The sequence below is a fragment of the Schistocerca piceifrons genome, chromosome 3, assembly GCF_021461385.2.
Source record: "Schistocerca piceifrons isolate TAMUIC-IGC-003096 chromosome 3, iqSchPice1.1, whole genome shotgun sequence".
Classification (NCBI taxonomy): Eukaryota; Metazoa; Arthropoda; class Insecta; order Orthoptera; family Acrididae; genus Schistocerca; species Schistocerca piceifrons.
In genome coordinates, this window is record NC_060140.1 from 759892932 (window position 1) to 760037110 (window position 144179).

At 40.7% G+C, this 144179-nt stretch overlaps 4 protein-coding genes and 1 non-coding gene across 5 annotated transcripts; 2 read left to right on the forward strand and 3 right to left on the reverse strand.

The window, feature by feature from the left end:
• The first annotated feature begins 2947 nt into the window (after window positions 1-2947).
• LOC124787649 (acyl-coenzyme A diphosphatase FITM2) lies at window positions 2948-7343 on the forward strand. The gene has a single exon (XM_047254447.1). It carries the CDS (start codon window positions 3017-3019, stop codon window positions 4142-4144), a length of 1128 nt encoding a protein of 375 aa, XP_047110403.1. The 5' UTR covers window positions 2948-3016; the 3' UTR covers window positions 4145-7343.
• Window positions 7344-15059: 7716 nt separating this feature from the next.
• On the reverse strand, window positions 15060-38676 carry LOC124787746 (ganglioside-induced differentiation-associated protein 1). The gene is made up of 5 exons (XM_047254612.1): window positions 38356-38676; window positions 38016-38208; window positions 37759-37941; window positions 37477-37677; window positions 15060-17181 (listed from the first exon to the last, which is right to left on the reverse strand). The coding sequence occupies exons 1-5, from the start codon at window positions 38461-38463 to the stop codon at window positions 16874-16876; spliced, it is 993 nt and encodes a 330-aa protein (XP_047110568.1). The 5' UTR covers window positions 38464-38676; the 3' UTR covers window positions 15060-16873.
• On the forward strand, window positions 38498-80784 carry LOC124787748 (dehydrogenase/reductase SDR family member 4). The gene is made up of 6 exons (XM_047254613.1): window positions 38498-38858; window positions 39048-39303; window positions 49161-49307; window positions 49723-49857; window positions 78980-79035; window positions 80377-80784. Exons 1-6 carry the CDS (start codon window positions 38716-38718, stop codon window positions 80489-80491), a joined length of 852 nt encoding a protein of 283 aa, XP_047110569.1. The 5' UTR covers window positions 38498-38715; the 3' UTR covers window positions 80492-80784.
• Trnal-caa lies at window positions 77953-78027 on the reverse strand. The gene has a single exon. It is a non-coding gene; the product is annotated as a tRNA-Leu (tRNA).
• A 55883-nt stretch (window positions 80785-136667) lies between the features above and the next one.
• Window positions 136668-137771, reverse strand: LOC124788520 (EKC/KEOPS complex subunit TP53RK). Its single transcript, XM_047255790.1, has 2 exons — window positions 137427-137771; window positions 136668-137345 (listed from the first exon to the last, which is right to left on the reverse strand). Exons 1-2 carry the CDS (start codon window positions 137620-137622, stop codon window positions 136837-136839), a joined length of 705 nt encoding a protein of 234 aa, XP_047111746.1. The 5' UTR covers window positions 137623-137771; the 3' UTR covers window positions 136668-136836.
• Between the last annotated feature and the right edge of the window lie 6408 nt (window positions 137772-144179).

Consider the following 144179-nt stretch of genomic DNA (forward strand, 5'->3'; position numbering starts at 1 on the left):
ACTGTTATTCCATTCATTACCACATAATGTTTGACTGTCACCACATGTTTGAAATGAAAAGAATATTGGTGGGAGACGCCCTCCACGGATGGCCAGCACAGAAATAACGATTGCTTTCATCACTACAATATGAAGAATCAATGCTCTTGATTACTTCGAAATGGAACACTGAGACATCTGCTACCCAATCATTGTGGAAAATGAGATTAAAACGGTCCACAGTGCCGCAAACTCTTCCATTTTCCACATGTTGCGATATCTTTCACATTTTTGTCAATAAGAATCTCCTTTCATGATTCTTAAATCAAGTACCAGCGATGATTAAATTATGCTTTGTGCTTCCATGGATGGCCAGCACAGAAATAACGATTGCTTTCATCACTACAATATGAAGAATCAATGCTCTTGGTTTCTTCGAAATGGAACACTGAGACATTTGCTATCCCATCACTGTGGAAAATGAGATTGAAACGGTCCACAATGCCGCAAACTCTTCCATTTTCCATATGTTGCGATGTCTTTCACATTTTTGTCAATAAGAATCTCCTTTCATGATTCTTAAACCAAGTGTTAGCGATGATTAAATTATGCTTTGTGCAAAATTCTACGAGGTGATTTGCTCTTTCAGCCCTTTCCCCCCGTCCACATTCATTTACTATTTTTGCTTCTCTTCCATTTCCTACTGTCGAATTATGACTATTAAATTTTCATCTCCCTTAACTATCCGAATAATTTCTTTTACCTCGTCATTCATTTCTTCATCATTTGTACTGTTAGTTGGCTTATAAACTTGTACTACCGTGGTGGGTGTGGGATTTGTGTCTATCTTGGCTGCAATAATGCATTCACTGTGCTATTCATAGTAGCTTACCTGCATTCCTATTTTGTTAGATTCGTTATTAAACCTACACCTGCATAACACCTATTTGGTCTTGTATTTATAACCATGTATTCACCTGACCAGAAGTCTTGCTCCTCCTGCAATAAAGCTCACTAATTCACACTACGTCCCACTTTAACCTATCCATTTCCCTTTCAAAATTTTCTAACCTACCTGCCTGATTAAGGGATCTGACATGCCACACTCCGATCCTTAGAACGGCAATTAAGGGTACAGATGAAATAACATTGTGGATATGCTACAGTCCTGTCTCACTCCCTTCTCAACAACTGCTTACCTTTCATGCCCATTGGCTTTTACAGCTGTCGTCTGGTTTCTGTACAAGCTGCTAATTGTATTTCGATCCCTGTATTTTTACCGCTGCTACCTTCAGAATTTCAGAGAATTCAAGTCAACATTGGCAAAAGCTTTCTCTAAGTCTGCAGATGCTATAAACGTAGACTTGTCTTCCCTTAACCTATCTTCTAAGAGCATTCGTAGGCGCAGTATTGCCTCCTGTATTCCTACATTCCTCCGCAATTCAAACTGATCTTCCTCGAGGTCTCCTTCTACCAGTTTTTCCATTTTCTGTAAGAAATTCGTGTTAATATTTGGCAACCATGTCTCATTTGTCTGATAGTTTGGTAATATCCACACCTGTGAGCACTTGCTTTCTTTGGAATTGGAATTATTACATTCGTTTTGAAGTCTGGGGGTATTTCGCACGCCTTATACATCTTGCACATGGAAGAGTCTCAAGGCTGTCAATAGTTCTGATGGAATGTCTTCTATTCCTGGGTACTTTTTTCGGCATTGAGTGGAATTTAATTGAACCTGGAAGAGTCTATCATAGAGTAAATATCTCTGGAGTGAGCATTCACATGCGCAGAACAGATTTTGTGTTGTCAACATACACTGCCGGCCTGGTCACGTGTTCTTGGGACGTCGTGTGTTTCGGTCCGTATAGCGCCCTGTATATTTACAATGTCACTACATCCCTAGTACAGACGGATTCCTTTCGAACGTATCGTGGATTATTTATATATGTTGCGCAGACATTTTAACAGTATCCATTTGATACCGGGAATAAACCAGCTACGTAACTTTTAAGGGCAAGTGATATTACATCCTGCTTCTCTGCGATAAGTGTCACAGTTCAGATGCACTCAATTTTCGGTAGTTTTCGGTATGATATAGTATTACAGAGCGTGACATACATTTTTGCAGTGATAGTCTTGCAAAATGACTTGACAGTGCGCTAGTACTCCTGCATGTGTCCGAAAAACACCGAATTTGCCACACATTAGAGATTATATCCCTGCTAATTCGTCCTTTTTTCTGGTATTTCTGCGCATTTATTTTCTTGTTTTTGCGACCTAAAGCACAATTTTTCTTACTGGTGACACTTTGAAGTATTTATTTAACGCATTTTACGTTCTTGCTTTCAGTTTATTAAATAATTAGAAGACTGAGTGATCTATATACATAATCGACAAGTCACTGATAAATGCGTGGAGGATAGTATTTGCTGAAACAACTAACAATTCCCTTTCCTGTTCCACTAGCAAATTTACGAGAGGAAGCGATTGTTTGTAAGCTTCTGTACGAGCCGTAATATCTATTATATAGTCATAATATCGGAGAAAAAAAGGTCTACAGAATCAAGCTTTAATTATAATGCGTCTCGAAATTTTTAAACGTATACATGTCTCTTACTAATATGATAACTATAATTAGAGCTACATGGTATGTACCCATGAGAAGCTACTACCCCTCCTTTCACATATTTTTCTTTGCATCCGTAGCAACAACAGTAATTCACCATCGCTATTACACTATCAACAAACGGTGAAACACAACAAAAACTCTTGATATTATAAACTTCAAACGCTGCAGAAAGGACGCACGCACAGCGAAATCCCGAAACACGTGATAATCCTGGTTTAATGTTGACAACATGCGCAGAACGCAATGCCCACTCCAGAGATATTTACTCTATGGAGTCTATCTGTGATATAAAAACTTTGAACGAAGAGGGAGGTTTAACATCCTTGCTTTGCACGGACTAATGTTTGGAAAATATCTTTGGTTGTACTTATAACATTGCAGTATCATGTAGCTATGTAATATTCGATCATGGCAACGAGAAGGCGCCCGTTGCATCAAAATGCAGGGTCGAGACTTAACTTCAGGCCTCAGGAAAGTTATTCCTTTGAAGCAAAGGGAAGGAAGCCTCTACCAGAGCCGTCGTCGATATGCAACGTCCTACTGATGATGGTGCTTCATGTCTGCAGGAAGACTTTGTTTGTAGATACAAGCATTAAGGTGGCTGTGTATGGTGGTTGTTTATTTCTCCTTTCACTCATAGCAGATATATTACCTTTTCCACGCTCATACTTTTCAAGTTCTGCGAATGTGTTTAATGTTTATTTCGTGAAACTCGGTTGGGGATGGACGCTCCTCGTAGCTTTTCCATTTCTAATTTTGACAAGTTACACTTATTGCTGTGGTAAGCGTGAGCTTGTCCTGAAACACTTAACGAGACTTGGTATATCCACGTGCTGTTGGTTTTTTTGGGTTAATACGTTCAGTTACATAGAATCAAATTATGGAAGGTGCAACCCAAAGAAACACAGTTCGAAATCAGTATGCCTGGGAGCAGGTGGAAGCTGGTATGGGTTTGATTTATCAGGGCATGCATTTATATTGATTTATAGCAATCTCGTGTTGATTGAAGAAGCGAGAGCTATAATAGGATGGGAAGGAATACGCGACTTGATACGGAATGAAGAACACGCAAGAAGCAACAGTGATGCGTCTGTCAGCAATAGCCCATTGAGGTTGTTGACAGAAGTTGAGTTCCTGCGTTTGAAAGAGTCGTACCAAAAATTTACGCCCTATATACGTTCCTTATTTATTGGAATGACTACATTAAGTGTCTTGTGGGACGTAATGTTGGTGAGCACAATTCTTTATTACCATATAATGATTGAAAAGTTCATTAGCGGTGCTATAGCAATTCTTATGTGGTTTGTGACGTATAGGTATTTATATGCTTTAATGCGCAACTTACCTGGTGAAGGACTGTTTAAATACAGAGATTTAAATATAAACAGAAGTGTTCCATTAAACAAAAGATCATCAACAAGTGTGAAAAATGATATACCCAGGTTTATGGGGATGCCTTTATATGCAGCAAGAAATGTAGAGGAAGAAAGTCAACAAAATGAAGATCAGTCTTCATCTGTGAAAACTCAGCTCTGACATATGTAGGTGTGCTCTTCTGAATGACCTGCTGAACAATTAGTTACCTGCACAACTTTTCTAACTTACTTGTTAACATTGGAGGGAGAGCTCTGGAGAAGTAAATTGGTGATCATTGATTATATCAATGAAGCAGGCATTAAATTTAGGACATTTGCAAAAAATTGAAATGTGCTCTTGTTTCAGAGTGATTAATTTTCAATCTGATATCTCATTTGCATTGCAATTACTGCTTCACTGTTCTGTTAGAAATCCTGTGTGAAATAGATATTCAGATAAGTTTATGATGCTGCCTGTCCTTCAAAATTTTAATGTCCTTCTCCATTACCTGTATGTAATGTTTGTTTGGTATATAAGAGAAGCAACCAGCGAGTGACATGTTACTCTACATCTCTGCGTTTTGGAAGCCTTTTTCTCAGAGCTCTCTGTTTTCAATGAATTTTTTTTTTTTTTTTACATGTAATTTAATAGTAATGTGTAACTGAATTTTATAATGTGACAGTCACTGAGGAGCAATCAGTTCAGTTTTGATACTGAATGGTACTCATGTACAAAACTTGTATCGTGGTAGTTTATTTACAAGGATGATCATGTGTGTTTCGTAAAATCTGACATTTTTCCCAGAATTTTACTGTAGAAGCTATAACCAGAAGGGAAATAACATAAATACTTCTTTTGAGGTTACTATTCTTATAGTCTGTCTTTAAGGCACTTAATTTTTTCATGCAGGAAACAAATTTTTGGAATGGAATGTTATTTATAATTGTTGAAACGTGAGATGGCTTTTTAAAGATTTTTGTTAGGCCTACTGAGAGTAAGAATTACTTTATCATGATTGTTTTGTTTTATTTATTTGGAAATAAGAGCACAAATATCTCTTTTTCAGCTGATAACTGTTTGACAAAAAAAAAAAAAGAATTTGTGTAGCCATTGGTGTATACAGTCCTTCCCTTAGTTCTGTTGCACTGGTGTTCTTTGATAGGTGATGAAACAGTAGCAAATTGCTTCAATTTCCTTCTATTTTGAAATTGCAATGCCTCACAATCAATCTGACTTTCTGATTAAATTTTGCGTATTGTAAGATGATTTCTGCGATTGTCTGGTGTTGAACACTTCAGTCAAAACACCCTCTCACAGGCAACACTTTCCTTCCTTTGTAGAATATTCACAGTATGTCTGTTGCTATTCTCCTTGCATCCAGAAGGTGCATTAGATTTGTCCTGATTGTAAAGAAGACTGGCAGTATTGTTGTATTCTGATTAAAATTATTTTGTGTTTGACATTCCAGCGAGTCAAGTGGTACTGGCCATCTGCCATCCAATAGTAGTGGAGTGCCTAGTGCTTGCTGTGTTGCCTGTAATGCAGGTTTCATATATTGCCTTGTAAAGCATAAATGGCTGTGCACAACCAACACTGCTGTCCACAACTCCAATCCGTCAGTCTTAAAATTAAGTTTAATCGGAATATATCCATTGACACAAATTTTACATTATGACAGCATACTCTCAAACTGCAGAAATGGGTCAATTCTGTGGGGACCACATATGCCAGTAGCATGAATAGACAGCAATTTGTATTTGATGGATATGTGCCTCAGAGTTAACACTTTTAATGACAAATCCTTTTTATAAAAAATTAGGCAGTGTGTGCGTGCGTTTGATTTGTGTTGTGCAATATGGTTATCTGATATCTACTCTTGTACACTCCTTCAGGGAAAACTAGATAATTTTAAGCTGTCAGAACTGTATTTTTGTGTGTTGGATGAGCATAGTCATATTTGCATTGACAGAAATGACCCGTGCATTTGGTATCTTTGAAATACTGATGTTGTCTGAAATGATCTGTTTGTGTCGATCCATGTCATCATCAAAATCCAATGTGTAAAATACTCAGTATAAGAAGAATTGTAGTTTATCTCATAAGACCACATTTCTTGGCTTTTCAACTAAGTTTTACAATTTAACCGAGATGTAAGGGCAGTGTGATAAGACACCAGAACTTACATTCCAATAGGAAATATTGAAAGAAAAAAAAGTCACTGTAATGTTTTATTTCTGTCTGCACATACGTCATGCACCACATCATTATGCTACAGGTCAAGGTTTGCATCCAGTACTGAGAGGCCCTACTGGCCTGGTATGTGGGAACTGTAGCCACACTCCTTTTCTCATAGCTGTCCTTACCGTAATCTGAATTATTGAGTACTTTCCATATGTTTTCTCTAATGATTCATAAATTCTGTGGTTGCTCATGTATGTTGACAGACCTTACTTTTGATAATTATTTTGGCTTGTGATAACTTACAAAGAATATTAGATAGTTCGATAAATACTTCAGCCTGTGTGTAATTTCTCTTTGTATGTATGCTCTCCAGTTTTCGTAGCATTCAAATCTGTCTTCATTGTTTTCTAGATAATGTTTTACTTAATGGGAGGGGAATGAATAAATTAACTCGGTTGTATGCAAAGACTTAGGTTTACTGCAAGATTGGTGTTACTATTAGGAAATACTCATTTATTCCTTTAAACGATGCAATATTGGAGTTTTTGCCGTGTACATGTAATGTTTTAACAGTAATTCAGGTTACAGTATCAGTGGAAATGTCTGAGAGTGAGAGCCAGATGAGAAACTTTTTGTGCTCTTATGTGTTTGATTTTTGAGGGATGTTCAAATCCTTTTTCAGCCAATACGCTCTCGAAAAATTGTATTAAATGTCTTTCAGAATTGCAATTAAACGTTGACCAATGTAATCAATTTATTTTATATTTATATTGAACCTATTTCTGTTTTGTGTACCTGTAAATCTGACTTTGGGTTTCCATTTTTAATGTATGTTTGAAAAATGCTATTGTGGTAAGAGGAAGTTAGAGAATTCAGATGAAATGTGTTTTTTGCCAGGCAGCTGAACTAAAAGATTTACATTTTCTCACAGTATATTTATGAAATACAGCAAACTATTTATGTATTGTAGGCTCTCTATCTCAATTTGAAATTTATTTTATTCCATTATGTGAAGGCTGTGAAGCTTTTATTAAGGCAGTACAAATTATTAAACTTCGTACCAGTGGTAATGTTGCCCAGATAGAAGCCAGGAAGCACGTAGCAAAATGTGAAATACATAAAATGTATATCTGTGATGTGTTTTTCTTAACAAATATGTATTTTAAGGATTGTTAAAATATATACTTTTCTATATTAACTGTGTGTTACATTTGTGCCCATTTGTTTATATTTGTCTAAATTGAATATGAACACCGCTCTTCTACAACAGAACACGCACCTTATCTCACAGTACACATTCAAAGCTTTGTATCCAAACAAACAGAACTGGTTTTGTGGCAGAGGCGAACTATTGTTTCCCTTTGAGACTTCAAAAAAGTATGTGTGGACTAGTGCTGCAAACATACATCTGTATGTGTGAAGAATGTGTCAGTTTTCTGAATCACTGGTAACTGCAGTTTTGGACTCCAAACTTAACACACAGGAGTCAAATTAAATGAGAATAAGAAACAGTTGAGGGAAAAATCTAACCACTAATAAGCAATAAGCGAGTTGCTTGTTAACAATGCTGAGGGAGACTCTTCAGACAAAGTAACTCAATAGCATTAAGTTTGTCATGTAAATTGATGAAGCGCAATTGCTTTAAAGTACCAAGATGAGAGCTTGGCAACTTGTTACAGTGTTCTGGGATAGATTTCCTCCTCACAGAGAACAATCCTTGTGGACGTCCCGTATGACCAGATATTTTATTTACAAGGTGTCGCCATTGTTTTAATTTTTGATGTCAATGTCTGTCTCATCATGCTGTAGCTGACTTTGTGCAGAAACTTATCCAGCGTCATCAACAAACAATTGTCCCAGTTCAGTGTGCACTTTTTAATATCACTAGACATAATTTCTCTTCTGATTCTGATTATTATTGTCCTTGAGTATAGCTTCATTTGGATTTACGCACACGTGTTTCAGTATTTAAACTCTTGATTCATTTCTATTTGAGGGTCAAGTGAATGAAGGTAGGTAGCTCATAATTGACAGCGGTACTTCTGAACATTTGTGTTTTCGCATTTACTTTTTAATACAGGATTTGAATAAACGTTCTTATCTTCCACTGAATTATTCCATGCATTCATCGTGATGTATAACTGCAAGACATTCTTTCATTCAATGGATACACTAACTTTATATACCTTATTCGAGGTTACTATGTGAGATTAATTGTTGAGGCACTGCACTTGCATTAAAGGGAATAGTTAGATGTTCCATAGAACATGTGTACAATTCAGTTCAAATACCTAATCAGTTTTCCAGATTTATATTTTCTTTAGTTTCATATGACGTAATGCATGTACCAAGATGGTTTCTGTGAAATACAGTTAAATTTGCTTGCCACCATCTTGTCCATTTTCTCTTCATTACCATATTGTCTTCCAATCCTCGTTGTATTCTGTTTCTGATATTCTGACTGTTTTTCGCACTGATTCAGCAGTACTTGCACTAATTGTAAAAACTTGCTTTGAAAGAGCAGAACACTTTGAACAAAAAAAAAACAGTTCTTAAACTATAACCATATAAAATCAGAGAAATATTTACTTACACAAACTGTAAGTGCAAGTGAACAGAGACCATTTGTCAACACACAGCACATTCTCACAGATCATGTCCAGCACAGGTGTTGTTTGTTCTCATACTGGTACCAAAGCATTTTACAGGTTGTAACTTACTGTATAGCATAGTGATTTAAGGTGATTGGCAAATTGCTGTTATAGTTGCAGTACACACAAATTATAGCTTATTTCTGTTTGGGGATAAAGGATAGCATATCTCAATATAATCTGCAACAACTACTATGGATGAGACAATAATATTGGCATGACACGAAGGCAGCTGAGCCTTGAGTTGTATGTGCAAAAAGTAATTTTAAAAAGTTACTGCTGGAACAAGAATGGTGCACTCAGTCAGTTCCAGTGTGAGCTTTTTGCGAGTAGGTGGGACGTAGTCAGCTTTGACTGTTCTGGGTACTTTCACTCATACCCAAAGTTTTTTTACACCTCCGTATTTGACATCCTCCTCCATAATATAAATTTATTAAGTGCACACCCCCTCCCCCCCACTCTCTCTGTTATTGTTTTATTTGGCCTCCAGAGTTTGTGCTGTTTGGCCATCGAGAACATGTGTGTACTTGGAATACTTTTTTTGCAACAAATGTTTATCAGATACCTGTAGAATGATAAGTTAATTGGACATATTGATGTAATTAATTCACATCACTTCTTCAATATAGTAAGTAGTACAGATAAATGAAAATGTGTGTCCTGCAGATTTTTTCCTCTACTCTTAAGAAAACTGACAGTCACTTTATGCAGGTAAATGTCCTCCACTATTTAATTCTAGAGTTTTTCTAATCTCATAAATTGACATTTTGTTGTTGGTTTCCTCTGCCGATCTATCTTGCTAATATGTCTTCATTGGTGAAGGATCCTGGATGACTTTCCTGCCTGATAGTTTAACTCAATTCCCTCCAACATCCCCTGCCCCTCCCTCTCTCTCTGGTTCAGTGATGTTGGTCTTCTGAAAGATGTGTATCTGACAACTTTAGCATATACTGTTCGTGATGAATGAATTTCTTGACACAAAAGCCATCATAGACTGTTAGATAACTTTTGCTTATGTGAATGACATTGAAGTGTTACTGAAATAAGTTAATGCAGAGATTGCCCCTTTTGTTATTATTTGGGCAATATGTTCCTGTGGGGCATATTTTACTTTCAAATCATTTTAAATTTCAAGTACTATGATCTTTGTTAAGTGTAGTTCTATTGAGTTTATAGTAGTTTTTTTCTTCTAGTCTCTCTCTAGGATTTTCAGTTCAGAGATTTTGAACCAGCATTGTAATGAATGTGTAACAACTGAAAATTTGCATTAGGTTAGGACTTGAACCTGATTGATTACTTGTTCTGAGGAGTCCCCTTAACCAGTAGGCCACTGTTTGTTCCACCTATATTACTTCATCAGTGTTTAGCAAGGTTTCTATTGAGCCCACACTTCCTCTTTAATTTGCAAGACTTTACTGGTGTATTCATTGGCGACAGAAGCATGTTAATGACTTGACCCCCATCATACTAGACGATCAGAGCAATAAGCAAGTTTTCCTATTTTTTAAAACATTACACACAATTTACCATGTTGAAATAATTTTATTGATGTTGTGCAATGCTGCTGTTACTTTTCTACATAGTTAGTTGGTTGATTTTAGTAGTGTGACAAGTTTTCCGAACCAGTGTTGTACGGGTCAGGCCCTGTGCTCTTAACCAGCTGTTCACTGTTGATGCGACCATTGGTGTTGAAGTGAGTACCTTCAAGATGATCTTTGAGTTGACGTATAAAAACCACTTTGGGCAAGATCTGGTCAATGCAGAGGAAATAGGAACAGCTCCAAGTTGAATCTTCAGAGCTTCACCCAGTCACTGTCATGAAGGAAGAGAAGAGAACTTTGCGAGACAAAAGTCCATGATTTTTCTTTCTCGTATATTACTCAAAACATTACAGTACCCTCTGCATTCACTGTGGTTTTGTGAGGCAGGAAGAGAATGAGCAAAACCTGCTGACAGTCCCAAAAGATGGTTGCCATAATTTCCCTTACTGAATGTCTCTCTCTGTCTACTGAGGTTTCATCCCTAGTGACCAGCTGTTTGAAGAGCAGATCTCCCCCTCCGTATGTCTACAAAAATTCTGCCCTTAACTATCCACTGCTGCTTGTGGACATCACTCAGAAAACATGGCACCAACCTTGCACAGACTTTGGTATAGTGAAGTAGTGAAGATAGTCGGTCAGGATCTTCGCGAAGGGATGAGCATTCAATTGCAGCCCTACGAGGTAGCCGCATTTAATTGTTGTCTGTGGTAATGCGACAGTCTTCCTCCATAATATTGCGAATTGCAATACTGGGTGTACCGGTATGAAATGAGCGTTAAGATACAAATGTGTTGATAGGGAACATTTCTTGTGAACGAGCCTTAAATTTTTTTTTTTTTTTTTTTTTTTTTTTTTTTTTTTTTTTTTTTTTTTGTTGGTATGACATCTGTCAAAGAAATTTAGTATACATCAAGTCATAGAACGAACATCATCATATGCTTTCATCGTGTTAACAATGCCTAATTTTGTACCAGAAAGTGATGATTTGTGGAAAGTATTAATTTTTTGTTTTCATTTGAAAAAAAGTGCTGCAGAGTCGCATCGAATGCTTGTCGAGGCATATGGTGACATGCTCTATCAGAAGCAACATGCAAAAGATGGCTTCAACGGTTCAGAAATAATAATTTTGATGTAAGAAATGAAGAACGTGGAAGGCCACCAATAAAGTTCAAAGAAGCCGAATTGCAAGCAATATTAGATGAAGATGATACTTTGAGTCAGAAGCAAATGGCAGCAATGCTAAATGTTGCACAACAAACAATTTGACGGTTTGAAAGCTATGGGAAAGATCCAAAAGTGTGGAAAATGGGTGCCACATGAATTGAATGAAAGACAGATGGAAAACTGAAAAACCATTTGTCAAATTTTGCTTCAAAGACATGAAAGAAAATCAATTTTGCATCGAATTGTTACTGGCGATGAAAAATCGATTTATTTTAAGAATCCTAATTGGGAAAAATCATGGGTTAATCTGGGACAAACATCAACTGCAAAACCAGATCGATTCGGCAAGAAGACATTGCTCTGTGTTTGGTGGGATCAGAAAGGCGTGGTGTATCATGAGCTTCTAAAACCCGGTGAAACTGTGAATACTAATCGCTACAGACAACGAATGATCAATTTGAACTATGCATTGATCGAAAAAAAGACTAGAATGGGCCAGAAGACATGGCAAAGTAATTTTTTTACACGACAATGCACCTGCACACAAAGAAAAACTTGTTCAGGATACAATCAAAACACTTGGCTGGGAGCTGCTACTCCACTCGCCATGTTCACCAGACTTGGCCCCTTTCGATTACCATTTGTTTTCATCAATGGGACATGCATTGGCTGAGGAACACTTCAGTTCCTACAAAGAAGCCAATAATTGGGCGTCTGATTGGTTTGCTTCAAAAGACGAACATTTCTATTGGCGTGGTGTCCACATATTGCCAGAAAGGTGGTCAAATCCTGGCATTGTGTATCTAGCCACCACAGATGTGACTGTGTGCAATGGTCAGTACTTTGAATAAAATGTTTTTACTTTTCAATTCAAAATTAGTGTTTCATTTTCACTAAAAAACGCTCATTTCATACTGGTACACCTGGTAATGACGTCATCACGGTGCTGCAGTGGGCCTCCCTCTGTGCTGTTTGTCGCACACATTTGTGGGCCTTTCCATAAACTGTACATGCCAACATCAAACCATCTGAATGCTCATATTGTCTTCACCATTAGTGCCCAATGGATATCAACAGCAGATGGTTGTTTTGCTGTGGAAAAATCAATGACAAACCACAGCTCACAATTGGACACAATGTTGTACACATTGTAAGCTGGTTTAAGCATTGTCAACACATACCAGCCGAAATCGCCAGCCCTCACCTCACTTGCTTATTGGACAATCCTCACATTTCTCTAACAATAGTCATATTACACACTTTTGAACAAATTGCATATGTAACTTATTTCACGCACTTTCTGTCCATATTTTCCTGCGAATTTATCTTCTAAGATAAATCAGTAACATATTTATTTTGCAAAAGCAAGCAGTAAAAATGTTACGCATAGTAGATAACTGGGCATACTGCAGAAACATTTTTCAACATGAAAGTCTCATTTAATTCCCAATAAATATACTGTATTCAGGGCTGGTTTAAAGCACTAACAGCCAGGCACCTAGCTCAGAGAGGCACCAGAACAGCCCAAGTGCAAAATTTCTACACAGGGTGTATCATAAGTTGTGCAAAGTATACAAGTGAGAGAAAACGGGGGGGGGGGGGGGGGGGGGGGGGGGGAGGAGTTGTCAAACCAGTGTATGTGACTAATGACATAAGGAAAAAAGCAATTTGCTTCTCAACTTCACCTCTTCTTTGAGGGTTCCGCAGGGGTTTAGCATTCTGGTGCAAAAACGAGTTTTCTGCAGTTACAAGATAAGATGTTGAGGAATTCTACCAAATCGGAAGAAACTTAATAGTGTGTCTTACTGGCTGCTCTACAAATTAGTTGATAAACAACCGTATGAAAAAGATAGATTGCTACTCGCCACATAGAGCTGGCACTGAGTGGCAGACTGGGACTGCAAAAATATTAAGCTTTTGGACAAGGCCCTCCTTCCAAAACAGAAAACGCACACATTCAAACAAGTACAACTCTCGCATGGCCATTGTCTCTGGGTGCTGGAGCCCAACTGTTTCCATATCTGCAGGGTGGTGAGGTACATTACAGTAGGTGTTGGGAAAGATGCTGTAGTGCCTGTGGGAGAGTGTAGGCATGTGTTAAGCAGCATGGGTGGCACCATCTGCGAAAGCTGCTATGCCATTTATGAACTCGACTGCTGTGGACCACCCAGAGGCACAACATGCTCAAGTTCAGTGAGTGCTTCACAACCTGTGCCATCTGGATCCTTCTCTCAAGCACCAGCTTTTGTGAACTATGTAGATGAGAGTTATCCTTGTCACACATGCTTCACACCCGTATAACCATCCTGGCCCAATCTCCACTAACCAGCTGTCCCCAAGCCCTCTATCCAATGATTTCCCCTATCTCTGACCTGTCACACCTTCAAAAGCATTTCAGAGTTATTTTCATTGTGTGCTGCACCTCAATGGCTCAGGTACCGAGTATCACATGCTTAGCTCTTGCACATGCCACCCCTCCCTCCTGCTTTCCTAGCCAGCACAACTACTGCTGCCTTCCTCTCAGCTGCCAACTACCCTTCCCCAGCCCATCTTCTTACTTGCCGCCTCCCCCCCCCCCCCCCTCTCTACCTATCCTACCCTACGAACCCCACTCCATCCTAGTCCACCTGCTGAACTGCAATCCTGGCATTGTGTATCTAGCCACCACAGATGTGACTCTGTGCATATTTGTACTCTAGCTTTTCCAAAGGATCTTTTTCCAAAATCTAGCAAGTTTTCATTTTCTTTCATATGTGCCTGTTGATTTGATGCTTCTGCTGTCTGGTCAGTGGTCTCTTTACACCCCGAGATAATTTGTGGGTCTATTCTATGAGGCTGACTGAACATAAACTTGGACTTCATTAACTTCCGATATATTCTTATGAAAGCAATGGTGTGTCTGCCTCCATAGCTGAGGAATCAATGGAGCTGACTAATATGCAGAGAACCAGGGTTCAGTTCCCGGCACAGCCAGTGAATTTTCCTTGGTGGGAGGACTGAAATGTAGTGCACTCAGCCTCGTGATACCAATTGAGGAACTACTTGAGTAAGTAGTAGCGGCTCCAGATCACAAAAGCTGACAAGCCCAGAAGGGGTGCACTGATCCCATGTCCCTCCATAGCACATCCAATGACAGCACTGGAAAAGGATGATGTGGGAGTCAATCTATATTGATAGGCCCGCCAGGGCTAGTGAATGAAGTTTACGTTTATGGCACTGGTGTGAAATGATCCATAGTGCTGCTAAGGTAAACTATTATTGGTGGGGAAATTGTTTCAAAATTTGACTGCTGAATAGTGAGGTACAATTTGTACACAGAACAATGACATGATTAATTCTATTTCAGTTTCATCAGCAGTACTCAGATCTACTGAAACTGGCACTTTCTCAGTTTCAACGCTCACTGCTCTGCCCCCATTCTGGTGCCCATCAAGGACGTTTGTTCTGCTTAATCATTTTCATTTGTTGGGAAAAAAAGGAGAACCTACTACTATGCAATTTGCCTTCATGATGCATACTTCACCTGTCACTTAAAAAAAAAAACAGACTCAGCAAACATTTACTGAAACATTTTATTAACAAACATTAAGGCACTTTTACAAGAAAATCTTATGAGATTCACATTTGAGCAAAGGCACATTATGAAAATAGCTACACAATCACATTAATGGAATGTGTATTTTCTGTTGAATTATATTTACATGGTCTGTCACCAGCTGAAGTTTGAGATCGGCCTAAAATTGTGCCACATGTCATTCTAAGCAGCAATCCATTGAAACCAAAATTTTAATCTATATTAATACCAGAAGATGGATTACAATAAAATGAAAAATTTCAACATGATGCAGAAATGCATATAAAGTCTGTTTTAAGCCATCTTTTAAATATTACCAATGACAGTTATTAAAGCATTTCCATTCTCTTGTTTATGAGACACTGCTCGACTTAAAATTTTATGTTTATCATCAGGATGCATCCATATGTAACTACTGAACAGATTTACACTCATTAAAATATGACATGGCACGCTTGTTTGGCACATCAGTTTTGACAATTTGATGGCTGCTCTTGGAATACATATCTATCTTATTTCAGAACTGATTATGATTGAACTTTATGTATTATAAATAATGAGGAGTGACTTGCAAATTTTTTATGTTTCTGTTTCCAGCAACAAGTTAGAATAAATGTTAAAGTCCACAATATCATCATGGGAAGTTAATCACAATATCTACGGGGGCCAATAATTAATTGTAATAATGCAACACATACAATTTTCAAGGAAATAAATTGAAAATTCAAGGCACAAGCTCGACACAGAATGCTAAATAGAGTCAAATGCAGACTAGCCTTGTTAGAATCTTGCAAATTATTTAGATTTTGTTACATAATATTCAAATCAATACAAATTTGTGGTGCATTTCTGCCAAAATCACAGAACAGGTGTATTTGTTTATGGAGGAGTTATATGCTGCTTTACGTACATGGGCTTGCTTGTTTCTTGTACATTATCCATTACAGGAAACAGATCATGTTTGAATAATGAGAAAAGCACAAACTAACTGCCATCATAATATTAATCTCTTCAAAGTAAGTATTATCACAAGTTGATATCACTGAATTAACTGGTCACCTGCAAGTGCTCAGAGTGTGTTGAAACTTTGAGTGAATAACATATTCCACTCTACAACTGCACAATTTGGTAGTATTGAAAAGTCTTGTCAATGATGTGCACATTTACCTCTGTATCATTACTCCTTGCAAAACATCCACATTAAATAATTAATGAACACAACCTTTTCTGAAAATTGCAAGACAATGATCTTCTTGGTACGAACTTTGAATGTTGTTGATCAAAATATCTTAAGAATGACTGTCTTGAGTTTTAAAAATATTCATACAATCAAAATGGAGAAACGAAGACACCCAACATTAAAGAATGTAGATAAAAAGTGTAGTTGGGTACTAAGTATCTTTCTGCAATACCTACTTTCATTCAGCTCCAATGATGCATTAAAAGCACCTCTGGCAGACATTTCAGTACTTTTCTTCGGGTGAAACTGAATTTTTGCTTTATGTGCAATAAATAAACACAGCCACATCTAATCTCACAATATGTATATACACAAACAATTCTAGGTTATTCGTGTGTCACTGCTCTGCATTCTCTGTGGAAGACATTAACACACAACAAGTACTCCATAACTAGTAAGACCGACACACAAATTTAATTAAGTAACCACCCGACTTTAACAATACTAACATTCAACTTTAACATTTCTGAATCAGGAATGATCTGTAACATACACGTAAAGACATACAAAATATATATATATATATATCCCGTCTGAAATTACTAGAAAATTTATGCACTATGCAGTCTTCCTGAAAAATAAAATACCACCAATGACAATGGCTACAGCTGTAACAACACCAATACCAATGAAAGTTGGTGCTTGCATTGTCAATAACATCTTCAAATGAAACAACAATGAAGGCACTGTTTTCCTAAATGATTCTCGCTTTTGTACACGTTCATAATACTTAGAAATGTGCGACTTTTTACCATTTGCCCAGAAATACTCCTCCAGGCCAAGCCTATACAGTCGTTCCAGTAATACTGAAAGTGTGATATCCGCCACAGTAAACTGAGCACAGCACAACCACCATTCTTCCTTACCTGTGACAAAAAAAATGGACTTATTATCTATGTAAAATTACTGCAAACCACATCCTTAGAAGACAACAAATTCCACCAATACATGATATGTTGCTCTTCATAGATACTGACAGGTAAAAAAATGTAGCTGTGATAACAAAGATGCAGATGATCTTACAATGTAGTAGAGAAAAAACAAATTTCATTCAGACAGAAAAGTTTCTATTTGCAGAGAAAGCATCACTCATATGCAACTCAGCTTGCCCTTTTCTTGCAAAACCATGGGTGAAAGGCAACAGGCAGATTACATATTCTTAGATTTGTGGAAAGCATTCGACACAGTGCACCACTGCAGACTGTTAACAAAGGTCTGTGCTACGTAATAGGTTTCCAGATATGTGAGTGGCTCAAAGACTTGTTAAGTAATAGAACCCAGTCTGTTGTCTTGGACTGTGAGTGTTTATCAGAGACAAGGATATTGTCAGAAGTGCTCCAGGGAAGTACGATAGGGAACTCTTCTGTAACTGGCGCAGCCTTTTATGTGGGCATGACTGTCAACCAACTGACCCCCTCTCTGCCCCTCCATCCTCATCAAAATGAATGAACACTGTGAAGCTGCAGCCACGACCAAAAGTTCACCGTACAGTTGCAGAATATGTTGCCAAGTCCAACACGTTCGATTCTCTGGATGCTTCAAAGCCTGTGTCATATGGATCCTCCCTCCCAAAGCCAGCTTCTCTGAACTATATAGATGAAAACTGTCCGTACAACATGTCCTCCACCCCCACAATCCTCCTGGTCTCATTCTCTGCTGGTGGCTATCTCCAACCATGTCCCATGCTTCACTCATTTTACACTAACACCTTTCTCTTCACTGTCTGCTCCTCCCATTGCAACCCCTTACCCGATTGAGCTATAGCAGTGGAGCAGTGTAGTCAGCCAAGACAATGTAGTTAGGATGTAATGTGTGTTTTTGTGTGAGGATATTATTTTGTATTAGTTGGCTCCGCAGGACACTTTCTGAAGGCACTCCGAAGGACACTGTCTGAAGGCTTAGTAATATTTCCAGTCTTATTTATATGCCTGTTGAGTACTCAATGCCTCAACTATACAGAGTGTTGTTACCTTTAGCTCTACCATTATTTATACTCATATCTCTCTTAGCTAACAATGTGATCCATGTCAAACAACTTCGAAAAGTCTACAATTGTGAAGATGATGCGTGCTGATTTCATACAGAAACAATGCTGTTGCTAACTGATACTCTCAACAATAAGTTTCACTTTCTTGAAGAAAATGGGGTAAGAAAGAGATGAGAACAATGGATCATCCAACACTGTCAATGAAGTGGAAATTATTGGATCTACAGACAAAACAAATTACGCATTCATAAATTGTATTTTGTATACTCATTGTGTTGAATGACTGCTTACAAAGTAATAGATTAACAACAAAATAGCAAATGTATGCAACACTGACATTGCATGGGGTGTGGAGAGAAAAGGGGAAGGGAGGGGGGAGGGGGGGGGGGGGGAGTATTCCAACCGATCAATTCAGTATCTTCCAATCATTTGACTGGGTGTTTATAGAAAGTCTACGTTTTCAGTTATTCATTCCAAGGTGCCAGAGCAGACTTTTTCTGTTGTTTCTATTCTTCTGGGAACATTGTTTCCACATGGTTTTATCACATTCAAGACATCATGCAAAAGTTGTTTACTGACACACTATTAATGTTCACCAAGTCTATGATCATTCTAGGCTCAAATGTCAACCATGCACAAGGTTTATGAGTTTCTGGTTTATTTTGTAACTTCCTGCTGCCAAAACTCAAGTAGGACGTTTATCATCCCTTTCCCGATCTTCTGTAAACTATTTGTGTTGTTCCAATTCTGGCAGGTGTTACAGTGCATAGTTACCAAGCAATTCGGCAAACAAGTAAAAACATTCCAATCGAGTTTTTTCCATTTTGAAATGCATTACCAAAACTACGTTCTGGGTTAACTATGATTTTAATGTGGCTATTAACAGTTCAAGAGTTAGTTATATGAATAAAATGGAAAGTTCAGTTCAAAGTTTTTTTTTAATTTGTTTATCACATCAAACTCTTCTCTTCAGTAGCTCTACAGCCCTTGGTGAGCCTTGGCTTCTTCAACAATCTTCCTCCACACTTCTCGGTTATTTGCTGCTCTTTTCCACCCCCGGACTCCCATATTGCTGATATCCATTATTACCTCATCGATCCATCTTCTTCTAGGTCTCCCTTTTCGCCTAACTGAATGGATCATTTTCTTTGGAATTCTATCCTCTGCCATTCTCTCCAAGTGTCCTAGCCATCGTATTCGCTGTGATTTAACAAATTTTACTATGTCCCTGCCTTGTATTAACTCCTGTAATTCAGCATTGTGGCGTATTCTCCAGCCTTCTTCCTCCCTTATTGGCCCATAGATTTTGCGTAGTATTTTCCGCTCAATGCTTCTTAGAGCATTTTTATCGTGTTCTGTCAACGTCCATACCTCTGAGCCGTATGTGATAACTGGGCAGACTAGGGAATTATATATTAGCAATTTAGTTTTTCTTGTAACAAGGCTACTTTTGAAAAGCTGCATATTTGCAAAGTAAGCTCTGTTTCCTGCTTGTATTCTTTCCCTTATAGCCTTTCCAATACTGTTATCATTTGTTATTAGGGCTCCCAAGTAGTTAAAAGAGGACACTCCATTGAAGCATTTCCCATTGATGTTTAGGTATTTAGGGGTTCTTCTGGCCTCAGATTGTGACTTTACCATATATTTTGTTTTGTTTACATTTACTATGAGGCCAATTTTTAAGGCTTCTGTTTCCATTGCCTGGTATGTTTCTAGGAGTGTATTGGTATTTCTTCCTACTATAGCAATGTCATCAGCGTATGCACATATCTGGCTAGTTTTTGTAAATATGGTGCCTCTTTTGTTGATTTTATTTACTGCACTATGCAGGGCAATGTTGAATAGGACAGTGGAGAGACTATCCCCTTGCTTCACACCTTTCTTAAAGTCAAAGCTTTCACTTGTTCTGCTAAGGACCTTTACTTTTGCTCTTGTCTCTGTCATTGTCATTCTGATTAGTCTTATTAATTTAGCACATATACCAACTTCTTTCAGTACTCTGTATAGTTCTTGCCGATTTATGCTGTCAAAGGATTGTTTGAAATCGATGAATAAGAAATGCAGATCTATATCATATTCATAGAATTTTTCCATCACTTGCCTTATCACAAATATTTGATCAGTTGTTCCTCTGCCCGGTCGAAAGCCACACTGATATTCCCCTAGTATGCCTTCTGCACACTTCCGTATCCTTTCGTTTAATATACTTGTGAAGATCTTATAAGCTGTACTTAGGAGTGTTACACCTCTATAGTTTTCACATGCTGTTCTGTCCCCTTTCTTATAAATGGGGACTATTATTCCAGTTTTCCAATTATCTGGCATAGTTTCTGTTCCCCATATATCTGATAGTAATGTGTGCAGTTCCTTTATTACAGCCTCACCACCAGTTTTTATTAATTCAGCAATTATGCTGTCTTCCCCAGGGGCTCGATTGTTTTTTGACTTGTGCACAGCCTGGGAGACCTCTTGTAGTGTTGGTTTTCTTGCCTCATTGGTTTCATTGTCTACTTCCAGCTCCACTCTTCCCTCCTGTGCAGCTGTCTCTTCATCTTCTAGGCTGGTGCTTAGTGTATCTTTGAAATACTCTGCCCATCTTCCCACTATCTGTTCTTTCTCCCTTATCATTTTCCCATCTTTACTGGAACAGGCCATTGTTTTTGGTTGGAATCTATTCTTCATTTTGCCTATTGCATGATAGAACTTTCTTATTTCACTCTGTTCCTTTAGTTCTTCTAGTTCTTGAAATTTATTCTTATTCCACTCTCTTTTCTTTCTCTCGCACAGTCTGTTAGCTCTTCTCCTTAATTCTCTATATTGTTCCACATTATTTCTGGTTTCTCTCTGTAGCATTTTTGTTCTTGCCCTGTTCTTTTCCTCTATTGCTGACCTGCAATCTTCATCAAACCACTCCTGGGTTCTTCTGTTCCTTCTTATGCCTATTATTTCCTCTGCAGCATCCTTGATGGCTTTTTCAAACCTGTTCCACCTTTCATCTACTCCTACTGTGGTCTCTTCATTGCTCAACTTTCTGCTTAGTGTTACTTGGTATTTTTTTTACTTCATCAGGGATGTTCAGTTTGTCTGTATTCCATTTCATCATCTTTCCCATTCTGTTGCCATTTGTTAGTGACAGTTTCTCTCTCAAGACTGATTTTATCAGAAAGTGGTCTGAATCACAGTTTGGTCCTCTGCAGCTCCGTACATCCGTAACTGACGTGGAGTGGCGTGCAATCACTAAAATATGATCAATCTGATTGACTACACCATTGGCTGTAGACTTCCAAGTTCCCAGATGGATCCTTTTATATGGGAAGCAGGGACTTTTAATAATCATATTATTCCTTGCTGCGAATTGGCATAATAAATCTCCATTCTCATTGTTTTCTTCATGTAGTGAATATTTTCCAGAAACTCCACACAGATGTTCATTCCTCCCTATTTTTGCATTAAAATCTCCTATTACTAGCATCAGGTCATATTTAGGTACTGCTCCGTATACTTTTTCCAAGTCTTCGTAGAACTGTTCTTTAATTATATCCTCTTTTTCCTCTGTTGGTGCATGTGCATTAACTATTGATATATTCCTAAATTTACCTTTTAGTCTGAGTCTGCACATCCTTTCATTTATGGGTTCAAATTCTAGAAGGCTTTTCCTAACTTCCCTAGTTATTATAAACCCTGTTCCAAGTTGGCCTGTTCTTTCTTCTGGTCCACTATATACCAATTCCCATTCCCCTGCCATCTTATTTCCTGTAGCCCTACAATATCATATTTGAATTTTAAAATTTCATTGGCTATTTCTTTCATCTTTCCAGGCTGAAGCATTGTCCTCACATTCCATGATGCTACTGTTAGATCCTTTATCCGTTTCCTTTGCCGGGGTCTTGATACATGCTTTCCATCCAGTTTCCGAGGCTTCTGTTGAATTTCCGTAATATTCTTTTTTTTACAGTATGGGGTTATTAGCTCCATGCCCAACCCCCAACCTGGAGGACCAGGATTTGTATGAGGTTTACTCCTCTAGGGAAGCTGGCTTCACTACGCCTCTAGAGCCCTCCCTGCCCTATGTTGTGGGACACACTTTGTCTGGCTCCTCTGTCGGGACCAGTCCGGCTTGGGAGACCCTGCCAGTAGCTATGCTACTGCCGGCATAGCTCTTGACTTCACCGAAGCATGCAAACCCTCCCGCCCGGCACTGAAGGTACCTACTGTAAGGCAGTGTCCCCTAAGAGGGATCACATCAAACTGGCCGGTTTTAATCTTCAGGAGATGCAGATGTCCTTCCATCCACATCCATCGTGAGGTGCATGGTGGAGGGTACATCTCATTATACCATTAGGGTTTCTTCCTGTTCCATTCATGTATGGAGCATGGGAATAATGATTGTTTGAATGCCTCTGTGTGTACAGTAATTATTATAATCTTATCCTCACAATCCCTGTGTGAGTGATAAGTAGAGAGTTGTAGTACGGGGTGTTCAATAAGTCTCTCCACAGTGCCGTATGATTGTTAGCCGCACGTGCCGTGTGCCACAATGAATATACCGAAATGAAACTCAGTGAAATACAAGTTATTAATTTATTGAATATTCATTTTTACTTACAAATGTTCACATTAAATGTTGAAAGTGTCCCCCCTGTTGTTGAATATACAATTCAATTCATCTAATCATGTTTCCAAACACAAGCTGTAACATTTCTTCTGTAACAGAAGCAGTGAAAGTGGATATTGCAATTTTCAATTCATCGATGGATTTTGGACGGTTGTTATACAAAGTTGCTTTCACTGTACCCCAGAAGAAAAAGTCAGGTGGTGTTAGGTCAGGCACTCGTGGAGGCCAAAGTCACTGTGAAATTATGCGATCACCAAAAACATCAGCAAGCAGTGACGTTGAAACACGAGCTGTATGTGCGGTTGCACCATCTTGTTGAAAATAACCATTCAGTATTTCACTTAACACAAGTTCTCCGATGAATGGGTACAGAATATCACTGCAGTATCATTGCGTTTATTGTTTCGTTGAAAAATATGGGACCCACAATCTGACGTCTAGAAATTGCAAACCAAACTACTATTTTCACAGAATGAAGTGGTTCCTCATAAATACACAATGGATTTGCAGTACTCCACATATGAGAATTTTGCGAGTTCATGTACCCGGATAAGTGAAACCACACCTCATCAGTGAAAAATGTTTCATTAAGAATATCCCTTTCATTTTGTTGAACGAAATTTTTGAACTATTGACAGTAATGTAGTCTCTTGCCATGATCAGTATTTTTCAGTTCTTGCATGACTGTCACTTTGTGTGGGAAAAGTTCTAGTTTTTTTCCTTACAGCTGTGTGGGCTGTTCCGACACTAACATCGATTTCCTGGGCGAGTTTCCTTACTGACTTGTTCGGACTCATGGAAATTTTATCAGCAATATAGAGTAGCTTATCCTCTCAGACAAAACGCTAGGATGACCATCCTCAGTGCTTTGAACACTTGTTTGACTAAAAACGCACGTTCTTCAATGGTTAGCATTTTAACAGTGACAGAAATGAAACAAATGAGCATAGGAACTAAACTTAAATGTTCACATCAACACGTAACAACACACACCAACAATATTACTGACGCTGGCTGAGATAAACAAAACAGTGGAATTTTGGGAGAGTCCACTTGAAGAGAAGTAACCCAGGCAGGCAAACAATCATACGGCACTGCGGAGAGACTTTTTGAACACCCCGTATATCGCAAGAGTAATCATTTAAAGCTGGTTCTTGAAACTTCGTTAACAGATTTTCTCGGGATTGAAACTTCCTGGCAGATTAAAACTGTGTGCCCGATCGAGACTCAAACTCGGGACCTTTGCCTTTCGCGGGCAAATGCTCTACCAACTGAGCTACCGAAGCACGACTCACGCCCGGTACTCACAGCTTTACTTCTGCCAGTACCTCGTCTCCTACCTTCCAAACTTTACAGAAGCTCTCCTGCGAACCTTGCAGAACTAGCACTCCTGAAAGAAAGGATATTGCGGGATTGTTTATATTTCTCTTTAAGAGTCTGCTGCTTCAGTTCCTTCAGTATATCCGACATTCTTCCATGGATTAAACAAACCTGTGACTATTCATGCTCCCCTTCTCAGTATAAATTCAATATCCTCTGATAGTCATACCTGGTACGGATCCCAAACACTTGAGCAATATTCTAGAATGGGTCGCATGAGTGATTTGTAAGCAATTTCTTTAGTGGACTGATTGCACTTTCCCAGTATTCTACCAATAAACCACAGTCTACAACCTGCTTTACCCATGACTGAACCTAAGGGATCATTCCATTTCATTTCTGTGTACCGACGTATCCTGTCACATGGAAGTGGGCTTCGTCTGACCACAAAATCTTCCATGGCCAATCATTGTCCACTTCCATGCGAGCAAGAAATTCTAAAGCAGAGAAAATTCTGAAGCAGAGATCTCTCTTGCTGGCAGGTCAACAGGAAGCTACTCGTGCACATGGGTAATTTTGAATGGATAGCAAAGAAGGATGTTTCGTAGGATTTTATGCACCGTATTCACGGGTGTGTCCAATGTTCGGGCAATTCTTCGTGCACTACATGTTTGCACACCACCACTTGCCTCCTCCTGCATTGCTGTAGCCACTGCTTCCACTGAAGTCAAATCAATTCATTTCTTCCCTCTACCAGGTTGCACACCAAAAGAACCCGTCTTTTGGAATTTCTGAATCAATTTCTCCAGACCCACGGCAGTCATTGTACCAATGGCTTTTTTCAAACCCTTCAGTGTGCAGAACTTCTGCAGAGCGATGTGTGCACAGTCATCATTCTTGTAATACAGCTTTACAAGCAGAGCGCAATCCTGCATTGAGACAGTCATGGCAAACATTGCAGACGTGAAAGAAGAAACAGTTGTGTACCCGGCATGTTTATACCAACTTCAATGGGTCGTGCGCGTAACAGGTGTTTTCAGTTACGTATTCCGACACATACAGTGCCATCTACTGATCAATTTTCACACTATTTTTTCTCTTCTGCCATACGTTTTCCTCTTTCTCCGCTAATATGCGTTTCAATTTGGCCTTATTCTGACCAGTGTTGTTGTTTCTACAGCATTTTGAAAGTTTAACTTTAATTATAATCAACCTGTACAATATGCGCAGCAAGGATTCAAACACACTGCCCTATGGAACACCCAAAGTTACGTCTAAATCTGATGATGACTCTCCACCCAAGATAACATGCTGTGTCCTTCCCACTAAAAAGTTTTCATTCCAGTCACAAATTTCACTCGATACCCTACATGATTGTACTTTTGACAATAAGGGTAGGTGTGGTACTGAGACAAATGATTTTTGGGCCCAAAGCTTTCAGTATATCATGTGAAAAAAGTGAGAGTAGAGTATCACATGGTTGACGCTTTTTAAATCCATGCTGGTTGGCATTGAGGAGGTCATTCTGTTCAAGATAACTCATTATGTTTGAGCTCAGAATATGTTCTAAGATTCAACAAGTTGGTGTCAAGGATATTGGATAGTAGTTTTGTGGATCACTTCTACTACCTTTCTTGTAGACGGGTGTGACCTGCACCTTTATCAAAGAACTTGGCAAAGTTTTTTGTTTCAGAAATCTACAATGGATTAAGTTAGAAGAGGGGCTAACTGAGCTACAAATTCAGTATAAATTCTGACAGGGATTCCATCGAGGCCTGGAGCTTTGTTCAGTTTTAACAATTTCAGATGTTTCTCAATGCCACTGACACTTATTTCATTCATTTTTCACAATTGTGTCATAGTCACTGATACTAGTTTTGATGTAGACATCCTCAAAGAGGTCAGGTCTATTTGTTGGCATTAGATCCAATATATTTCCCTCGTGAGCAGGGTTCCGACTAATATGTTCTAGGTAGTTTTCAGACAAGGCATTTAGTAAAGTTTCATACGTTGTCTTATCATGCCCACCACTAACAAAACTGTAATTTTCCCAATTAATTGTTGGATGATTAAAGTTTCCACTGATGATTATATTATGATTGGGGAACTTAGGTACAAGTGAACTGAGGTTTTCTCTCAAGTTTTCAGCTACATCAGGAGAGGAGTCTGGTGGATGATAGAAGGACCCAGTTATCATTTTATGCCCAGCCCATATACATTTAAATTTTCCCCTAAGATCTCACTGCTATCAATTTCAGGTTTCAACCGGCTTTCTGTACCTAGTATTATGTACTCTGGCACTTCGTTGTGAATGCTTCAGCAGCTTACCATTAGGATTTTAATGCTCTCATTTGTGAGAGGCATTTCTTTCTATCTTAAACTGATACTTCTGGGTTTCCTACAGCTATAGTTATCTGGATTGGATGGAGCATCACCGGATTTAAAAAAAAAACCTTGTGTGCACACCACACTCTGTCAGCTACCTGAGTAACAGCCCCTGATGTGTAGCGCACACCTGACTTATTTCGGGGGACCCTACAGTTCTCAACCCTATGACACAAGTCCAGGAAGTTGCAGCCTAGCTCGTCACAGAACCTTCGAAATCTCTGGAACAGTCCTTAAACTTGACTCAGAACCAAAGGGCCACAATCAGTTCTAGGGACAATGCTGCAAATTGAAAGGTGCGTGGAAACTCCGACATGCATGGCTGGTCTTCTCAACCTTCTCTGCCAGTCACTGGAATGACCCACGAATGACCTCGTAGTTTAGATGATACGCATCATTTACTCCAACGTGCGCCACAATCTGTAGTTGGTTGTACCATGTTCCCTCAATGGCTGCCGGAATAGCCTCTTCATCATGCTGAGTGAAGCCCCCAGGCATACATACTGAGTGCAACTGGTGCCCTTTCCTATCCCTTGTTGCCATTTCCCTAAGAGGTACCATCATTTGCCAAATGTCTGTTAGACCCCTACCCTTTTGTGTTTGCCTCCTCCTGACACCAAACAAGGCAGGTTTCCCCAAAGCAGGTGAAGTGAGCCCCACTAACTCAGTTTCAGTGACAGACAACATCTCAAACTTGTTGGTTAGGGGGATTGGTACAACACCCTGAGTCCTGTCTGGTCGCTGTACGCCTTGTACAGAACACCTGTATCTGCCTTTGACATGCGACTTACAGTCAAATGGACAGGTAATGACAGATCCTGTACTTTCTGCCGAGGAGGCAGGATACATGGGAGAGGACAGTACTTGAGGTACCACTGCTATAGGTACTACAGGTACACATCTCTCAGAAGCTATTCCAACATACCTATTTGCAGTAGCTGTCAACCATTTGACAGTAGTCAGGGCTAGATGTAATTTATATGAGCCAACTGAAAAAAAACACACACACACACATCATACACAGAGGCAACGATACGGGGGTCACAGCACTCACAGCTTATGGAACAATAGGTTGTTTCACTGGGGGGGGAGGGGGAAGAAATTTTACGGGAATGAAAATGGGGGAGGAGGAGGTAGGGAGGGGATTGTATGTCACTCTGACCTCAGGCTATGAGGAACCAACCATTTATGACGACAAAAGGAAGCAAAGGTACAGGAAAAAACGGGCAGACGTCAAAGATATGTTCACAAGTAAGCAGGTGAATTCAGTTTGATGACTACAAAAGTGAAAGGGTAAAAAGCAAAGGTTGATTAAATTATAAAGAAAAATAGAAAGGTGGAAAGCAAAATGAAGTTAAAGAAAAAAATTAAAAAGTAGGGGTTGCACGAGGGGGGAGGATTAAATTAGTAAATAACAAAAATTAGAGAGAGTTCTAACAAACAGTAATATAGGAAAGGACTATTGGTGTTAGGCTAGTGGACAGTGGGCCAAGGAGGCTGAAGGTGAGACAATATATTGCAGAGACTTTGAGGAACTGTCAAGAGTATGAGAAGACTACTGGTGGTGGCAGGATAAAACAGCCCACATGGTATTGTAGGCATTCAGGCTCTTGAATTATACTGCAGAGCACACTTATACTGGATATCCTCAGACAGTTATTTTGAGAATTATTCCTGTATTCTGCAAGTTTGAAGCTGGTCATCTGTGTATAAAAAGTACTGAGAAAACACATCAGATCACAAAACATGAATAGTTTCATTTGTTGGTCTGCCTTTAATGTTCCAGTATTTGTTAGTGATGGGGCTAAAGCAAGTGGTAGAGTGTGAATGCTTGGGGCACGTTTAACAGTGGGAACAGTTACAGGAACCTCGGGATAGGGATGGTGGTTTGGGAATGTCGTATGTTTTGACAAGGATACTACGAATTCTGGATACAGACTTCAACTTCTAGGAAGGTGACTTATGAATTATGACAAGCTATATAATTAGTCAATGATAGTTCTGCAATACCTAATCAACTAGTTTTTGGATTTCAGTAACGTAAGTATCCTTTATTGATGGCCTATACAAGTCAAAATGCGTTTAGACAAGAAATCTAGTAATGAGAGAGTCTGTGTCTTCAAAAACAGACAGAAACCAGGCCTATAACTTACTTTACATACATCTATACCATCTTAGACCATCAGAAGCCAAAGTATGATTATTTTGATTAAATCTTTTGTCAGAATTAGAGCTAGAAGGTGAAGTAAATAACTTGTTGCTGCCTCACTCATAAGTCCCACATTAAAATGTAATATACAACCAAACAGCATGATGATATTATTAAGAACCATCGTAGCTATACTAATGTAGATTTATTACATGATAACCAATCTCATTCAATGATCATCATCAGGTGCCACTACCAACAGTCTTCTTAATGAATTCTCACAGAATTGCACGCATTATCATGACTCAATAAGTCTAATTGTCTACATTAACATTGAAAGCACACTCTGTAATATGACAAGCACACAAATGCTCCGTCAATTGCCCAACAGAAGCGCAATGAACAGTTAACTTCTACCAGGTGGTCGTCAAGAGTGTTTTGTGTTTGTCATGCTACAAAATGACTTTTTGAGTCATGTATGAGAACTAATTAAGAAGAATGTTGGCAGCTTCATCTGATGATATTCACTGAACAAAACTAATTGTGACAAAATAAACATGCCTTAATACAGCTGTGGTGGTTCTTATTAATATTAAGATAAAACGGCTGAGGAACACAAGGTGATCAAAATTATTTGCAAACCACATGACATTGGCAGTGTTTCTTCCTGTAGTGCACCATTTTCAGAGGACAAAATAATGGACGATATGAAAGACAACTTGGGGTCCACAAAGACCCTCAGTATGGTGGTTTAAGTAAGTTCCATGTACAAGGTGTATACGACCCAGGACAAAAGGGAGATCCGGGAAAAACCCGCGAATTTTTTCATCCCAGGAGAAAACTGGGAAAAACCCGGGAATTTTTTACAATTCCGAGAATGTTTCATTGTTTTAGTTTTCAGTTAAATTTTTGAAATTTTGACTGGTAAGAACCAATACTCCAACAAAGGATATTACTGTATTCCGCATCTGCAGGATAATACTGCAGCAACAAAACATTAACAAGAGGAAGAAAAAATGAAAATAAAACTTAAGTCGCAAAGGAAATCCGCCATATACAACAACAAAACATAGTGCTCATACAAGAGTCTGCCAACAGCAAAGTGTGTCAAAGGCTTTAGAAAGACTATGAAATGATTCATAATGACAAATTGCCTCCGATGAGTGTGACGTGACAGCTGTTGACATTAGATTCGTTTGAGCAGTTGTGGGCAGGCTCTTGTGCATGCACCGTTGAGTAGCATATGGGTAGTGCCTTCTCCTGCTTGTGGCTACGGATGTGGCTGGGCACCACTATCTAGTATTGCCCCGGTTTGGAAATATAGATCCGGGGCTGATGCACAGAGCAGTCTGAGTTGTGTTGGGGAGGTAGGTAGTCTCCACGTGACCTATGTTTACATTTGGTGATTTTGCTGTTTCCTCTTCATTTATTACTCTCACATCAAATGAAAACAAAACGGATTTCTGTAGCCGGTAGCTATCAAATGAATTAAAATACGTTCACGTAATTACAGAAGGATAAAATATGTTGTTATTTATTTTCAGGTTTTATTTCCACCTTTCTGACAGTCAAGCATTAATCACCTTGCAGAACAATGAACTTATTTTTGTCACTTTGCTAAAGAGATTTGGCTTTTATTAATCTTTTGTGCTGAGGCAGTCAATTTATTTGAAACAAAGTGTTTAATTTCACATTGTTGGCTAGTTTCAACTGTTTGCTGCATTTCAAGTGCACGTTTTCCATCTCCTAGCTCACATGGCATTATGCCATAATAAAGAACCAAGCACGAGATAATACAGTACTGGTACTCAAGAAAATTTACATCCGAATCTGGATATACGAATGTGCACTCTAAGCCCCATTATGCATTTTAGCATGGTTCACGAAATTCCGATGAACCTGAAGTGTCCTCTGATGTCTTGTTTCTTTTGTGACATAGTGCAAGATCTTTTAATGTTTTACATGTATGAACATACAGGCTTCCTGTGTCATTGTAACTGTGCAAGAGCAGTGGCGCCTGTTATCTGGCGCTTTCTGGCAACTGCTGTAACGAATCAGTTTCTAACAGGTCACGTGAAAACATTGTGGATAGTAGTTTCAAAAGCGTTACTTTCCAAGTAAATTTTCTTTTACACAAGATGAACTGTATGCGAGAATGTATGTTGAATTTCTTAAATCACAGAGCATTTGACTCACAATTAAAAATCAACTCTTTGAGGACGACCATCTAGAAGAATTTTGAGCCCAGAAGATTAGACACTTACGTCGTTATTAAACATTTTACTGGCACATTTGTGTGATATATCTTAAAGTATAACACGTGCAAAAAAGATCAACATTATATGTGGAAGCTTAGCTTCTCTTGCAGTTTATTAATCTTCGAGACTACGATTATATGTGAAACCTCTGTTTTTCTTGTAGCAACACTATGTATATTAATTTAAACCATCAACTTTCTTATTTGTGTGTCCGCACTACTTAAGAGTGATCCTGCTGTTGGCTGACTACATCACGTGTCTTATGCTGTCATCAGCTGGCGAGATGTGTAAAAAGTGGCAGGTAGGAGCTACTAACTCACATCTGTATAATTAATAATAATAATAATAGGAATAATGTTGTTGTTGTTGTTGTTGTCGTTGTTGTTGTTGTTGTTGTTGTTGTTGTTGTGGTCTTCAGTCCTGAGACTGGTTTGATGCAGCTCTCCATGATACTCTATCCTGTGTGAGCCTCTTCATCTCCCAGTACCTATTGCAACCGACATCCTTCTGAATCTGCTTAGTGTATTCATCTGTTGGTCTCCCTCTATGATTTTTACCCACAAATACTAAACTGGTGATCCCTTTATGCCTCAGAAGATGTCCTACCAATTGATCCCTTCTTCTAAGCAAGTTGTGCCACAAATTCATCTTCTCCCCAATCCTATTCAGTACCTCCTCATTAGTTGCGTGATCTACCCATCTAATCTTCAGCATTCTTCTGTAGCATCACAATCTGAAGGCTTCTATTCTCTTCTTGTCTAAACTGTTTATTGTCCATGTTTCACTTCCATACATGGCTACACTCCATACAAATACTTTCAGAAATGACTTCCTGACACTTAAATCTATACTTGATGTTAACAAACTTCTCTTCTTCAGAAACACTTTCCTTGCCATTGCCAGTCTACATTTTATGTCCCCTCTACTCTGACCATCATCAATTATTTTTCTCCCCAAATAACAAAACTCATCTACTTCTTTAAGTGTCTCATTTCCTCACCTAATTCCCTCAGCATCACTTGATCTAATTCGACTATATTCCGTTAGCCTCATTTTGCTTTTGTTGATGTTCATCTTATATCCTCCTTTCAAGTCACTGTCCATTCCGTTCAACTGCTTTTCCAGATCCTTTGCTGTCTCTGACAGAATTACAATGTCATCGGCAAACCTCAAAATTTTTATTTCTTCTCCATTGATTTTAATTCCTACTCCAAATTTTTCTTTTATATCCTTTACTGCTTGCTCATTATACAGATTGAATAAGATTGGGGATGGGCTACAATCCTGTCTCATTCCCTTCCCAACCACTGCTTCCCTTTCATGCCCCTTGACTCTTATAACTGCCATCTGGTTTCTGTACAAATTGTAAATAGCCTTTCGCTCCCTGTATTTGACCCCTGCCACCATCAGAATTTGAACGAGTGTATGCCAGTCAACATTATCAAAAGCTTTATCTAAGTCTACAAATGCTAGAAATGTACGTCTGCCTTTCCTTAACCTATCTTCTAAGATAAGTCGTAGGGTCAGTATTGTCTCACATATTCCAACATTTATACGGAAACCAAACTGATCTTCCCTGAGGTCAGCTTCTACCAGTTTTTCCATTTGTCTGTAAAGAATTCATGTTAGTATTTCGCAGCCGTTACTTATCAGACTGATAGTTCCATCATTTTCACACCTGTCAACACCTGCTTTCTTTGGGATTGGAATTATTATATTCTTCTTGAAGTCTGAGGGTATTTCGCCTGACTCATACATCTTGCTCACTAAACGGTAGAGTTTTATCATGGCCATTTTTCAACTTAGGTATCTCAGTGTTCTGTCAAACTCTTCATACAGTATCGTATCTCCGATTTCATCTTCATCTACATCCTCTTCCATCTCCATAATATTGCTCTCAAGTAAATCGCCCTTTTATAGACCCTCTATATACTCTTTCCACCTTTCTGTCTTCCCTACTTGGCTTAGAACTGGTTTTCCATCTGAGCTCTTGCCATACAAGTGGCTCTCTTTTTTCCAAATGTCTTTTTAAGTTTCCTGTAGGCAGTATCTATCTTACCCCTAGTGAAATATGCCTCTACATCCTTACATTTCTCCTCTAGCCATCCCTGCTTAGCCGTTTTACACTTCCTGACGATCTCATTTTTGAGACGTTTGTATTCCTTTTTGCCTCTTTCAATTACTGCATTTTTATATTTACTCCTTTCATCAATTAAATTTAATATTTCTTCTGTTACCCAAGGATTTCTATCAGCCCTCATCTTTTTACCAACTTGATTCTCTGCTGCCTTCATTGTATCATCTCTCAAAGCTACCCATTCTTCCTCTACTGTATTTCTTTCGCCCATTCCTGTCAATCGTTCCCTAATGCTCTCCCTGAAACTCTGTAAAACCTCTGGTTCTGTCAGATTATCCAGGTCCCATCTCCTTAAATTCCTGCCTTTTTGCAGTTTCTTCAGTTTTATCTACAGTTCATAACCAATAGATTGTGGTCAGAGTCCACATCCGCCCATGGAAATGTCTTACAATTTGAAACCTGGTTCCTAAATCTGTCTTACCATTATATAATCTATCTGAAAACTTCCACTGTCTCCAGGCCTCTTCCACGTATACAACCTTCTTTCATGATTCTTAAACCAATATACTGTATCTATCTACTATATTTAATAAATGATTATTAAGTATTTTTGCTACCTGTGACTCATCATTTATAGCCCTTCCTTTCAGTTCAATAGCGATGTCATCCTGTTCTGTGGCTCGTTGTCCTGTCTCTCATTTCACTACATTCAATGCAGCCTTAAACTGCTTTTGGAATTATTGATCTCTGGCATTATTTCCAAGTTCCCTGATATTTTTAAAATAATTTTTCCTAATAAGTCTGAGTAGTTTTTATAGTGTGCTACTACTGCAGGATCTCTACTAGTTCTTGTGAACAGGTACATTTTCCTTTTTATTTCACAAGATACTTTAAACTCCCTAGTCACCCACAATTTTTTTTTTTTTTTTTTTAACCACATGACCATTTGCTGTGGTTTCTGGTTAGCTTATGCAGAAAGCTGTCTTCAAATAATGTTGTGAATTTACCATGGAACAGAGTAAATTTTATGTTAGCATTTGGTTCATTATAAATCTCCTCCCAGGTTATCTCTTGTAAACTATTCTTAAAAGCATTGCCCTGGGGTCATTAAGTATTCTAATGATTTACAATGAGGAGTATCCATACGGTAAGGCACTATCATATTTACTACACCCAACTGTTCATCATGATCAAAGAGAGAATTTGTCTATTTATTTTATTTATTTATTTCTTTATTACTGGGCAGACAGTTATTTTTTTGCTTTCAGTGTCACCAAAGAAAACATTATCTACTAGGATCTGCTGCCTTTATCCACCCATGATGGAAAGTTAATTACTGAGATCAAATTGTAGGATCCAAATAAGGTTTCCAGATGACTTTTTCCTATCAGAATCCTTTAGAAAATCTACACTGAAGTCGCCGCAGTCTATTAACTGCTTGCTGCTATCTGACAGATAGCACAGTAATGCATCCAGTTCCTCATGTACAGTTCACAATTTCCTACGGCGTATCTACAGGACATACAGTTAAATTATAAGAACTAATTTTCAGTATTAATTCACAAGTACACATGTCTACATGCTGATCACTACAAAATCTACTTGTCTCTATGTTTCTGAACTTGTATTTTGTCTTAATACATGTAAATACTCCTCCTTTTCCCATATAAGTTTTGCATGAGTGAGATGCTAGAGTGTAATCTTTTATGTGTAACTTTATCCCTGTGGTGATTATGTGGTGCTCAGATGGGCACAGGATGTCTTTTTCAGAGCTCTCTAAATTTTCCAAACTGACAAGGAGCTCTTCCACCTTATTACTCAGTCCTCTAATATTTTGATGAAATAAGCTAAGCTTACTTTTCCGCACATTCTTAAACATTTTGTGGGGCTCTTATGTTATTCTGACTTCTTTCACAACAGAGTGCTTGAATCCTGATTCTGACCTAAAAAAGCTTCCTCTCTGAGACTATAGTCCGATCCACGAAAGCAGCGGTTCACATATGTCAGAGCACAACGAGAATTGGATTGTTGACAATTCCAAGTGACAGTTGTGGTACACGCATACATGTTCTTTCTACTGGAAGAAAGTGTATATCCTGCAAATTATGTCTCTCACATGATTATGCAGAATTTATCACTTACCACCACACTCAGTGATGACAATTTGCAAGAGGAGTCAAAATTCACTACACAACTCACTATGATCACATTTAATGCTGTATTAGCTATTACATGCACAGCAGAGCACTTAGAACACCACTGAACATTTGTTGGCTGTTGGAGAGTAAGTGACGTAGGCGCGCAGAACAAGCCCAAACTCAACCACTGTCATTCTTGACTCGAAATATATGTGGAGCTTGCTTTGTGTGATGGTGTGCCCCGCCACTCCATATGTTATCTGCAAAAAGCTCAGCCAGCATATCTTTCCCTTTCCTATTCAGGTGTAGGCCATGTATGTCCATTTCCAAATTGTAGCAACAGGCACTGCACTCTTGTGGTATTTCATTTCAGTCAGAATCAGACTGCTAAACTTTGTGTTCACACAGTTCACAGCAATGTTAACCCATGGTCAGTCATGACACTATTACGTCCACATAATCATAATGTCCTAAAATAATCTGATACTCTTTGCCAAAATATCTGTACAAATTCCTCATTTCCTCTGTCACCTAGCTAAGACTAGCACTTGGCCTCACAATACTTGTGAACTGGTACCCTTTTCCTAATTTGTCCTGTACCATCTTGGTTACACCCCTCCCATGGCTGCTACCTATTAGCATGACTCGTTTCTTCCTACTCTCTTTTGGTACTGACATGCACTTAGTTTATTTGCTAGAAGTGTGCTGCACCCTAATGTGTCCTACAGATGGATGATGCTCTTCCCCTCCTACTTCAGGTAACACATTAAATTTATTTGATACAGTAAGCTCAGATGTAAATGAAGAAGCTTAAGAGCCATTCCCCTTTTGCTCATTGCTTGTTACCTTTACCCAGTTTCCACAATCTTTTTGCCTATCTAGATCAAATTTTAACATTCTAATTCAGCGTGAAGGGCACAAATCTTTGCCTTCTGTTCAGTGACTCTCTTGTTTGTGGAGCCTACATTTCCATGGGAGAGCCCCATTAAGTTCCCCATTACAGTCACCCAAGTGAAATCCCAACCCACAGTCAACACACATTGTTCCCTCTCTGACTGTCCTGTGGCAACAGCCATGCATTGTAACACCATTTACACACTTGAAAACAGAATTAAATCACTTAACACACATTACATTACATGAAATTTCGTTATTTGCCAGCCACAAAAATTAGGCCTAGCGATTAGCACTTCAGGTTATGATATAATGTAAAAAATTAATAATTTCCACTTACAACAAGAACTAAGCACTATCTTAACTACAGTATCTGTTAATTAACTTATTCACAATTGAATGTAACTTTAATATACAAAAACGGTATGAAAACAAACTACTAGTGCAGAAGTTTCTAAATCAAACAACTTGGGATTTACATAACAGTTATGGCTACTGCACAAAAGATTCTAAAACAGAAATTTATATTCTCTACCATGAGTAGCCTATTAAGCACTTATTAATGACAAGACACAGGTGAGATGACTTTCTTATGATTGCAAGGTATTCCATAAACTTTGGTCTGCAGAGAATGATTACCATGTGGTGAGGATTTTCTTTACAAGTGAAGTGTGATTATATGAAGACAATTTCAACTGAGTATGAAGTCAACAAAGTACTGTTGCAATCAGATGAGTTGCTGCAACACACACAGCTGTGCTTGGTAAAAATTACATATTGGACCCACATCACAATTTTCAATGTGGTGCGGGTGTAAACATTAAGCTTAGCTACCAGTCAATTTTTTACCTCAACAAGATTTTCTGCTTTCACATTCATTGGCTTTGTCAACTCTTAACCAAATTGTCAACTTCCAACCTAACCTACACCCTGAGCTGTTATACAGATCAGTCTGTCATCATAACCACGATTTCATGAGGTGAGGCGAGGACATAACCAATATTGCCACTGTAAGCACTGCACAAAAAGCAAACAGCTTTCTTGCAAGTATAAGCAAATATAAACGTATTTAATATATTCTGTAGGATTTAAAGTAATGTAACTTTTTGTGCAAACTCATTTCCATTATCCATTAGAATAATGCACAAAAATATGTATGTTTTAGAGTGATGACATGCTGTGACAGCCACAAACATTACTACTTTGTCTAAGTGGGTACAAAGCACTCATAATGCTAAAGTATTCTACGAACGCTCTGTGTTCTTATATCCCATAAAGAAGCAGTCTGTCAGAGAGCAGAACAAGGTGAAGTATATGTAAATAAAGTGAAACACTTACTATCTGCATGTGATGCGAGTTCGTTTTCCACTTCAGACAACACTGAGTCTACTTGATCGAGGAGCTTCTGATACTCATCCTGGACAAGTAATTTCTCGTGTTTAATTTCTTGAGCCTTTGCTTTCTGCAATAGGACATCACGAGACTCAGGATTCTTCTCTGCATGATATCTAAGAGTCATACAGCTGTTCTTCTCTGCAGCTGAAATAGCAGTGATACAATGACAATTACTGTTGTTCTTCTCACTTGTCTTGTTTCAATTTAACTTAATGACTATCTTACATTGTAACATTCTTCTTACTGGCTGTATGAATGGTAGTTTTGGTTTCTGAGAGTACTGAGGATGAAAAAATGATCCCAAGGTAATTGCCCCTGATGGTAATTGGTCTATAACTGACCTAAAATGAATAACCTTCTGACGAACTTCGGGTCCTTGATCCAATGGTATAAGTCGTCGTGTATCACCTAGAAATGAAAATAAGCGTTACGAAAACTGGTGATTTTGTGTTCGTTGTAGTTTTCTTGTCGTACAAACTTGCCGTTACTAAAGTTGTCCTCCAAATAGTCTAATATTCTTCCTGAATCAGGAATTATTTTCACGCCGTCTTGCAATACTGGTATTTCCCCTCTTGGATTAATGTGCAAAAACCATGGCTCGAACTGTTCTCCTTTGGTAATGTTGACGATGCTGGATTTAAACGGTAATTTCTTCTCATACAGTGCCATTAGAACCTATATTCATAGTAACATTAAAAAACCGAGACACAGAAATCGGATAACTTTTATGTATGGTGCATGGCAGGCAAACAACCTACAGAAACCTGTCTCATTAAAACATCAATATCAAACTGTTATTGCTAATGGAAGATAAGAACATACCTTTTGGGAATAAAATGAGTAATGGTGATAGTACAACAAAAGTCCATTTCCTTTTCCATTTGTTTTAGAACCACTACTTTGTTCTCCATCGATGGTCATTGCTTTCATGTTCGCGGAATTAACACCTCTCTTCAGAGTTCAGACACCGTATTGTGACGTAATAAGCACATGAACTACTGTTTCTCGGTATATGTAAACAAATTTTAGCTCCCGGCTTCAAAACACATCATGGGTAGCTAAGTTCTCTGCTTTATCTGTCTGCAGCAGTACCAACAAATTGCAGATAGACGTGAAGTTGATCCATGGACCCTGCACGTAATTGTCGCGTAGGTAACCTAATCTGAATGAAAGTGTGAAGTAATGTGGAGGTCGGCAATTCGTAGCTGTAATTCCCTCCGAAACGTATACAGTTCGACTGTACATTTCAACCGTACCGCAGCAATGGGCCATTCTGATGGTAAATTAAAGGGGAAAGTTGCAGTTGTTACGGCTTCGACAGACGGGTAAGAAATTTAATACCATTTCAAGGAACTATCTGTTTCTTTCGGTTCACATACAGTGAGAGCCGTTTGTCACGAAAAATCACTCATAAAATTTTGTTTGTTACGAAATCCATCATTTAATTACACGATGTCATAGGTACCCAATTTCTTCGTTCATTCAGCATCTGACAATTTCTTTATCGTGTTTAGCATTGGATTTGCCATCGCCAAGCGTCTGGCAAGAGAGGGAGCCAAAGTGGTTGTAAGCAGTAGAAAGCAAAACAATGTTGATAATGCAGTTGCGAAACTCAAAGCTGAGGGACATACAGTTACAGGTGTTACTTGTCATGTCTCGAAAGCAAGTGACAGGCAGAACTTGCTGAAAGTGGCAGATTCAAATTTTGGTGGAATTGATATAATCGTCTCAAATGCAGCTGTAAATCCAACTGTGAGCCAAGTCCTAGAGGTAAAGGAATTTTAGACATTGTGTAATATACAAGTATGGTTTGCTACACATATATGTTAAAGAGTAAATAAATGAACAATGTTCTTTTTCAGTTTTTGTGTTTGCAGTAAGAGAGTACTTCTAGAGCTGACACTGAAAACACTGTTGCTATAATGATTCACATATAATATGCCAAATCGAACTGTGTATAGTAGACCCTACCACTTGACTACCATATTACTTTTATTTCAGATTTAATTATGTATGACTCATACTTGTTATATCTGTGAGAGCTGTCTGAGATTGTCATTAAAAAAAGGAATGCTGTGACATACAATTGTTTCTGTATGCTCATTTTCCATTCTGATTACAGTTATCTTAAAATGTAAAGCTAGTAGTAATTATAATCACAAAAGTTAAAAGCCAATGTAATAAAATTGGGAGGAATGTCATGGGTACACCTGAAAGAGTGAGCTATTTTCATATCTGGTTCTTCATCCAAAATGATACTGGGCAGATGTTAAGAAGGGGGTTTGGATGGTAAAAGTAAAAGTCAAGGCACTCGCAACAGGCTTTGATCTGATCTAAGGCCAGTTACTCAGATGAATAATGTTCACAAGAAGAAAGCATTCTCAAAAAAAAAATGCAGTGATTGAATTCAGGAACCAGAGGCTAACAATCTTGATGATGCTTTGACAATAATCAAACCATCTGCAGCAACAGTGTCAGTGCCATAAATTCATGTAATACCATTAGATGACATTGGCCACTCACACCAACAAATATTTGTTTATTAACATGGGAAGAGTACCAAGACAGCCACATACAATTCTTTTTTTTTTTTTTTTTACATACATTTGTGAACTACCTTTCTTCGTTTCTGTCTTGCATATTGGCAGAAGGCACAAGGACATTAGCAGCTCTATCCACAGAGGTTGTAGCCCAGTTTGTATAGGTCAGTACAAGTTTGCATATCTCACTTGATCTGTTAATCACAAGAAGGCACATGAAGATAAAACTGTCTATCTTTGAAATGATTGCATTTAAAAATAACGCCAATACATACAGCTAATGCTTAGTATAATAACTCTGCTCTTTCAGATATGATCATTTGTAATGCTACCTAAACTACCAGTATGTCAGTTAAAATTTATGACTATTACCACCATATAATAATATTACTTTCATCATTTGTGAGTTGCATTCTGTGATGACAATGATAACAACATTTATTAAATCATCTTTGAAGGTTTAAGTACAGAATCTCTGGTTTTTAGGACATTATGTTTTAGCTAGACCTCACTACCACAATGCAAAATTATACATACAATAATTGTACTTCAGTGATTAAAGGAAACTTATTCTGTTCTACATGAAAAAGCAATTTGAGGATGGTAAGATATTTCTGTTTCCCTGAGAAATTTGTACAGTAGTTTTGTTCCAAATATCCCTGTTGTGACTGTACAACTACACCCATACTTTGCAAACAATTAAGAAGTGTATGGCAGAGGGTACTGCCCATTGTACCAGTCTTCATCTTAGCATGTCAATGACCTACCTTACTGGTTGTCATTGTAGTGAGAAGCTCGGCCAGAGTAATGACACTGTTACCAGGGGATGCCAGGTATTGTATGAGTTGTTAGAGCAGCTTCTCATTCTGTTCTCATATGGAGCACATAAAGGATGACTGAAACTTCCTGAGATATTAAATCTGTGTGACGGACTGGGACTTGAACCTGGGAACATCACCTTTGGTGGACAAGTGCTCTACAGTTTTAATATGGCAGGAAGTTAAAGGTCAGCACACACTCTGCTACAGAGTGAAAAAGTCGTTCTAGGAGAATGAATGCTGAAGCACTCTTATACAAACTTTAATTAGTCCTAGATTGGATTGTTTTATATTCCATGGAAGATATGCCGACAGATCTGCCCTCTATTTTAGATAACGTTGAAACAAATGTGGTTAGCATTTTAAAGTTTTGTGAATTGTCCAACATTTTTCCCAAGATTTTAGGGAGATGGTTTTAATGTGTTAACATGGTGATTGGCTCACTCTTGTTTTTTTTTGTAAGTGGTCAACCAGTGATATTTCCCTGTGCCTTTCTTTCAACTCCTTTGTCGTCGTACTTGTGTTTTAATCTCATGTATAGCACCTTTTACTTTTTCTCTGTTGTCTTAGCACATCTGAGATAGAGTGATTGTGTGGTCAATTTGAGTGAGGTGGGAGTGAGTGCACGAGTGTCATTTTATAGATTTCCTCCTTACTGTGTGCAACAAACACACACACACACACACACACACACCAATAATCTAAACTTTTCTTTCATATCCCTATGAGTGCAATACATAGGGGTTTGTAGTATATTCCTGGATTAATCACTTAAAGTTGATTCTTGAAGCTTTGTACGCAGGTCAGGTTTTTACGGGATGGTTTGCATCTGTCTTAAAGCACCTGCCAGTTCAGGTTTTTCAGGATCTCCATGAGACCCTTTGGTGGGTCAAACAAACCCATGACCATTCGTGCTGTCTTTCTTTGTATATGGTCAGTCCCCTGTTAGTCCTGTGTGGTATGTGTTACACACACTTTAGCAGTACTCTAGGATGTGTTGTGAGAGTATTTTGTAAGCAATCTCCTTTGTAAACTGATCACATTGCAATAGTATTCTACCAATGAATCAACTTTTGCCACCTGTTTTATCTGTGACTGGGTCTATGTGATTGTTCATTTAATATCCCTAAAAATTGCTACAATCAAATATTCGTATGAATTGATCAATTCCAATGTGACTCATTTATGTTGTAGTCATAGAATAATATTTTATTTTTCATTTTGTGAAGTGCACAATTTTACATTTTTGAACACTGAAAGCAAAGTTCCACTCTTTGCATCACTTTGAAATTGTATTGAAATCCGATAGAATGTTTGTGGAACTTTTTTCAGGTGGTAATTCATTGCAAGTAATCCATACTGGTTGTCATGGATGGTCATTCTGTTTGAGGTAACTCATTCCAGTAGAGCTCAGGTTATGTTATAGGTGTCAAGGGTACTGAATGGTAATTTGGTGGATCACTCATGCAAACCTTTTTATAGACAAGTGTGACCTGTGCTTTCTTCCAACAACTGGACGTAGCTTCTTGTTTGAAGGATCATTGGAACGGGAGCACAGAGCAAGGTCTCACAATTCATGATTTTCAGTTTTTGAAGGGGGAGTGTTTATAGTTTATTTTGTATCATTAGTGTATCCTTGGCTGTAATTTCTTACTCAAGGCTATAGCAACATGTAGTATTTCACAAAAAAACAGTTCTCTTGGAGTAAATTTTTGTGACAGCCTGCCCAGACTCAAAGTTGCTTGCCACAAATGTTGCATTTGGTTGCCATGTGTTATTTAGATGGGCAAAACCAAAGTATTTATTTAAGAAAAATTATATGAAGAGTAGAAAAATCAAACAATGATAGTCATAAAGCACTAATACATAATTGAGACCAGTGTAGACACCAAAATAGTAATTTAAGTAAATACTTAAGAAAATAACCTACATGGTAAGTCTAGTCACTTTCAAGTGCATCCCCATTATTTTCACTTGTATTAAAGATGTCTGGTCATGGGGTACATAACTCATAAACCCACATTTTGCATTCTATACAATGGAATCATTTATCCTTAGCTTTGCCATTAGCAACTGCTCTAACTGGCCTCTACACTGATGTGACACTCACTTTGTCCATGTCGTAAATTTTGTGAGATTGAAACTATGTTGCCTAAGAACTGTTGTCAAATTACTGAAAAAAATGTTTGAAATTTGTTCAGCTGAAGCTAGAAGCTCCTGTTGAGCTAGTAATCTGTAGTGGGGAGCCATGTCCAAAAGTCAATGAACTATGCATCTCCAGCCCACCCATTATCCTACCAAGATTTAGGAAATTTAATAGAATTTGCCATGGACAGATCATAATCCAGAGTTTTTATTTATTTTGGAGTTAATCTGTAGTAAACATTGGCTGTTTGAAAAACATGTTGGTTCTTTCTCATTAGCATTGGAAAAAAACTTTCTCTGTTTGGAAATTAGCAAATGGTGATTCAAGGCTGACCTATCTTTTCATTGACAATCTCATTTTGAGGAATTGTCTTGCAGTTCTTGTTAAATTTTGATAATTGATTTGATTAGCTGCAGCTTTATAAGTTGATAATCCCTCCCTTTTTACCTTTGTCACTGTTGCAAGTATGATGTATGGAAGAAATTCTCCTTAGTCTGTCCTTTTTTTTATTGATTTTCAATATCTTAACCTGAAACAACTGAAAAAAGTAATAAAAAAGCCTGCCTGGATTGTCACACGTGGCAGCCAACCAGAAACTTTTTTAACAACTAAACGTGAACAGACAATTCAGACAAAAAATGAGCTGAGAAAACAGGCCTCAATGTTAATACAGAATAATGTTGTGCAACCTTTATACAGTAATGGAATATAATTTGTATATACAGGATGTTACAAAAAGGTACGGCCAAACTTTCAGGAAACATTCCTCACACACAAATAAAGAAAAGATGTTATGTGGACATGTGTCCGGAAACGCTTAATTTCCAAGTTAGAGCTCATTTTAATTTCGTCAGTATGTACTGTACTTCCTCGATTCACTGCCAGTTGGCCCAATTGAAGGAAGGTAATGTTGACTTCGGTGCTTGTGTTGACATGCGACTCATTGCTCTACAGTACTAGCATCAAGCACATCAGTACGTAGCATCATCAGGTTAGTGTTCATCACAAACGTGGTTTTGCAGTTAGTGCAATGTTTACAAATGCGGAGTTGACAGATGCACTTTTGATGTATGGATTAGCACGGGGCAGTAGCCGTGGCGTGGTACGTTTGTATCGAGACAGATTTCCAGAACGAAGGTGTCCCGACAGGAAGACATTTGAAGCAATTGATCGGCGTCTTAGGGAGCACGGAACATTCCAGCCTGTGACTCGCTACTGGGGAAGACCTAGAACGATGAGGACACCTGCAATGGACAAGGCAATTCTTCGTGCAGTTCACGATAACCCTAATGTCAGTATCAGAGAAGTTACTGCTGTACAAGGTAACGTTGACCACGTCACTGTATGGAGAGCGCTACGGGAGAACCAGTTGTTTCCGTACCATGTACAGCGTGTGCAGGCACTATCAGCAGCTGATTGGCCTCCACGGGTACACTTCTGCGAATGGTTCATCCAACAATATGTCAATCCTCATTTCAGTGTACATGTTCTCTTTACGGATGAGGCTTCATTACAACGTGATCAAATTGTAAATTTTCACAATCAGCATGTGTGGGCTGACGAGAATCCGCATGCAATTGTGCAATCACGTCATCAACACAGATTTTCTGTGAACGTTTGGGCAGGCATTGTTGGTGATGTCTTTATTGGGCCCCATGTTCTTCCACCTGCACTCAATGGAGCACGTTATCGTGATTTCATATGGGATACTCTACCTGTGCTGCTAGAACATGTGCCTTTACAACTATGACACAACATGTGGTTCATGCACGATGGAGCTCCTGCACATTTCAGTCGAAGTGTTCGTACGCTTCTCAACATTAGATTCTGTGACCGATGGATTGGTAGAGGCGGACCAATTCCATGGCCCCCACGCTCTCCTGACCTCAATCCTCTTGACTTTCATTTATGGGGGCATTTGAAAGCTCTTGTCTACGCAACCCCGGTACAAAATGTAGAGACTCTTCATGCTCGTATTGTGGACGGCTGTGATACAATACGCCATTCTCCAGGGCTGCATTAGCACATCAGGGATTCCATGCGACGGAGGGTGGATGCATGTATCCTCGCTAACGGAGGACATTTTGAACATTTCCTGTAACAAAGTGTTTGAAGTCACACTGGTACGTTCTGTTGCTGTGTGTTTCCATTCCATGATAAATGTGATTTGAAGAGATGTAATAAAATGATCTCTAACATGGAAAGTAAGCGTTTCCGGACACATGTCCACATAACATATTTTCTTTCTTTGCGTGTGAGGAATGTTTCCTGAAAGTTTGGCTGTACCTTTTTGTAACACCCTGTATACTTCATTGTATAAATGGGGAATAATGAGACTTAATTATATAAAAAAAAGAATATCTATAGTTTCAAAAACAGAAAAACACCAATAAAATCCAGGAAACTGTCAGCAGAAACTAGAAACTGTGTATTCTCTGCCCAAAATATTGTGATCGTAGTGTGATTTGAGTTTAGACTGCTAGGAAGCAGCAGCAACTGAGACAGGTGAACCCAACCTGTGTAACAGCCTGCTCCAATCTTCCTTATTTGTGGTTAAAAGAGGGGCTAACTCAGCCATAAATTCAGTATAGAATCAGATAGGGATTCCATCATGCCCTGGAGTTTTGTTTAATTTTAGCAGTTTCAGCTGTTTCTCAATGCCTGTGACACTGATGTCTAGTTCGCCCAGCTTCACAGTTCTGAGAGAATTAAACAAGGACAATATTCTTGGCTTTTCCTTTGCAAAGGGACATTTAAAAATGGAGTTCAGCATTTATGATTTTGATATGCTACCTACAATTTCACTTCCCATCTTGTCAACGAGTCGTTGGACACAAATTTTTGTGCCACTGACACTATTTGCATATGAGCAGAATTCCTCCAGGCTTTGTGAGAGTTCTTTTGATAGTATTCTGCTGTGGTAGTCATTGAAGGCTTCACCCATTGCCTACTTGATACCAAACTAGTCTCATTTAGCATCTCTTATCTATAGATCTATGCTTTGTTCTACACCTATTGTATGATGATAATAATGATGATTATGATGATGATGACGAAGTCCCATACTCCATAACAGAGCGTAGGGGACGATGCAGGAGACCCGCACCGCCGTACTAGGCAAGGTCCTAGTGGAGGTGGTTTGCCATTGCCTTCCTCCGACCGTAATGGGGATGAATGATGATGATGAAGACACAACACCCAGTCATCTCGAGGCAGGTGAAAATCCCTGACCCCGCCGGGAATCGAACCCGGGACCCCGTGCTCGGGAAGCGAGAACGCTACTGCGAGACCACGAGCTGCGGATATACTGGTCCCTATTTCTTTATGGTGGTTGTATGACATGGAGGGTCCCCCGTAGCATGAACTTCTCGTATATGTCTTTGAAGTGCCTGGTAAACTACTCATTTAAAGTTGAGCCACAGTTCTTCTACATGCGCTTCTATAGAGCTCTTATAAGTAGGTGTTAATAACTTTTCATTGACTCTTTAACAATTTTTGCCCTGGATGATGGAGGAATGATTGATTCGCAGTTTTTTCTTTTTCACTTTATTGGCACACTGCAGTGGGTTACAAATTTATCCCGTGTAGATGTTTCTTAAAACATGTGTGCACGAACTTAAGTATTACTATTGAGGTAGGGAATTTTTTGGACCTCTTTTTGCTTTGTATTAGTTTGTTGCTTAAGTTTGTAGTGTTTTTCCCTAAATTTAATAAACACCACAGATACCCATAACAGAAAGTACATATTTTCCTTCACAATTTACAGCAGGCTGCCAACAGTGGGTTAACTTTCCGAAATCACATTGTTTTTAGATGAAGAACTTGTCGAGCCACGTTTGGAGTGCATTTTCGTCTGTGAAGAAAGTTCTTTGAAGGTTGTTCAATAGAGGGCGGAAAAGGTGAAAATCTGAGGCAGGGATGAGGCAAATAAGGTGGATGCAGAATGACTTCCCAACCCCAAATCCGGTCATTGTTCTTGGATTGCCTGTGCAAGACATCTGCATTGTTAACGATAAATGTCAGCAGTGATGGTTACAAGCAATTTGTGGTACTGTTCCAACAGATGCATAACATTATCTTTTGTGGATGTGTGCTGGTCTTTGTACAGGGAGTTAACTGCTTTATTATGGTTTCACCATTCCTTTCTTTTCCTTATTTTAGGTTAAAGACACCATTTCTCATCACCAGTAAAACACAGGATAGGAATGGTCAGTGTTGTTCACAAGCCAGTTGGTGAAAAACAAGCAGAGGTGCACATGCCGATTTCCGTGATTTTTTACTTAGAGCATGTGGTATCCATACACTTGATTTTTGAACCTTCCCCATTGCGTGCCAATGATGGTGGAATGATCACAGTTCATCACATTTGCCAGTTTTTGAGTACAATGTTGTAAATTGTTGTGGATTAATGCGTTTAAACAATCTTCATCAAACCCTGAAGGTCTTCCTGAATGTGGAGAGTTATTAATGTGAAAACAATCCTCCTTAAAATGAGAATATCATTTTCTTGATTTGCTCTGTCCAATGGCATTATCCCCATATGCAGGGAAAATGTTTCTGGCTGCCTCCACTGCTGTCACCCCTCTATTGAAATCAAACAGAAGAATATGTCAGAAATGCTCCAATTTCTTCACTTGGCACTCCATTTTTTAGCAACCGTAGCTCCATTCACTATGCACAAATGACAGTATATGAACTCACATAACAACAGTGAACTACAAACAAAAAATGACAATCAATAAATAAACCCATAGTAACTGGAATACCGACATGTGAAGCAAAAGTGCCATGAACACATGCATCAACATAATATAAGATATTTGGGTTGATTATTAGTTATATCTGGGCATACTGTCCATCTCTTGTTTGTGGTCATTGAATTAGACTTTGGGGATTAAAACATACAGATGGTGTAAATACCAACAAAACACAAAGAAAAGAGTTGACACTACTAAATAAGTATCACCTCATGGAGAAGTAATGATTGTAGTAGAGGAAGCTGTCATTTTTATAGTCATCTTTACAATATGCAGTTATAGAAAGGAAGACAGGGTAGCTAAAGTTATCAAAACATTATTGGAAAAACAAACAATGATTATACATGATGGTGGTTTTCCACCAAATGTACAAAGAATGACAAAAACATTGTCAGTAATAGACATAATCATGGCTAACCAACTAATTGTATTGAAGCAAGACAGAAAGAAATTGTCGTACCCCAGGCTTGGATTACATGCCTGCATTAAATACTCTAGGAATACCTTAGATACAAATGATAATTCCAAGGCAAAGATGGAATACAGAGAAGACAGATGGGTAAAAGACTAAATGAGAAATTACACAGAAAGTGAACAACTTAGACAAATAGTGACACTGTAAAAGGCTATGGCAACTTGATGAATTGTGTAAATGAAGCTGCAGAAAATAATGTTCACTGACATAAGACATTCCACCAGCCTATGAAAATGTCACAGAAGTAGCGTGACAATGAATGTGCAGAAGTTGTACAGCAGTGTAAAGAAGCATTATGGATATATAAAACATGACCACAGATTATGTCCTCCTCATGAAGGCACAAACAAGGATGAAAAAAGTGCTGAAGGGAAGAAGAGAGAGAAATGGAGAGAATTCTGCATCTCCATCAACAAGGCTAGCCCACAAAATAATATTTGGGATAAGATAAGGTGGTTCGAGGAAAGTCACAGTATTAACTATTAATGCCCAAATAAAGATGCAGAATTCATTGAAATCTGCCTGGTACAAATTGCTATTCCTGAAGCACCACAGAAAGTGAAGAAAAACCAAGACAATAATCATCTTAATCAATTGTTCTCTCTGAAGGAATTAGAAAAAAACAGTTTTTTTAGAAAGCACAGACCATGGCCCAGATAACAGTCTGAGGGAAAAAATGGGTATGACTTTATATAAGAATTTTCAGTTTTTTTTTTTTTTTCTTTCACTTGCTGATCCTATAGCATAAGTATTATGATGATTATTCAAATTATTATTTGTATGTAATGTTTTTTTTCCTTCACAGCTTCCATGCATAGTAATGTGTATATGACTTTATACTGTTATGGTTTTATGTAACTGTTATTTAAAAATTCTCTACCATTATTTCAGTGCCCTGAGGAAGTATGGGACAAAATATTTGAGGTTAATGTGAAAGCTGCATTTCTACTATCAAAAGAAGCATTACCTTACTTAAGAAAGAGAGGTGGAGGATCAATAATTTATATATCATCCATTGCTGGATATCAACCTCTAGGTGTAAGTAAAAGTAGTTCAGTAACTGAATAGTGATTGTTAAGGTCTGTATATTTACAAGTTCACAGTCTCACTTCATCATGCTTCGTATTTGCTGTATAATACTCATGTTAAAGTTATGTTCAGTCTTTTGCAGACAAGCCAAAACAGTTAATACCAAATAATTATAATAACGCAAAAACTCAACCTGTTTTTTAAGCACTGTGTATACCCTTGAACAATAAAATTGACTTCCGGTTTGAGGTTGACTTTAGTAGATACAGAATATGAACTGTGTAAAATATAGGAAAATTTAAATTTTGGGGAAAGAATGGAGAAACATTTAAGACTGAAAAATTTTGATCTGTTTTAATTTTGTTTGAAATTATAAAGTGATAAATGTGGCTTGTGTCGGGTTACGAATTGCATTTCATTTCAGTTGCTGGGAGCATACTCTGTTAGCAAAACTGCTCTTCTGGGTCTGACAAAGGCTGCTTCAGTAGATTTGGCAAAAGATAATATCAGAGTGAATTGTGTTGCACCAGGAATTGTTAAAACAAGATTTTCAAGTGCTGTAAGTATTTGCGAAAGGTCTATGTGCAAATATGATAGTTGTCATTATCTGAAAATGCATCTTTTTTTAAGTTATGTATCTTAATAATATAAAGATTTCTTATATATACATCTCTTAATAATATAAAAATTCCATATAAGTGCAATATTATGAAAAGAATGTCTGCTACTCACCATATAGAACAGAAGTTGAGTTACAAACAGGCACAAAAAGAAGACCGCTGTACATTTGAGCATTCAGCCGAAAGGTCTTCCTCTAAAAGTAGAAAACACACACACACACACACACACACACACACACAACACAACACAACACAACACAACACAACCATTGTCTTTGGCCATATACAGTTTTACCTGATGGAAAACAATCTATGGGTTGTAGGGGTAAGGAGGAGAGTCTGACAGAGAGGGGGGAAGGATAGCAGAGTAAGCATGGGAGAAGGTGTACTGCTGCTTATGGGAACATGTAGGGACATGGTAGGGACACGGTACAGCTGCTCGGTGCAGTTGGGAGTTTTCAGGTGGGTGGGGATGGTGGAGGGGAGGGGGGGCAGAAGAGTAGACAGAGAGAGGAGAGGAGGGAAAAAAAAGACTGGTGGGTGCATTGTTGGAATAGAAGACTGTGTGGGGCTGGAGTGGGGGCAGGGAAGGGGATAGGTGGATGAAGGACAGGATCTGATGGTTGGAGCCACAGAGGGTTACAGGAAAATAGGATATATTGCAGCACTACAACTTCCCCCACCCCATTTCTGCTATCCCTTCCTCACTGTGCCCCAGCATCCTCCTTACCCCCACAACCCACTAATTGCTTTTCCACGAGGCAGAGTTGGTATATGCAGTCCAGCCCCAGTGTCCAGTAACAGTGGTTTGTGTGTCTGTGTGTGTGTGTGTGTGTGTGTGTGTGTGTGTGTTTTCTGCATTAGGAGAAGGCCTTTTTGTTGTGCCTGCCTGCAGCTCAGTGTCTCCTCTATACGGTGAATAGCAATGTATCTGTGGCGTAGAGCGCCATAAAAATCAATATTTGTTCTGTGTGTAAGTGTGCTATCTTTGAGGAGAGGGGCTTCGGAGAGCATGTTGGACACTAACGGCAGTTAGCCTCCGGACTTGTATCTGTGTAGACGCTAAGTGTGAATAAATCTGTATATGAGAGAATTCTAGTTGTTTACCTACAACTATACCATATTCCCTCACTGGTGACCCTGTTTTTGTGTAATACGCGTCCGAGTTACCGCCTGAAGGTTATTTACGCGCCTACCGCATCGGGTTTCTCCGCGATCGCGAGGGCCTTTGTTCAGCTCCAGACAATGGCCTTTCAGCATTCACCGCCGCCCGGATTCCAGCAACATCTCTCCAGCACTCCTGCCATCATAGTGGACATGCCGCAAGAATTTTCGGAATCCTTCAGCCAGAACATGCAATGGAATTCATCGAGTGCCGCCAGTTTCTTCCAACCGCCAACGGTCGTGGACTCTGGCTTTGTTAGCCTGGACTTTCCCACGTGTTCTCCACAGAGTGTTGGTCGGAACATTTCTACTCCTGTGTCGAACACACAATTCAATACAGTTCGTGGCGTCGAGCGAGGTTTTGCTACTTTGGAAAATCCAGTAGTAAATTCAAACTCGAATCAGTTCCCGCCACGTGTGTATCCTTCCGCGCCGGCTAGTCAACAGGTGTGCAATGCTCGCCAAACAGCAAATATCACACCGAGTGTGCATCCTAGTGGACGTGTGTGGGATCCTTGTGTTGCTTCTAATCAGGTCAACAATTCTGTGCTGGATAGTAATTACTCCGACATCTACAACCAGCCCCACCACTCACGGTCGAGTGAATACTGTGTGCATAACGGACATTCACCGGCGTACTTAAGCACTTGTGGCTTCTCTCCGAGCTACCATGTCAATGAGAATGCACATTTTGACTACGATCCTCACACCGTTCGAGCGTCCGTCGCTTCTCAGCTGCCCCCCCGGCGTCAAGTGAATTTCGCGATTCCCGCATTACGGGACGCCAATAATCCGGACTCGCAATCTTCTGCATGCTCTACTTCCGTCCGAAGTAATAGGCGCACCTCCGCAATGACTGTAGTGCCGAATCTGCCGAAATTACCAGACTTCAAACCCGCTCACCCGGAGTTCTGGTTTAACCTGGTTGAGCAAACATTCAATGTCTGTGCTTTGGACGACGACGCACGCTTCGCCTGCCTCATGAACCATCTTCACGACCGCATCGATTTAATTTATGATCTGGTCAAAGCACCCCCCCTAGCAGGGAAGTATGCTGTGGCGAAACAAACGATATTGGAGCGCGTGTCTAAAACCAGGAGAGAAAATGTGCGACAGCTCATCTACGAAGAGCATCTCGACGACAGGTCTCCGTCCCAGCTGTGGCGGTGCATCCGTCTTCTCGTCAGTGAGCAAGTTATGCCTGATGACACGCTCGCAGAAATCTGGACTGAAAAGCTGTCTTTGCCTGTCCAGACTGCAATCTCTGCGTATGAAGATAGGCCAGTAAATGAACGTTTACGCGCCGCCGACAGAGCATACTCCGCCAGGCAACGTGAGCTCCGTGCACTGCATTTTGGACGTGACCACACTAAGACGCTTTCTGACACCATGCCCTTGTCTGGTGCTGCTGATAACAAGTTTTTTAAACTAGCCGCCCTGCCTGCACCTTCAACTCCTCGCAACGACAGTGCATCGGCCTTTGTGGAAGACTCTGGGGCACATACTCTGTCACCTAGCAACTACCCACAAGGGCACAGGCCTGCCCAAACTTACTGTTTCTTCCGCGCGAGATTCGGGGAGCAAGCTCGCAAATGCCAGTCACCATGTTCTTACCCAAACTCCAACTGCAGGTAGGCTACGGTGCCACCTCCTGCGATGTAAACAACGGGCACCATCCCATGTTGCACTCCGTTTCGGACAATAACAGTAAGTGTGGTCGAGTCTATGTTCGCGATTTACGATCAGGTGTATGTTTTCTGGTAGACACTGGCGCAGACGTCTCTTTGCTGCCGGTTCGCCTAGCAACCAATAAAGTGCAACCACACAAAACAGTACTTCGTGCAGTGAACTTGTCTACCCTACAGTGTTCGGGTTCCACTTTGTATACAGTGAAACTTTCGCCCGAGTGCAAGCTGGAGTGGACGTTTCTAGTGTCAACAATTGAAGAACCTATTCTCGGAATTGATTTCCTCAAGCACTATCAGTTGTCACTAGATTTTGTGCAAAATACTGTGTTTTACCCCTCCCTTAACAAACATATTCCTTTCGCTTCGCCGAGTGACAGTTCGGCTAACACCAAACATGTGTGCTGTGCTAAGAAGTGTGTAAACCTATCCTTGGAGCTGCAATATTGGACAATTAAGTGGCTAGTGGAGTGCGCCAAGTCTTCTAAGTTGCGGATGGAACGTATGGAAATGCTGCTGCATCTCCACGACATACACCACGAGTTGGCCTCCACACAACAACGCCTCGCGGCACTACAAGCAGACGACTCGTCGGCTACAGACAAGGTCAGTCCGTGCCAATCTGGTGTTCCCGTGCCCGCGCACGTTAACGACAATGTTGTGAACTCTGTAAACTGTGTCAGCACCCCCTTTTGTAATGATAGGGTATGCCCGAGTGCTCATGCTCCTTGCGTTCCGAATGGAAAATTAACTTGCCAAGCTTGTGGCAATGAACTACGGCCATCTCCTGTCCGGCCAAGCCCACTCGTGCCTACAGCGCTCGTAGCGGCACGGCCCGCTACCAAGAACCAGTGTACCAACCTCGCCCATGTTAACACGTGTGCGGCCTTTACGCAGCCTACTAGCGGGTGGCACACCTGTACTTCCGTGCCCTCAGTGCCACAGCTTGGCCCGTCCGCCACTGCCTGCTCCGCTTCATGGACATCTGACTATCGTGCCGCGCCACGTATTGCAGTAGTCACTAATGGCACAGTTCATCGGTTACGTCCAACCAATGGGCCGCCCATATCGCAACGTCCATGCCGCCTCAAGCCGAAATTTATGAAAATTGCAAAAGAACAATTGGACAATCTGTTACAAAAGGGAATAATTGAACCTTCTTCCGGTTGCTGGGCTAGTCCTATCCTGTTTGACCAAAAGAAAGAGACTATAGGTGTTTAAATGCCCGGACCATCATTGATAAATATCTAGTCCCACAAATCGCAGACTTCAATCATGTGCTCGCAGGTGCAAAGTACTTCTCTGTTTTGGACTGTAAGCACGCATTTCATCAGATTCCTATGGCTCCGGAGGACATTGAAAAGACTGCCATAACCACTCCCTTTGGGCTGTTCCAATACAAATTTTTGCCTTTTGGGTTGAAAAATGCACCCCAAACGTGGCAGCGTTTCATCAATCAAACTTTATCCCATCTAGACTTTTGTTTCGTATATATGGACGACATGTTGGTTTTTGCTTCTACTTTAGAACAGAGTGAGGAGCGTGTTCAAGTCGTGACAGATATTTTAGCAGCCGCTGGTATTGAACCGAACAATAAAAAGACAATTGCACCAGTCATCCGTCACATTCCTAAGTTATGTTGTGTCATCGGACGGTCTGACACCACCACAGAACAAGATCAAGCCTGTTCTCAAGATGCTACGCCCTCAGACCTACAGGGAATTACGCAGGTTCATCGGAACAGTTAATTATTACCGGAAACATTTGCCAGCCGCTTCTGCAGTGCAGGCTCCTCTCACAGATGCTCTCGCTGGCCCACAAACTTCTGGCACCCGCCAGGTACCATGGACACCAGACATGGACAAGGCATTTAATAAACTCAAACAGCTGTTGGCCTCTGCTGTCACTATTGCTCACCCACGGGCGGACGCCACAATGTTTATCACTACTGACGCTAGTGACAATGCTATCGGCGCAGTACTGAGTCAGACATACAACGATGTTACGACCCCCCTGCAGTTTTTCTCAAAAAAGCTAAACAACGCGCAGAAGAAATACTTAGCATTCCACAGAGAACTACTTGCAGTTTACGAGGCCATAAGACACTTCAGAACTGATGTTGAGGGACGAGATTTCTATGTGCTCACTGATCACAAGCCGTTGGTTCCTGCCATAAAAAATCCTGCGGCTGATCCGCCCCCACGACGCTTTTGTCACATCGATTACATCTTGCAATTTACAAATGACATTCGCTACATCCGAGGAGCGGACAGTGTGGTTGCTGATTTTCTCTCGCGTGTTGGTGCGGTCACAACCTTAATTGACTTAACGGACCTACCTCGGTTGCAATCGGCAGACCCCGATACCATGAAGTTAATTTCAGACCACAGCTCCTCTCTCCAACCGGTAGGCTCTACTTTCCCTGGCATATCTGACTTAATGTGGTGTGATGAATTGACTGGTACGTTGCGGCCATTCATTCCTAAGCCCCTTCAATGCCAGGTCTTTGACAAACTACACACATTAGCACACCCCGGTGTCAAAGCCTCCACCCGTCTGGTAGCTGAACGGTTTGTCTGGAAAAACATGGGCCGTGACTGTCAGTCTTGGGCAAGGGCATGCATGGTGTGTCAGCAGAACAAAGTTTCCAGGCACACTTCTCCACCCCTTGGCTGTTTTGCCCAACCTCCAGGCCGGTTTCACCATGTTCATGTCGACCTCGTAGGCCTTTGCCCCCCTCCGAGGGTTTCCGTTACTTGTTTACAGCTATTGACAGGATGACTCGGTGGGCTGAGGCTGTGCCTATTCCGAACATTACCTCTGAGACAGTAAGTCGAGCATTCTTAGATTCGTGGATCTCTAGATTTGGCTCACCTGTTTACCTCACCACTGACCAGGGGCGACAATTCGAGTCTTCAGTTTTCTCTGACTTATGTAAAATGTGTGGTATTGTCAAAATTCATACTTCTGCATACCACCCCCAAAGCAATGGGCTTGTCGAGCGATGGCATCGCACCCTGAAGTCTGCCCTGCGTTGCCATGACTCACTATGGACAGAGGCACTGCCCTTCGTGCTTCTTGGCCTTCGTGCGACTTTCAAGGAAGACCTCAAGGGGTCCGTAGCTGAGTTTGTATATGGTCAACCTCTGGTTTTGCCTGGAGAATTAGTCACTCCGACCCCACTTCCACGGCCCTCTGAACTCCCTTCACTTCTCGAGCGGGTGCGCTTGCACTGCAGCAGAATTCAGCCGCCACCTCCGGCTGCTCATACACTTCCGCGCGTGTACGTACCACGCGCGCTAGACTCTTGTGAGTACGTGTTTCTCAGAGACGACTCAGTCAAAGCCCCACTTCAGTCGCCCTACACAGGTCCTTACAAGGTCGTCAAACGCTCTGAGAATAACATGAATCTCCTCATAAAAGACTCTGTAACCATGGTCTCACTCAACCGAGTGAAACCAGCTTTCATTGAGCATCAGGTGAACCTCCCTGATTCTGCCCCTATTTCTCCCACTCCTACTTCGAGTGGCCATCCATCTTCCCACACCATGCATTTGGGTATTGATTTTCCACAGCGTGTTTCTCTGCCGAGCACTGCTCATTCTCCGCGTTCATCTAATTCGAGTGGCCAATCTTTTCGGGGCTTCACTCCTCACAGCCCTCGCAGTCGAACTGCCAACCACTCGGATTCTACCATTGTGTTACCATCTTCGTGTGACAGCTCTTTAGGCTCCTGGTTGCCTTCGGTCACGCTCCCTCGTCTGTCAGCTGATCGCCCGAGGTTGTCTCCTGCACAGTCTAGTGCACCTGCCACCCCCCTCTTAGCAGATGCTTCCCCATGCCATGGCTTTCCCACACCTCCCTGCCTCCCTACCATTGCTCGTACAGGTGCCATCCAAGAATTCACAACACATGTGCACCCTGATGACATACATAAATTATCTGTTGTCGTAGATGGCGATACAGTGTGTGTGGTACTCGCGTGTGACAAAATTGAGGGAGGAAGCGCAGAATCTCGTGTGGTGCACCGCTTTAAATTGAGCAGAAGTGCTGCGTGTGGCAATTTGCGTGCCTTTGTTAGGCCTTCTGGCAAGGTGATTCTCCGCCTGCCGGCTGACGAAGTGCTACACCTTCACTCCAGGACGGGACATCGTCTTCAGCCGCCGGCGTCGCTTGCTGACTTCACCGTCGACGTACCGGGCTTCACCCCCCGGTCTCCTACCAGTCGACTGCTTCCGCCTGACGCAGAAGAACTGTGCGTTACCTTCCTAACTTCTCACCCCCCCCCCCCCCCCATTCACAGGGACGTACTCCATACTGCGCGGGGGGGGGGGGGGGGGGGGTGTCTATGTGGCGTAGAGTGCCATAAAAATCGATATTTGTTCTGTGCGTAAGTGTGCTATCTTTGAGGAGAGGGGCTTTGGAGAGCATGTTGGACGCTAACGGCAGTTAGCCTCCGGACTTGTATCTGTGTAGACGCTAAGTGTGAATAAATCTGTATATGAGAGAATTCTAGTTGTTTACCTACAACTATACCATATTCCCTCATATCCTTTTCATAACATTGTCGTTATTCCATCCTGGGTTTTCCATTGTTTGATTTTTCTTATATGTGTAATGTTCATGTTTTCTTACTCCATTCATATCATGTCCTCTCTCTACTTTAACATTGATATGATTGGTCTGTTTCTTGTTTATAATATTGTAGGTCTTACACAAAGTATTATCAATAGCTGAACAAATAAATGTCATGTTTATGTATCCAGGATGTTGGAAGTTTCAAATTATTTTATGACTCTAATGCTGTAAATATAGTCAAATAAAATCAGACCTACAATTTTTTTCTTCCCCCATGAACCATGGACCTTGCCGTTGGTGGGGAGGCTTGCGTGCCTCAGCGATACAGATGGCCGTACTGTAGGTGCAACCACAACGGAGGGGTATCTGTTGAGAGGCCAGACAAACATGTGGTTCCTGAAGAGGGGCAGCAGCCTTTTCAGTAGTTGCAGGGGCAACAGTCTGGATGATTGACTGATCTGGCCTTGTAACATTAACCAAAACGGCCTTGCTGTGCTGGTACTGCGAATGGCTGAAAGCGAGGGGAAACTACAGCCGTAATTTTTCCCGAGGACATGCAGCTTTACTGTATGATTAAATGATGATGGCGTCCTCTTGGGTAAAATATTCCGGAGGTAAAATAGTCCCCCATTCGGATCTGTGGGCGGGGACTACTCAAGAGGACGTCGTTATCAGGAGAAAGAAAACTGGCATTCTACGGATCAGAGCGTGGAATGTCAGATCCCTTAATCGAGCAGGTAGGTTAGAAAATTTAAAAAGGGAAGTGGATAGGTTAAAGTTAGATATAGTGGGAATTAGTGAAGTTCGGTGGCAGGAGGAGCAAGACTTTTGGTCAGGTGATTACAGGGTTATAAATACAAAATCAAATAGGGGTAATGCAGGAGTAGGTTTAATAATGAATAAAAAAATAGGAGTGCGGGTTAGCTACTACAAACAGCGTAGTGAACGCATTATTGTGGCCAAGATAGACACAAAGCCCATGCCTACTACAGTAGTACAAGTTTATATGCCAACTAGCTCTGCAGATGATGAAGAAATTGATGAAATGTATGACGAGATAAAAGAAATTATTCAGGTAGTGAAGGGAGACGAAAATTTAATAGTCATGGGTGACTGGAATTCGTCAGTAGGAAAAGGGAGAGAAGGAAACATAGTAGGTGAATATGGATTGGGGGGAAGAAATGAAAGAGGAAGCCGCCTTGTAGAATTTTGCACAGAGCATAACTTAATCATAGCTAACACTTGGTTCAAGAATCATAAAAGAAGGTTGTATACCTGGAAGAATCCTGGAGATTCTAATAGGTATCAGATAGATTATATAATGGTAAGACAGAGATTTAGGAACCAGGTTTTAAATTGTAAGACATTTCCAGGGGCAGATGTGGATTCTGACCACAATCTATTGGTTATGAACTGCAGATTGAAACTGAAGAAACTGCAAAAAGGTGGGAATTTAAGGAGATGGGACCTGGATAAACTGAAAGAACCAGAGGTTGTAGAGAGTTTCAGGGAGAGCATAAGGGAACAATTGACAGGAATGGGGGAAAGAAATACAGTAGAAGAAGAATGGGTAGCTCTGAGGGATGAAGTAGTGAAGGCAGCAGAGGATCAAGTAGGTAAAAAGACGAGGGCTAATAGAAATCCTTGGGTAACAGAAGAAATATTGAATTTAATTGATGAAAGGAGAAAATATAAAAATGCAGTAAATGAAGCATGCAAAAGGGAATACAAACGTCTCAAAAATGAGATCGACAGGAAGTGCAAAATGGCTAAGCAGGCTAGAGGACAAATGTAAGGATGTAGAGGCTTGTCTCACTAGGGGTAAGATAGACACTGCCTACAGGAAAATTAAAGAGACCTTTGGAGAGAAGAGAACCACTTGTATGAATATCAAGAGCTCAGATGGCAACCCAGTTCTAAGCAAAGAAGGGAAGGCAGAAAGGTGGAAGGAGTATATAGAGGGTTTATACAAGGGCGATGTACTTGAGGACAGTATTATGGAAATGGAAGAGGATGTAGATGAAGATGAAATGGGAGATAAGATACTGCGTGAAGAGTTTGACAGAGCACTGAAAGACCTGAGTCGAAACAAGGCCCCGGGAGTAGACAACATTCCATTAGAACTACTGATGGCCTTGGGAGAGCCAGTCATGACAAAACTCTACCATCTGGTGAGCAAGATGTATGAGACAGGCGAAATACCCACAGACTTCAAGAAGAATATAATAATTCCAATACCAAAGAAAGCAGGTGTTGACAGATGTGAAAATTACCGAACTATCAGTTTAATAAGTCACAGCTGCAAAATACTGACGCGAATTCTTTACAGACGAATGGAAAAACTAGTAGAAGCCAACCTCGGGGAAGATCAGTTTGGATTCCGTAGAAATGTTGGAACACGTGAGGCAATACTAACCTTACGACTTATCTTAGAAGAAAGATTAAGAAAAGGCAAACCTACGTTTCTAGCATTTGTAGACTTAGAGAAAGCTTTTGACAACATTAACTGGAATACTCTCTTTCAAATTCTGAAGGTGGCAGGGGTAAAATACAGGGAGCGAAAGGCTATTTACAATTTGTACAGAAACCAGATGGCAGTAATAAGAGTCGAGGGACATGAAAGGGAAGCAGGGGTTGGGAAGGGAGTGAGACAGGGTTGTAGCCTCTCCCCGATGTTATTCAATCTGTATATTGAGCAAGCAGTAAAGGAAACAAAAGAAAAATTCGGAGTAGGTATTAAAATTCATGGAGAAGAAGTAAAAACTTTGAGGTTCGCCGATGACATTGTAATTCTGTCAGAGACAGCAAAGGACTTGGAAGAGCAGTTGAACGGAATGGACAGTGTCTTGAAAGGAGGATATAAGATGAACATCAACAAAAGCAAAACGAGGATAATGGAATGTAGTCAAATTAAATCGGGTGATGCTGTGGGGATTAGATTAGGAAATGAGACACTTAAAGTAGTAAAGGAGTTTTGCTATTTAGGGAGTAAAATAACTGATGATGGTCGAAGTAGAGAGGATATAAAATGTAGACTGGCAATGGCAAGGAAATCGTTTCTGAAGAAGAGAAATTTGTTAACATCGAGTATAGATTTAAGTGTCAGGAAGTCATTTCTGAAAGTATTTGTATGGAGTGTAGCCATGTATGGAAGTGAAACATGGACGATAACCAGTTTGGACAAGAAGAGAATAGAAGCTTTCGAAATGTGGTGCTACAGAAGAATGCTGAAGATAAGGTGGGTAGATCACGTAACTAATGAGGAGGTATTGAACAGGATTGGGGAGAAGAGAAGTTTGTGGCACAACTTGACTAGAAGAAGGGATCGGTTGGTAGGACATGTTTTGAGGCATCAAGGTATCACAAATTTAGCATTGGAGGGCAGTGTGGAGGGTAAAAATCGTAGAGGGAGACCAAGAGATCAGTACACTAAGCAGATTCAGAAGGATGTAGGTTGCAGTAGGTACTGGGAGATGAAGAAGCTTGCACAGGATAGAGTAGCATGGAGAGCTGCATCAAACCAGTCTCAGGACTGAAGACCACAACAACAACAACAACAACAACAAAATCAGTTTAGGATAAACTAACAGAGAGGGGAAGTTTCAGATAAATATAATATAATAAGAGCCGGAGAAGTGGAAGGCATTCCTTTATAATAGCTGTTTTCAGCTACAGCCATCTGTGATGCATTTCTGTACATTCCCAATACCACAATAGCCTGCAAACTGGAATTCATGCATTCGCTAGGTGTTATGGTAGCTGTGTGGTGGGAGAAAGCTAAGTACTAAGGATTTTTATGTTATGTGCTGTACCTCTATGAAAATAATTGTATGTCAGTGAAGCAAAGTTATATCAGTTTCCAAAAGTAGTTTTTTTTTTTTTTTTTTTTTTTTTTTTTGTTAATGTGCCATCATTAATGTATTTAATTTGTGATATGAGGTAACAATGAAGAGGCAAAAAATAAATTCCACGAAGAAAGCAAAGGTTGCACAGTATGAGAAAAAACATATGTTGTCAATTCATAAAGTGCATAACAGCAGGTGACCATGTAAAATCCAAACTTTTCAGATATACAATTGAGACCCACCGAAGACAACACATAGTGGGTGAAACATGTAGAAGCATACAATAAGAAAAAGGAAAAGTTATGTTTTGCAGTATGAGATTTTTTTAAGATCCATAATATGTGATTTTAACTTCCCCCCCCCCCCCCCCCCCCCCTATCTTACAGTCTGACACCCCATCTTGATAATGATATGCTGTTTTCTCAACATTGGGCATACTTTTTTGTGATGCTTCAATATTAAGTAACCTTTCTAGAAGTATGTGGTGAAAATTGTAATTATTGTGTACTTATATTGTTGAATTTAAGGTTATTCTTCACTGCATACTAAATGCATCTAACAAAGCAAAATTCTTTTTGTAGCTGGATGGAGAGTGTGTGAAATTGCACTCTTTCTCGAGGGATTCATTTTTATCTTTTTTTTTTTTTATTATTATTATTTCATCTACAGTGTATACATTTGTTCTGAGTAGACATTTTACTTACGTTGCTTGCTGATGGTGTGAGTGAGTGAATTCTTGAAGTCCAAAAATCTGATATGTTTGAAACGAAGGCTAAGCATAATGATAATACAGTATTTTGATCATGAGAAACACATACGTTACCAGCTTAATATGAAAATATAAGTATTAAAAGCTTGGAAACAAAGTAAGTCTTAAAATGCGTTATGCTTAGCACAACAAAACAGCGGTTAAAATTGACTGGTAGTGGAAAATGTGGAGCCATCATGAAAAATAAACATATTCATACAGTCATGGGCTTTCCAATAATTCTGGGGCTCGCAACTGTTGAAGAGTATGTGTGTGATGATTATGGACCGCAAGCCATTGCAGTACATCGTCCTTTACTCTCTCACTATTTATTTTCTCAGACTTACTGTTTAGGATACATATTCTGATGACAACCTAGCTTGCTCATAGGACATTGATTGTGGCTTCTCCCGCTGTGTTCTCTTATTTTATACCACATATTTTGATTACCGTGTGGGCTGTGCAGAAAACATCACCTAATACCCATCAAGGCAGCCTGTCCAGAGGGAGGGGGGGGGGGGGGGTCAGTGTCATACAGTTGTTAACAACTTGGTGACACACCTGTTCCCATAATGCCCCAAAAGAACCTCAACACAATACAGGGATTAACTTTCCTCCAAGATCTAATGCTGCAGATCGGCAAAACAACTATGAAACACTTGGAGAAGTGAGGGACCCACTTCAAGGTCCGACAGATAACAGGGTAAACACCGACACATTGACCTTCACTTTTGAGTGGAATTTGCTTCTAGGAAATGTCAAAATCATGTGTAACTGCTGCAATGTGAAGCAGTATTTCTTACCCCCAATCCGTATTTTAAATGACAGCATTTCAGGCATTTGTCTTTCAAGTGTACATACTACCCACTTTGTAGCTTTACGATCTTATCCCCCAAATCTCATTGCTTCGCTACAGTGGTGATCCTTGTGACTGTGATCACTTTCTGGTGATTATATCACTTCCTTGTCAGTGCACACTGGACCATTTGTCATGTTGGGCTCTTTGAGAAACAATTGGCAGTTGTATATCCCTGCTGTCACCTGCACTCTCTCTGTGTCAGATTGCATCAGTAAGGTAGTGGGATATATCTATGATGTGATCGTCTGTGGTGCTGGAACAGCTGTTCCTCTTTCTACAGGTCTGCTCGACCACTGGCTGGTGCCATGGTGGACTAAAAGCATTACAACAGGTATTCAGGGTTGTCAAATGGCCTCTATGCACAACCTCCTCCTCACTTTTAAGTGGCTTCTTGTAAGGCTTGCTGTCTAATTATACATGGTAAGAAGCAATTCTGGGAGTCCTATGTTTCCTCCAAGGAAACATATGCCTCTTCATCCCAGGTACGGGCCAAACTCCATAGTATTTTGGGCCACCAAAGATCAACAACTGTTCTGGATCTCTTTCTTCATGGTAGTATTTGAACCAATGCATCGAATCTTGCTGAACACTCAGCAACACACTTTCTGACAATGTCAGTGTCCTTTTGTTACCTGTCTACCTTTCAAACACAGTTGAAGAAATCTCTCTATCCTTCACCCCCGTTATGCAAAATTATATAATGAACTTCTCACTGAAATTGGACCTGCTTCAGGCTCTTGACCTGTCATACTATAGGGCATCAGGCTCTGGTACAATTTATAATCAGATGATCCAACAACTGTGTATTATTCAAAGTCATCTACTCGTGATCTTCTACTGTATTAGCATAAAAAGTGCTTTCCATTCACAATAGTGAAATAGTACTCGTCCCAGTCCATAAACCAGTAAAAAACCCTAAGTTCATTGACAGCTTCCAACCGCTTAACCTCACCATTGTATTCTGCAAAGTGCTTGAAAGGATGGTTAGGCTGTTTTTCAAATAACAGGGGCATTTTGGTTCCAGGAATGGACAATGTACAGTTGGCCGTTTGATTAGGTTGGAGACATCACTCTGAGATGCTCTTTCTAAGCGCCAAGTTGCTGTCGTCTTTAATGTACATGAGGCATACTATGTTGCCTGGCACTATCAAATTTTACTTACCCTTCATGATGAGCTTTCAAGGCTCCATACTGATTTTTATTCATCAGCCTTTATCCCACCAGTTGTTTCAGGTTAGAGTTGGTACATCACTCAGCTCCCCATGGGCCCAAGACAAAAGCATCATGTACAGTGCCATGGTATGTGTCACACTCTTCCTCATTGTCATTAATGGGCTAGTGATAACCATAGGACCGCCGGTCACACCCGCTCTATGTGTCAATGACTTTTGTATTTAATATAGCTTTCACTCTGTAGCCTTGGCTTAACACCAGCTCCAAGGCACCACCTAAGGGCTTTCCCTTGGAACCATTACCATGGCTTTCAGTTCTTCCTCACAAAAACATAATTCATGCATTACTTTTGTCATACCACAGTCCATCGTGACCCAGGACTTACTTGGGTACCCAGTGGTTAGACACTGTTGAACTGTCTTGATTTTTGCAACACCTCTCTGATGAAAAGCTGCTGTGGATGCTGCCTGTTCATCATCTAAGGACTAACTGTATGTGAAGGCTTACCACTCTCTGTTTCATGCAACTCTTCTTCATATTTACAAGGCACTGGTCTCATCCTGATTGTACGTAGTTAGCCAAGTTTATTGCTCAGTGAAATCTTCAACTTTGAAATTGTTGGACTCAATCAGTCGTCATAGAGTAAGGCTGCCCACTAGCACTTTCTGGACTAGGCCCATAGATGGTCTCCTTGTCAAAGTAGGGATCTTCCTTCTTCATTTCCAATAGTACCAACTTTTGTTCACTTACGCACTCACCAAGCAATTTCCTAATCATCCAACTTCTCAAATTATTTTTGCGTACAAGGTGCATCGAAACCCTAACACACACTATTGGGTGTCACTACCTGCTGTAGTGTGCCTCAATGCCCTCTGCCACAACCTCTGCCTAATGTCCTTAGAATGTGCATACCACGTTCCAATGTGAGGTTATTACTGCGTCTTGCGCTACTCCTTCAGTTACAGTATATAAAGTCAGTTACATTCACAGTTTAAGTTTGCATCACATTAATAGTTGTATTTATTTTATTTAGGAGTCTGTCATCGACAGTCTAATTTCGTTACTGTTAAAATTGTGTTAACTCCTAGGTAGAAAAGCTAATTTAATAAATTTGAATATGAGGTCTGATCAAAAAATTCTGGAGTATTTGTAATGTAGAGCCAATGGTGTTTTGGAGCGAAATGCAGTTGGCACCCCTACACACGCCTGTGTTTAATGTGTAACTACCGGAAATCTCATTGTTGTATGTCTGTTAGTTATTGTCCAGTGTGGTAATGAGTAGAATGTTGTGTCGTACAGTTTGCAAATTTCGAGATGGCAGAGATCTAATGCGTCTGCATTAAATTTGGCATGAAACTCAAGAAAACCTTTACAGAGACACACCAAATGATGCAGGAAGCCTGCGGTGATGAGTGCTTAAGGTGTACTTGGCATTACGAATGGTTCAAAAGGTTTAGAAATGGCTGGACGGATGACTGTAGTTCAGGACGCCCTTCGACAGTTGCATCAGGAACGTCAGTGAAATTGTGCGTGCCAATCAAAGACTGACTGACTGGAAGATTGCACAATAATGTGACATTTCAGTTGGATCATGTCATGAAATCCTGACACAATGTCTTGAAATGTATCTTGTTGCTGCCAGTTTTACCCCATGGCTCATGAGTCAAGACCAGAAAGGCCTTCACCTTGCAATCTGTGAAGAGCTTTTGGATCATACAAATGAATATGAGATGTTCCTTAAGAGAATCCTAACTGGTGACAAGAGGTGAGTCTATGGTTAGGATGTTGAGGCCAAGGTTCAATCGTCACAATGGCCTGGGAAAGGTTCTACAAGACCAAAAAGAAGCTCATTGGGTCAGGTCAAATGTCAAAGCCATGCTGATAGTTTTCTTTGACTTTGAAGGATTAGTTCTTCATGAATTTGTGCCACAGGGACAAACTATTAATTGGTGGTACTAACAGGACATGTTTGTGATGCCTATGAGAAAATGTGAGAAGGAAATGACCTGAAATGTGGCGATACAATTCATGGCTCTTGCATCACAATAATGCACCTGCACATTCATCCTAGTTGGTGTGAGACTATTGCACAAGCCATGAAATCACTGTGCAGCCTCATCCTCCATACTCTTCTGATTGGTCCCTGTGGACTTTGTAAATAAAAAAAGTTGAAAACCCCGTTGAAAGGACAAAGATTTGCAACGTTAGACGAAATAAAACAAAATTCGCAGATGGCACTTCCCGCGATCCAGGAGGAGACATACCAAGATTGCTTCCTTAAGTGGAAACAGTGTTGGGAGCAGTGTATCAATTGTGGAGGAAAGTATTGCAAAGGGAACCATGCACAATAAGTAAAAGGTAAGTGTAGAAAATTTTTGTGGACAATGTACCGGAATTTTTTGAACAGCCGTCATACAGCTATTGCTAAAACTTAAATAAATGTGTGAACAAGCTGAATTTTCTTTCTTTTTTGATACTGAAAAACAGAAGCCATTTGTAACTTCTTGTATTGACATCATTTACTTTAAAGTAGTTTAGTTTATAGTTTAATTACAGAATAGGAAATAATACAAAACTAAGCAACAAATACACACTTGTCACTGGCAGAGATTTTTCAAACGATATAGGGTACCACTATAGCATTATTTTTTCAGTGTATAAAAACTGTAGTATCAGGAAGAAATTACATACTTATTTTTATACCAACAAGAACTATTTTCACAAGTTTTAATCTGTTTTGTCATGATTTGTTTGTTTAGCAGTGCACTGGGTTACAAATTCCATTGGAACGACAACATAATTATTATGTTTTCAAGATAAAAGTTGGATAAATTATTTTGCTGTATTGTTGGAAAAGCACAAACATGTGATATACTACAGTGCAGCCAAGGAAGGAAAATCAAAAAATTCATGTAATTGCAAGTTTTTGTACAGTGGTAGGGGGGAGGGTGTTATGAACAAAATACTAAAAATCCCCTCCTTTGGGGTGTGGGTGTTGGGGTGGGAGAGGTTGCATTTAAAGGCACTTTTATATATTCGTCCCAAATAACTCAAAGACCAAAGTTTCTAGCAAAAATGTTTCCCAGTACAGAATTACACTACATGAAGTTTTCTACAAAAAAAGGTCCTGTTCGTTTTTTTGTCTAGGACTAATAGTTTCTGTGTTGCAGGGGATAGAAAAATCACAGATTATTAAAAATAGTGTCTTAATTATATAAAATTAATGTTTATTATTAAATGAAGTGGTTTAAGAACAAATATCAAATGTATTACCACATCTAAGTGCTGTGAGCCAAATCCCTTAAATTGTCATCTTCAGGTGAAAAGGGTGGAGGGTAGGAGTGCAGGGGAAGGCAGTCCATATGAATGTGGTCATGCAGTTCCCGCCTTCATAGGTCTGCTGACTGGAGGGAGAACAGATGATTCCCCCCTCATTACATTCTACCACATCACAAGAAGCAACTGCAGGGTTTTCATAAACTTCCACCAACTCTTCGCATTGTGCCTTATGAATCACTGGCGACTCAGTGCACAGGCATTCCAGGGGGGTGTTTACTTTCCACAAAAAGGATTAACACTACATTTTATACAATTATGAATTAATATTGCAAGAAACGCACATGCATAGAAGCTAAGTAAATCTCTAAAATCCATGGGGGACCACTAGTCTGTTCCCAATGACACACCCCCCCCCCCCCCCCCCCCGGAAGTATCAATAATCTTTGGTTTAGAGATGAATGAAAACAACTTGAAGGTCTAAAATCAACTTATTAAATAGGTAGTGCACGACAAAGCAAGTTTAACATTTAGAGATGCCTGGGGTCGCATACGTGCCAGCGAGTGCTGTGATTGGTCGACAAAGCTCGCTCCGCGCATGCGTGAAAGGTTTCAGCACATCTACCGCCGTGAGCCGGCGCACAAACGACCCCCGTATTGTTGCGAAACAGTCGATCAGAGAAGCCGCATTCACCAGCACTAAACTGTGCATGCGTTCTCACTAAGGAGCCACAAAGGCTGCTTGGGAATACGACCTGAAGTAAAAGTACACATTTTTTTCACATGGAAAAAAAAGTGATGAATTTCATTTTCACATTTTTATTCAATAATTTTACTCATTATTTTACACGATTTGGTGAAGTGTGGCCGCAGACCCCCTAGAAAGAGCCGGCGGACCCATAGGGGGTCCGCAGACCACACGTTGGGAAGCCCTGCTATAGGGGAAACTGATTCCTAGTAATCCTGTTGGCATCTGTAGTGTTCTTCAGGGAAAGGCTACCTTCTCCAGCATGAGTGCTGCTTGCTTTTCAGGTTACAGACAGACTATACCTTCCCAGCATTTCCTGCCCTGTTCTCTTATGTGAGCAGACCAAATTACTTCATTGAGCTCATGTTTATACATTGGAGTTATTTTCAGTTTATTAAGTGAGTACTTATTTGAAGCTGTTGTGTGAGCTTTATGTAAAAATGTTCAGCATCTGGAGCTGTCAACTGCTTACCACACTATGGAGCCTGTCCCAAATGTAACACTGACTGGAATACGTTTCATAGCATGAGATGGCTCAAATGCCTTAGCTCACCCGACCTCTGAAGAGGTCCAGAGGCTTGAATTGTCTCCCATTGCAGCATAAGAAGATCAAGTAGGAGTTATGGGCCTTCAAATATTTCAACATCAGTCAAGAAAATCATTACAGCAAATTACTGTTCATCAGACATATTTACTCAACCACAGTGAGAGATACATTTTTGATGTGTGGTATGTCTGCTAACAAGGAACACAATGAAACACAGCATCAACAAGAATCCAGTGAAAGTATTTTGCACATCTCAAACCCATTTAACAACTGAGGGTCTGGAGGCCTGAGGATGCTCTTATAAAAGGCACTATCCACATCAGGTGTCACTGGTGTGCTGCTGCTTGTGCATTGAAAAGCTGACAACAGCAGTTGGTGAGCAGACACCTTTGTAGTTTTAATCTTGTCATGCACTGCACTTGACATAGTCACCTGATTTATGTCTGCTGCAGGCAGTAACCAATGGGTTACTATACTCCTTTCTTGCAGGGGGAAAGACTATGCATTGCTGTACACAATACTGTGACTGGAGAGATGTCTGTAACATCCTTGACGGTGCCAGGAGAGGCAACCAAAAGTATGAGACTGGACTGCTGCATACAGGCAAAATTGAGTGGATCAAGGCCACGCATGCAGACCCCAGGGTGTCTGGTGGACAGGGCCACTGGCAGGTGAGAGCTATCCGGACAACAGAGTCCATGACAAGGAGCATTGATATGGGCAGTGATGACACCAGACTGGAGAGGAGCTCTGGCGATGAAGATCTGATTCCGTCCCCGTCCCCGCTGACAGCAGCACCTGCTGAGCACAGTAGGAGGTGCCAGCACCGGCTGCAGGAAGCAAACTTACCATTGGTGTTGACAGAACCCTAACCACTGGGTAGGTGGGCACAATCGGGCCTGCTTGACCCCTCAGAGTGGTCAGGGCCAATGAAAAATGAGACATTGGACCCAGAGCGTAATGGAGGAGCTCTGCACTCATTCTGGGATGCAACTGGTTTTGGTGAAGTGCCACGAGCTTTGGTGTGAACCATGAAGACGTGGCCACCAGGGATCACACTGGCTGCAGACTATATTTGGAATCCAGTGATAGTGCCATCCAAATGCCCTGGCTCAGCCTGCCATGCTGGGCCTGAATGTTGACAAAACTGGCACTGTTGGTGGCACCTGCCTGGCAGCAAGAAGTTGAGCAGCATCCACAGCTAATGGTGTGCAGGAGCTCAGTGGGACTCTTGGCCCCAGTTGGCAGCATTCTGTAACAGCTTAAAAAAAATGTGAGAGCCTCCTCGGCCAGGAAATTTACATACTTGCACATTTGTGTCTCAAACATTTGAACAAGCCAGTCCACCTCGCCGTTCAATTGTGGATGTAAGTAGGCATCGTGATATGGTGAATGCCATTGTCTGCAGAGAAGTCCTTAAAAAATTGTGCCACGGACTGAGGACCATTTGTCCAAAACCAGAGTGCAAGGCAAGCCTTCTATGGAGAATTTCTTTGACAGGGCCTTGACAGTCATGTCAGCTGTCACAGACGGACAACAAATGACATAACGAAAATTAGAAAGATCATCAGTTGCCAACAAGTCTAAAAAAGGATCAGTGAAATCAGTGTGGACTCTTTCTCAAGAGTGTGTAGGGGCTGGCCATGGCAAAAAATCAGTGCACGGTGCTTCCTGCTGGCCTGAACACTTGTGTTTCACCTCCCGATTGATGCCCGGCCAAAGCACATGGCTGCACACCCAACAGTTTTGTGCAAGAGATCCTCCAGTGACCCTGATGTAAGTGGAGGACCTCCTGCTGGAAAGCTGCTGTAAATATAATGCGGCGAGTAAACCTGTCTGTTGGTAGGAGAATGATGCCATCCAAGAGGCAGAGGGCAGTGGCCCATTGCGTAAAAATTCCTAGTGGGTCTGATGCCAGGCCTGACGGATGATCGGGCCTACTGTGTTTTATCATGTGCATGATCTCTTACGGTGGGTGATCATATGAAATTTTGCGCCATACAAGAACACGTAAAATTTTTTAAGGCATCGACAATAGCAAGAGTTTGTTTTTCCTCTGGAGAATAAGGTTTCCAAGCCAAGATGAGTGTTTTTGATACAAAGGCATAAGGCTGCCCCCACTGCATACTGTGACACATACATAGCGAGAAGCAGATGCTTGCCGGGTTGAAATGTTGCAAGACATGACACGGAGCAAAGGCTATCATTAAGCCACATAAAAGCATGCTCACAGGCTGCAGACCAAACAAAAGGAGCACTTTCTGAAGCAACAGGTACAAGGGATAGATGATAGTAGGCACTCTGGAATTAAACTTGCAATAGTACACCACTTTGCTGAGATTCTCATAGATTAGACAGATCGGGCAAACCTATAATGGCAGTGACATGCTCTATTAGTCAGGTGCCCTGCTGAGAAATTTCATGATCCAGAAAAATGCAGGAAGGCTGGAAAAAGTGTGACAGTGAGATTGCATTTAAGGCACATGGCCTGTAGAATAGTAAACAAAGAACGGAGGTTATGTACTTGATCCAGCATGTTAGCTGAACAGTAAACAGAGAATGGAGGTTACGTAGGTGATCATCCATGGTAGCATCTATCACAACGATACCTTGAATATAGATGATGCAATGAAGGACAATTGTCATCACTTGTTCTAAAAAAATGTAGAATATGGCAGGCACACTAGGGACCCCAAACATTAGCCATTGATACTGATGGAGGCTGAAAGGCATGTTAGCCACAAGCAACTGTTTTGATGCTTCATCCAACGGAATCTGAATGAGGTTTTTGGCCATGTCGATTTTTGAAAAGAATCGACCCCCAGCCAGCTTAGCTTGTTTATGATCACTAAGGCGTGGCCACTCACTTGAGGAAATTGGTCTGATCACTCCAAATGATATGAAGCAATAGCTACTGGTCACCAGCTGGAGGGGGGGGGGGGGAGAGAGAGAGAGAGAGAGAGAGAGAGAGAGAGAGAGAGAGAGAGGATGGGTCGTGGGCTTGAGGATGATGTATGCTGTTGTGAAATTGTTTGCACAGCCTAGCCCTGGGGAAAACAGATCCGAAAACTCAGCATGTAAGGAATCCATTTCATGATAAGGCACTTGATGTGACACCAGATGTGCTGCATCCACAATAAGAAACCAAAATATGCAAAGGCATCTGACCCAAATTAATTTTCAGTACTTGCATCATTAACCACCTGATATGTAACAGAATGGACAACTGATTTTTAAAGTAAGTCAACCGTAAATCATGAATTAATAAGAGATATTGAAGTCATAACAGAACTGAAGCTTACAGAACAGCTTCTTTATGATCAGTTAAGGAAATCAGTCTGATCACTCCCTATGATATTAGCCATTGATGGCTTGTAGGATTAATGGCTTATCCATCCCCAGCATTTCAGTGAAAAATTGTTCTGGCCTGCAGACAACAATGAACACGTTGGTGAAACAGTGTGCATGTGAGTCAGTGAAGATTAGGAATCTGCTGTTTGTTATAGCTTACCAAGTGTTGCTTGAGGTATACCAATGATGGGAGGAGGGGTGGGGGGGGGGGGGAGGGGGCTGGCTTATGTCTATGAGTTGAACAGGGACACAGTGGCCCCCATGTTGCCTTGTAGGATTAGTGGCTTATCCATCACTCTCATTTGAGTGAAAAGTTTGTTCTGGTCTGCAGACAACAATGAACATTATGGCGAAACAGCTGAGTGTCGATGTCCATAGATTCTTGCAGTGGGAAAGGAGGGGGGTGGGGGTTAAGATTGAAATAATGCTGCTATGTGACCTCTCCTTTTACATTCATGGCAAGATGCCCAGTGCTTGTGGTGGACCCTCCGCTTGTGCTATACGAAACAAGAGGGCCACAAAGGAAGTGGCATTCGCTGTTCCCATTACCGAAAAATGCCTCTAATTGGTGACGTGCGGCATGGGGACATATAACAAAAGTGGAATATTTGAAACCTGATTCAACGTAAGGTCTTTAAACTGAAAGGCATGTTGGCACACCTACTTATCTGGGGCTGAACAAATAATTGCATGTCTGACCGTAGGTTCTGCATAAGATTCCTGAGACTTAGCCATGTCCCGTAAGACTGAGACCGTGAAGCGTGGCCGCCCAAGCTGTGGCAGCTGTTAGCAACATTGGTAGAATTCAACATGTTCAGTGGCCATGTGGGTATGCTTGTATTGACAGGAGGACAGCAAGTGACACATATCATCAAAAGAAAGTGACTCTGGTTCTTGCAGAGGAACTAACTTGCACAGTAAGTGATACATACTAAGTGGTCTCCACGATGAAGAAAGAGCCTTACAGGTCTTTGTGTCCACCACCTGGAATGCCATGGAATGTTGGTAAAACTGCTTGTTGTAAGTGTTCCAATCTTCTGTTGATTCATTATTGGGGGTACAGCAGTAGGTGAACAACCAGCAGCTGAACCTGGGTGAACAAAGTCAACAATCATTCCACCACAGCTGTATGTGCATGTCATTGTTGCAGAAATGACCAGTGTAAAGCCTCCAATGAGAGACAAGTGGCAGAGAAACCACAAAAGCTGAAATACGTGAAAATTTGATGTGCATTGTCACCACCTGTGTTCTAACTGGTAACACAAGGAAACCCACAGAGGTACAATTTATTTGTTCACAGAGCAATATCAACAAGAATGCTGATTCATTCCACATCATTTCAATAAAAGAATTGTTCAAATGATCTATGGACCAGGTAACTAACTAAATAACAACTAGTTAGCTAACAGTGAAAGTAGTTTACATGTCTCAAACACATTTAACAACCAAGGGCCCTGGAGCCAGTGAATGTCCTTATGAGGACACTATCCACATTAGATGTCACTGGTGTGGTGCACTCATGCACAGTAGACCTTGTGGCAGTGGTGGGTGACCAGGCTGCATCTGGTGGTCGCCTTGGTAGTTGTGGGTGCACCATTTGAATGTCGGCATGCACTACACTTGTAGTCATCCAACTTAGGTCTGCTGTGGGTGTTAGGTGTAGTAACCAGCAGGTTACTACAGTGGCACCACTAAAATTAAGTCTTATAGTATGAATGATCAGGAGACCCCAAAAAGGCAGGTTCAGCCACCTAACTGGAAAGGTTTTTCCTATCTTTGCACCCACACCTACCTTTCCTTTGTGATGTATGAGAGCTGTGTGTGATAAGTGTGTCTGTTAAGTGTAGATGACTGTAAAGGTGTTGTGTAGTGAAATGTCATGTTCGTATTGGAGCACCAAGGGGCTTACCGAGTTTTGATGTCACCGTCCAACAGATTTATCACCATCAGTAGTGTTGCATGCCCTTACTTCATGAGATACTGCAGAGAGGTTTGGAATAAAATCCAAGACATTGATACAAAGACTGTAGATCCAGGACTTTCGGCCACCACATCCTGTCCCTTCTTCTGTAAAGGCGAAGGGAAAATGGCCAACATTGTGTAGCATACCTTGACTGTCACCATCCAAGGACTGGCCATGCCCAGTGGTTCTTAACTTCTGTGACTTAATGGGAACCAGTGTATCCGCCCCACCACTGCCATTGAAAGTGGATCCACTCATTGACATTGCAGCCCACTCTACAAGTGCCAGCAATTCCTGAGTGGAAGAGGTTTTTACAATCTGTGAAAAACAGAATTAATGATGAGCAAAGCGCATGTAACGAAATTAATGGTGAGCAAAGTGCAGTAACTTTCTGGACATTCATTAATTCACCACCAAGTGACTACAACACAATTACATGTCTTCACAGTATGCTATTACAGGGTGTACACGAACTGGGAGATCCGGGAGAAAACCGGGAAAAACCCGGGAATAGTTTAAAATTCCGGGAAGTTTTCATCGTTTTAGTTTTCAGTTAAATTTTTGTGATTTTGACTGGTAATAACCAATACTCTAACAAAGTATATCACTGTATCCCACTACTGCAGAATAATACTGCAGCAACAAAACACGGAAATTGCCTCCAATGAGCGTGGCGTGACAACTGTTTAAATCAGATTCGTTTCAGCAGTTGCGACCGGGCTCTTCCGCATGCGCAGTTGAGTCGCGTATGAGTAGTACCTTCTCCCGCTTCTGGTTACAGAAGTGTGGCTGGGCGCCACTACTTAATATTGCCCCGGTTCGGAAATTAGTAAATCTGGGGCTGATGCACAGAGCAGTCTGACTTGTGGTGGGGAGATGGGTCGTCTCTACATGACCTGTGTTTACATTTAGTGATTTTGTTGTTTTGTCTTTGTTTATTGCTCTCACGTTAAATGATAACAAAATGGATTTTTGTGGCCGGGAACAATCAACTGAATTAAAATACGTTCACATTATTACGGAAGACTAAAATATGTTATTAGTTTTAGATTTTATTTCCACCTTTCTGACAGTCAAACATTAATCGCCTTACAGAACAATGAAGTTATTTTTGCCGGTTTGCTAAAGAGATTTGGCTTTTATTAATCTTTTCTGTTGAGGCAGTCAATTTATTTGAAACTAAGTTTTTAATTTCACACTATTGGCTAGTTTCAACTGTTCACTGCATGTCAAGTGCACGTATGGCATTATGCCATAATAAAGAACCAAAATGAGATAATGCAGTACTGGTACTCCAAGAAAATTTACATACGAACGTGCATTTTAAGCTGACTTATGCGTTTTAGTATGGTTCACGAAATTCCGACACTCTTGAAGTATCCTCTGGTGTCTTGTTTCTTTTATGACATAATGTAAGATCTTTTAATGTTTTACACGTACGAACATATGGGCTTCTTGCGTCATCGTAGGTGCGCAAGCGCGGTGACGCCTGTTATCTGGCGCTCTCTTGCAACTGCAGAAACGAACCTATTTCTAACAAGTCACGGGAAAATATTACGAATGATCGTTTGAAAAGTGTTACATTCAAAGCAGATTTCCTTTTACTTAAGATGAGCTATGTGTGAAAATGTACGATGAATTTCTTAAATCACAAAGCGTTTGACTCTCATTTAAAAATCAACTCTTTGAGGAAGACCATTTAGAAGAATTTCGAGCCCAGAAGATCAGACATTTATGTCGTTATTAAAAATTTTAGTGGCACATTTGTGTGATGTATCTTAAAGTGTAACAAGTGCAAAAAAGATTGACATTATATGTAGAAACTTAGCGTCTCTTCCAGCTTATTAATCTTAGAGACCAATATTGTATGTGAATGCTATGTATATTAATTTAAATCATTAACTTTTCTTATTTGTGTGTTCGCGCTACTTAAGAGTGATCTTGCTATTTGCTGACTACATCAAGTGTCCTATGCTGTCATCAGCTGGCGAGAACATGTGACATTAGCTATGACGGGCTTACAAAAGTGCATCGCAATCTCGATTTCAATGCTTCGGAAAGTGACATGCAGTGTTTGGTGAATTCGAATTTATACCTTCGTAATACGAAAAAATGTAGCGTACATGTTGCTGCACATCAAAAGTCTTTCAAAACGTGTTTCTCCCCTCTGAGTTTCGTTTTCTAAAGTGCCAGGAAATTCTACCCCGGTATATAAAACCATAAACATTCAAAGGATTGATGAGTTTTACAGTGCCGATTAAGATTATACTGTCACTTAACACAGAAAGAGTGTATCCTCACCCGGGAGAAAGTGTATTTTTTGTAGGTATGAATATTCTGCTCCAAACAACTGCAAGCAGAGCAGTAGCTGCTGTCACCTGATATTTGCTACACAAATGCCACACTTTCAGTTGAAACTGCATATTATGAGCTTTCACATTGCCTGTATAACTGCAGGTGTCGCTTTGCAATTTCCGTTTCACTAAGGGCGTTACAGATGGAAAAAAAAGTAACTTTTCATGACTTTAAACTTTGTTCTTGGTAGAAACTGCTTAATTTAGTCCATGCACCATAGCATTCTATCCACTCACCACACAACTACCATTATGTTGACATTATACTCAAGTGAACTGAATCTTAGTGTTTTCTTCAAACCTAGAAGTAGATGCAGTGGTACTTAAACATTCATATATAGCAAGACAGTTAAATGTTTAAAAATGTACACTGATGTGTCACTGCTGAGTAAAGGCTTGTGTCCAATATAAGTAAACTTTTTGCAAGTCACTTGCAGAAGCTACTTCTGAAATTTGTTTGACATGAAAAATACCACCAGCAAGTCGACCTCTGCAAGTTGATGAAACTTAAAATATCAGTGCTGGGAAGGATAATGGCGCAAAGACAGATGATCCAAAACAAATGTACCCTTGGAAACCCCTAAACATATATAATTGGCCACCACAGCCAACAAGTACGAAATTAATTTACAGATTACTTTGTTTCGCCAGAAGGAGATGTAGAATAGCAGCTCAGATAGCTAAAATTTAAAGACTTTGTTTTATAGTACCTTAAACATAAATACATTACATTTGTAATAAAATTAATAAATAATGTTTGAGAAAAGAGTAATTAAAAGGCCATCTCTTGGTTGTACAGCTTGCCACATTTTTGTAGCCAGCTTTCAAATATTTAATTGTAAAGTAGACAAGAGATGCCCGAAACTAGCGTACGACATTCTCAGAAAGTTGATAATCTGAGCAAAGTCATCTGATTTTATTTCATTCGACAGTGTTTCTTGATAAATTAAATATGTATGCCTCTGTATAAATTTCTTTACCCAAATATTTATTTTGTTTCTTAATTATGTTTTTCATAATGATTTTTCTCCAATAATAATAATAATAATAATAATAAACAATGGGGGCAGCTGCTTTGTTTTTGACCTCAACGCTGTAGACTTCTACTTGCAAGCTCGCAATGCAACTCTACTGGAAACACTTCTGGTTGTACTTGCAGCAAGTTCCTGTAACTAACTTGCCGAAGTAAACTTGAGTAAGTTTTTGTTCTAATGTAAACACATCACCAGCTGCTTGCAGAAGTTTCTTGCTAGTGTACACACATCTTCACATACCTTGATGACACTTGCTGCAGCATACTGCAGAAGGTGATTGGAAGAAACATGCAGTGGGATGAACAGAAATGACACTTTTATTAAAAAATGATAATTACATAGAACTCACCGCGATTCATGGAGGTCCCCTGGACATTACAAAAGATGGGACATAACTTGTAATAGGGTGTATTATCACCACAGACTACAGTGTATGCCCTGCAACACGCTCCCATGCTGGTCACAAGGTTGACGAGTTCTTGTGGTAGGGTGTTCCATTCCTCCACCAGTGTGGTTGACAACTGCTAGATGGTCATTGCTACATGTGGATGTGCTTTTGCCAAATGAAAGTACATTCAGCATTGTCAAACATGAGCAGTTTCGTGGCCCAGGTGTTACGGTGTGAGAAGGCATAATGTTTCCAGAATGAGATTTTCACTCTACAGCGAAGTATGCACTGATACGAAACTTCCTGGCCGATTAAAACTGTCTGCTGGACCGAGACTCGAACTCGGGACCTTTGCCTTTTGTGGGCAAGTGCTCTACCGACTGAGCTACCCAAGCATGACTCATGACCCGGCCTCACAGCTTTATTTCCACCAGTACCTCGTCACCTACCTTCCAAACTCCACAGAAGCTCTTCTGTAGAGCACTTGCCCACAAAAGGCAAAGGTCCCAATTTCAAGTCTCGGTCTGGCACACAGTTGTAATCTGCCAGAAAGTTTAAGGCATAATGTTGCTTGAGAATACTGACCCCCATGGTACGTTGATTGATCAACTTTATTGTGACACTGTACTCTTTCCCTATGTGCGTCTTTGCAGGAGTGCGTTTGACCCTAACTTAATTTTTATGGATGACAATGCATGACCATATCAAACAGCATAGATGGAGGATCTCTTAGAAGTAGAGGATGTTTAGCGAATGGACTGGACTGCCTGCCACCCATCCCTCAACTTAAATCCCATGTCACTTGTGTGGTATGTGTTGGGGAGATGTAGTGCAGCATGTCCACATATGACAATAACCATCAATAAGTTCTCAGACATGCTGTTGGAGGAATGGAATGCCCCATCACAAGATCTTTACCAACCTTATGGTAAACATGGAAGCACATTGCAGAGCATGCACTGCAGTATGCGGTGATCAAGCACCCTATTGAGAGTGATGCCCCACCATCATGGACCACCGTGACTTCAGCGTAATTATTGTCTTTCAATATAAATGTCATTTCTGTTCATCTTTTGTGTACTGCTTTCAGTTACCTTTTGTACTATACTGTAGCAATTCTTTTTATGTATGGTCCAAGTTCCCTCAAGGTATGTTACTTGGCAGCGAAACATCATTCAAAAGTTACTTTTGACCTTAAATTTTGCACACAAGTGTACTAGTGTATTTTAAATGTATGTTTTATATGTTCTTGGTTGTATTTACTTTCATTGCTTTATATCATATTCTAGAATTTATGTAATGTAACAAGAACGATGACTTTGACAATTGTTTTGTGAATTTGTTGCAGCTTTATGAAAGTGAAGAAACCAATGAAATTACACTTTCACAGATCCCAATGAGGAGGTATGTTTGACAATACTACAATTTTGGAATCTAGATATATTAATATATAATGCCTGACAAGAAAGATGTACCCAGTAGGGTAGGAGGAAATGGAATGATACTTCATGGGTGGAGAGAATTCGAGTTATTCCAGCAATTACAAAATCAAGTCAAATTTACAAACAATTTGGCAGTATGAGCTCACTTTATCAATGTGACGTTGCACCCTCTCTGGCCAGAACACATGGATTGATTTGGGAGGGTAGGGTGTCGTGAAGCTGCAGTATGTTTTTGTGAGGAAAGCTGGCCCACAACTGGTTGTAACTGTCTCTTGATACCCTTGATATTTGCACTGGGGCAGAGTTGACATTTGATCTGGTCCCCTGTATGTGCTATTGGGGACAGATCTGGAGATGTTGATGGTCATAGGGAGTTGGTTTAGCTTTCTGTTTGCTAGCTGTTAGAATGTCAACTAGACAACACATAAGGGACAAAAAATTGATCATTCAGCTGATATGAAGATGAAAGAATTGTACTCAATAGAATGAATACTTCCATAGGTGATAGTTATTGTCATTAATTATTCAGAGACTAGATTTGGTTCCCAGTAATGAAAGCATGGGAAATTGTGTTGTTCAATGAGGGACATGTCATTAGTTTAGGAGCAGCTCGAGAAAATAAGTGTCAAAATTTATACTAAAGCTGCCAATGTGGCAACCAATGTTAGGGCTGAACCAAACTGGGAACCATTCTTAATTTGGTTATTATTGTTGAATGCAACACTTTTAGTGTGTGTTTAGGACCACCAATAGGGAATTGTAGACCTTGAAATTTCACGAATGTCTGAGAAAGTAAACAATGCGACAAACTTGACAACAACTTATTCTTCATTTTACATACAAAAAAATTAGAACTACAGATGTACTAATTTAATATTTATCTTTTTCTTTTTTTTAAATTATAGAAACAGAGTTTTTGTCAAGCACGAAATAAATAATAGAACAGTGCTAAGGAAAAATAACACAGAACTTTTTTAAATGTAAATTATTCAGTTTGCTTCTGAACATCACCTAACCTGGCATCTGTTTTGACTCATCCCTATTTTTAAATGTGCAAGTTTGTCATACAAAATTATTTATAAAACAGTTGAGTGCAATCAGTGGATAATGGAGTCATTTAAAACATCCCAATTGCTGCATTATTGAGACAACAGTCATAACAAGAACTGGGAATTGTTATTTGCAAGGGCACTACACAGTGAACTGTATTGCATTCACTGGAAAAAATCATTAAGCCATATTCACCTTTGTAACACTGTTTTGAAAAATAAATTACAAAACAGATTTTGATCTTTTGTTTCAGACTTGCACATCCTGATGAGATATCTGGAATTGTATCATTTCTGTGTTCTGAGGATGCCTCTTACATAACAGGAGAAACTATAATTGCTTCTGGTGGAATGCCATCAAGATTATAACATACAATGTGAAAGACTGTACTTTACAACTATATGATATTATTGGGGGTGAATGGTACATTAAAATCTCCATTTTTTGAGGATATAAAGGAGTTTGTGTCAGTCAGGGTTAATGTTTATAAAAATGTCTCAGTGCAATATTTTTTTTAAATTGTGGGTGTATGTGAAGCAGTGATTATTTTGTAAATTTTAGAAACTGGGTGTATGGAATTGGATATATGTATTGGTAATGTATATATGTAACCATGACAGTATAGTGAAACATTGAATTAAATAAACAGATCTTGCCATTATAATTGTATTAAAGACTAATTTTCAACTAAAACTTTTATGGCAGTACTATCCTTAACTTGAAAACTGGTGGAAAATTGACACACATATGAGATCTGAATGTAATGAATTACCTATGAGGTCCTGTAATTTTGTTTGGTATGTACATACATCTGTATTTCTTCTTGATATCAAAAAGTTTTAGTCTTTTTTTGCTCTTCCAGGGATCTATTTTCTTACCTTATGTAAAAGAAAAGTGGACTTAAAATAGTGGAAAATCCAGGATGTAATATAAAAAAGATAGATTGGTACTCACCACACAGAGGAGATGTAGAATAAATTTCTTTGATTTCCGATGATCACAAAACTTTTTGGTCCTCAGACTATTGGTTTCAGTCAGCAGTGACCATCTTCAGATTTGCAGCAAAACGTGAGAAAAGAAATACAACTAGTGGACAGTTTATATCTCAAAATAATAAAATATGCCATAATGAAATGTGTTATTTTCATAGACTGGAAACTTGCTTAAAGTATGATAAGGTAACGTGTTCTAATATGAATAAGTCATAGTGACATCATCATGAAATAAATACAAAATCATGTGAGCTTCATCACACATATTTAAAATGTGGAGTGAACTAGGCCACAGTGCCAGCAGAGTTATTCTGTTAACAGTGCTACTGTTGAAATTAAACTGAGGTACAGTAACCACAAAATACATTTGTGTCATAGGCATGTTAGATGTCACTATTATAAGCTTATTCATATTTGTTAATTTTATAATTGTGCAAAATGCAATAAAATAAAAATACAATAGGTTAAATCTGAAGTGGGCTCATGAGGTTCCTACCATGATAAAATGTAAAAAATTAAAACATGAATAAATTAAATTTTAAAATTGTTATAATGGAAAAGTGACACTATGGTTCTGAGATACTTTTACAGTGATTTTAGATAAAAAATATAATACAGACAAGAACAAGTTAACCAAATAACAGGATTGATAAAATAACTGTGGAAAGTGGCCAAATAAATAAACAATAGTAAGTCACTAGCTCCCTCTGTTGGTGTAGTCACCAGAATGCAGCATATGCGAGTAGTAATCAGAGGCCCTCCTATAACCACGATATGCAGACCAACAAAAGGATGATAATTCACTCTCTGGCTTGTTAACTTGTCAGACAACTTTGCATTGTTGACCACTGGCAGCCATTTTTTTAAATAGCAGGCCACACATTTTTCTGTGTCATCAGTTTAATAGTGGCTTTTGCTCTGGGATTGGAGAAATTGTGAACCGTGTGAAAAATTGCTGTTTGTAGTGTTTTGGGCATGAATGGTCTAGGTGGGGGTCCAGACATGTCGCACCAAACCAGGTCCATGCTTAGCAACCACATTTGTTTGAACTAAAGAGCTGTTGAAGTGTCTCCCAAATATCGCCTGTAAGTTGATTGTAATTTATAGGTAAAGAAATTAAGAAATTGACCGGACCCTTTTTTTTTGGTGGGGGGGGGGGGGGGGGGGGGGGGGATAAATAAAAAATAAATAAAAATTGGCCACTACATTTTCTGTCCATCTTAATTGTCTTATGTTTGTTGTGAATTGGCCAATGAACTATAGATGGCAGAACTGCTGGGGCGAAGGGAAAGTGATTGGTTTATGAACTGCGTAGACTGTAAATGGTATAGCTTCAAGATAAGGGTGAAAGTTTCTTACAACTTCATAAATCAGCAGTAGCCCTTGATCATGTGCACACCAATTAGTCTGGGCCTCTGTCAGCTTCTGTCTTTTGTCTTTAGTCGTCTGATTGGTTTGATGTGGTCCACCACGAATTACTCTCCTGCACTACTAACCTCTTCATGTCAGAGTAGCACTAGCACCTTATGTCCTCAATTATTTGCTGGATGTATTGAAATCTCTGCCTTTCCCTACATTTTTACCCTCCACCTCCTTTTACCTTCTGAAAGTCTCCCTGTAGTACCATGGAGGTTATTCCCTGATGCCTCACAACCTGTGCGATCATACTGCCCGTTCTTCTTGTCAGTGTTTTCCCTATGCTTCTTCCTTTGCAAATTGTGCAGAGAACCTGTCCATCTGATATTTAACGTTCTCCTGATCCACTACCATGCAATGCTGTGCTCCAACTGCACATTCTCAGAAACTCCATTCTCAAATTATTATTTAATGTTTGAGACCAGTAGACTTTTTGATGTTAAGCTTCTCACTATTCTCGTATCTGCTACATATTATCAACTTTGCCTTTTGCAGTTTACTCTCAATCCATATTTTGTACTCATTAGATTGTTCCTTCCACCCAACAGATCCTGTAATTCTTCTTCACATTATCTGAGGATAGCAATGTCATCAGCGAATCTTACTTTTGAAATCCTTTCATCCTAAATTTTAATCCCACTCTTGTACCTTTCATTTATTTCCGTCATTGCTTCTTTGGTGTATAAATTGAACAGTAGGGGTGAAAGACTGCATCTCTGTCTTACACCTTTTTCAATCTGAGCACTTCATTGTTTGTCCTCCAATCTTATTGTTGCCTCTTGGTTCTTGTACATAGCCCGTCTTGATTTTTCTTCAACCTTGCTTTTATTATGAAGCACCATGTGAGAACTGCCTCTCTGGTGCCTTTACCTTTCATAAAGCCAAACTGACTGTCATCTAACAAATCCTCAATTTTCTCTCCCATTCTTCTCTAAATTATTGTTGCCAGCAGCTTGGATACAAGAGCTGTTAACTTGATTGTGTGATAGTTTTCACTCTTTTCTGCCTTGCTATCTTTGGAATTGTGTAGATGATACTTTCCAAAAGTCTGATGGTACATCGCCAGTCTCATAGGTTCTGCACACCAACCTGAACCGTTGTTTGGTTGCTACTTTCAGCAATGATTTTAGATCTTCCAGTGGAATGTTATCTTATCTATCCTTTTTGCCTCATTTGAACTCAAGTCATCCAGAGCTCTTTTAAATTCTGACTCTAATACTTGATTCCCAATGTCATCCCCACCATCTCCAATTTATTCTTTGAATACATCATCAGAGAAGTCTTCCCCCTAATAGAGGTCTTCAGTCTACTCTTTCCACCTAACTGTGTTTAACTGTGGAATTCCTTTGGAACTCTTAATGTTACCAGCCTTGCTGTTAATTTCACCGAAACTTGTTTTGAGCTTTCTATATGCTGAGTCAGTCTCCTGAGGATCATTTCCTTTTTGATTACTTCACACTTTCCCACAGCCATTTTGCCTTGGCTGAACAGAGTTTGCTATTTATTTCATTCCTAAGGGATTCACATTGCTTTATTCCTGTTTTTTTCCTTAACATTTTTGTATTTCCTTCTTTTGTTGATTACATGATGTGTTTTATCTGTTACCCAAGGTTTCCTCAGATTTACCTTCCTTGTACCCATGTGTGTCTATCCAACATCTGTGATTGGCCTCTTTAGAACTGTCCAATCATCTTCAACTGAGCTGTCTACTCTATTGTTCTGTATCGCATTATCCACATCCACAGTGAATTTCGACTATGTTTTGTCATTCCTCAATACTTCAGTATCCCACTTCCTTCCACACTAATTATTTCAGACAATTCTATTGAACTTCAGTCTACTCTTCATCATTATTAAATCGTATCTGAATCTGTACCTGCCCCTGGGTATGCCTTACGACCCAATATATGATTTTGGAATCTTTGTGTGACAATGATGTAATCCAGTTGGAACCTTCCCGTATCACCCTGTCTTTTGGAAGTATATCTCCTTTTCTTGTTATTCATGAACAGAATATTCACTATTACCACATGAAATTTATTGCAGAACTCAATTAGTCTTTCACCTTTCTCATTCCTACTGCCAAACCAATATTCTCCAGTAACTCTTTCTCCCATTCTTTCCCCTACAACTGCCTTGCAGCCCTCCATGACTATTAAGTTTTCATTTCCCTTTACATTCTGAATTAAGTGTTCTATACTCTTATATAATCTCTGTAGTCTTTTACATGCTGCTGTGACACTGACATGTACAACTTAACTATTATTGTCATTGTTGCTCAATGAAATGTTCACAGTGGCTCACTCTCTGCCCTACTTTCCTATTCATAACAAGTCCTACTCCCATCGCATCATTTTCTGCTGATGTTGATATTGTCATATGTTTGTCTGGTCGTAAATTCTTATCTTCATTCCATTTCACTTCACCAACCCCCACTACATCTATATTGAGCTTTTGCTATTTCTACTATGTTCAGAGTTCTGACATTCTGTACTCTAAATCATAGAATGTTATGCCCATCATTGGTTATTCAATCTTTTTCTCATGGTCACCTCCACCTTGGCATTCACTTCTCAGAGATCCAAGTAGGGGCTAATCTGGAATCTCTTGCCAATGGAAAGATCATTATGACACTTTTTCAATTACAGGCTGCATGTCCTGTGGATACAAGTTGTGTGTCTGTAATGCAGTGGTTTCCATTGCCTTCTGCATCCTCACACCATTGATCATTGCTGATTCTTTTGCTTTTAGGGGCAGTTTCCAACCCTAGTGGCAAGGGAGTGCCCTGAAGCTCTGTCAGTTCCTCTTTGACAAAGCTTGTGATGAAACAAGCTGGGATAATTTTACTTTCCCTCTTGTTTTGCCATCTGCCTCCTTAAATTTCATTTTTCCACTTTTAACTAATTAGCATTAACATATAGGTGTATAATCTGGATTTTCAGAAAAGAGAGAGGTTGGCTCTCAGTTTTAAAGAATATAACACCAGATCTGATTTGTGCTCAGTTTTATGTATGTAATCGATTTTCCAATTTATTTTGACTGTTCCTCGTTAGTATCTGCCATTATAGGGTGAAATCGGTAATTGTTTCATAACTTAAATTCTATTGTTGACTTATAAACAAATGTAAATTCTGTACTAAATATAAACATTTGGAGGAACAACTAATAGTATTCTTAAAGGATCTATTTGGCTCTGTTCAAAAACATGTTAGCAAAGCCAGTTCTTAATTAATTCCGAAGTAGTTAACAGTTTTGTCAAAAATATTGTTTGCATAATGAAATTTGTTAATTTCATGATTTAAACAAATAATTTGGCCTAACTCTTGCAGTAGAAGAAACTATTATTAAGAACCACTTTTTCAATGTATACAGTTAATCGTTTGAGTTAAGTTTTAATTGTAATTTCTGTAAATTTAACTTCAAACGATGTGTAGTTTCAGTACCTATTATCGTGTGGATATATAAGGGCCCAATTTTTGGTCACAAGATAGTCAGTCCACAGCTGAGTTTCAGATGAGAAACCTGTGTTGGATAGAACAACAACAATGCTTCGCCTTAACTGTGAAATAAGTGTTACACAATTAGTCCATGTGTGAAGACAATGACAGTGTCTGCTCCATACATACCTGATTATTCTGAAAGAACTCTAAATTATGTGGTTATGTTTTTACTGCTCATGGATATTCAACAGGAAACTATTGTAGCAGTATGTGGATGTTCACCTGAAAACTTTTAAAGAGGCTTATCAAAAGTTAAACAATAGTGCACTGGCTACATTAAATGTGGTTATGTTTTTACTGCTCATGGATATTCAACAGGAAACTACTGTAGCAGTATGTGGATGTTCACCTGAAAACTATTAAAGAGGCTAATCAAAAGTTAAACAGTAGTGCACTGCCCACATTAAATGTGTATATGAGGGGTCGTGAAAAGTGGAAGTAAAAGACTGTGAAACACAAATGTGCATCTATCGGCTACATCATTTACAGTAGACAGTACTGCACTACTACTAACCCCCCCCCCCTATTTTTTCAGCCAGTAAGTCGACACTGAGAACAACAAACGAAGAAACAAAGCATGTGACATCGTCACAAGCTGTTACCAGAATGAGAGTGACTTCTTAGCTGGAAGTTTTCAGTATCCATTGCTGATGACTTTTATTCAAAATTTAAGCAGTGGATGGGTTCGAACCTGGAACCGAGGATATTTTGATTGATAGTCAGAAACACTACCCCTAAATCAACTATTTGCGACGTACTCATGGAGAGCTGCCCCAAAAGCCTGTTGCCTGGGATTTACCACTGTTTGTAATGGTGCATTATGGACTGGGTGGGGGTAAGAGGATTGTTTTCACAAACTAAGCCTTACCTTTTCAAAGCCATGTTGCGTTGTAGTCATCATGGCAGTCGTTATCTGCCAGTGTTTCTGCCAGCGGCACCTGTATCTCTGCTGCTCCGGGTAGGTACCATCAGTAAGAGTTGACCATTCCTAAGAATCTTCTTAATTGCTGAGAATCTGTCAGCCAAGGAATATTCATAATGAGCTCTACCTTTTCTTTAAGGGGAGAAATACAGGCAGGTGAGACTGTATGATTGAGAACTGTCACCTGTTTCTGATGCATAACATGTTTTGCCTCATTTATCACCATACCATATTTATGTATCCTGTCGGACACTGCCTTAAGGTGTTTCTTGTGTAATTCAGTTGTTGCTGAAAATATGAATACATCGCCAAGGTGGGCGAAGCAGACGTCCAAGCCCCTTAGTACTTTGTCTGCAAACTCTGCCATGTCTGAGCTGTGTTCCTTAAACCAAATGGCATGCATAGATATTTGAAGAGATCAAAAGGCATTATCATATCAGGGAATATCTTCTTCTGTGATCGGAACCTGGTTACAGGCTGTGTTGCAGTCCATCTTGCTGAAGAAATGGTTGGGTGCTAGGCTCCATAGCTCTCGAGAGACCAGTTGCCTACGTGTCACCTGAAGGTGAAGCACTGTGATATGCAATACTTCCTGTACTTGGCCGTCAACCTCATGTCTAGCTTCTGGACTAATCAAACTAGGGTGAGATGATAGCATTGTTAGCACTTCTGCATATAGTACTTGTTACCAATTCATTATCCATCTTAGTTCATGCCATACTTAGCTTTATTTCCAGTCCCTGGTGGTGTATGAAGTATGCATCTAATATTGGTTCACTAAGATCTGCCAGTATGAACCTCCACTTGAACATTTTACTCAAGCCAATGTCCACTTTTGCTTCACACTCACCATAAGTTTGAAGACTGCCATAAGGCTGAGAGTTGTGTTTTGGCACAAAGTCAAGTGCCGGCACACCAGTCAGGACCGATAGAGCAGCGAGGGCTGTGAGAAGACGTTAGCCAATTGGACGCTGACCGACCCCTCTCCAAGATGACAACACGACAGTAGCGGCCCCTATGCAAAGAGGACGTAAGTGCCACGCCCAACTGCATGCGGCCCAGTTCTACAGCAGCTTCAAGACTAGCAACTTGGACAGATGCATCAACTGTAACCACTCGCTTGTAGTGTCTATGTAACACGGGCTTAGGGAATTGTTATACTGAAGAGATTTCATATTTTTTCTGTTGCTCTTTGCCTGTGAGACAGCTGTGTAACACAGATTTAAGTATTGTATTTTTTCATTTTATAATAAAACTCATTAATACAATTTGTTTGAATATTGTCTAGCAATCCGAGAAACCAGGTTTCCTAGACACCACACATTTGATGACTAGGCAGGATTTAACAACATGCACCTGTCTCTGTGGACTTACTTTACTCAATGGCAGCACACTTACACCTCAACCCGAATCAATAAAGTAGCAACAGTGTGCCTCCCTGCCTTTCCCATACAAATGATGTGAGAAGGTGTGCTTTCTTCACTGTTTGTGTGGATGCAGTCAATTTTTCACGAATAATTGGGACCAATCTTGAGTGCTGGGTCTTGGCTACTTCTGATTAAATCACCAACTGTGTATGCGAAAGCAGTGGCAACTCTGGCATATACATTTTGGTGCTCTCGTAGAATTGTGAGATCTACTGCAGGCCACTGAGACCGTTCAAGAATGTGCAGCATGATGTGCATCTTGTGGCCTGATCGCCAAAACACCAAAACACTTGTGATACCAACAAATCTGGTGATTTTGTCCTCCTTGTACAATGTGGCTGTCTGATTCTGCTGACCAGATGCATACCCCTCTTCTTTACCTTTTCTTGTGCACATCCCCTTATTTATTGCCAGTGCCAACAACTGTTTCTGAATTGCATCCATTTGGTATTTCATACTTCGGATCTACTCATTGATGTCCATCTGTTGCTCCCGCCATGTAGCTGCGGCCTCCCCAGTGTTGAAGTTGCTAACTACCTCTCACTGCCGAGTTATTTTCCTGGCTTATTATAGAGTACATTTTGTCTCCTTTAGCAAGCACAGACTTAATCTCGGTCTCCCCACACATCAACACCATCATTTTCACTGAAAGCAAAGGTTCTGTCAGCCATACTTGCTGTGGTGTTTCATCTAACATTGCTTCCTCTTCCACAATGCTCCTCAGATGTCACCAGAATTCATATGGCATTCTGTCACCGATCTGCCCAAATGAAGCACTGGTTGCATTCACCGTTCCTACGATTTACATATCTGTTTGGCCATAGTGTCCTTCAATTGGGGGAACCATTGTTATGAGGGTGGTTTCAAAGTAAAGTCCCACAGTTTTGAGGACCTAGGCACCTAAGCTGTTAAGTCCCACAGATAACTCAGTATAATTACTAGTAATACTGTTTTGCATAAATGCCGAATCTAGCATTATGAACCACATTTCAGGCTTCTCCAGCAGGAACTTGGGTATTTGTGTGTGTGTTTTTTTTTCTCTGAAGTGGAAACCATGTTAGACTCAAAGTGAGCAAACTGTCTGTCATATTCAACATATGTTGGTATAAACTCATGTTGTCTCATGTCGAAATTCGATATTGCAGATCCCTTGTCTGCTTTTGTAGGTCTCTTTTAGGTGTACAAGCTGTCCTTAAGTCAGTGTTTCTCTCTGTGCGTAGCTTGAGGCTTCTGCTTCTTCTTGTAATTTTTGGGCCACTAATATGTAGGTAGCTTCCATAATTTCAGCCATAAATATACAGAGACATGCATAAACTCCAGTTAACAAGATTTATTCACTTGATTAATCAGAATGCAGCTGAACAACCAACAGCAAATAGAGAACTGTCAAACTGGAAATAAGAGTGAATGTAACAAGACAAACCCAGCCAGTCATTAAAAGAATAATATATGCATTCTTGATCACTGTCCAAAATCAGCACTTTCCACAATATCAATGGAATTTTGCTGTGTAGAAATATATGTCTAGTGCAAACTTAATGTGTGGAATAATTTTTTATGCCGCCTTTAAAGTAGTCTAGTTGTATGTGATAAACACAAGAGTACCATACCAATGTGGGTCTTCCACTACCCCCCCCCCCCCCCCTTCCAGCAAGAAGCAACAGAACAATATAGTTTAGGGTAATAAAACGAAAGAACAGTGATGACGTGATATGTTTAATAGTCATTCGTTCTGGTTTTGTATGACTTTGAGAGCAGATGCTCATGCGTATATTGGCTAGACATAAGTGCAATAAAATCATTATTTACTGTTTATAACAGCTAGCACTTCATTCAGTACAAGCCCTATAATGGGTTATGTACAGTTGTGACCCCTTAGTGCTGCAATTTGTTCTTCCCATTTGGAGTTGTACACCACTCAAGTGCTACCGCAACAATGGTGACCATTCCTGACCACCCATTTTTTCAGCAACTTATGTAAAAATATGCACTGACTATTGCTTTGCTGGACATTCTCCTGCCTGGCGATCACAATCAAATGGAACTAAAACACAATAGTGGCATCACAATGCAAGGTACAGACTATGCCAATAATGGCAGTTGTGTGTGAGAACTATACATGCTCAGAAAACCTCACCCAACAACCGCTAGTACACTGGAGTGAGTGCTGTGGACCATCGGAGTTTTACTCTGCCAACATATCATGATCTGTACAACTATTGCGTAAGTGTATCTCCGTGTCAGTGTCATTGCAGATGGACCTGTTCATGCCACAAGCCTGGCTAAACCCCGTGTTGCATACGCCGGGCTCCCTTCCATGCTGTGAATGTGTCAATGAGTCATTAACCATCATGGCTGGACAGAATTGACACATACAGAATGGGTGCAGTTTCTGTGCTCATTGTTCCATCTGGGTCATACTGTTAAACCTCCTGATTTTCAATCAGGTCACCCATAGGCTTGGTTTCAGACAGTTGAACTCACAATGTAGTGTTATGCTATTGAAGACAATCTGAAGAAATTTGTAATCTTGCTGTGTAACCTCTCCAGTCATGCTCACATCATCAGTAACATTCTACAGACACCATCTGACTACCGGAAAATTTCAGACAGCAAAGATTGCACTGCTACAACACTTAATGAAGACACCAGAACAACAATCTGACAAGTCTTATTTGATGAGAAAATCGATACCAACATGCCCTCACAATTATGGCGTCAACTATGAGAATCTGTCTTGTGGGACAGTATGTTGGACAACACTTTGTGGGCAATTTGGAGGCTTAAACTTCCACCGCTCAGTCAATCACCATTACTTGTGTGAGAAAATGACACTGCAGAGAAGTGGTCATTTTTGGCTGCCAGGGTACGCAGAATACCACAGTATACCCAGAGTGCTACATTCATTTCGCACAATGTTTCAACACTTGTTGCTCCCAGATAAGAGGGGGCTACTGCAGCACCACACGGACCTGCTGTCAAGACAGCCACAAACACTTCCAAGGACACACAAAGCAGAACACTGAACTTCAGCCTAAATCAGCTGCTCCCTAAGATGACTGCAGCACTTCACGTGACATGGCTTCAACACAACCCCAATTGTGCATATACCACACACACTTTGGAAATAATGCATGCAGTTGCTCACATCCTTGTTATTACCAGACTGAGGAGGCAGCTTGCGCTAGGCACATCAGGCTCCACTCCAGCTACAAGTTGCCTACTTGGTTGAATTAGTACATGTCATGTGACAAGTGACACTACTGAAAAGTGTGAACATTTGACCAAATGCAGTGTGAATGATGAGACAGTGCATCATTATGATGCTGGGTATTCTGTTCATTATAAGGCTTGACGCAAGCAAAGAAAATTGTCGACAAATTACCCAGTGCAGAGATCGTGACACCATCAAATGGTACATGGGCTTTGCCCATATGTTTGGTTCTTAAAAAGGACAGATCTCATGGAATGTGTGTGGACTATTGTTCACTAAATGCACAAATGGTTTCAGACAGGCACCCTATTCTGAACATCCTGAATTTTCAGTGCGTTGGCAGGAGCGTGTGTCTTCAGTATAATCAGTTGCAAGAAGGTTTACCAGAGAATGTGCCTAAGATACTTATTATTTCGCACCCTATGGACTCAAAACTGCCGCACAAACACACAAACATGGCTGTGTTTTATTGATAGAATTTTAAGACATTTTGCTTTTTGTTATTCATACTTTGATGACGTTTTGCTTTTTGTCAAATCCAGCAGATCACGAGGTACACCTGCTTTCTATGTTAGATAACCTGGATCACCACAGCATGGAAATCAGTATGGACAAATGCCAGCTACACCAGGACAAAATCATATTCCTAGGGCACACAGTCATTGCATCAGGGATTTGCCCAACATCAGAGATAACAGCACTGTTTCAATCTCTTCTCCAGCCACAAACGTACAAAGAATTGAGTCGGTTCTTGGGAACCATCAGCTTCTATAGGCAACACTTGTTGCAGGCAGCTATCAAAGTACCACTGACGGGCACACTGGTGGGAGAAACTAACATGGTAGGAAACTGCTGATGCGGGCTTCGGAAATGCTTAAGCCCTTCAATAACATCAAACTGTCCCTCCGACAAGCTGTGACTTTAGTGCACCCTGTAACTGATGCCCCATTATCTATTACCACCGATGTGAGTGAGTCAGTCATAGGCATGGTGTTGCATTAGCTAGCAGATAGGGTCTAACAATCATTATGGTTTTCTTTTCAGAAACTGGAAGAGTCACAGCACAAATGGTCCGTATTTATCAGAGAGCTGCTAGCAGTGAATGAGGCAGTACATCATTTCAAATCGGAAGTGGGAGGTAGGCCCCTCATTATTTTCACAGATCACTAACAGAGACCATACAGAATCCTGAGAAAGGCTGCCCAGCACATGATTTTCTCAATTTTGACTATGCACGTCAATTTACAACAGATGTGCACCATATTTAAGGGGCCAACAACAAAGTGGCAGACTTTTTCCTGAAAATCCACTCTCTTTTAGTTTGTATTGATTACAGTGAACTTGCTTCAGCACAGGAGATGGATGCTCAAATCAAAGACCTTCTGCAGGTCTCCTTGACAAACCTACAGTCTGAGCACCGTCTCCTTTCCAGTTCACTCAAAGAAGTTTGGTGCAACATATCAACAGGAAAAGTCTGGCTATTCTTTTTGCCTCAAATGAGAAGACTTGTATTTGATAATCCTCACAGTTTGTCTCATCTGGGTATCCCCCGCCCCACAAAAATAAACAAACAGACTGTTTTGTTTGGATAGACATTAAACATTAATTTAAGTGCTGAACTTGCATATAGACTGCACGCCAACACTGCAAACTGGGTAGCATGCTAGCCTGGAGAGTAGCCATTACAATGTTCCGGCAGGTAGATTGCAGCATGTATATTTGGAATCAGTAGAGCCCCTTCCAGATTCTGGCAGTTACAATTACATTCTGTCAATTGTTGACAGAGTCACACGAAGGGTTAAGATAATGCCAGTACTGGACACCACAGCTGATACAAAAGCTATGGCCTTTGTGCAGTTACAGATCACACGATTCTGTTGCCCTGCAACAGTAATGATGAACTAAGGCAAGCAACTTTGGGCAGCACTATTCAAGGAATTGTGCATCCTCTGTGAAATTAAACACTTTCGCACCACCGCTTGCTAACCACAGAGCAATGGTTTGGTGGAGCAGTGGCACCGCACACTCAAAGCATCGCTGATTTGTCATGGCGGACAGAGGTCAGACGCCCTTCCATAGGTACTTCTTGGTGTCCACAGTGCCTTTAAGAAAGATCTGCAAGCTTCACTGGCAGAGATCCTATATGTTGAAAAATTGACACTTCCATTGGTCTTTATTGACCCTTGGCTTTACCTTGTACAACTGAACTCCAGAAATGGCCCAACAAGTCACACAGCACATCTGTTGCACTGAAAGGCTGCCTCCACAGTGTCATGGAATACTGAAAGATTTTGTACACAAGGACATATTGATGTGCAAGTATGTAATGTTACAGGACAACACTATAAGAGGGTCACTTCAACCACGTACATTCAATATACTTCTCCGCAACAAATGCACTACAGCTTCAATAAACAAAATCCAACCTGCAGGAGTGTTGCATTTAGAGCTCAACTGTTTCAACAATACCCTGCCTTGCAGCACTGCTGATCCACAGCTGAACCTGTGCTCCAGCCCGACACAACATATGGAGACAACCGAGGCAGCCACCCAACCCTCTTCCAGGCCAGACTCCCTGTCTACATTCCCGCTGTCGCATATCGGCTGGCCACTCTGCCTTACTTCCACAACGCAAAGATTTCTTCACAGATGAGGCAGTGTTTTTCGCATTTTTCACATAATTTTTTTAGCATTGCTTACAGTATATGCAGTGTTTTTATTTTCTTATAATGACAGTGTTAACTGTAACAAAATTGTGAAAAGTAAAGTTGCCACTCTCCATATAGCAGAGGTGCTGAGTTGCAGATAGGCGCAACAAAAAGACTCAGTGTATGATGGGAGCGGCGACTGGGTGGGGGTAAAATGGAGGCTGGGGTGGGGAGGGGGAGGGATAGTAGGTTAGATGGAGGGCAGGGGAGAAGTGGGGAGAGGGGAGTAGCGGAAAAGGAGAGAAGTAGAAAGACTGGGTGCGATGGTGGAATGAGGGCTGTGTAGTGCTGGAATGGGAACAGGGAAGGGGCTGGATGGGTGAGGACTGTAACTAACAAAGGCTGAGACCAGGTGGGTTATGGAAACGTAGGATGTATTGCAGGGAAAGTTCCCACCTGTGCAATTCAGAAAAGCTGGTGTTGGTGGGAAGGATCCATATGGCACAGGCTGTGAAGCAGTCATTGAAATGAAGGATGTCATGTTTGGCAGCATGCTCACAAGAGGGTGGTCCACCTGTTTCTTGGCCACAGTTTGTCAGTGGCCATTCATGAGAACAAGAAACTTGTTGATTGTCATGCCCACATAGAATGCAGCACAGTGGTTGCAGCTTAGATTGTAGATCACATGTCTGGTTTCACAGGTAGTCCTCCCTTTGATGGGATAGGTGATGTTTGTGACTGGACTGGAGTAGGTGGTGGTGGGCGGATGTATGGGACATGTCTTGCATCTAGGTCTATTACAAGGGTATAAGCTATGAGTTAAGAGGTTGGAAGCAGGGTCATATAGGGATGGAGGAGTATATTGTGTAGATTCGGTGGACAGCGGAATACCACTGTGGGTGGGGTGGGGAGTATAGTGGGCAGGACATTTCTCATTTCAGGGCACAGTGAGAGGTAGTTGAAACCCTGGCAGAGAATGTAATTCAGTTGCTCCAGTCCTGGGTGGTACTGCAGTATGAAGAAATGCTCCTCTGTGGCCAGACAATGGGACTTAGGGAGGTGGTGGGAGACTGGAAAGATAAGGCACAGGAGATTTGTTTTTGTAGAATGTTGGGAGGATAATTACGGTCTATAAAGGCTTCAGTGAGACTCTTGGTATATTTCAAGAGGGCCCGCTCATCACTGCATATGTGATGACCATGGGTGGCTAGGCTGTATGTAAGGGTCTTCTTGGTATGGGACGGGTGGCAGCTGTCGAAGTGGAGGTATAGCTGGTGGTTAGCAGGTCTGATATGAATGGAGGTACTGATGTAGCCATCTTTGAGGTGGAGATCAACGTCTAGGAAGGTGGCTTGTTGGATTGAGTAGGACCAGGTGAAGCAAATAGCGGAGAAGTTGTTGAGGTTCTGGAGGAATGTGGATAGGGTGTCCTCATCTAGATCGCAAAAGATTTTATCTGCGAATTTGAACCCAGTGAGGGGATTAGAATTCTGGATATTCAGAAAAGATTCCTCTAGATGGTCCATGAATAGGTTGGCATAGGATGGTCCCATGTGTGTGTGCATAGCCATACCCCGGATTTGTTTGTAGGTAATGCCTTCGGAGGAGAAGTAATTGTGGGTTTTCCAGTGGATTGTCCAGTGTTAATTATAACATATTGGTTTCTGGTTAACTTCAATCCTTAAAATTTTGACCACTAGCTGTAATGTTCAGTTTAATGTTACTCATCGTACAATATTTCTTTCATGCAGATTAGCATAAGCACCTGTGATGAGTCTAAGACATATAATGTTCTTTCCTACCAAATGTGATGGTCCTGTTCTTCAGTTAATCTTCCTTTTTTCACATGTAACTTAATTATTTGCTTTACAGTCCAATCGTTTCTCATGTGTGCTGCCACATATGCAGATACTACTTGTGAGAACTACGTACATATCCTACAGTATTCTATACAGGGCATCCCATTTATCTTAACCAGCCTAAATAACTTTGTCCAGATGCAAATTACAAAATGTTTCAAACAAATTTTCTTTAGCTGTCAGGGGGACGTCAATCAGCATGATTGCCTTCACTGTAGCTTTGTTTTTTACAAAGATATGAACAGTGGTATGTCTTTTTTAAATGGTACCCTGTATTTTTTATTTGGTAATTCATTTCCTCTTCTAAAGACCCGGTCAGAAATGTATCACAGTGTACCATTCAGTGAAACACACCATTATTAATTTCATAACACAACATTGACTTCAAGCCCGGGATCACAAACTCAATAACTTGCTGGAGTTGTCACAAAACAAATGAAAACCAAGTAAAAACATAACACAAAATTGACTTTGACTCTCCAGAAGTAGAACATTCAAAGGTGCTCAAAGTCGTAAGCCTGGACACTGATACACTGGTACACTCACTGAATGAAAGAATTATTTACTGCTTCCAGTGTTGCCTGCTGAAGAGAATTACAAGCAAGCACAATACATCCCTGCATGTCCTCTGGAGTTGTTGGAGTATCGTGAAAGACAACGTCTTTAATGCATCCCCAAAGAAAAAAGTCCAGAGGATTTAAATCAGGAAACCTAGCAGGCCAAGTAACTGTTCCTCCTCGACCAATCCATCTGGCAGGATACCTTCGGTTCAGGACACGATGTGCACATGAGCTAGAATTCATCTGAGGAAGTTGGCATACGCTGTGCTGCTTAGACTACCATTGATGAAATAAGGGCCAATAACTGTAGTATCAAGCATCCCACACCAAACGTTAACTCTCCACTGATGCTGATGTTCCACCTAGGCCATCGTGGGTTGTTGCTGGACCAATAATGCATGTTCCTTGTATTTACCTGTCCTTTGTTTGAGAAGGAACATTCATTGGTAAATAGAACATTGGAGAAGAAGTTTGGGTTGGTGAAGATTTGCTGCTGTGCCCACTGACAGAACTGTACATGAGTATGGAAATCATTCCCATGCAATTCTTGATGTAGGTGTACATGGTAAGGATGGAACTGGTAACGTGTAAGAATATGATATACACTGGTTTTAGGAATGCCAATCTCATGTTCAAGCTGTTGTGTGCTCACATGTGGATTCATAGCAACGGCAGTGAGAACAGTAACTTATGCAGTTTCTTCTGTGTGAGTGCTTTGATGATTGCTTTGTCGTGGGTTGAAACTTCCCGTTTCCTGAAGCATCACAACAAGATGAGAAAATATCCACCGGGTAGGTGGGTTCTTGTCAGGAAATTGCTTTCTGTACAGTTCCGCTGCCTGCGTAGCATTTTGCCTACTTTCAACAACAACAACAATAAAAGAAATGTTATATCAATGCAGTTTGTAGGAAGGACAGCCTTTACTTTATGCCTACTCTACACAACAGTATTTAAAAGGACTAAACTACTATACTAAATGTACCCATACATATGAAAACAGTATTGCAATTACTGTTCTGCTAACTTACATTCCCCATAGATGAGTAGCATTTCTACATTCTCTTCGTTGGTGTACATTCTACTCCTGCAACTGTTCAACTGATGATGGTTGAAGGAATGATGTGTGTGCATTCTACTTATGTTTACATTTGTCCTCTATCAGTGTCGGCACGTGGATGTGTTCCATTACCCCGAGTACCTGCACTAAGCACTGGGAGTGTCAATGTCAGTGTTGTATTATGTAATTAATAACATTGTGTTTCAGTGAATGGTACACTGTGATACATGTTTGAATAGGTTTTTAGGAAAGGAAATGAATTACAAGATAAAAATTCAGGGTGCCATTTAAAAAAGTCATACCACTCATCATATCTTTATAAAAAACAAAGCTACGGTGAAAGCAATCACGCTGATAGATGTCACCCTGATGGCTAAAGAACATTTACTTGAAACATTTTGTAATTTGAATCTGGACAAACAATTATTTAGGGTAGTCAAGATAAATGGGACACCCTGTACATATATTTTTTTAATTCTGTTTCAATATGTATGAACTGTACTATTTATATGCGTTATGGACATTTTCACCTTTTCAGTTATCATTTTGCTATGTGTTTTCTAGTTTAGCATATGTAATTTTTGCAAGGTACCTCATTTCCTAACGCTATTTGCATACCTATCATTGGTGACACCTTCCCCAATGCTCTGCTCTGCAGGAAGGGGGGGGGGGGGGGGGGAGGTGCCTCTGTGGGGACTACCATCCAGCAAGAGGCAATGGAACAATTAAAAGTATCAATATAGACAATTTAGGATAGTAAAAGAAAAGAACAGTGATGAATGTGATATCTTTAAGTCACTCATTCTGGTTTTTTATGCCTTTGAGAGCAGATGCTCACTTCTACAAGGGCTGTTCAAAAAGTAAGGTGACTTTTCAAAATGCGTGGGCAACATACATTGGTAGAGCACTTGCTCGCAATAGGTAAAGGTCCCGAGTTCGAGTCTCAGTCCAGCACACAGTTTTAATCTGCCAGGAAGTTTCATATCAGCGCACACTCTGCTGCAGAGTGAAAATTTCATTCTGGAAATGTACATTCAATTATTGATCTTTCTTTTGCTATGTTGGTACACATGTCCTGAACATATGTTCACAGTTTCAAGTGTACAGCATACTTCATTTATTTTTGACAGATAGAAAGGTTAGATGTGATTTACTGTGCTCGGCGATTTCTGATTATTATAGGAAATGGAGCAAAGAATTTGCATAAAATTTTGTGTGACATAGGCATACGGTGATTCTGCTGTAAGTAAAAAAAAATGTTTACAAGTGATGCAAGCTCTTCCAAGACGGCTAAGAAGATGCCAATGATGAACCTCGCTCTTAACGCCCCAGCACATCAACAACAGATGATAACATTGAAGCTGTGAAGAAAATTGGTTTGGAAAATCATCAAATTACCATAAGAGAATTTACTGAGGATGTTGCCATATCGGTTGGCTCATGTCATGTGATTTTTTTGGATGCTTTTGGCTTGAGATGTGTATCAGCGAAGTTTATACAATTTGTTCAGTATGAGTACTGGAGACATTGACAAGAAGCTAAATGCATAAAACAATGTGATCAACAGTTACTTGTAGCAGTTCCAGTGGAAGTTGAGCAACTTCCTGTATACTGCACTTCAGATCAGGTAGAGACCTAATGTGTCCCTGGTAAATGCGTTCTTTTAGATATCCCCAGAACCAAAAGTCATATGGATCCGTATCAGGTTCTCTTGCATCTGGAAAACCTCTAGATAAGACATTAGTGGAAGGTTGCATTAAGCAGATTTTTCACTGGGTGAGCAACATAAGGAGTTGCCCTATCTTGCATGAAAACAGTGGTTTCCACACAGTTGTGCTACTCCAAAGCAGATATCACTTGCTGTACAAGGAGGCCTCAATAACATGCAGACATCACAGTTCACCTGACAGGTCCTCTGGGTATATTCTCTTCAAAGAAGAATGGACTGAGAATAAAGGTGGTTGTGAATCCACATCACACAGTCTAATATTGCAAGTGCAATGGCTCGTCATACACAACACGCAGTTTAACAGTACCCCAAATTTGGCAGTTCTGTATGTTCACTGTACCCTGTAGTGTAAAATGCCCCTTTTCACTCCATAGAATATTGCCAGGCCACATGTCATCCACTTAGATCTGTGCCAGAAACCACAATGTTGCTGCAGATTGTGAGGCTTCAATTGCTGCAGCATCTGGACATTGTACTGGTACCAGTGTGAAATAGACTGCAAATCTTGCCATACTGTTGGCCATGGATGAACAATTCTTGTTGCACTGCACAAGCTTTAGCTGCACTTGGGGCATGTGCTGCATGATCAGTTACACCGACAGCAAACTCATTGATAACTTCCACTGGGACAGGATGCGATCCTCTTCCAGGTGCCACACCAAGCTCACCTGTGTTTTCAAACTTCATTACCACCTTCTGTAAAACATTTAATTACATCAGGCCTCACCTCAGACCTTTCAGTTGGTGATAATCTTTCAGTGCAGCAATGTAACTGCTTCATTCACATAAGACAGTTTCACTAACAGCATATACTCTCTCTTCTTGATAGCCATGATGTTCAATATCATTATGACTTGTCAAATGACAGCATGGATGTCACACTGTCATACAAATAGCATACAGTTACTAACAAAGAGATAGAGGGGCTGGCCAGTACTTACTTCAGCTCAGTACAGCCGATAGATACACAAAAAACAGAACCAAAAATTTACGTTCCTAGCTTTCGGAACAAATGTTCCTTCATCAGGGAGGAGAGAGGGGAAAGAAAGGGAAGAAGGGAAAGTAGATTCAGTTACTCACAACCCAGGTTAGGAAGTAACAGGGAAAGAAAAACAGGGGGGGGGGGGGGGGGAGGGGTAGCAAGGTATTCTACTGTCAGTACTGTGCCAGCTTCAAACCAAAGAGGATGCATACAGAAGTAAAGAGGTATACAGTATAAAGATAAACACAACTATGTAGGATGAAAAGATGCGTGAATGGCTAAAGAGGAAAGGGAAAGAGGAGAAGACTTAAGAGTAAATGGGAGTGAGGTGGTTTAACGTAGGTTCAGTCCAGGGGGATGGCGGGATGAAAGGATGTGTTGGAGTGCAAGTTCCCATCTCCGCAGTTCAGAGGGACTGGTGTTGGGTGGGAGAAGCCAAATGGCACATGCAGTGCAGCAGGTTCCTAGGTCCCTAGAATTATGCCGCAAGGCATGCTCCGCTACTGGGTATTGGACATCTCCTAGGCGGACAGTTCGTCTGTGTCCGTTCATGCGCTCAGCCAGTTTAGTTGTTGTCATACCGATGTAAAAGGCTGTGCAGTGCAGGCATGTCAGTTGATAAATGACATGTGTAGTTTCACATGTGGCCCTGCCTTGAATTGTGTATGTTTTACCAGTAGCGGGGCTGGAGTAGGTGGTTGTGGGGGGATGCATGGGGCAGGTTTTGCAGCGGGGTCGGTTACAGGGGTAGGAACCGCTGGGTAGAGAAGGTAGTCTGGGAATATTGTAGGGTTTAACAAGGATGTTACGGAGGTTAGGGGGGTGACGAAAGGCAACTCTGGGTGGTGTGGGGAGAATTTTGTCAAGGGATGATCTCACTTTTGAAGGCCAGACCTCCAAACAAATCAGGGGAACAGCCATGGGAACCAGGATGGCTCCGTCCTATGCCAACCTCTTCATGGGCCGCATGGAGGAGGCTTTCCTGAAGACCCAACAGCTGCTTCCCCTGGCCTGGTATAGGTTTATAGATGACATCTTTGTGGTCTGGACTCATGGTGAAGAAACACTCCTTAATTTCCTCCATAACCTCAACTCCTTTTCGAATCTGAATTTCACCTGGTCCTTCTCCAAAACCCAAGCCACCTTCCTGGATGTTGACCTTCATCTTGTTGAAGCTCACATCCACACCTCTGTCCATATCAAACCCACAAACAAACAACAGTACCTTCACTTTGATAGCTGCCATCCATTCCACATCAAACGCTCCCTTCCCTACAGCCTAGGTATTCGTGGCAAACGTATCTGCTCCAGTGACGAATCCCTCAACAATTACACCAATAACCTAACCAGTGCTTTCCTCTCCCACAACTATCCTGCAGACCTTGTCCACAAACAGATCTCCTGAGCAATACATTCCTCCCTGTCCAACAACAATGTTCCTATCCCCAGACCACACAGAAGGATCCCCCTTGTCACCCAATATTATCCTGGCCTCAAAAACATCAACAAATTACTCTGCCAGGGATATGACTTTCTCAAGTCAACCCCTGAAATGAGATCATCCCTTGACAAAGTTCTCCCCACACCACCCAGAGTTGCCTTTCGTCGCCCCCCTAACCTCCATAACATCCTTGTTAAACCCTACAATATTCCCAGACTACCTTCTCTACCCAGTGGTTCCTACCCCTGTAACCGACCCCGCTGCAAAACCTGCCCCATGCATCCCCCCACAACCACCTACTCCAGCCCCGCTACTGGTAAAACATACACAATTCAAGGCAGGGCCACACGTGAAACTACACATGTCATTTATCAACTGACATGCCTGCACTGCACAGCCTTTTACATCGGTATGACAACAACTAAACTGGCTGAGCGCATGAACGGACACAGACGAACTGCCCGCCTAGGAGATGTCCAATACCCAGTAGCGGAGCATGCCTTGCGGCATAATTCTAGGGACCTAGGAACCTGCTGCACTGCATGTGCCATTTGGCTTCTCCCACCCAACACCAGTCCCTCTGAACTGCGGAGATGGGAACTTGCACTCCAACACATCCTTTCATCCCGCCATCCCCCTGGACTGAACCTACGTTAAACCACCTCACTCCCATTTACTCTTAAGTCTTCTCCTCTTTCCCTTTCCTCTTTAGCCATTCACGCATCTTTTCATCCTACATAGTTGTGTTTATCTTTATACTATATACCTCTTTACTTCTGTATGCATCCTCTTTGGTTTGAAGCTGGCACAGTACTGACAGTAGAATACCTTGCTACCCCCCCCCCCCCCCCCCCCCGTTTTTCTTTCCCTGTTACTTCCTAACCTGGGTTGTGAGTAACTGAATCTACTTTCCCTTCTTCCCTTTCTTTCCCCTCTCTCCTCCCTGATGAAGGAACATTTGTTCCGAAAGCTAGGAACGTAAATTTTTGGTTCTGTTTTTTGTGTATCTATCGGCTGTACTGAGCTGAGGTAAGTACTGGCCAGCCCCTCTATCTCTTTGTTAGTATTTGTCTCACATCTTTATATGAGATTTTCCATTAATCAAATAGCATACAGTGCTAGAGTTCCACATGGCACAATTAGAACTGATGTTTTTTCCAGTGTAAATCGAATCGTCATTAATGCATTAACACATCTACCAAGTTTTGTTGCAATACAGTAATTGCAGTCCACACTGGACCTTCGTGAGTAGCTGCACATGGTATTTTCAGCAGCATTGTGAATGCATTACTGTAGCCAAGATAGATAAGAAGCCCAGTCACCACAGTAGTGCAAACTGATATGTCAGCTAGCTCCACAGATGATGAAGACATTGAAAGAATGCATGATAAGATAAAGGAAATGATTTAGATAGTTAAGGATGATGAAAAACTTAATTCTATGGACAGTTGGAGTTTGATAGTAAGAAATAGGAGAGAAGGATTAATAGTAGGAGAATATGAATTGGGGAAAGCAATGAAAATGGATACCATCAGGTAGACTTTTGCACAGAGCATAATTTAATCAGTGGTAACACCTGGCTTAAGACTCTGAGGGGAGGTTGTAAATGTGGAATACACTGGGAGGCTTCAGATTGGTTATCATAAGAGTGGGATTTTCAAACCAGAGTTTAAACAGCAAAACATTTCCAGGGGCAGATGTGGACTCCAAACATAATTTATTGGTTATGAACTGCAGCTTAAAACGTAAGAAATTATAAAAAGGTAGGGAATTAAAGGAGATGGGGCATGGATACATTGAAGGAACCAAGAGGTTGCAGGCAGTTTCAGAGGGAGCATTAAGTAGCAATTGTTGAAATGGTGGAATGGATTAAAATAGAGGCCAAAATAGGGGGGTTTGAGAAATGAAACAGTAAGGGCATCAGATGATGACATAGGCAAAAAGATAATGTCTAATAGAAATCCCTGGATAAGACAGGAGATATTGAATTTAATTGATGAAAGGAGAAAAAATAAAAATGTACCAAATCAAGCAGATGAAAGGGAACAAAGACTCCTAGAAAATGAGTTTGACAGGAAATGAAAATGGCTAAGCAGGAATGGCTCAAGGGTGTAGAAACCTGTATAACTACAGAAAAGATAAATGCCACCTTTAGGAAAATTGAAGAGACCTTTGGAGTTAAGAAAAGGAGCTGTATGAATATCAAGGGCTCAGATGGCAAGCCAGTACTAAGCAAAGATGGGAAAGCTGAAAGGAATATATAGTGTGTCTGAGTAAGATAAACAAAAAACTTGAGGAGAAGATTATAAAAACAGAAGGGGAAGCAGATGAAAATGAAATGGAAGATACTACACTACGAGATGAATTTGACAGAGAGATTGGAAACAAGGATCCTGGAGTAGATGACATTCCCTCAGAATTACTGAGATCCCTGGAAGAGCCAGCCATGACAAAATTATTCTGCCTGATGTGGAGATACAATGAGTGACAAAAAACTGAAGCACCAAGAAGACATAATCAGATGTCAATGTAACTTCGTACAAGTGCACACCATTGATGGGTATGTAAATGATTAGAGCTGCAATTCTCTCTGACAGATAGAACAGTCATTGAGTGTTTGGTGTTGTTATCAGGCGTCAAAGGGTATATAAAGGCCGTTAACAGTGTCGTGTGTTGAATTGTTCACAAATGGTACGTGTCTGTATGAACTCCCTCTGTGATGTTGAGGTACTATTGTAGACAACAAGATCCACAGATCTACCCTGATAGAACATGTGTGGGACCATTCCAGTACCAGTCTCCAGGATATCAATACCTGTTACAATAGTTGTGTGCCATTTTGCCTCACGAGAGGATGCAACAGTTTTGACATGCTTCCCAAATGAGTTAGCCTGCATCCAGATCAGAGAGTATGCAATGCCATACTGATAAGTGGACTCATTCTTCCAAGTTTTTTGTAAATTTGACTTGATTTTGTAATTGCTCAAATAACTTCACATACCCTCTTGCCCCATGAAGTTTCATTTCATTTCCTCCTCCCCTTCCTGATGATTCACTTTTCTTCTCAGGCAGTGTATATGTTACAGGTAAAATACCCCCAGAATTCAGGAAGCATGTGATAAATGCAATTAAAAAAAAAAAAGAAATGTGAATATTACTGAACTATCAGTTTGATTAGTCATGGTTATAAAATATTGGTGTGAATTATTTATAAAAGAATGGAAAACTGGTGGAAGCTGATTGTGAGGAAGATCAGTCTCGATTTTGGAGAAATGTAGGAAGATGCAAGGCAATGCTGACCGTAAAACTTATCCTAGAACATAGGTTGAAGAAGGGCAAAACTACATTTTTCACATCTATAGATTTAGAGAAAGCTTCTGACAATGGTGATTGGAATACATTATCTGAAATTCCAAAGATAAAAGGGGTGAAATAATGGACTGAATGGTTATCAACAACTACAGAAACTAAACCGCTTCTACAAGATTTACTGAAATGAATCGTAAGTAATAGTTAAGAAGGGAATGAGACAGGTTTGTAGCTTATCCTCAATTAGGTTCAATATGTGCCTCGAGCAAGTGTTAAAGGAAGCTAAGAAGAAATTTGGTAAGGAATTGAAGTTAAGAAAGAACAAATAAATCTATGAAGTTTGCTGACGACATTGTTATTCAGTCAGAGACAGGAAAGGACTTAGAAGAGCAGTTGAACATCTTGAACAGTGTCTTGAAAGAAGGATCTAAGATGAACATCAACAAAGGCAAAATGAGGGTAATGGAATGTAGTCAAATTAGTTTAAGAGATGCTAAGATTATTGGATTAGGAAATGAGGCACAGAAAGTAGTAGATGAGCTTTTTTATCAGGAACATAAATGACACTGGACAAAGTAGAGACAATATAAAATTCAGACCAGCAACAGCAAGAAAAGTGTTTCTGAAGAAGAGAAATTTGTAAACATCAAACATAAATTTGATATGAAGTTGTGGCGCCGATGAGGTCGACACCAGCATCGATATGCATTCGTCTTTGGGCTCTGAGCATCGTCTTTGGACTCTGAGCATTGTCTTTGGGCTGTTCCGCCATGTTCAGTTCTTTGTGAGCCTTGCATGCGTTTAGGTGAATAAATGAACTACTGCTAAATGGGTGTTGTTTGGTGTAACTAACCCGAACTTCTCCCTCACTGGTGACCCCGAGTTGTAACGTCTTCCGTTTTCACCATTTTACTGTGTCCGCGACCTCCGCATCGGTTATTTTCGCGTGTAGTACATCGACACAGCATTCGAACAATGACTTCGGCCCAGCACCAGATTTTGTGATTGACATGCATCACGTTGCGAGCGATGTACACCCGCGAGGACTGCAATACGATGCCTCTCACTCGATGATTCTGCTGATTTCGAGCTTGCAACAATAAGTGAGGTTAGGAGTGCGCACGACTCCGGCTATCAAACGCTGTGCAGTGTGGGACCAATGCCGATTTCTGAAAATGCTTCGTTGGACAACCTGCTACCGCCAGGACAATGATTTGCCATGCCGCAATCCCTGCAGTAGCATGCGGATACCTGCCACGTGGCCGGAACTGCTTCTTTCACAGGTCTACCTCCTCCAACCATGCCCGCGCCTGCCTCGGTTCAGCATCAGCACATGCCTTCCTACTTCGATACCTCGGCCTGCAACAGGAACAATAACATGTTATCTGTTCCTGACCTCCACCTCCGTCCCACTCCTACGCCTCAGTGTTTTGTGCCACGACATTCACCTTATCTGCACACCGTTTTGAGTGGAGTGACTACGAACAGTGAACATTCACACATTCCGTCCCACATTCGACATCATTTCCCACAATGTGCTTCTGGACAGCCCGCACCTCCGCAGCCTCCCTGCAGCACAGGTGGCCCTGGCTCTGATCATATGTCGAGCTTCCCGTGGACTAACACGCGTTCTCAAATTTGGAACTTTTTCTCACCTGTCGCCCCCGTGCCGGCTCCAGCCGAGCTTCCGCTACCGTTCTCAGCATATCTCAGTGCCTCATCCGCTTTGGTCTTCTGCGACGTATCAATCCGAACACACCCACAATGTGTCGAGCTTCCTCAACCGCAATCGACACATTACATGTCTCACCCGCGTCGGCCTTCTGCGTCATGAAGGATCGTGCTCAACCACATTGTGTCACCTTCACACTGCCACCCAAACAGCTGTCATTGCCACATCCCCTGGAGGCACTACAGCAAGAACAGCTCAATTCAGGCAGTGCCCTGACGAACTCAACTCAACCTGTTCTCCTGAACATTCTACAATGCTTACTGACACTGTCACCATTTAATCCCGACAGAGCAACAACCTGGTTCAAAATTGTGGACAAAGTGTTCGACCATTACAAACTCGACGAGTCAACCAGGTTTCTGAGCCTCATCACTCACCTGCACGACCAGGAGGACTTGATTGCTAACCTGGTCGACGCCCCGGACTCATCTACCCAGAACACTCTAGCCAAAAAGACAGTTCTATGTTAGCTTGCACGCTCAACTGAGGCAGCAATACAGCAAGCGCTCCACGTTGAGCAACTAGGCAACAACAAACCTTTCCAGCTCTGGAGACGGCTACATGCCCTGGTCAGCGCCGATCTATTCTCTGACACAGCTCTCCTCACCATGTGGTCAGATAAACTGTCTCCTCATATCCGCTTTGCTCTGGCTCAAAGGTCTCCTGAACCTGTCGAGCAAAGAATGACAATTGCTGATAAGCTACACGATGCATCACTGCTCTTTTTCGCCAGCCACTGCCTACCTGACAAGTCTCAGGTTCAGGCTCATCGCACTGTGGCCGGACGCAGCTGGGGCAGCACTGTGCCAACCGTTCCGCTCACTCTGGGAAGCAGTAAACAAGCAACTGGGACGTCACCGGCTCTGCCCACAGTCACGCCCCCTCCTGCAGCCAAGCCTGCTGCAGCCACCGAACCTTGGCCACTGCCACTGGCAATGAACTTTCCGCAGGAAATACAACCGCACTACCCATACTGTTACTTCCATACATGGTTTGGTGAGGCGGCACGGAACTGCAGACCACCCTGCTACTTCCAAAACGCCAATCGCAGGTAGGTCTGGGTGCTGCCTCCTGCGCACGACATGACAGGCACCCCCCAGTGCTCCATTCTGTCCAGGAACGGCCAGATAATTGTGGATGACTCTACATTAAAGACATTTCGTCGGTATACCTTTTCCTAGTGGACGCAGGCGCCGATGTTTCGCTGCTGCCAACATCCTTAGCGTCGTTGTACATCCACCCTTGTAAGACCCATGGAAGGAAAACATAGGTACAAAGAAGATAGCTGCGAAGATACCATGGGTAACAGAAGAAATACTTCAGTTGATTGATGATAGGAGGAAGTACAAACATGTTCCGGGAAAATCAGGAATACAGAAATACAAGTCGCTGAGGAATGAAATAAATAGGAAGTGCGGGGAAGCTAAGACGAAATGGCTGCAGGAAAAATGTGAAGACATCGAAAAAGATATGATTGTCGGAAGGACAGACTCAGCATACAGGAAAGTCAAAACAACCTTTGGTGACATTAAAAGCAACGGTGGTAACATTAAGAGTGCAACGGGAATTCCACTGTTAAATGCAGAGGAGAGAGCAGATAGGTGGAAAGAATACATTGAAAGCCTCTATGAGGCTGAAGATTTGTCTGATGTGATAGAAGAAGAAACAGGAGTCGATTTAGAAGAGATAGGGGATCCAGTATTAGAATCGGAATTTAAAAGAGCTTTGGAGGACTTACAGTCAAATAAGGCAGAAGGGATAGATAACATTCCATCAGAATTTCTAAAATCATTGGGGAAGTGGCAACAAAATGACTATTTACGCTGGTGTGCTGAATATATGAGTCTGGCGACATACCATCTGACTTTTGGAAAAGCATCATCCACACAATTCCGAAGACGGCAAGAGCTGACAAGTGCGAGAATTATCGCACAATCAGCTTAACAGCTCATGCATCGAAGCTGCTTACAAGAATAATATACAGAAGAATGGAAAAGAAAATTGAGAATGCGCTAGGTGACGATGAGTTTGGCTTTAGGAAAAGTAAAGGGACGAGAGAGGCAATTATGACGTTACGGCTAATAATGGAAGCAAGGCTAAAGAAAAATCAAGACACTTTCATAGGATTTGTCAACCTCGAAAAAGCGTTCGCCAATATAAAATGGTGCAAGCTGTTCGAGATTCTGAAAAAAGTAGGGGTAAGCTATAGGGAGAGACGGGTCATATACAATATGTACAACAACCAAGAGGGAATAATAAGAGTGGATGATCAAGAATGAAGTGCTCATATTAAGAAGGGTGTAAGACAAGGCTGTAGCCTTTCGCCCCTACTCTTCAATCTGTACATCGAGGAAGCAATGATGGAAATAAAAGAAAGGTTCAGGTGTGGAATTAAAATACAAGGTGAAAGGATATCAATGATACGATTCGCTGATGACATTGCTATCCTGAGTGAAAGTGAAGAAGAATTAAATGATCTGCTGAACGGAATGGACAGTCTAATGAGCACACAGTATGGTTTGAGAGTAAATTGGAGAAAGACGAAGGTAATGAGAAGTAGTAGAAATGAGCACACCGAGAAACTTAACATCAGGATTGATGGTCACGAAGTCAATGAAGTTAAGGAATTCTGCTAACTAGGCAGTAAAATAACCAATGACGGACGGAGCAAGGAGGACATCAAAAGCAGACTTGCTATGGCAAAAAAGGCATTTGTGGCCAAGAGAAGTCTACTAATATCAAATACCGGCCTTAATTTGAGGAAGAAATTTCTGAGGATGTATGTCTGGAGTACAGCATTGTATGGTAGTGAAACATGGACTGTGGGAAAACCGGAAGAGAAGAGAATCGAAGCATTTGAGATGTGGTGCTATAGACGAATGAAAATTAGGTGGACTGATAAGGTAAGGAAGAGGAGGTTCTACGCAGAATCGGAGAGGAACGGAATATGTGGAAAACACTGATAAGGAGAAGGGACAGGATGATAGGACATCTGCTAAGACATGAGGGAATGACTTCCATGGTACTAGAGGGAGCTGTAGAAGGCAAAAACTGTAGAGGAAGACAGAGACTGGAGTACGTCAAGCAAATAATTGAGGATGTAGGTTGCAAGTGCTACTCCGAGATGAAGAGGTTAGCACAGGAAAGGAATTTGTGGCGGGCTGCATCAAACAGTCAGTAGACTGATGACCAAAAAAAAAACATCCGCCCTCATCATACTTCACTGCAAGCCGTGAATTTAACTAAACTACAATGGTTGGGCTCAACATCCCATGTCGTCTCACTCTCCGCAAACTGCAAACTTGAGTGGACTTGAAACTTCCTGGCAGATTAAAACTGTGTGCCCGACCGAGACTCGAACTCGGGACCTTTGCCTTTCGCGGACAAGTGCTCTACCATCTGAGCTACTGAAGCACGACTCACGCCCGGTCCTCACAGCTTTACAGCAAAAGGCAAAGGTCCCAAGTTTGAGTCTCGGTCGGGCACACAGTTTTAATCTGCCAGGAAGTTTCATATCAGCGCACACTCCGCTGCAGAGTGAAAATTTCATTCTTGAGTGGACTTTTTTAGTGTGCGAAATTGACAAACCTATACTAGGCATTGACTTCTTGCGAGACCACAAACTATCACCGGACCTAGTGCGAAACACTGTGTTTCATCATCCATTCAAGACTCACTTCCTCTGTGCTCCATCGAGCAATGCCCCCCCCCCCCCCCCCCCGCCCCCTGTGACACATCGGTCCAAGCTCATCTCATCGGTACATGCTCGTCTCTGTTGACAACGTTACAAGAAACCATGCACAAGTGCCTTGTCGAGCTTGAACACGTCGCTCGCCTACTCAAGGAAAACTTCGAGCTTTCCCTCCGGCTCCACGAAACACAGCTCCAGCTCTCCGATGCAGCAAAGGAATTACAGACACTACAACAAAGACAAAGCAAGGTCAGTAAGTGCGTCAAATCTGCTTGCAATCCCAGCAATCGAGTGTCCATGTGTTTACCTCCCACTACCCCTCGCAACTGTGCTATCAAGACTGACATAACGTGTACTGACAGTTCCGCAGGGCCACATAACATGGCAGCGTTTGACACTCGGCCGGACACAAGTACGCATGCGTGACGAGCGTCACGTGTTCCCGAACTGACGGCTCTTACCCCGCTCCTTATGGACAGCACCTCAAACTATGCAACTTTGACTCCTGCTGCCCGCCGCCGTGTGACCACCACTGACAACATAAACAGTGCACTCGTGCCAAGCGTTTCGCTTGCAACCGTGCTGCCACAGGCTGCGCCCTCATACAATGGACTCACTAACGGCTCACGAGCTCTACCGAGCTCACCCGACCACAGTGCCACTGCTTTGGGCTGGCAGCCATCTTGTCACGTTGACTCCTGGGGCACTTTGCCGCCTCGGCTCCCGTCGGATCCACCGAGTGGCTCCGAACACCACAACCACACCTCACCTGCCCCACACGCCACACATTGTAAACAAACCGCCTCCCGTGCCGCCGGCAACATTTCCGTTGACACCAGTGGCACGGTTCACAAGCTTTGCCTCATGCCAGGCCCCCCCAATCTCCTGTAAATCATGTCGACTTTGTCCCGAGTCCCTCTCCGACATTAAAAATCAGATTTCTGAACTACTAAGATCTGGGGTCATTGAACCCTCTGCCAGTAGCTGGTCTACACCCATACATATGACACCCACGAAAGACGGGTCCTGGCGCATACGCGGAAACTGCCATCGACTAAACGCATGAACAATTATGGACACGTACCCCATACCCAACATTGCCGACTTTACCAGTTCCCTCACAGGTGCGATCACGTTCTCTGTCATTGATTGCAAATGAGCCTACCACCAGATCCCCATGGCACGTGAAGACATTGAGAAGACAGCAATCACCACTCCGATTGGGTTATTTCAGTTTCGATTCATGCCCTTCGGTCTGAAAAACGCAACCCAGACCTGGCAACACTTCATTAACGAAGTGCTATTCGAACTAAAATTCTACTTTGCATATCTTGATGACATTTGTGTGTTCAGCTCCTCCGTTGAGGACAACATTTGACATGTGCCAACTGTTATGAACACTCTTGTGGCAGCAGGCATCGAGACCAACCAGGACAAATTGCAGCTACATCAACCCGCTGTCACTTTTCTTGGTTTTCGGGTCTCTGCCGACGGCATTTCACTGCCCCCTGAGAAAGTACAAACAATACTAAACCTACCCAGACCTTCATCATTCAAAGAGATCCGGCGCTTTCTGGGGACAGTTAATTATTATCGCTGACATCTACCTCGGGCTGCGGAGATTCAGGCTCCAACATTTCTGCATCTTGGCCCGTTCCACGGACCCCTGTTATGACTGACTCTTTCAGTGCCCTCAAAAATCTTCTTGCCGAGGCCTGCACCATCGTGCATCCTCATCCCAATGCGCAGCTTTTCATCACCACAGATGCGAGTGATACTGCCATCGGAGCTGTCCTCAGCCAGACAATCGACGGCCAAACTTCACCTCTATAGTTCTTCTCGCGCATGCTCACCAGTGCACAACGGAAATATTCCACATTTGACAGGGAGTTGCTCGGGGTCTACAAAGCAATCAAGCATTTTAAGACTGACGCTGAGGAATGTCCTTTCTATGTTTTAACGGACCACAAACCCCTGGCTGCGGCCATTACAAACCCGCCAGTTGATCCGTCTCCTTGCCGCTTCAGATACATGGACTTCATATCTCAGTTCACCACCGATGTCAGACACATAAAGGGTGCTGACAATATAGTTGCTGATTTCCTTTCACAAGTCGAGGCCGTCCATTCGCTGTTAGACTTCTCTGAACTACCTAACCTCCAACCCGCCGATGAGGAAATACAAAACCTGATATCAGACTCTACTTCTTCGCTACACTTCATCCACACCACCTTCCCTGGCATTTCTGGTGTGATCTAGTGTGATGACAGTATGGGCACGTTACGCCCCCTCATCCCAACCATGCTCCGTCAAGCTGTCTTCAACACATTACATATTTCAGCCAACCCCGGTGTTCGTGCGTCCGCCCACCTTGTAGCACAGCACTTTGTGTGGAGAAATGTCAACTAGGACTGCCAGCAATGGGCACGTTCCTGCTTCACGTGCCAACGCTGCAAAGTACACAAACAAGCACACTTCACCCCTCCTCAGCTCTTTTTCGATCCCTCCTGGGCGTTTCCAGCATATTCATATTGACATTGTCGGCCCTCTCTCCCCCTCTAACGGCTTTCATTATGTTCTCTCGTCTATGGACCGAACAACTCGCTGGATCGAGACTGTCCCCCTCCCCAATATTAAGGCAGAAATTGTTGCTCGAGCTTTCGTCGAGTCATGGGTATCGCGTTTTGGATGTCCAGCTATATCACGACCGACCAGGGCAGACAATTTGAGTCAGCCCTGTTCAAAGGGATTTGTAACATTTGCGGCATCCAGTTCATCCATACCACAGCATATCATCCGCAAAGTAATGGGCTAGTTGAGCGCTGGCACCGCACTCTCAAGGTGTCTCTTCAATGCCGCGACTCTCTATGGACGGAGGCCATTCCATTTGTGCTACTCGGCATTCATACGATCCATAAGGAAGACCTCAAAGGCACAATAGCCGAGTTCGCATACGGCCAGAACATTGTTCTCCCTGGTGAACTTGTGAGCCCTTCCGCTTCTCTCCCTCAATCTGACTTACCTTCCTTCGTTGACCGTGTTACACACCACTTCATCAACCTCCATATCCCTCCACCCGCCAGCCATTCCCTCCCTAAGGTCCACGTCCCGAAATCTCTGGACAGTTGCGAGTACGTCACGCTCCGAGACGACACTGTCCGTGCTCCCCTACAACCCCCATATACTGGCCCATACCGAGTTCTCCGGCGCTCAGCCAACACTTATGACATCCAGATGAAAGATTCAGCTGTTACAGTCTCTCTCAACAGACTTAGGCCCGCTCATGTCGAGCCTTCTTCTACCTCCCATCAGGCCATGACCACGCCACTCACTGTTGTGGCTCACGACGCTCCGACCACTCTCTCCACATCGGACTTATGAACTCGATTGAGTGACTTCCAGCTCCAGTCATTGAGCTCTCCTCTGACCTCACCCTCTACGTTGGTCTCACACACTCCATCGAGTGACTTCCACTTCCAATTGTCGAGCTCTCCTCTGACATTGCCCTCTACTCCAGTCTCATGCACTCCGTCGAGTGGCCACATGCTCCCCACATCGAGCTTACCTACGATCACGCCCTCACCACTGGGCCCTTCAACCTCTCCACCGTCTCCTGCCTCGCACTGTCGAGATTTCTCACGGCCCCCCTATCTTGAACATGCCCTCGCTCGAGGTGTTTGTGCCTGTCCCCCCGGACATAATCCATGACATCTCAATAATACTGTGCGATTATACACTGTTCATAGTGTGTTTCTCTTCATCCAGTGCTCATGACACAAGCTCCATCATTCCCTGCCACCTGATGAAATGCGTTCCCCTCCCACCTGAAGTCGACCTGGACATGCTTCGTGTGTTTGCTACACCCACCAGAAACGTCGTCGTTGCTCCGTTCCACCTGCAAACCGCCGGCCTACCTGTCGCCAAACGACCAGCATGCCCAGTACGATGCCCAACTCGCTTCAACGACTTCCAGGTTCGGTGGCCGAACCTTCCTTCATGACATCTACCCACACAGCTCCCCGACGACGCTGTCGAGCTGACCGTGGTCTGACTCCCCGCCGACCACCCCTGCTGACGCCTCAGTCCCTCCCCCCCACCTCCTGGGCTCTCTAGAGTACTCCGTACTGCGGGGGGGGGGGGGGGGCGGGTGTTCTATGTGGTGCCGATGAGGTCAACACCAGCATGGATATGCGTTCATCTTTGGACTCTGAGCATTGTCTTTGGGCTGCTCCGCCATGTTCAGTTCTTTGTGAGCCTTGCATATGTTTAGGTGAATAAATGAACTACTGCTAAATGGGTGTTGTTTGGTGTAACCAACCCGAACTTAAAAAAAAATGGCTCTGAGCACTATGGGACTTAACATCTATGGTCATCAGTCCCCTAGAACTTAGAACTACTTAAACCTAACTAACCTAAGGACAGCACACAACACCCAGCCATCATGAGGCAGAGAAAATCCCTGACCCCGCCGGGAATCGAACCCGGGAACCCGGGTGTGGGAAGCGAGAACGCTACCGAACTTCACCCTCAAAGTCTTTTCTGAAGTTATTGTTAAAAGTATAACCTCCTATGACAGTGAAACATGGATGGTACACAGTACAGATGAGAACAGAACCTCCTTCAATGTGGTGCTACAGAAGACTGCTGAAGATAAGATGGCTTGTAATAGAGCTTGGTGGAATTATTCTACTTCTGATATCAATATTTCTTTTTTCTTTTCTGGTTTCAATAATAGTATATTTAATTGTTATATCATATATAATATTATATCATTATATCTAAAAAGATGATGTGACTTACCAAACGAAAGTGCTGGCAGGTCGATAGACACACAAACAAACACAAACATACACACAAAATTCAAGCTGTCGCAACCAACGGTTGCTTCATCAGGAAAGAGGGAAGGAGAGGGAAAGATGAAAGGATGTGGGTTTTAAGGGAGAGGGTAAGGAGTCATTCCAATCCCGGCAGTGGAAAGACTTACCTTAGGGGGAAAAAGGGACAGGCATACACTCGCACACACACACACACACACATCCATCCGCACATACACAGACGCAAGCAGACATTATATATATATATATATATATATATATATATATATATATATATATATATATATATATGGTCATCAGTCCCCTAGAACTACTTAAACCTATATATATATATATAATATTATATCATTAATATGTAGTTATGTGAAATAACTAATTTCTTATTCAATCACTATTTCACGAAATTTTATGATTCAGAATATAATTTTTCAGTTCCTGGTGACAATAGTATATTTAGTTATTACAGAAGCATGTTATTTAAAGAAATATTCATGGTTAATTATATATGCAAACTGTGTGAATGTCAAGATTCAATAACACAGAAAACTTTTTGTTCCTAGATTGAAGTAGCTTATTTGTAAACTCTCATTCAGCTACTTCAAGCAAATGTATTACTTTTGTTGAAACCTTAATATTTCAAACGTTATTTGTTTTTAACATTTTCGTGTTCCATAATATTCCAGTTTTAAAGTGAGTTTTGTAGCCCTGATTTTTCTGTTTTAAACAATTTTTACTTCTGTTTAAATAACCTGTTAGTTTGTTAAATATTCAATGGGAAGACATCAAGTTCTTGAAAACTCCTAGTGACATTAAGGAATCCCTGTCCTCATTAAAACTTCACTCTCTATTTTGTCAGTTTGTAGTTATGCAGCTTTTAATTAAATAAACTTGCTTCACTGCCTATTGTATCTTTTATTGTTTTTGTCTTTTATGTTCATTATTAAAATGTGATCATCCTATATTTTTACCAATTTGTAATAGAAAGACACCGTGTACATAGCAGTTTGTCTGTACCCAGTAATTTATTAAAATGCTGACTTCTGCCTACTACAATAGTACAAGTTTATATGCCAAATAGCTCTGCAGATGATGAAGAAATTTATGAAATGTATGATGAGATAAAAGAAATTATTCAGGTAGTGAAGGGAGACGAAAATTTAAGTCATGGGTGACTGGATTTTGAGAGTAGGAAAAGGGAGAGAAGGAAACATAGTGGGTGAATATGGATTGGGGGAGAGAAATGAAAGAGGAAGCCGTCTGGTAAAATTTTGCACAGAGCATAACTTAATCATAGCTAACACTTGGTTCAAGAGTCATAAAAGAAGGTTGTATACATGGAAGAATCCTGGAGATACTAGAAGGTATCAGATAGATTATATAAGGGTAAGACAGAGATTTAGGAACCAGGTTTTAAATTGTAAGACATTTCCAGGGGCAGATGTAAACTCTGACCACAATCTATTGGTTATCAACAGAAGATTAAAACTGAAGAAACTGCAAAAAGGTGGGAATTTAAGGAGATGGGACCTGGATAAACTGACTAAACCAAAGGTTGTACAGAGTTTCAGGGAGAGCATAAGGGAACAATTGACAGGAATGGGGGAAAGAAATACAGTAGAAGAAGAATGGGTAGCTTTGAGGGATGAAGTAGTGAAGGCAGCAGAGGATCAAGTAGGTAAAAAGACAAGGGCTAGTAGAAATCCTTGGGTAACAGAAGAAATATTGAATTTAATTGATGAAAGGAGAAAATATAAAAATGCAGTAAATGAAGCAGGCAAAAAGGAATACAAACATATCAAAAATGAGAATGACAGGAAGTGCAAAATGGCTAAGCAGGCATGGCTAGAGGACAAATGAAAGGATGTAGAGGCTTATCTCACTAGGGAAAAGATAGATACAGCCTACAGGAAAATTAAAGAGACCTTTGGAGAAAAGAGAGCCACTTGTATGAATATCAAGAGCTCAGATGGAAACCCAGTTCTAAGCAAAGAAGGGAAAGCAGAAAGGTGGAAGGAGTATATAGAGGGTCTATACAAGGGCGATGTACTTGAGGACAATATTATGGAAATGGAAGAGAATGTAGATGAAGATGAAATGGGAGATACGATACTGCGTGAAGAGTTTGACAGAGCACTGAAAGACCTGAGTCGAAACAAGGCCCCGGGAGTAGACAACATTCCATTGGAACTACTGACGGCCTTGGGAGAGCCAATCCTGACAAAACTCTACGATCTGGTGAACAAGATGTATGAGACAGGTGAAATACCCTCAGACTTCAAGAAGAATATAATAATTCCAATCCCAAAGAAAGCAGGTGTTGACAGATGTGAAAATTACCGAACTATCAGTTTAATTAGTCACAGCTGCAAAATACTAACACGAATTCTATACAGAGGAATGGAAAAACTGGTAGAAGCCGACCTCGGTGAGGATCAGTTTGGATTCCGCAGAAATGTTGGAACACGTGAGGCAATACTGACCATATGACTTATCTTAGAAAATAGATTAAGGAAAGGCAAACCTACATTTCTAGCATTTGTAGACTTAGAGAAAGCTTTTGAAAATGTTGACTGTTATAGTCTCTTTCAAATTCTAAAGGTGGCAGGTGTAAAATACAGGGAGCGAAAGGCTATTTACAATTTGTACAGAAACCAGATGGTTATAAGAGTCGAGGGGCATGAAAGGGAAGCAGGGGTTGGGAAGGGAGTGAGACAGGGTTGTAGCCGCTCCCCGATGTTATTCAATCTGTATATTGAGCAAGCAGTAAAGGAAACAAAAGAAAAATTCGGAGTAGGTATTAAAGTCCATGGAGAAAAAATAAAAACTTTGAGGTTCGCCGATGACATTGTAATTCTGTCAGAGACAGCAAAGGACTTGGAAGAGCAGTTGAACGGAATGGACAGTGTCTTGAAAGGAGGATATAAGATGAACATAAACAAAAGCAAAATGAGGATAATGGAATGTAGTCGAATTAAGTCGGGTGATGCTGAGGGAATTAGATTAGGAAATGAGACACTTAAAGTAGTAAAGGAGTTTTGCTATTTGGGGAGCAAAATAACTGATGATGGTCGAAGTAGAGAGGATATAAAATGTAGACTGGCGATGGCAAGGAAAGCGTTTCCGAAGAAGAGAAATTTGTTAACATCGAGTATAGATTTAAGTGTCAGGAATTCGTTTCTGAAAGTATTTATATGGAGTGTAGCCATGTATGGTAGTGAAACATGGATGATAAATAGTTTGGACAAGAAGAGAATAGAAGCTTTCGAAATGTGGTGCTGCAGAAGAATGCTGAAGATTAGATGGGTAGATCACATAACTAATGAGGAGGTATTGAATAGAATTGAGGAGAAGAGGAGTTTGTGGCACAACTTGACAAGAAGAAGGGAGCAGTTGGTAGGACATGTTCTGAGGCATCAAGGGATCACTAATTTAGCATTGGAGGGCAGCGTGGAGGCTAAAAATCATAGAGGGAGACCAAGAGATGAATACTCTAAGCAGATTCAGAAGGATGTAGGTTGCAGTAAGTTCTGGGAGATGAAGAAGCTTGCACAGGGTAGAGTAGCAAGGAGAGCTGCATCAAACCGGTCTCAGGACTGTAGACAACAACAACAACTGACTTCTGCATCAGTAACCTGTGGTTGGGCAGTCACAGAGTGGTCCTACAATGTGTCAGTACCTTATCAATAAATTTTAGTTTTAGGAAGTCTTTCCTACAAGTACTTGTTATGAGTGTGGCTTATATTGAAGTGAATGTGGGGAACAAACAGGATAGACAACAAACTTTTACAATCTTTTGAGATGTTTTCTTACAGAAGAGTGTTGAAGATATTATGAGTAAATCTAATGACTAATGAAGAGGGACTGAACTGAAAAGTGCTTTATGGCACAACTTAACTAAAAGTAAGTTGATAGGACACACCCTGAGGTACCAAGGAATAGTTTGTTAGTTGCTGAAGGTAGTGTGGAAGGAGGAGGGAGATAAAAATTGTAGAGGGAGACTGAAACTTGAAAATAGGAAGCAAGTTGAAATGGAGGTAGGGTGCAGTAGCTGTGCAGACTAGAAAAGTTACACAAAATAGAGTGGAGAGCTGCAGCAAATCAGATGTCAGACTGATGATGACAATAACAACAACAACAACAACAACACAAACAAGAACTATCTCCCATAAGAAAGACATTTATTTTTATCATTGTTAACAGACAATCTCAAATCAAGATTCATTTCCTCAAGGTGTACTTTATACAAAAAGCTGAACAAGCTCTTAATAATCTTGGTGTTTGTGGACAATGCAGCTAGCCTGTTACAAAATTGTTAATCTTAGGTTTCAGTGAAATTCACAGGGAAGTACTCTGTTTGGAGCAGAGAGTATCTTGAAGAACTGTAAATATCAAAGAAAACTAAACAAAAATCCTAGAAAGGTGTTTTAAGTTACCTACACGCATCATTACCTTACTAATTGCTGCATGAAATACAAGAGCCACCAGATGTAACTCCAACCAATGATGTGCTTTCAGTTGCTGTGTGAAGATGCAGCTTTCATTAAACTCTCCTCCAAAACTGAAATAAATGTGACTGTACAAGGGACAAGTAAAACGAGCAGAAAGATATACATGTTTGGTAAACTAGATAATAAATCAGTAGTGTCATTTCTCAATGAGGAACTTGAAATTTTCAGCAAAGGGCAGGAGTATGTAGAGGAACTCTGGCTCAGGTTTAAAAGAATAGCTCACCATACACTGGACAGATATGCACATAGTAGAACAGTTCACAATGGGAGGGGCCTTCCATGGTATACAGTCACTGTAAAGAAACTTCTAAGGAAGCAGAGATTACTGTATAATAGGTATAAAACAAAGCATAGGGCTATAGATAGAGAGATGCAAGAGAGTGATGCATGCTGTTGTCAGTGATTACTGTAGTAGCACTTTTGTAGAACCCAAAGAAATTCTGGTTATATGTAGAGGCTGTTAGTGGCACCAAAGTTAGTGTCCAGTTCCTAGCGAATGAGACAGGAACTGAAATTGAGGTTAGCAAAGCAAAAGATGAAATGCTTAACTGTTTTCAAACGTTCCTTTACAAAGGAAAACCCAGGAGAAATGCCCCATTTAATCCTAGTACCACTGAAAAATGAATGAAATAAGAATTAGTGTCAGTGATGGTGAGGAAACTTAAAATTATTAAAATTGAACAGAGCTCCAAGCCCCGATGGAATCCCTGTCAGATCCTATACTGAATTTGTGATTGAGTTAGTCCCTCTTCTAACTATAATCTGTCGTAGATCCCTCAAACAAAAGACTGTGCCCAGTTCCTGGAAAAAGACAGAGGTCACACCTGTCTATGGGAAGGGCAGTAGAAGTGACCTACAAAACTAGCATCCAATATCCTTGACATCAATTTGTTGTCGAATCTTAGAACATATTCTGAGCTCAAACATAATGAGATATCTTGAACAGAATGACCTTCTCAGTGCCAACCAGCATGGATTTCACTAACGTTGATCAAGTGAAACCCAACTCGCACTTTTCTCACACGACATACTGAAAGCTTTGGATGAAGGCAACTGTCTAGATGCAGGATTTCTTGATTTCAGAAAAGCATTTGACTCAGAACCAAACCTGTGATTATTGTCACTTGTATGACCATATGGGGTATCAAGTGAAATTTGTGACTGGATTGAGGACTTTTTGGTAGGGAGGACACAGCATGTTATCTTGGATGGAGAGTCCTCGTCAGATGTAGACATAACTATACAATATTGATAGTAAAATCAGGCTTTTTCCAGATGATTCAGTTATCTATAATGAAGTACTATCTGAAAGAAGCTGCATAAATATTCAGTCATATCTTGATAAGATTTCAACGTGGTGTAGAGATTGGCAACTTGAACTAAATGTCCAAAAATGGAAAACTTTGAACTTCACAAAAAAAAAAAAAAAAAAAAAAAAAAAAAAAAAAAAAAAAAAAAAAGAAAGAAACATACTATCCTGTGACTACAACATTAGTGAGTCACTGTTGGGATTGACCAACTCATACAAATACCTGGGTGTAACATTTTGTTTGGATATGAAATGGAATAATCACATAGGTTCAGTCATGGGTAAAGTGGGTGGCAGACTTTGGTTTATTGATGAAATACTGGGGAAGTGCAATCAATCTGCAAAGGAGATTGCTAACAAATCGCTCGTGTGACCAGTTCTAGAATATCGCTCAAGTATGTGGGATCCGTACCACAAAGGACTAGCAGGGAATATTGAATGTATACAGAGAAGGGCAGCATGAGTGGTCACAGGTTTGTTTAACCCATGGGAGAATGTCACAGTGATACTGAAGGAACTGAACTGGAAGACTCTTGAAGGTAGGCATAAACTATCCCAACAAAGTCTGTTAACGAAGTTTCAAGAACCGGCTCTAAATGATTACTCTAGGAATATACTACAACCCCCTATGTATAGGTCACATAGGGATTGTGAGGATAAGATTAGGATAATTACTGCACACACAGAGGCATTCAAACAATCACTCTTTCCACACTTCATACATGAATGTAACAGGGTACAATGGGACGTACCCTCTGCCATGAACCTCATGATGGTTTGCACAGTATAGGTGTAAATGTAGATGAAGAGGTAGATCTCACCTAGCCATAACAGCAACATTCCCATAAATGGAGAAGTACAGAGAGAAAATAAAATCTGTCAACAAATGTTGTTATACCCCATTGAAAAAGATTACTTTAAAAACATATTTAACATGGGGGAAAAGCTGTGTTGATGGGTTTTAACCCCTGTATAAATAATGAGCAAAGGTGAGACAGAATTTGGGCTGGAGAGTGATTCTTAATCTTTAATCCGTATCATGGTATCTGTCAGACTCTATAAGTTTACTGTTGAATTATACAATATTGTCTTACCTTTTATGTTGTTTACTGAACTCGATATTTACATCTTATATTTTCAAACATATGATACCAAAAGAATACACACAGAGTAAAATGTTAATAACTAAGAAAAAATACAGAGAATACACAAGTTCAGCAGAATTTGACTTGACTGCATTTCTGAAAAATCTAGAAATAAGACTTTTAATTACTTATCATATGCTTTGCAATTCATTCATAAACAACCAAGAATGAGAAATAGAAACCAGATTGTTGAAAAAATTCAAGGGTAAATTCACATATTGATGTTAATTTTCAAAAGTTCATTAGAGGCAGCAATTTTCCTTGTCACATAATATACCATTGTTTCTTCCTTAAGTACTTGAATGCTGAATGGAACAACGATTCCAAAATACAATAATGTGTGATGCATATTACAAATTTATGAAATACACATGTATTATGTTTGTCATTTATTAGCAAAACACTTTCCATAAATTTGTTTTGTGCACTCTAAGCAGATTGGTTTTGGCATGGGTACTTTGTTCTTTTCTTTGGTTAATGGTCACAAAAGTACCACATTTTACTAGTCTCAAAAAACACAGGATGTTCAGGTCTCTAACGTGAATATAACAAATTTTCTTGAGACTGAGAAGCTTATGTCCATATATCAGCATGTTTTTAGAAAGCATCACTTGTGCGAGATGCAGCTTGCCCTTTTCTCATATGGTATACTGCAAACTATGGATGAAGGGCAACAGGCAGATTCCATATATCTAGATTTCTGGAAAGAATTTGACACAACTGTTAAAGGTGTGATCATATGGAATATGTTCACAGATATGTGAATGGTTTGGAGACTTCTTAAGTTATAGAACCCAGTATATTGTCCTCAATGGTGAATGTTTGTCAGAGACAAGGGTGTTTTCAGGAATGCCCCAGGGAAATGTGATAGGGCTGCTGTTATTCTCTATATACATAAATGATTTGGTAGACAGTGTGGGCAGCAGTCTGTGGTTGTTTGCTGACGAAGTTGTGGTCTATGGTAAGGTGTCGAAGGTGAGTGACTATAGGATGATACAAGATAACTTACACAAAATTTCTAGTTGGTGTGAAGAATAGCAGCTAGCTTTAAATGTAGAAAAATGTAAGTTAATAAGGATTTTTGGATACAGCATTAGTAGTGTCCTGCTCAACACAGTCATATCATTTAAATACCTGGGCATAACGTATCAAAGTGATATAGAATGGAATGAGCGTGTGAGGATTGTGGTAGGACAGGCCAATTGTCAACTTCAGTTTCTTGGGAGAATTCTGGGGAAGTGTAGTTCATCTGTAAAGGATACCGCGTATAGAACACTAGTGCGACCTATTCTTAGTACTGCTCGAGTGTTCAGGATCTGTACCAGGTCGGATTAAAGGAAGACATCGAAGCAATTCAGAGGAGGGCTGCTAGATCTATTACTGGTAGGTTCAAACAATATGCAAGTGTTACGGAGAACCTTCGGGAAATCAAATCAGAATCCCTGGAGAAAAGGCAACATTCTTTTTGAGGAACATTATAGAGAAAATTTAGAGAACTGGCATTTGAAGCTGACTGCAAAACAATTATATTGCCTCCAACACACACTGCACACAAGGGCCAAGAAGATAAGATACAAGAAATTAGAGCTCATATGGAGACACATAAACAGTTTATAATAACTTCAAGTTGAACAAATATATTTCAAGGAAGACGCAATACATGAAAGTCACAGATCAAGTAAACAGAGTAAGATGTGTGTACACTTTAACAGTCAAATCATAACTGAGTCCAAGTCTAGCAGCCGCTGGCTGGCTGGCCGCTTACGTGGCGCTGCTGCTGCATGGCTGGCAGACAGTGCCGCATGTAGAGGATGCACGTAACTGCGCGGCGGCACTTTGAAGGATAAAGGAGTCACAACATTTTCCCCCCCTTTGAATCTTTTGCACAGGTCTTGATGGAGGTGGCCTGTAGATTGCTAACGTCCATAGGTATTGTTTGACTGGCCGTAAAGTCTCGAGGAGGAGGCTTCCCGTACGGACGGAAGTGTCCCTGATGATAATGGGTTGAGATGACAGGAGACGTGGGGGTCGAATCTGCTGGGGCCCCGTGCACCAAACTGCCCGTTGCGGCAAATCTGGTTGTTATAACAGGAGACATGCGTGACGTGGCCGCGCCCGTAGGAGAAGGAGGCAAGTAGAGTTGCTCCGACAGATGATGGTCGTCTGGTTCCTGCATGGGCATGTCTCCTGGTGGCATCAGTTCTTGTGCTGGCACCGATATGATGGTGAGAAGACAGCATTGTGAGTAATGAGAGATTCCAGTATCGCGAGTGTCAGGTAGAGCCGAAGGTGGTGTAGCGGCATTGCGTTGACGGCACATGAGGCCAAAGCTGGTCCGAATGATGCACTGCAACACCCATGTCAGTCTGGATTTCATACAGGCATTGGCCACGGTGTCGTAAGATGTGGCCAGGACTCCATTTTGGCCGCCTGCCATATCCCCGGACCCATACAAGGCCATCGGCGGTGAACCGGCCAAGCGAAGGCACCTGCGGCCGTGAGGTGGAAGGCCGCAGAAGATGAAGTAGCGTGCGGGGCTGTCGGCCATGTAAGAGCTCAGCCGGGCTGTGGTCGCCCATGGGGGTGAAACGCTAAGAAGCCAGAAATTGGAGAAGCGCATCATCAGCAGAAGAAGTCAGGAGTTTCCTCATCTGAGCCTTAAATGTGCGGGCCAGTCGTTCATCCTCACCGTTTGACTGTAGATGGAACGGAGGGGCCGTGACCTGCATGACGCCGTGACGGGCACAAAAATCCATAAAATCGGAAGGGGCAAATTGTGGACCATTATCAGTAACAAGAGTAGAGGAAAGGCCTTCCAAAGAGAAAATGCGAGCTAGAGCATTGGTGGTTGCCGTGGTGGTAGGCGACATGCAACGGACAATGAAAGGAAAGTTAGAGTAGGCGTCAATAAAGCCAATAAGTACCTAAAAAAGGTCCCACGAAGTCAGCATGAATACGCTCCCAGGGCTTCTCAGGCGAAGGCCACGGTGACAAAGGTGACTTTGGGGCGGCGGCCTGTGATGCACAAGGGCCGCAGGCAGCGACCATATGTGCAATTTCAGAGTCAATGCTGGGCCAGTACACATGACAGCGTGCCAGAAATTTTGTGCGAGAGACACCCCAGTACACTTGGTGAAGGAAGCGCAAGACCGAAGCACGCAAAGACGCAGGTACCATAACACGCAGCGAAGCATTTTCGGTGGAAAGGAGGACAACACCATCCCTAGCCGTGAGGCGGTAATGCAAAGCGTAGTAGTTCCACAACGGATCGTAAGTCTTAGTGGACGGACAATCTGGCCAACCCTTCTGAATACAGCGTAAAACCTGGGAGAGGGTAGGGTCAGAACCCGTAGCAGCCGCCAGCTGTTCCCCGGTGATGGGGAACCCGTCCACAACCCGCTGCTCGGCAACATCCAGGTGGAAACACTAAAGTTTGTTCCTATCAAATGCCAGATCAGGACCCATGGGAAGGCAAGACAGTGCATCAGCATTCGCATGTTGAGCCGTTGGCCGGAAATGAATCTCATAATTGAAACGAGACAAGTAAAGAGCCCAACGCTGGAGGCGGTGTGCAGCCTTGTCAGGAAGTGACGTTGATGGATGAAACAAGTGGTTTGTGATCCATAACAAGATGAAATTTGGATCCATAGAGAAAAACAGCAAACTTATGAAGAGCATAAATAATGGCCAAAGCTTTTTCAATTTGAGAATACTTTTGTTGGGCATCCGTGAGCGTTTTGGAGGCATAAGCAATGGGTTGTTCAGAACCATCAGAAAAACGGTGCGCAAGGACTGCACCGACCCCATATTGAGAAGCGTTCGTGGCAAGAACAAGATGTTGGCCAGGTCGATAAGTAGCCAGGCATGGGGCCTGTTTGAGCATAGTCTTCAATTTCTGGAAAGCCGCATCGCATGGCACGGACCAGTGAAAAGGCACGTTTTTATGCAACAGGCGATGCAGCAGACGGTAAAAACTTGTGGTAGTATGCTATTTTCCCCAAGAAAGCCTGCAGTTCCTTAACAGATGTAGGGCGAGGAAGGGCATCGATCGCAGCGACAGTTTGCTGAAGCGGACGAATACCATCCCAAGAGAGTTGAAACCCCAAGTACGTGATAGATACCTGAAAAAATTTTGATTTCTGAAGATTACACTTAAGACTGGCAGTCTGTAAGACATGAAAAAGTGTGCAGAGATTTTGAAGATGTTCGTCAGTGGTGGAGCCAGTGACAACAATGTCATCCTGGTACTTTATACACCCAGAGACAGTGAGCAATAATTGTTCCAAGAATCGCTGAAAGAGAGCATGGGCGCTGGCAATCCCGAATGGCAATCGTTGGTATTGACAGAGGCCAAAAGGCGTGTTAAGGACCAGAAACTGCCGGGAAGCAGCGTCGAGAGGAAGTTGATGATAAGCGTCTGACAGGACAAGTTTAAAAAAATACTGGCCTCCAGCAAATTTAGTGAACAATTCTTCAGGTCGAGGCATAGGGTAAGTGTCGATAAGGCATTGAGCATTTACAGTGGCTTTGAAATAGCCACAGAGACGAATATCACCATTTGGCTTTGCAACGACAACGACAGGAGAGGACCACTCACTGGAAGTGACAGGAAGCAAGACTCCTGAAGCAGTGAGATGATCCAGCTCCCGTTTGACCTGATCACTAAGGGCCACAGGAATGGGCCAAGCCGGAAAAAACTTAGGCCCAGCAGTGGGTTTGAGTGTGATATGACCTTCAAAGTCGTTTGCACGGCATAACTCAGGAGAAAAAGGGGCGAAAATGTCGTCGACAAGGAATAAGGAATAGCATCAGAGACGATATTGACAGAGTCATCTATGGAGAACCCAAAAACGCGAAAGGCATCGAAACCAAAAAGATTCTCCGCATTACTATGGTAGACCACAAATATGGGAACAGTGCGAACAACAGATTTGTAAGATACCTCAGCATCAAATTGTCCCAAGAGAGAAATCTTCTGTTTATTGTAATTGCCTAGTGACAGGTGACAGGATTGGAGAACCCAACTGAAGATACATCTGAGAATTGATGATAGTGGCAGCAGAACCAGTATCCACCTGCATGCGAACATCTCGACCAAGTATTTGGACAGTGAGGAATAACTTCCCTGAAAGGGAAGAAGTACAGTTGACAGACAACACAGAATCAGAATCAGCATCATGTTCATGAACATCATGCATGTGGTCGGATTTGCAAATGGATGACACATGACCCTTTTTTTTGCGTTTGTGACACAGAGCCCATTGTTGTGGACAATCTTCTCGTGAATGTTTCGTAAAACACCGTGGACATGAAGGAAGTTGCCGTGAGTTTTGCTGCAGTTTCTTAGAGGTTTGTTTACGGTTAGGCTGAGGCTGCGCTTGGGAGCGTACTGCGGCCATGTCGGCCAGCGGGGACCCGCCACACGCTTCGTCAACATCACACAGAGGTTGTATTTCCCCGACGTTGCCCCAGCGGCGCGAGAAATTTCAAAAGACTGAGCGATAGGATAGGACTGCATCTAGAGTCGGATTTGGCGACTGAAGGGCACATTGCCTAACTTCTTTGTCGGGCGCCGATTGGATAATAGCATCCCGTACCATGGAATCGGCGTAGGATTCTTTCTGAACTTCAGTAACAAATTGACACTTTCTACTGAGGCCGTGAAGTTCAGCAACCCAAGCGCGATAGGATTGATTCGGTTGTTTTTGACAACGATAAAAGGCAACACGAGAGGCTACCACACGCATCTGCTTTTGAAAATAGACAGACAGAAGTGAGCACATTTCAGCAAAGGACAAAGACGCAGGATCTTTCAAGGGAGCCAATTGCGACAACAACCGATACAGAGACTTACATGTTTGTTCGTCCGCGACATGAAATGCCAAGAAGTGCTGTCGAAGACGTTTTCGTAATCAGACCAGTCTTCCGCCGTCTCGTCGTCGTAAGGAGGAAAAGTAGGTAGAGACAACGACGAGAGACGCCCCGCATTTGATGCCACGATGAAATCACGAATCGCATTTGTGAGAAGTGTTTGCTGTTCTATGAGACCTTGCAATAGTTGCTCCAAAGTAGCCATGGAAACGTGGGTCAACGATGGAAAAGAAAAATCACTGCTTTGTCGCCAATTGTAATAACTTCAAGTTGAACAAATATATTTCAAGGAAGACGCAATACATGAAAGTCACAGATCAAGTAAACAGAGTAAGACGTGTGAACACTTTTAACAGTCAAATCATAACTGAGTCCAAGTCTAGCAGTCGCTGGCTGCCTGGCCACTTAGGTGGCGCTGCTGCTGCATGGCTGGCAGACAGCACCGCATGTAGAGGACGTGCGTAACTGCGCGGTGGCACTTTGAAAGATCGGTGAGTCACAACACAGTTGTTTTTCCCTCATTCTGTTTGCGAGTGGAACAGGAAAGGAAATGACTAGTAGTGGTACATGGTACCCTCCACCACGTACCTACAGTGGCTTGTGGCGTGTTGATGTAGGTGTAGATGCCGTTGTGCATACACCACCAACTTTGCATGCGTTCTCATAAAATAGAGCCCTGTCATCTTCTGAACATGAAAGTAGGCTTTACAAAGAATGAAAGTGCTTACATTGTGTTTGACATCAACAATGGTAAAAAAATGGTGTTTAGCCATTTAGGAGTTGTTTTGCTGGAAGTGTAGCTTGCACTCTTCAGCTCTAACCTGATAACACCACCATTTGTTGAATTACAAAAAGAAATTATCCCTGACTCACAAGTATTTGGACCATCTGTCGTGTAGTGGTGCATGGAAGATGCAAAATCACTACTTTTGTATGCAAGAAAGTAATGTTATGTTTCCTGTGAAGCCATAAATAGAAGACTTTTCTGCATGCATCTTTCTTGGTTGAAACAGCGGCAGCACCTCTCTTTTATTTTCCTAATAATACCTACATATGTGAGATCTATTCTCTGAAGCTTGTTGACAAGTTCAGGGAGCTGAACCAATTACCTGCAGTGATATTTTGGCATAACTTGTGGACTGGCCTGGTAAGCTTCAGAACATATTGTACGGGGATACTCAATCTCTGTTATTGTGTGGAGAGATTTTGTTCGCGCTGTCTTTCCCTGAAGAAACATAGGCCATATAAATGTGTAGGGTTCTAGTCTCTGTCAAATACATAATCTTTAATTGATATCTCACAAATTTTCTTGGCACGTTCGTCTGAAATCCGCAGCAACTACAGAAAGGCATAAGCATTTCAACAACAAACTCAGTGCATCCTGGAGAATAACACTGCCGACAGTTCTCAATAAAGCTGATAAAACATGTTTGACATTACGACAGTTGCTCCTTCTCTTTTCCTTTCTTTTGTGTCATCTTGGCAGTCAAACTGAGGAACTGCCAATATAAACAAAAACTTTTTGTTGGTCATAGCACTGCAAAAACTGTCATGTCCAGTTCCATCCACTGAGAAAAGATTATCTATCAATTTGTGGGGGAATCTGAAGATTACTGGGAACATAAGTAAGCCTATAAAAGCTTTCAGTTCAAGAACACCAGTATCATGTGTGAAAGATAGGTTCTTTCAAGAGTATTGTAAAATCTCATCTAAAATATCTTGAGCAAAAGGTAGATCCTATATGTGTTGAACCTCTGGATCTGTACCCAGGATATTAGTCCTGCAATGAAGACAGGGAATCTGCAACACAGTGTAACATTGTGAAATTTAAAACTTCACTGCCAAAAAGATTGTTCCACGAAATTTTGGCCCAACTGCTGGATGTCTGCAACTTGCTGCCATAATGTTTTGGTGCAGAGACTTCTGGCCATGTGCAGGTATCCACCCAATGATGGCCAGAATACTCTGTGCTGAAATATCATGGCAACAAGTTCAGACATCCAGCACTTAATGCAAAATTTTATGGAACAATGTTATGTTTTCTTGTTCACACAGTAGTTGGTGGTTGTGCTTTTCTCCATTTGAAGCAGTTTCTGCTACCCTAAAAGTAGGAATATGCTGATACAATTGTTCTGTACTTATATCATCTTCAATTGTTTCTCTGTCCTCCACACCATCATCATCAACAACATGATGATGATAATGATGATCATCATCATCCACTTCTTGTTCTAAGTTTGTGCCATCATCACTTTCCATCTCATAATCTGGATCAGTATCATTCTTGTCCAAAACTCTGTTAATCACTTTTTGCAAATGCATTTCGAAGTTTTGTTAATTTACATATATGCAACTCAACATGTCATCTTTGTGGTGAGTAGCAATGTATCTCTTTCATAATATTGTTGATATTCTGACCTAGACTTTCCAGTATCAGAGTAGTCAACATCAATATTCAGTTCTGAGGACAAATATGTGGAACACAGTTGCATAAAATTCAAAAGCATAATTCAATATGCCATAGACAAGTATGTTCCATGGGATTTTAAGGTCTGGAACAGAGCTATAATGGTTTAATAGGAATGTTAGATAGTTGCTATTGAAGCAGATAGAGCTTCATCACAGATTTTAGTGAAGTCAAAATCTAACTGACAAACACGGACTAAATGAAGTGAAAATGAGCACATGGTAACAATGAAGAAGTATTCAATGAATCTGAAAGTAAAATTTTGATAACTTATCTGAATAACCCATAACAAGTTTCGGTCTTGTGTAAAATCTGTAAGTAGATCAAAATCATCTATTCAGCTGCTCAGTGATTATATTGGTTCCAAAACAAAAGGTGACAGTAGGAGGGCAGAAATACTGAATTCAGCCCAAAACTGTTCTACCACAGAAGATCCTAATACAGTTCCTCTTTTGTTATTGCACAAAAACAGAAAAAGAAGATATAGAGATAAATGATTACAAAAGAAGAAAGCATCTGCAGTCACTTAACAGTAAAAAAGGCATCTGGACCAGATGAGATACTTATAAGATTCTAAATAGATTACATGAAAGAACTTAAACCCTTTCTAGCAGTGGTTTATTGTATGTTGGTGGAGCAAACACGATACCTAAAATTGTGAAAAAAGCATATATCACTGTCAGACACATGCACATAATTATAGGCATAACCAATTATGTCAATATATTGTAGAATTATGGAACATGCTAATGGTCATGTGTTATGACATTCTTGGAGAACAAAAATCTTCTCTACAAAAAATCAAAAAGAATTCCACAAACAGAGATCTTGTGAAACTCAACTCACTCAGTTCCTCCATCAGTACCATAGCGCTGTCAAAAATGGTGCTCAAGTTGATGCCATGTTCATTGATCTTGGGCAGTTAATGTTCCGAAATGTAGTTTAGCGAAAAAAATATGACAATGCACACCCCCATTCTGCTGGTGTCATGCAAAACCTTATTCTACATTTCGGTTTGAAGTAGTTCGATCACCCACCATACATCCTTGAAGTTGCATCTTCTGGCTGCCACTTGTTATTGAACTAGAAGCATGATTTTGGAGGAAGGTGCTTCGACAGTGATGATTACACAAAAAATGGTGTTCACCAGTAGCTGTTTTCACTGACAACTTTCTATCAAAAAGGTACAGAAAGTTGTTTTCCCTCTATGACAACTGTTTGAACAATGGGACAAGTACGTAGAAAAATAGTTGAAGAAATGCTCTTCCTTCTAAAAATAAATTTTGGTTCAAAAGAATGTATTTATAAGCTTTATTTACAAAATACTTCTGGTTCTCACCTCAGGTTATCTGGAGACAACCTGATGATGTCCTACTCAGGCGAAATGCGTCATTCTTGAGTTATTAAACAACATTGTGTAGCCTATGACTGTTTTTAATATCAAACACAAAGGCTTACTTTGTGCTAGTTGCTTCTGCTCCTTCCTATATACCCTGAATATACCTTAGTTTAACCGCAGTGCGAGACCTATTTTACTAGCAACAGTTTTTGTTGTTCATCTCCCTAATATCTTCCTGTTAAGTTGAGTACACTGTAATGATTAGGAAGATGGTAGACAGACTTTGGGTTCCCTTGAGCAGACTATACCCTTGGGTTCTTTGATGGTGCTGGGATGATTAGAGGCACATCTTTGCATGAAAATTTGCATACAGATGCATTCATAGCAGCTTTTGTCGATGGGGCTTGTGTTAAGGAATTTACTCTTCAATTTTTTTTCTGCACACAAAGGTATTATATATATGCCTTATAAAATTCCTCAGCTCAAAATACGAAATTCCTTTGTAGCAACTGTATTTTCATTTTTTTAAATTGCTTTGCAGTCTAAAATTCACTTTCAATGAAAGCCAGCATTGATTCATTAACATTTTTCCCCACAAGCAGCTTATGATTTGGTGCTCCCTTTTTCCTTATACACTTTCATATGCATTTTCACTACTAATATTGATACACTCCGCATACAAATCTCCCACTGGAATGCTTGCACCCTTCTCAGCTTTCAATGAAACCCAGCATCGAATCATTAACATTTTTTCCCCACAAGCAGCTTATGATTTGGTGCTCCCTTTTTCCTTGTACACTTTCATATGCGTTTTCACTACTAATATTGATACACTCCACATACAAATCTCCCACTGGGATGCTTGCACCCTTCTCAGCTTGGTGCCCCAAGTGACTGCTACTAATTGTGCTTTGCCTTGTATAGAAATCTTACAGTCGTTGCAGCCCTCTCAGCCTTGTGCCCCAAGCAGTAGGTTTTATCCCTTGGGCATTAAACCACCCCCAAGTTTACACACTTGCTTGGCACAGTACAGAACTTTCTTATCTCATCTGCAGCTTGGCCACACTTACTACATACAGCCTGTCACTGCCTGCACTGGTAACGTGTTCATTATGCTGACACTTGGAACAGCACAAGGGAATGGGAATATAAAGCCTAACCAAGGTGTATGAAACCAACCATTAAGTGGTGTGGCAAAGATGGTGAATTGAATGCAACGATATTCTCAAGCTCACTGCTGATCCTCTTATGTGTGTTCCACACCTTCATTATTATTTTCATTCCATATGAATCTTATATTATTTGATGCCAATGTGCATTAGTTCTCTGCACGGTACAATGACTTTCACTTTAACTGCAGCTATGAGTTTGGTGAAACATTGTAGCTATGAGATACTCGGCAATTATTTTAGCATTTTGTATTTGCCTAGCTTGAAAATTGGTAGCTCTTTCTACTACAAGTGATCCACTTTGAGGACAATTTTATAATTTTATGCCTATAACACACACATACTTTTTAAAATGACCCCTCATCTAACAACAACAAAAATTCTGAAACACTTTGTGCTCTGTTATAGCCAGAGACTATTTTCCGAGCTGAAGCTCTTGGTGGAATATCAAAAGGACTCCTAGTCGAGTGGATGTTGTTGCTCCTACACAGACACTCATCTTATCTGTAGTGTTTTTATTTGAGAAACTGGAAACCATTGTATTCAGAGAAGATAGATAAATAAATGTCAACCCAGAAAGTGCTATCTGGCCAAGTCTAACACACACTGTAGTATGGGAAGATGCTCCAGTGATTGGCCAATAACAATTTTGCCTCTTTTTTACAAAATATTTCAGCCTCAGGTCACACAAGTGGTATTATTTGTTTTGACTTACTATCAAATTATAAGATGATATTTGAAAAGAAAGCTTTTATTCTTTTTTGTACATCATATGACAATGACTTTGTAATAACTCAGAACTGTTAATGATACGTCTTGTATGACCTGAGGCTGAAATATATAATAAAATGTTTTAAAAGGCAGTCACTGTATTTCACAAAGGTAGTATGACTAGTGTATGTTGGCTTACTAGCCAACCATTCTGTAACCACCTTCAGTTATACTCTTTTTAATTTTTCATGTAGGTTTGTGCCATTCTCAGCACCTAGTTGGCAATGCCAACGCACCTGGCCCTTGATGTACACAATGTTCCATTATCAGAGATTAGGGTTAAAGATGACTGCTAGCATTGACCAGCCCCTCAAGGGTTGGCAAACCTTAAGTCACTAAAGACCAAGCTCCCCAAGGTACTTGCCATTTAGCATCACCAAGAGGCATGTATAGCTTACAGAATGTTAAAACACAGACTGCATTACCTCCATTATGGCCATCAGAATCAGCTGCAGCACAGATGAAATTAATAATAAAATAATTAAAACACCATTAATTTTAGTTTGTGACAGCTAATTTCAGTGCAAAGGGGAAAAAAGAAAAAAAATGAGGTGGTGGTGAAAATAATGTAGGAAACAACACATCAGTCCTGATTAATGGTTTTAGTGGTACCGAAATAAGAAGAAATTAATGCTGCTTCCTTCACAATGTATGTGCCTCTGTTATTTTCGATCCCGAGTGGCTTTATGCTCTCCTCATTTTACTTTTTCCTCCACTTCTTCAATATTTTCTTGTATTACTTGCCCTAAAAGCAAAACATTTACTGACTTTGCTTTGCTTCAGATCAGTTATACTGTTCCTTCCTGTAACATTGGTTTATCTTTAAAAGTGCAGTCTCACAATATTCTCAACAAAAATTATTTCACAAAATAACCTGTTTATGCCAAGCACTTGTTTGATTTAGCTTTTATACACCATTTTTGTGCCATGAGAGTTTTAAACTGCACATTTTTCCAGCTTTGTAGACAAATGTTTCCGAGAATATCTTGAACAAAATGATTTTCAGTATTAGATTAAACTTGTCCTTAGGAGTTCACAGGCAATAATTTTTTTTTTTCAGAAATACACATTACATAAATTTTTTTTGCCACCTACTTGTGAAGTATGGCAGGAACAATATAGTTACAAAATGAGGAGAAACAGAACTGCCAGCTAAAGAGATAGGCAAACTGACACCATAAAAAAATAAGGAAATAAAATATAAACACCTTTTTTATTTCAGTGACAGCCAGAACTGCTCGGATGCAAACCTACATCTGCATTGGCTGGAAGATGACATCAATGTTTGCTCATCTGCAACATCGTTTTAATTGCATATTATTTCACCTCCCTATTTCACGGGCTATGCAAGGTGTCTGTGAGGTGGTCAATAATTATAATGTCAATAAAATCAGCCAACAAACTATATCACTCAGTAGTAGATGGTATGACAACTAAATTGTATACAATTTTTTTATGTTTGTCAAAATCATTATTTCAGCATCAAATTTATTTTCCTGTAAACATGTGCTATTGGTATATTAAATTCATTTGATAATCTATGGAGTGAGGAGTCAATGACCATATATAGCACACAAGAAGTGTTAGGTGTAAGATAGTCAAACAGTGTTGAATATTGTACTTTAAGCTTTTGAATGCTAATACATAATCAGCACACACATTTGCAGCACTTTCACACTTATTCTCTCTCTTGGCAGTGTGGCTTGACAGCTGTAGGTCGTAGCCTCAGAATTGTTAATTGCAGAAAAGAAAGTATGGAAGTAACAGGTGAGTGAGGATGATGAGACAACATGATTAAGAACAGCTCACAAGGCCCAAGCAAGGTAGTGGCAGTTTACACCTATACCTACATATATACACTATGCAAACAACTGTAAGCTGCTCAAAAGAGGGTCTTAAGTAATGTACCACATGTTAAGGTTTTTTTCCATTTCAACTGAATATGAAGCATGGGAAGAATGACTGTTGAAAAGCCTCTGTAAATGCTGTACCTGTGTCTCTGCACTCCCTACAGGAACAATACATTGCAGCCTGGAATACTTAATACTGGAAATGTGAAACTTTGTAAGTATGCTTTTGTGAGATAGTTTGCATTTACACGAGTGATGATAAGATAAAATAAAGTTGAAGTAGTTAGCAGCACAGGAGAAGACCATTAAGGTATCATCAGTAGATAATCAACAATGAGAATGGGTCCATGACAAGTTATAATACATTTAAATTCAGCCCTAAATGCAATTTAGGCACTATATAGCAACAAATTTAAAGCTACTGTGGGGGGGGGGGGGGGGGGTGGAAATGCTGAATGGTTACAATTGAAAGTATCATCAAAGGTCAACAAAGACGGTGCACAACCTTAGACTGAACAATGATGAGAAAGGAAATTGGATATGCCTTTTTCAATATAAATATCACAGCAGCTGCCTGAAAATATTTCGGAAAGCCACAAAATTCCTAAATCTGGATTGCCTGAAGCTTTTAGTTTTCAATTCTATATGACTTCTAAATGTGAGTTTAGTGTCTTAATCACTGAGTCACTTTGTTAGTTTGAGTGATTAATCACGGAGCTTGTCCTGGCAATAGATATGGAATGGAACTGCTACATGTACTCAATCAGGGGAATGTAATAAGTCACATAAATATTACAATACTTCAAATTGCAACTGCAGTTCTTTATATTTGAAGCACAGTTTTCCATACAGGCCTACATCAATGTCAAGTTCTATTTCTTAGTATAGTTCTGGGAACGCAACACAGGGCCACCATAGTCTCATTACTTGTTCTTAGGTTCTGTAATTTGCTGTAACCATCAATCAGAATTTATCCAACCATTGTCCGTTTTCGTCCTCTTGCTCGCACATCTTCGAGTTTCTTCAAAACATCAGCAGATTGCTTCTTGTTCTGTTTTTTATATGCATTCACTACTTCTCGAAAAAATAAATCTGCGTTTTGATGCGTGCTGATTATTGCTCTTTCAAGCACGTATAAGTCAACACCTTTATCCTCTGCATTTGACTCCATGTAACTAAGACCAAAGTCTATTAAGACCAAACTGTTCACAGTAGTCTCTTCGTTATTTAAAAGAATATTCGAGGTAGTTAGGTCGCCGTGTATTATGTTATTGGCGTGCATAATACCTATAGTTTTCCCAATCTCATGTGCTAAATCAGTCAACCGTTTTCCTAGCACGGTACGAGTATGTTCGACAGATGATCCATTCTCTTGTTGATTTGTTATGAAATCTTTCGCAGTCACACATTGATGGAGGTCTTCCATGAATATTCTTCTGGTTTCAAAATCCACATAATAAATTGCAGGAGTACGTAAACCTGAAATTAAAGAAACTGCTTTAACGAGGTGAATGCAAATCGTCTTTTTTAATATAAAAAACTTAAAACACAACTGTATACCTGCCATCTTACACCGGAGATTAGCTCGAGCTTCGCCTTTTATTCTTTCCTTTGTCAGGTAATCATCCAGATCGGGGTGGCGGTAATTCTTTTTGAATCGTTCCTTCACTATTGTAGGCTTTCCTAGATATGAGCCTCTATAAAGTTTCGCCTCTGCCCCTTGCTTTATCAGCGTAAAATGCTGCTCAAATCCCATGGTAAAGCATATAATCCATGAAACTGAATAAGTATCCCGCTCTACATCCTACTGAGTAACAACTGAGCAAGATGTAAACATAAACAATTACACTGAAGCGTGGCCACGAGTTCCAGTTCCAAGCAAAGATCTACACCACGTAAGATAGTCTTTTTGCGATTGGCATTTCATTCCAAAGATCCTCCTCTGTGTTTTAAATTTAGTTTTCAGCCCGGTCCACACGCAACGATCTGTCTGCGCAGACATCGGCGCAGATGTCTGTACATGCAAAAGATCGCTGCAAATGTGGTGTGTTCACACGACACAAACCCCAATCTACTACTCGCCCGCCATCTGCCGGTGTAGAAAAGAAATATCAGTGGCAAGCGACTACGCTCCCCGTAAACCTCAAAAATTTAATTCAGTTATTTTGAAATATAGAAATGGAGGAAGTTCTGTTGTGATCTGTGTTCGCAACTTGTGTTGCAAAAAACATTCAGATGAACCGCAGGAAACAGAGAAAGCGGGCAAAATGGTGTAGACAGTGGCTGCTAAAGCGAAAGCAGTTTTCTTACGTAAATTTACTGCGAGAGTTGCAGGGCGAACCTAACGACTGGTAAAATTATTTGCGGATGGATGTCGAAACTTATAATTATCTCTTAATGCCTGTAACCCTTCATATTATGAGAAAAAATACTGGTATGAGAAGGGCAATTTCCCCTCATGAACGGCTGGCGGTAACATAGACACTCCAATTTCATCTTCAATTGTACTCCTGCTTGGTCTTGGCGTTTCTTGATCACTAGGAAAGCCAAGCAGATCAAAATACCATAACATTGGCTGGTATACTTGATCTACTCCTACACCAGATCTTCTAGATTTCTGAACTTTGGATAACTCTTTTCGGTAAACAGTTCGCAAGGATTTTTTTTATTACTGCTTCTCTGTTTGCCGAGGCGTCAACTGCACGCAATTTTTTTCAATTAGAGCATTGTGTGCTGCTATCTTTTTGTCTCGGTCGCCGGTCACTATATTCTTTACTTTTAATCTTCTACAAACATTGGTGGTTTCTACATATTTCAATGAATTCACTTACAAACTTTCGAGAACACTGACGAGTATCAGCCATTTTAATGCCCTGTGCGCACAAATACAAACACTAGACTGAGCAAACAGCTGTTTCGCGCCAGATTTGCGGCGATCTCCTGTCCACACGCTCCAACTTGTCTGCGCAGATGTGGTTTGAACCGACAGATTTGAGAGGTTTCGCTCAAACCTCCAACTCCAACTTCCAGGTTTGCACACACCTCAGGTTGATGCAAATCTTCTGTCCACACGCAACGATCTGTCTGCGCAGATGTGATGTGCGCAGACATTTGCGCAGACAGATCGTTGCGTGTGGACGGGCCTTTACACAGGCTACAGCCGTGTTCAGACACACATCAGAAGTGGCGCCACAGCTTGTGACTTGTTGTAGTGGCATCGTGATTTATCGTTCACACAGGATGCCACAAACTCTACGAAGTAGTGCAGCTTTCAATATGGTGTCAACAGAAATCATATGGGCGGATATGAATGTTACAGTTTAGCTTAAGGCCTTAGAGCTGTGACAAGAGTTAAATACAAGGAAGATAAAACCCAAACGCTGGATCCGAAAATAGGTAAAACAAAGGAAAGAAACACATTTATAAAAGAAATAGCACTCAGAGACGAAAATGCTGTCTGCAATGGCAAACTAACAAACAGCTAGCACATAAATATCATCTGTATACGCGCCACTCATTCAAGATTTTAGAAGCTTATTGTATTCGTTCATATGTTGTTGCTGTGGTCTTCAGCCCAAAGACTGGTCTTATGCAGCTCTCCATGCTACTCTATCCTATGCAAGCCTCTTCATCTCTAAGTAACTACTGCAACCTACACCCCTCAGAATATGCTTACTGCATTCCTCTCTTGGTCTCCCTCTACGATTTTTACCCCCGCCCCCTTCCCCCCTCCCCGCGCTTTCTGTCAGTACTAAATTGGTGATCCCTTGATGCCACAGAATGTGTCCTGCTAATGTTCTTTTACTGAGGTTGTATAACAAATTTTTCTTATCCTCAATTCAGTTCAGTATCTCCTCGTTAGTTACGCGACCTATAGATCTAATCTTTAGCATTCTTCTATAGCACCAAATTTCAAAAGCTTCTATTCTCACCTTGTCTAAACTGTTTATCGTCCATGTTTCCCTTCCATACATGCATACATTCCACACAAATACTTTAGGAAAGGACTTGCTGCCACTTAGATCAATTCTATATGCAGTTATTTTGCTAAGTGCCTCATTTCCTAATCTAATTCCCTCAGCATCATCTTATTTAATTCGACTACATTCCATTATCCTCATTTTGCTTTTGTTGGTGTTCATCTTATATCCTTTCAAGACACTGTCCATTCCATTCAACTGCTCTTCCAGGTCCTTTGCTCTCTCCGACAGAATTACAATGACATCGGCAAACTTCAAAGTTTTCTTCTCCTTGGATTTTAATTCTTACTCCAAATTTTTCTTTTGTTTCCTTTACTGCTTGCTAAATATACAGATTGAATAACATCAGAGATAGGTTACAACCCAATTTCACTTCCTTCTCAACCAATGCTTCCCTTTCGTACCCCTAAACTCTTGTAACTGCCATCTGGTTTCTATACAAATTGTAAATAGCCTTTCACTCCCTGTATTTTACCCCTGCCATCTTCAGAATCCGAAACAGAATATTCCAGTCAACATTGCCAAAAGCTTTCTCTAAGTATACAAATGCTAGAAATGTTGGTTTGCCTTTCCTTAACCTATCTTCTAATATAAGTCGCAGGGTCAGTATTGCCTTCCATGTTCCTACATTTCTCCAGAATCCAAACTGATCCTCTCTGAGGCTGGCCTCTACCAGTTTCTCCATTCTTCTGTGAAGAATTCGAGTTAGTATCTTGCAGCTGTGGCCCATTAAACTGATAGTTCGGTAATTTTCACATATGTCAACACCTGCTTTCTTTGGGATTGGAATTAGTGTATTCTTCTTTAAGTCTGAGGGTGTTTCCCCTGTCTCATACATCTTGCTCACCAGATGGTAGAGTTTTGTCTGGGCTGGCTCTCCCAAGGCTATCAGTAGTTCTAATGGAAAATTGTCTACTCCTGGGGCCTTGTTTTGGCTTAGCTTTTTCAGTGCTCTGTCGTACTCTTCCCGCAGTATCATATCTCCCATTTCATCTTCATCTATGTCCTCTTCCATTACCATAATATTGCCCTCAAGTACATCTCCATTGTATAGACCCTCTATACACTCCTTCCACCTTCTTTCCCTTCTTTGCTTAGGACTGTTTTTCCATCTGAGCTCTTGACATTCATGCAGGTGGTTCTGTTTTCTCCTAAGGTCTCTTAAATTTTCCTGTAGGCTATATCTACCTTACTCCTAGTGATATATGCTTCTACATTCTTACATCTGCCCTCTAGCCAATCCTGCTTAGCCATTTTGCACTTCCTGATCAAATACATACTTTGCAGACTCAACTCTGTACCACTCAGCACAGAAAACGACCAGAAAGAACTAAATCTTATCACAAAAATACCAACAAACAATGTGTACAATAATAGTCTAATCACAAAATTAAATAAAAAAGGTAAGTAATAAATATAGCCAATAAACACAATAGATATACAGACAGAAACGACAACACAGAAAGCACATCACAAACTAGCACACACAGAGACAGAACAACAACAAAAGACTACATGAAAACAAAGAAGAAGTTCAAGATGGTACACAGTGGAGTGCAAGTGCAGATCCACAAGTAAAATAACAAACATTTTCAAAAGGTAATGCATAAACAATGCATTCAAAAAAGACACTTGAGTCCAAAAGTACCGTTCCAAAAATAACAAAAGCCATAGTCAGCTTCCAGAGAGCAGGAATATACCAACTAAAATGCAGCACATATAGTGGAAGGTATGTAGCACTAACCAGCAGGACATTCGACACCCAATACAAAAACAATGTAAATCTTGGCCAAGCCATTCAATTTTTGCACAACATTCAACAGAAAGTATTCACAAACCTACTACAAGACTGGAAGGCATGTAAATAGAATAAATAATGAAAAACACCTTCTAATGTTACATGGAAATTATCATGTATACTAAGCAAAGGCTGAGAAGAAGTTACTACTAAATGACCCAATGTGTACAACTAACCACGAACTGTTTACAGTCAGTGATGATATAATAGACAGAAATTACAAATAGAAGATCACAAATTCCATTTATCTCCTAACTATATAATAATGAAAAAGAAAAACAACAATAGCAACAACAACAACAAAAACAATAATAATAATAATAATAATAAACCCTGTGGAGGCCCAGAAAAAGAATAGGCCTCCTGTATGTTCTGCCAGTCGTAAAAGGCGACAAAAAGAACAAACCACTAATAGGGCTAACCCTCCTTTTAGTGTGATTAGTTGGTTCAGGACAGAACTAATGAAGCCTCGGACAAGCGCTGTCATGGTCGGGGACGACGCTTGAACCCTATGCCCATCCAGAACGGTAACGACACTGCTAGCCACACGGAAAATGATTTAAATCCAAATAGAGGTGTTTTGCAGGATATGCTTCCTGCAACCACCCTAGAAGGAAAACAAAGATAGAGGATGAGATGGTCAGATGAAGTTAACCGACACCTCATGTTCTGTTATTACCAAGCAACAAACCTAGGAACCAACACAACTGGATACAGATCACAAGTATGCACAACATTTATTACCAGATACCCAGAATTAAATTTTTTAACACAACAATCACTAGCTGATCAGATTCGTGTAACAATAAAAAATAACAGTATACCCCAGTCAGAATTACAAAACATCAAACAACAAGTACAACAATTACTGGAACAAAATAATGTGCAATCAGAAGAAGAAGAAAATATAGTAATGGACTCAAGCATCCCAGAGCAAACAAACAAAGAACAACATGCATCAATTAAACAATCAGAGGAAACGAAATCTTAAGACAGCCACCAGAACAAGCACAAATAGAACATGAAGTGACACACATGTTAGATATAGAAGAAACATTTCAGCTGACATATATAGAATACAAAGACACAAATACAGAGAGTAGACCATTCTTACATAGACCACCAAATAACCCACAAGTCGAAACAACAATAACAACTATTAACACAATCATACACAACAAAATAAATGAAAATACAACTATGGAAGAGTTACAACTACTGGTTTATATAGGAGCACTCACTACACTAAATATACACACTAGGCAGAGATCAGAACCCACCAACACACAGAAGAAACCCACAAAACGAGCATGGCAACACAGGCTACAGATCAGAATAGAAAAACTGAGAAAAGACATTGGACAGCTAACACAATTTATAATAAATGAAATATCAGACAAAAAACGAAAAAGGTTAGGTAAAATCTCACAACAAGAAGCGATAGAGCAATTAGATGAAAAGAAGCAGAAATTACAAGCATTGGCCAAACGACTTAGAAGATACAAAAAAGTGAAAATAGAAGGAAACAAAACCAAACATTCAACACAAACCAAAAGAAATTGTACCAGACAATAGATAACACACACATTAAAATAGACAATCCACCAAAGATAACAGACATGGAACACTTCTGGAGCAACATATGGTCAAACACGGTACAACATAACAGACATGCACGGTGGATACAAGCAGAAACAGACACATACAGGATGATACCACAAATGCCTGAAGTGATAATTTTGCAACATGAAGTCACCCGAGCAATTAATTCTACGCACAATTGGAAAGCCCCTGGAAAGGTAAAATAGCAAATTTCTGGCTAAAGAAATTCACCTCAACACATTCACATCTAACTAAATTATTTAACAGTTACATTGCAGACCCATACACAGCCCCTTATACACTTACAGAAGGAATAACTTATCTGAAACCCAAAAATCAAGCAGACACAGTAAACCCAGCAAAATATCGCCCCATAACATGCCTACCCACAATATACAAAATATTAACTTCAGTCATTACACAGAAATTAATGACACATACAACACAGAACAAAATTATAAATGAAGAACAAAAAGGCTGCTGCAAAAGAGCACGAGGATATAAAGAGCAACTGATAATAGATGCAGAGGTGACATATCAAGCTGAAACTAAGCAAAGGTCGCTACACTACGCATACATTGATTACCAAAAAGCTTTTGATAGTGTTCCCCACTCATGGTTACAACAATTATTGGAAATATACAAAGTAGATCGTAAATCAATACAGTTCCTAAACATAGTAATGAAAATTGTAAAATCACACTTAATATCCAAATAAATTCAAATAATATTACATCACAGCCAATACAGATTAAGTGTGGAATATACCAAGGAGACTCATTAAGTCCTTTCTGGTTCTGCCTTGCTCTGAACCCACTATCAAACATGCTAAATAATACAAATTATGGATATAATATTACTGGAACATACCAACACAAAATCACACATTTGTTATACATGGATGATCTAAAACTACTGGCAGCAACAAATCAA

Coding starts and splice junctions, on each gene's coding strand:
- LOC124787649 (XM_047254447.1), top strand. CDS start 3,017: ATGGCAACGAGAAGGCGCCCGTTGCATCAAAATGCAGGGTCGAGACTT.
- LOC124787746 (XM_047254612.1), bottom strand. CDS start 38,463: ATGAAAGCAATGACCATCGATGGAGAACAAAGTAGTGGTTCTAAAACA. Junction 38,209..38,355: donor ACTCATTTTATTCCCAAAAG/GTATGTTCTTAT, acceptor CTATGAATATAG/GTTCTAATGGCACTGTATGA. Junction 17,182..37,476: donor ACTCGCATCACATGCAGATA/GTAAGTGTTTCA, acceptor TTTTTGTCACAG/GTAAGGAAGAATGGTGGTTG.
- LOC124787748 (XM_047254613.1), top strand. CDS start 38,716: ATGTGGAGGTCGGCAATTCGTAGCTGTAATTCCCTCCGAAACGTATAC. Junction 38,859..39,047: donor GTTACGGCTTCGACAGACGG/GTAAGAAATTTA, acceptor TATCGTGTTTAG/CATTGGATTTGCCATCGCCA. Junction 79,036..80,376: donor TCACAGATCCCAATGAGGAG/GTATGTTTGACA, acceptor CTTTTGTTTCAG/ACTTGCACATCCTGATGAGA.
- LOC124788520 (XM_047255790.1), bottom strand. CDS start 137,622: ATGGGATTTGAGCAGCATTTTACGCTGATAAAGCAAGGGGCAGAGGCG. Junction 137,346..137,426: donor TCTCCGGTGTAAGATGGCAG/GTATACAGTTGT, acceptor CTTTAATTTCAG/GTTTACGTACTCCTGCAATT.